Below are 127,172 nucleotides of genomic sequence, written 5' to 3'. Positions count from 1 at the left end.
CCATCTGTGGACATCGGGCCCTCATACCACCCTCATGGATTCGGTTTCTAACCGTTTGTGCAGAAACATGCACATTTGTGGCCTGCTGGAGGTCATTTTGCAGGGCTCTGGCAGTGCTCCTCCTGTTCCTCCTTGCACAAAGGCGGAGGTAGCGGTCCTGTTGCTGGGTTGTTGCCCTCCTATGGCTCCCTCCACATCTCCTGGTATCTGCTCCATGCTCTTGATACTGTGCTGACAGACACAGCTACCCTTCTTGCCACAGCTCACACTGATGTGCCATCCTGGATGAACACTAACCTGAGCAACTTCTGTGGGTTGTACTGTAGACATCGCATCATGCTACTGTATCTCTAGGGGTGAGAGCAATGGCAAAATGAAAAAGTGACCAAAACAACAGGCAAAAAGGATGAGAACAGAGAAATGGTCTGTGGTCACCACCTGCAGAACCGCTCCTTTATAAGGGGTATCTCGCTAATTGCCTATCATTTCTACCAGTTGTCTTTTCCATTTGCACAACAGCAGGAGAAATTGATTCACAATCAGTGTTTCTTCCTAACTGGACAGGGAGATTTCACAGAAGTGTTATTGACTTGGAGTTACATTGTGTTGTTTAAGTGTTCCTTATATATTATATAATCTCCAGCTTGGGTATAAATATATAATAATATGTGCAGTCATTTTTTTCAGAAAAATTAAAAAAAGTTATGAAATGTCCTATAAATGTCTGTTCCATTTAGGCTTTTAGTTGAGATTAATCTGTGCTGCACTGTATGCACATGTCATAGAGTTGGGAGTCAGGGAAATTGAGGAGTCTAAGTTGGTGGCGTGGCTTACTGACTCCACAGCACTGATTAGTACACAGTTTTGTCTCAGTTAGTCGTCGTTCTTACAGATATAAGAATATTGAATAGCACAGTGGCTCAGTGGTTAGGACTGCAACCTTGCAGTGCTGGGGTCCTGGGTTCAAATCAAACGAAGGACAATATCTGCAAAGAGTTTGTATGATCTCCCCGTGTTTGCCTGCGTTTGCTCTGGTTTCATCCCACTGTCCTAAAGCCCCCATCTCACATAGCGAGATCGCTGCTGTGTCACGGTTTTGGTGACGCAACAGCGACCTCACCAGCGATGTCGCTATGTGTGACACTTTGCAGCGATCAGGCCCCTGCTGTGAGGTTGCTGATCGCTGCAAAGTGTCCTGGACCATTTTTTGGTCATTGCCCTCCCGCTGGTCAGCACACATCGCTGTGTGTGACCAGCGGGAGCAGCGATCAGGCTGGTAACCATGATAAACATCGGATTACTAGGGGCACACGCGCACCTAGTAACCCGTTGTTTATCATGGTTACGAGCCTGCTAAAGTGAGCGGTAACCTCCCGCTCACTGTAGCAGAGTGGTAACCATGATAAACAGCGGGTTACTAGGTGCGCGTGTGCCCCTAGTAACCTGATGTTTATCATGGTTACCAGCCTGCTCCTGCTTCAGCAGGCTGGTAATCTGGAGCAGGACATCGTGGAAAGATTCTTTCCACGATGTCGCTGCTCCCCTGATCGTTGGTGAACCTGCCTGTTTGACAGCTCACAAGCGATCACATAGCGACGCAGCAACGATCCCTGACAGGTCGTATCGTTGTCGGGATCGCTGCAGCATCGCTAAGTGTGACGGGGCCTTAACACATACTGATAAGGAATCCAGATTGTGAGTAAAATAAATAAATATTTACATATATAAGGAATAGGAAGCGATAAGGCATCAGTAAGTTGTATAATAATTGTTACTAGTCAAAGCTGACCTTAATCATTAATATCAGACCTCAATAAAAGTGTAGGAGTACCCCTAATATTTTGGTGAGATTTCCCCATTTTTCTGTTTATTTTCTCCTATCATCCTTTTTGAAAATTGAAAACTTGAAGCCAATATAACATTTTAGTGGAAAAAATGGTAATTTTCCATGCACTCAGCCCAATGTTATACAACTCTATGAATCGCTTGAGGGTTAGAAATGCTCACTACACTGCTGTATGAATTCCTTAAGAGGTATAGTTTACAAAATGGGGTCACTTGTGGGGGTTTCTGATGTTTTAGCATGTTAGGGGCTCTTCAAATGTGACATAGCATCCACAATCTGTTCCAGCCAAAATTGTGCTCCAGAATTCATTTGGCACTACTTCCCTTCCAAGCCCTGCTATGCACCCAAACAGTAGTTTTCCACCACAAATGCAGTATTGGAATACTCAGGCGAAATTGCACAACAAACTGTATGGTCCATTTTCTCCTGTTACCCTTGTGAAAATTAAAAATTTGTGGCAAAGGGAACATGTTTTTGGGAAAAATTTATTTTTTAATTTTCAAAGCTCAACATTATAAAATAATGTGAAGTACCTGTGGGTTCAAGCTGCTCACTACACTTCTAGATAAGTTTCTTTAGGGGTGTAGTTTTCAAAATGGGGTCACTTGTGGGAGGTTTGTTTCCACTGTTTAGGCACATCAGGAGTTCTGCAAACGCGACATATGCGCTATCTATTCCAGCCAATTTTGTGTTCCAAAGTCAATTGGAGTAAGCCTTGTTAAAATGCAAAGTTTGGGGCTAAATTAAGATTTTTGTGTGAAAAATTAAAATGTTAATATTTTACCTTCCATATTGCTTTAATTCTTGTGAAGCACCTAAAGGGTTAACAAACTTCTTGAATGTGGTTTTGAGCACTTTGAGGTGTGCAGTTTTTAAAATGGTGTCACTTTTGGGCATTTTCTGTCTTATAGACCTCTCAAAGTCATTTCAAATGTGATGTGGTCCCTAAAAAAAAACGGTTTTGTAAGTGTTTTTGGAAAAATAAGAAATTGCTGATAAACTTTTAATCCTTTTGACTTCCTAACAGAAAAAAATATATAAAATGATGCAGATGTAAAGAAGACAGTTGGGAAATGTTATTTATAAATTATTTTCTACAGCATGACTAACTGGTTTAAAGGGGTTGTCCGGTCCAAATCGATAAGTCTGCAGTCAAAAGTGACTGCAGAATTATAAATCCCCCCAGCGTGCACTGACTGTTTCAGACCCGGGACTGGAAGGTATGTATGACTTATATATACTTCCAGACAGTGGGTGTGGCCTTGCTCCATACACTTGTATTGAGCGAGGCCGCCCCCCCACTCGTGAAACGGCCGGCCAGTAGGCATGGTCAACTAGTGGACGCCGCCTCACTCCACACAACTGTATGGAAGTGAGGTTATAACCACTGACCGGGAGTATGTATACCTCATACACACCCTCCAGTCTCGGGTCTGAAACCTACAAATCCTCATAGCTCACAGTGCTCACACTGGGTGGATTCATAATTCTGCAATCACATACAGTGAGTGCAGATTTATTGATTTGGACCAGAAAATCCCTTTACAGATATAAAAACTGAAAGTTTGAAAATTGCTAAATTTTTGCCAAAATTCCGATATTTTCACAAGTTATCTCTAAGTAAAATTTTCCACTAACATAATTTTTTCGAGACACATTCTACTTTATCTCAGAATCACTGGGATTTGTTAAAGCGTTTCAGATTTATTACGACATAAAGTGACACTGATCAGAATTGTAAAACAGATTCGGGGGTGAAGGGGTTAACAAGATACAATTTTCGGTTAAAACATTTTTTTTCAACCGTATTTACACAGGAAAATCGCATGACAGAAAACATGATCAGTGATAACAAAAATTCTCCAGTAAATGTCACTTGCTTAACCCAGCAGGAAGTACGGCGGCGTCTAAAAATCACTAAAGTTGACAAATCCCCGGGCCCGGATGGGATACACCCGTGAGTACTGCAGGAATTAAGTAACGTCATAGATAGACCATTATTTTTAATCTTTAAAGATTCCATTATAACAGAGTCTGTACCACAGGACTGGCGTATAGCAAATGTGGTGCCAATATTCAAAAAGAGGACAAAAACCGAACTTGGAAATTATAGGCCAGTAAGCTTAACCTCTACTGTGGGTAAAATCCTGGAGGGTTTCCTAAGAGATGCTATACTAGAGTATCTGAAGAAGAATAACCTCATGACCCAATATCAACATGGGTTTACGAGGGACCGTTTCTGTCAAACTAATCTGATCAGCTTTTATGAGGAGGCAAGTTCTGGACTGGACCAAGGAAATGCAGTGGATGTTGTGTATATGGACTTTTCAAAAGCTTTTGATACGGTTCCACACAAAAGGTTGATACATAAAATGAGAACAATGGGGATAGGGGAAAATATATGTATGTGGGTTAAGAATTGGCTCAGTGATAGGAAACAAAGGGTGGCTATTAATGGAAAGCACTCAGACTGGGTCTCAGTTAACAGTGGGGTACCACAGGGGTCAGTATTGGGCCCCCTTCTTTTTAACATATTTATTAATGACCTTGTAGGGGGCATACAGAGTAATATTTCAATATTTGCAGATGATACTAAACTCTGCAGGGTAATCAATACAGAGGAGGACAATTTTATATTACAGGAGGATCTATTTAAACTAGAAGCTTGGGCTGATAAATGGCAAATGAGCTTTAATGGGGATAAATGTAAGGTAATGCACTTGGGCAGAGGAAATAAAATGTATAATTATATGCTTAATTGTAAAACACTGGGCAAAACTGTAACTGAAAAAGACCTGGGTGTATTGGTGGACAACAAGCTCACGTTTAGTGGCCAGTGTCAGGCTGCTGCTGCAAAGGCAAATAAAATAATGGGATGCATTAAAAGAGGCATAGATGCTCATGAGGAGAACATAATTTTACCTCTATACAAGTCATTAGTGCGACCACACTTAGAATACTGTGTACAGTTCTGGTCTCCGGTGTATAAGGAAGACATAGCTAAACTAGAGCGGGTGCAGAGAAGAGCGACCAAGGTTATTAGAGGACTGGGGGGGTCTGCAATACCAACAGGTTATTACACTTGGGGTTATTTACTGTGGAAAAAAGAAGGCTTAGGGGTGATCTTATTACTATGTACAAGTATATGAGGGGACAGTACAAAGACCTGTCTACTGATCTTTTTACTCTGAGGCCTGAGACGGGGACAAGGGGGCATCTTCTACGTCTGGAGGAAAGAAGGTTTAATCATCATCACAGACGGGGATTCTTTACTGTAAGAGCAGTGAGACTATGGAACTCTCTGCCGCATGATGTTGTAATGAGTGATTCACTGTTAAAATTTAAGAAGGGCATGGATGCCTTTCTTGAAAAGTATAATATTACAGGTTATAAATACTAGATTCCTTGATAGGGCGTTGATCCAGGGAACTAGTCTGATTGTCGTATGGAGTCGGGAAGGAATTTTTTTCCCCAATGTGGAGCTTAGTGTTTGCCACATGGGTTTTTTTTGCCTTCCTCTGGATCAACAAGTTAGGCTATGGGTTGAACTAGATGGACTTAGTCTTCCTTCAACCTTAAAAACTATGTTACTATGTAAGATACAATTTTCGGTTAAAACATTTCCAACATTCTGAACATGAAAAAGGCTTCTTCCATGTGTGAATTCTCTGGTGACTAAGAAGAAATGATTTCTTCACAAAACATTTCCCACATTCTGAACAAAAAAAAGACTTCTCCCCTGTGTGGGCTCTCTGATGTTTAATAAGCTTAAGCTGCGATTTCTCTACAAAACATTTCTCACATTCTAAACATGAAAAAGGCTTCTCCCCTGTGTGAGTTCTCTTGTGCTTAACAAAATTGAATTTTTGGTTAAAACATTTTCCACAATCTGAACATGAAAAAGGCTTCTCCCCTGTGTGAGTTCTCTAGTACTGAACAAAACAACAAAACTTGATTTCTGTGTAAAACATTTCCCACATTCTGAACATGGAAAAGGCTTCTTTTCTGTGTGACTGCTCTGGCGTCTAGCAAGATGTAATCTCCAGTTAAAAAATGTCCCACATTCTAAACAAGAATATAGTTTATCCCCTGTGTAAGTTCCTTGATGTGTGATAATATTTGATTTCTGTATAAAACGGTCATGCCTCGGGATTTGATCGGCGGTCCTGTTCTTTTCTGTTGGCGTCTCTGTCCACGGAGCCACAGCAGGTTCTGTACCTGTATGGGTGCTGATTACCATTTGCCTTTGTCCATTCATTTCGAATAGCAATTGTTTTTCATTTGTTATCTTGCCTGTCCTACTAGTTAAATCTTCCCCCTGCTGGTCTTCGCTGCTGCTGATAGTCTTTAGTGGATTCTGCTTGGAGTTCTGGTCCTACTTCTGAATATCTAGGCCAGTCCAATAAGTGTACTGCTTAGGTTTCTTCCTATGCTGCATGGTTCCTTAGGAGGTACATGATACACTCGACAGCCTTTCAGGGAGCCAGGTCCGAGTTGTCTTCTCTAGTTTTACCTTCAGGATTTATACAGGTCTCCCCTGTGTGAAGTCTGTGGTGTTTAACAAGGTGTGATTTCACTACAAAACATTTTCCACATTCTGAACATGAAAAAGGCTTCTCCCCTGTGTGAGTTCTCTGATGTTTAAAAAGCTGTGATTTCTTTGCAAAACATTTCTCACATTCTAAACATGAAAAAGGCTTCTCTTCTGTGTGGGTTCTCTGGTGTCTATCAAGATGCGATTTCTGGTTATAACATTTCCCACAATCTGAACATAAAAAAGGCTTCTCCCCTGTGTGAGTTCTCTGATGTTTAATAAGCTGTGACTTCTTTGCAAAACATTTCTCACATTCTAAACATGAAAAAGGCTTCTCTTCTGTGTGAGCTCTTTGGTGACTAACAAGATATGATTTTTGGATAAAACATTTTCCGCATTCTGAACATGAAAAAGGCTTCTCACCTGTGTGGGTTCTCTGGTGTCTATCAAGATGCAATTTCTGGTTAAAACATTTCCCACAATCTGAACATGAAAAAGGCTTTTCCCCTGTGTGAGTTCTTTGGTGACTAACAAGATATGATTTATGGTTAAAACATTTTCCACATTCTGAACATGAAAAAGGCTTCTCCCCTTTGTGGTTTCTTCGGTGTCTATCAAGATGCGGTTTCTGATTAAAACATTTTCCACAATCTGAACATGAAAAAGGCTTCTCCCCTGTGTGAGTTCTTTGGTGACTAACAAGATATGATTTATAGTTAAAACATTTCCCACATTCTGAACAGGAAAAAGGCTTCTCCCCTGTGTGAGTTCTCTGGTGCTGAACAAAACGTGATTTCTATGTAAAATATTTCCCACATTCTGAACAGAAAAAAAGCTTCTCTCCCATGTGACTTCTCTGGTGTAGAACCAAACTTGATTTCTGTGTAAAATATTTCCCACATTCTGAACAGGAAAAAGGCCTCTCCCCTGTGTGACTTCTCTGGTGACTAATAAGAGATGATGTATTCACAAAACATTTTCCACATTCTGAACATGAAAATGGCTTAACCCCTGTGTGAATTCTCTGGTGTTTAACAAGATACGATTTCCAGATAAAAAATTTCCCACATTCTAAACAAGAATACAGTTCCTCCCCGGTGTGAATTCTCTGATGTGCAAGAAGAATTGATTTACCTACAAAACATTTCCCACATTCTGAACATGAATATGGCTTCTCCCCTGTGTGAAGTCTCTGGTGTCTAACAAGGTGTGATTTCCCTACAAAACATTTTCCACATTCTGAACATGAAAAAGGCTTCTTCCTTGTGTGACTTCTTTGATGTGTAACAAGAGTTGATTTATCTACAAAACATTTTCCACATTCTGAACATGAAAAGATCTTCTCCCCTGTGTGAGTTCTCTGGTGACTAACAAGTTGCGATTTCTTGTTAAAAAATCTCACACGTTCTGAACATGAAAATGGTTTCTTTGCTTTAAAAGCAGTTCGTTTTTTAATGGTTCTTTTATGGCTTGGATTTTCCTTAGTAGTCAGCAATGAATCAGAAGACAGGACCTGTTTCAAAGGATCAGATGACCGATCTTTGCTGTGAAGGGATGATGGTATTTCAGGAGTAATAGCATTCACTTCAATTGTATCCTGTGTGATCTCCAGCTCATCTGATTTAAAAATCAAAAATGTCAGCTGTTCCTCTGATCTCCTAGTACAGACAACTGCAAAGAATAAAACCAATTATTATTTTTTAATAAAATATCCTTGAAATTAATATTTTTGAACATTTCTACTCAAACTGTCCGTAAAAATGTCAAGTTATGTAGAATATTGAATTATTCACCAAGATGACAGTTCACAGTCTAATAGAAAACCTCATAGCATGAACCAGTAGTGCATGGTGTTCAACTGTTTGTTCATTTTGCCTCCAAAATATGGAATAAAAAGCCACCAATGTAATGTAGGAGAAAATAATATCAATAAAAATATATACTCGTCTCACAAAAAACAAGACCCTACTCAGGTCCATCATCTGTCAGTGGAAAAACGGAGGTTTCCTCATTATTAGTGGCTCAAAGGCTCTTGAAAAGCAACATGGCTTCCATAAACCAATCCAGCAATATCCGATCTCCCAAAGTCAAATCTCCCTCTCGTTTCTGAGCCTTGCAGTGTGCCCAAACGACATTTAGCCTCCATGTATTCGGCATTACTATAGTGAGAAGAACCCACTTCATTTACGGTGTAGTGTGTCTCCAGGAGCACAATCTGGGCACTCTGTGTTGGGTAATAAAATGGTATATTTCCAAAGTGGCTGTGGAGTCAATATAGTCACTATTCCTATAGATGAATTCACTGAGGGTTATAATGTGCAAAATGGAGTCACTTATGGGGATTTCTACTGCTATGGTTTTTTGCCATTTTGGTCACATTAGGGCTTCTGCAAATGGTGTGTACCATCTCCTCTGGGATCTGCTTCTGTGACGACTGATTCAGTCACCAGGAGCTGCCTTATTCATTTAGCAAGCAGCACTGGTGATGAAGGAGACATCAGAACCAGAAGCTCTGGGCTGCCCAGGCTCTGTCAAGCTACTAAAATTAGGGTGCCTGTGACCTCTAGTACCATCCAGTCTGGCAGTATGGGTGTGTGTGCTGTCCAGCTGAAGTAATCTGCTCTCTGCTTCAGCCATTTGGAAAGCACTGCACCCAACTGAAGCTGGAAGAATATTGCCGGAAGCTGCCAGATACAGTCTTGTTCTCCTCTGGTTCAGTCCTCTGTGCTCAGCTCCCGGCTTGTGTATTTGTTTCCTGTTGTGACCCCGGCCCATTAAACGGACTACTCGTGTCTTCTGATTTTGTATTTTCTCTTCCCCCCTTGTTCTGACCCGGATATCTGACTATTCTTCTTCCCATCTCACTCCCCAGAACAGCAGGTAACACTTTAGCCCAAGCCTACGAGTCTCTGTGTAAGTCCAGATCCATGTAGAGGGGATAAAGGGTAGTGAGTAATGATGAGCGACCATGCTCGCTACTGCTTGGTACTCGCCCGAGCATCAACCTGCTCGACATGCTTGGCGAGTATTTCCGGCTTGCTCGGGGTCCCCGCCCTGCATGTTTGACGCTCTTTAGAGAGCCAACGAACATGCAGGGATTCCTGCCACGCACTGTATTGTCGTAGCCATGTTGGTTGTGGCATTAAAGTGATTGGCTGGCCGCATAGCGTCATCAGGTCTATATAAGACCTGATGACACTAGGCTCGTCACAGTCTATCCCGGAAACAGGCAGAGTAGGGAGAGGTGCTGCTGTGTGAGGGACAGAATTGGCGGTGTAATAATTAGATATAGGTAGTGGTACTCCAGGAATATATATATTCATCTGAACTAACAGTCCTTCTGAGGACTAATCCAGCTGCATATATTCAGTGGTGATAGCAGGAGTTAGGCAATCAGGCAGTCAGGGTTTGTGGTAGTGTATACAGCACAAGAGGGTCCATTGCACGTTCTGTCTGCTGCTGCTGTTACAGATATCCGTAGATATAGCCCAAGGTATCAGGGGCCAGGGCTAAAATTTTTTTTTATCTTAATCCTTATTATTTGCTTAAAAAGTAATCCAGAGTACACCATTTTACTGCTCCATTTGCTTGTTGGCAGAATACAGCCAGATTTTTTTTATTTTATTCACATTACTGTATTGTGGAAGCAGAGAAACTTTTTTTTCAATGATCAGACTATTAAAATTTAGACAGCAGAGTTTTGTTGAACCAATTGATAGTTGGTCGCTGACAAATACCATACTATTTGGCGACTACCTGAAACTGTGGCCATCAGACGTGATCCCATATGACTGCCCTAATAATCCAGCAATTTTTGTAAGTGTGTCAAATATTACACTCTATTTAAAAAATTGCAGTTGTGGGTTCAAACCTATTCACAGTTGGCCGCTGACAAAATCTGTGAACAATGTATTACACCACTGCCAACAAAGAAAACATACAAAAAACCAGCTAAAATAGAAAAAATGTTAAGAAACATTCTTTCCAGGGTAATGACTTGTATATAAGGCCAAAGAAATACTAAAAAAAAAATTATGGACTGTGGAAGACATTTACGTGACCAGAATGAACTCATCTGGAGCTGATGATACCACCTAGCAGCACCTGTCCCTATTGTTAATGCATCTAACAGCATTATCGATAGGGAATAGAATAGATTTTACATTTTTTGGGCAGCACCAGCAGCACGCAGTATAAGGCAATAATACCTGGCTGGATTGGTGTAATACGCTATCCATACTGCGATTCCTCACCCGTAAATGAATTTCAGATAAGACAGTTAATATTCTAGAATATAGAATCTATTTGAATTGTCTTTTCCATTTTTAAAGAGTGTGTCTCCAATACTGTTTGTTACGCTCGCGCCCGGACTGACTGGCGTGAGCGTGATTAGTGATCCCACTGTACCATGAACAGAGGAGTGCCTGGAGGGGCGTAATTAAGTATCAACCCGATCCGACCAAGGTCGCACGGCGGCTTAGTCGACTCCGTGGACCAAGGAAGAACCGAGCAGAGGGACCAGGTGCGACTCCAGGTCAGACCCCGGTCACAGTTGTTGACCCAGACCGGGGAATGCAGGAACAGGCAGATTAGACTGGCATACAGGCAGGTGGGTATTGGCAAGTACGGATGGTATGCAGACAGGTGGGTACTGGCAAGCACGGCTGGTATGCAGACAGGTGGGCACTGGCAAGCACGGCTGGAGTGCAGACAGGGAGATACTGGCAAGCACGGCTGGAGTGCACACAGGGAGGTACTAGCAGGTTGGAGCACAGGATGGATAGGGTCCAGTACAGACTGGGAGACAGGTACAGAGCCGCAGATGCAGTAGACAAGCAGAGTAAAGCAAAACCGCCGGAGCGGAAGACAAGGCAGAGCAGAGAGGAACTGCTGGTGCGGTGAGCAAGCAGAGCGGAGCAAAAACCGCAGGTGCGGTGGGCAAGGCAGAGCAGAGCGGAACAGCCAGAGCGGTGGACAAGGCAGAGCAGAGAGAAACCGCAGGTGCGGTGGACAAGGCAGAGCAGAGAGAAACCGCCGGAGCGGTGGGCAAGGCAGGGCAGAGAGAAGCCGCCGGAGTGGTGGGCAAGGCAGAGCAGAGAGAAGCCGCCAGAGAGGTGGGCAAGTCAGAGCAGAGAGAAGCCGCCGGAGCGGTGGGTAAGGCAGAGCAGAGGGAAGCCGCCGGAGCGGTGGGCAAGTCAGAGCAGAGAGAAACCGCTGGAGCGGTGGGTAAGACAGAGCGGAGCGAAACCGCGTGTGCGGTGGACAAGGCAGAGAGGACAGGGCTCTGTTCACATGGAACAGACTGGAAAATACAGGAAGATGGCTAGAACACAGGAGGAAGATACGGAGGAAGGGAAAAGGGACAAGCAGAACCAGATACACACAAGGTACTTCCTATGAAGTAGCGAGTGGACACAAAACTCACAAACAGAAGTACAAAGACAACGAGTTGGAGTTAGGTGCAGGTTCAGATACTGCAGGAAAAGGGAAGGTACGGACATAGAGACAAACAGGTAACAGGCTAGGATACAGTTCAGACAGGAACTGCTACTGCAATGAGATACAAGAACGAGCCTGGGTATACAGCCCCCAGAGTGGCGGAAACAGACTAGAAGTCAGAGATAACAGGTCTGGGTATGCAGCCCCCAGAATGGCGGAAACAGACTAGAAACAGGACAGGACCTGGCAATACAGTTGCAAAGACAAACTGAGTGAAAGTGTTGCTCAGGCACCTCCTGGGTGGAGGGGGTTTAAATATCCAGTGACTCACAGCAATAGGCTGGAGACGCATTAGGGGTGCGCCCAATGCAGCTATAAGAATCAGGAAGAAACCGGGCCGCCACCCTAAGCAGTCAGTCAAGAGACATGCACACAGCATGAACGGGAGCACGGTTTGCAGGCTGGACTGACAGGTAAGATTGCGGTCTTGCATAGTGGGAGGTGGTGCACTATGCAAGCACGCCGCCAGGGATGTTACACTGTTATTGCATATGCAGCAATTTCAAGGGCTGCCAAAAATTAGGACGCACTCCAATACACATTTGAAGAGCCGTAAAAATAAATAAATAAATAAAATAAAAACACAGTAGGATCTTTCTTTTGTATAAAAACCAGACTCGCTAATGTACCCTCAATGTAATAACATTGTTCAGCTCCTGCACCCCCCTCCTCCTCCTGTTCGGCCTCCATCTCCGAAATGACCACATCAGTCCCAAGTTGGAAGCACTGCAGCACTGCCTTGGCCAAGCGGCAACAGGCTGTGCTGAAGATAATATGCTTAATGCTTAGATGATAAAACACACACCGGTGCAGAGTTGTTGAAAGCTGTAACACAACAGGCAGATCTGTGGCTCTCACCGCTGAACATACAGCTAGGCATGGTCGTGTGTGATAAGATGGTGAACTCTATCATCATCACGACCTGCAAGGTTTGCACTATGAACTCTCCTGAAGGAGAAGCCAGGGCCCACTGGAGGAGTTTCCGGTTCTCTGGTGGGCCCATCCAACCCAGACGAGAAGCAGCCCTGGCTAAGAAGTCTGTGGGAAGGTTCCCGGACATTCTATGGTTGCTTTTTTACTGTGGACTGGCTCCAGCAATCTATAAGATTGCAATCTATAAAATCCCTTCACTGGCTCCCCCATTGCCCAGAGACTCCAGTTCAAAACCATAACCATGACATGCAAAGCCATCCACAACCTGTCTCTTAAATATATCTGGGACCTAGTCTCCTGGTACTTACAGTACAGACCAAAAGTTTGGACACACCTTCTCATTTAAAGATTTTTCTGTATTTTCATGCCTATGAAAATTGTACATTCACACTGAAGGCATAAAAACTATGAATTAACACATGTAGAATTATATACTTAACAAAAAACTGTGAAACAACTGAAAATATGTCTTATATTCTAGGTTCTTCAAAGTAGCCACCTTTTGCTTTGATGACTGGTTTGCACACGCTTGGCATTCTCTCGATGAGCTTCAAGAAGTAGTCACCGGAAATGATCTTCCAACAATCTTGAAGGAGTTCCCAGAGATGCTTAGCACTTGAGAAACCTTTTGCCTTCACTCTGTGGTCCAGCTCACCCCAAACCATCTTGATTGGGTTCAGATCTGGTGACTGTGGAGGCCAGGTCATCTGGTGTAGCACCCCATCACTCTCTTTCTTGGTCAAATAGCCCTTACACAGCCTGGAGGTGTGTTTGGGGTCATTGTCCTGTTGAAAAATAAATAATGGTACAACTAAACGCAAACCGGATGGAATAGCATGCCGCTGCAAGATGCTGTGGTAGCCATGCTGGTTCAGTATGCCTTCAATTTTGAATAAATCCCCAACAGTGTCACCAGCAAAGCACCCTCACACCATCACACCTCCTCCTCCATGCTTCACGGTGGGAACCAGGCATGTAGAGTCCATCAGTTCAACTTTTCTGCATCACACAAAGACATGGTGGTTGGAACCAAAGATCTCAAATTTGGACTCAGACTAAAGAACAGATTTCCACTGGTCTAATGTTCATTCATTGTGTTCTTTAGCCCAAACAAGTCTCTTCTGCTTGTTTCCTGTCCATAGCAGTGGTTTCCTAGCAGATATTTTACCATGAAGGCCTGCTGCACAAAGTCTCCTCTTAAAAGTTGTTGAAGAGATGTGTCTGCTGCTAGAACTCTGTGTGGCATTAACCTGGTCTCTAATCTGAGCTGCTGTTAACCTGCGATTTCTGAGGCTGGTGACTCAGATAAACTTATCCTCAGAAGCAGAGGTGACTCTTGGTCTTCCTTTCCTGGGGTGGTCCTCATGTGAGCCAGTTTCTTTGTAGCGCTTGATGGTTTTTGCAACTGCACTTGGGGACACTTTCAAAGTTTGCCCAATTTTTCGCACTGACTGACCTTCATTTCTTAAAGTAATGATGGCCACTCGTTTTTCTTTACTTAGCTGCTTTTTTCTTGCCATAATACAAATTCTAACAGTCTATTCAGTAGGACTATTAGCTGTGTATCCACCAGACTTCTGCACAACACCACTGATGGTCCCAACCCCATTTATAAGGCAAGAAATCACACTTATTAAACCTGACAGGGCACACCTGTGAAGTGAAAACCATTTCCGATGACTAACTCTTGAAGCTCATCAAGAGAATGCCAAGAGTGTGAAAAGCAGTCATCAAAGCAAAAGGTGGCTACTTTGAAGAACCTAGAATATAAGACATATTTTCAGCTGTTCCACACTTTTTTGTTAAGTATATAATTCCACATGTGTTAATTCATAGTTTTGATGCCTTCAGTGTGAATGTGCAATTTTCATAGTCATGAAAATACAGAAAAATCTTTAAATGAGAAGGAGTGTCCAAACTTTTGATCTGTACTGTACCTGCACGCAACCTCGATCCTTACAAGATCTCCTTCTCTACTCCCGTCTTAACTCATCTTCCCACAATCATATACAAGATTTCTCCTGTGCATCCCCTCTACTCCTGAACTCTGTACTCCAACATATCAGACTCTCGCCTACTGTTGAAACCTTTAAAAGGAAGCTGAAGACCCACCTCTTCCAACAAGCCTACAACCCCCAGTAACCCTCGCTCCACCATATTGCTGCACGACCAGCTGTACCCTCACCTACTGTGTCCTCACCCATCCCTTATAGACTGTTTGTGCGCACTCACGGGCAGGGTCCTCTCTCCTCTTGTACCACTCGTTAACCTCTTTTCACATGTAAAGCGTCATGGAATAAATTGCGCTATAATAATGAATAATAATTATACTACTTGTACTGTGGGTCAATTGATAGCACTTTCCTGTTGTCTGCCCCTAAATTGATGTGTTTTGCAGCTTTTGGTCCCATTTGAAGGTGTTGTGTATGCGTTTGGTTTTGACCCCCATTGAATCCAATGGCGTTCGGCAATGTTCGGCGAATACTCGACAATTATATTGGCGAATATTGCAAAAACCGTGATTATAATTTGAATCGAATGTTGAAATATTCACTCGTCTCTAATTAGAAACACTCTTAAAAATGTATGTGGTCATGGAAATATGGAGGTGGAGGATGAGGAGAAGGAGGGTGTCTGGGTGTGAAGGGGTGCATGGGAATAGACCCCAAAAAAATAACCACTGGATTTGAGTTTATGCTCGATCCTATCATCTGGTGGTGTTGAGATGTCTGGCCCAATCCAGCCCTTGTTCATTTTGATAAGTCAGCCTGTCAGCATTTTCAGTTGACAGGCGGATGAGCCTATCAGTTATATCATTTATAATGCCCCCAGCAGCATTAAAAAACATCTCTGACAAAACGCTAGCCGCCAGGACCTCCAAGGCGTAGAGAGACAGTTCATGCACTGGGTCCAGCTTGGATACCCAACAGTTGTAAGGCACAGAGAGGAATCATGGAGGATGCTGGTACAGTCGCCAAGGTAGTCCTTCAGCATCTTCCAAACCTTTTCCCTCCTTGTCAGAGTACCAGGTTTATTAGAGCCTGGGCACTGGGAGGGTCTGAGAAAACTGTCACAGACCTTTGACAGCGTTCCCCTACCTCTGCTGCATCTGGTTTGTGTCTCTCCTGCCTGTATTCCTTGGTTGTCCAAGGAACTGTGACCTCTGCCACCAGCGTTGTCAGATAGGAATTTTTTTTATATAATTCTTCAAGAGCCTGAACTTAATATCTCCAACAATAAACTCCTTTGGTTTCCTCCCTCTACTAACCTACCTATACCTGACTTTTACTAACCTACCTATACCTAACTTTGCAATTTCCTTTAGTTGGTGCCACTATAACTCCCATTCGGCACACCTGCTGTCTTGGAGTCATATTTGACACACAACTATCCTTTATTCAACGTGGAAAATCACTCACTTGCTTATGTCACCTGCATGATGACGCTAATTATTGTGTCATAGCCGCTCACCATCTTGGTGGAGTCCTCAAAGTTTTGGAGGACGGCACAAATGTCAGACATCCATGCCCACTCATCAGCTCTTATGTGCGGAGGCTGACCTGAATGCCAACGGGCACTGCTCTCTGCTGCTCAAAATCATTCCACACATCTGCAACGTTGATTTCCAATGAGTAGTCACATCACACACCAGTCGGTGAACTGGAAGCTGCAACCGCTGCTGAAACCCTGCCAGGGCGGCGGAAGCTGTAGCTGACTTTCTGAAATGGGCACACACGTGGAGTACTTTCACAAGCCGCTCTGGCAGATCCAGGTAGGTTTTGAGAAACCGCTGAACCACTAAGTTGAGCACATGGACCAGGCATGGTACGTGTGCAAGCTATCAGGTTCTCTGATACAGCTTTCAACAACTCTGCAATCCTCTGTCATGTGCCTGAGCATGCTGTTGGTGGTCAGGCTGTTAGTTTTGGTGCTCTTACTGATGCTGGCCTGGCAGATGTTGCAAATGCCCATTTTGGGGTTATCTAAACAGTCTTTAAAAAAGAACCAGTCTCGGGAAGACATAATATTTGCACTGGCAACTTCCGTCATGTGGGTATTCCAGGGAACAGTTGCCTGCCTTGTGTCTGTGGCCACCACACTGCTTGCTCCTGCCTGTTGTGGTGCTACGCCTCCCTCCCCCTATGTGAAGCTTTTCTTGCTCTGCATGTCCCCTTACCAGGTTGGGTTAGTGCCTTCATAGTCCACCGCTTCGTCTTCCACTTCCACACCCTGGTTCTCCTCCTGACTTTCTGTCCATTGTGTCTCATCATTATCCACCCCTTGCGACAGTAATTGCATTTTCCCACTGTCACATTCGGGTGACCATGGCTGCTCAAATCGCTGCATGCGATCTTCTGTTGCCCTGCTTGAAGCTGGCCGGGCGAGAGGCCCAAATCTATCAATGGAAAAGTGAACAGCTCTTGGGGTAACCCTGGACTCTAATCTCTCCTTCAAACCACATATCCAAGTTCTTTTGACTTCCGAGCGGACCGAGCGAAAGGCCAGAATCTATAAATGGAAAGATGAACAAAACAGCTATTCGAAGTGTCCAAGTGTGGGATCAGTTGTCTCAGGGAAATTGGAATGGTGGGAGTAAGGAGGATGCCGACTCGAAGTAAAAAAAAATCTCCCGGATCCGCACATTCCTCAACCACGAATCTACATAAACACTAATGCACGCCCTCATCATCTCCCGTCTCGACAACTGGAACCTCCTGCTCTGTGGCCTCCCTTCTTACATACTCGCATTCCTCCTATCTATTCTAAATTCTGTTGCCCGACGAATCCATTTGTCCCCTCGCTATTCCCTGGCCTCTCCTCTGGGTCAATCCCTTCACTAGCTCCCCATTGCCCAGAGACTCCAGTTCAAAACCCTAACCCCAGCAGACCTCTGGGGAGGGGGGGGGCGCCAGACAAATGCTCGCGTTTCCCATAAACTTACATTGGGCTCGTTGCTCGGGCCGAGCACCTGAGCATTCTAATTTGCTTAACTCGAGAGCAACGAGTACCCGAGCATTTTAGTTCTCACTCATCACTAGTGATGAACAAAGCAATCTGTGAAATCTGGAAACGGAGTAGATAGTGCCAAGCCTGTTTGTGGTAGCCATCTTTTGTGACTCCAATACATTGAGTCTGCAAACTATTCCAGCAAGATCTACATTTAAATAGCTAAATGCCGCTCTTTCTCTTCTTAAGCTGCCATGTGCCCAGATAATAGTGTACAACCGTATACGTATATAGGGGATTGTCGTATTCAAGAGAAGTTGGAAAATAACTTATAAAGTTAATCTGTTTCCTATTATCATTTCAATATCAATCTACTATAAGATTGCAATCTATAAAATCCCTTCACTGGCTCACCCATTGCCCAGAGACTCCAGTTCAAAACCATAACCATGACATGCAAAGCCATCCACAACCTGTCTCTTAAATACTATATATCTGGGACCTAGTCTCCTGGTACATACCTGCACGCAACCTCGATCCTTACAAGATCTCCTTCTCTACTCCCATCTTAACTCATCTTCCCACAATCATATACAAAATTTCTCCTGTGCATCCCCCCTACTCTTGAACTCTGTACTCCAACATATCAGACTCTCACCTACTGTTGAAACCTTTAAAAGGAAGCTGAAGACCCACCTCTTCCGACAAGCCTACAACCCCCAGTAACCCTCGCTCCACCATATTGCTGCACGACCAGCTGTACCCTCACCTACTGTATCCCCACCCATCCCTTATAAACTGTTTGAGCGCCCTCACGGGCAGGGTCCTCTCTCCTCTTGTACCAGTCGGTAACCTCTTTTCACATGTAAAGCGCCATTTGTGAAAAATTCCAAAGTAATCTATTATTATACAGAAATTCACACTTGGCCCTCACTGTACATTTAATTTTATCGATCATAAAAGTCAAGTTTGGTCAGAAAGACTGGACCTGGTCTTGTAGGGACCATATGAGCACATTCAGCAGCACAGAAGGGAGAGAAGGTAGATTCATCCAATAAGATATCAGGGATCTAGGAAGCCAACAGCATCATTACCCTCCGCTTTCTCTTACAGGCCCATCATAATATTTTTCTTCAAGTGATTTTCTAACTTGTCAGCACATTCTACGTACGCTGTCGTTTGGCTTTGTAGTTTACAGATCTGGGCAGGTAACGGTCAGCGTCTCCTAATCCCAGGGTGTAGGTGGATCCTCTAAGTTGTAAATAGAGATGAGTGTTGTTCTACTCGAACTGTTCGCCAATCTCAAATTCGAGCTGTTTTGGGCGGTGTTCGAGCCGTTCGGCGAACACGAACAATTTGATAAAAATTCGGCTGTTCGAGGTTATGTTCGATAACTGTTCGTGCACCAAAATCATAACTGGATTTTTTCTCAGTAATGATGAAAATTAATGTTAATACGCAGTTTGAGTGTACAGCGGGGTGGGGGGAGGGGCAGGGGATGGATCTCTGCAGGAACAATGAAGATCTCCATTTTTTTTTCTCTTTCCCGCATTTGCAGTGGGGAGGTGCAATCTGTCAGCCTATCAGCAGCGCACACACGGAGCGAAGTGCTTTTTTTCACACAAGCAAGGGCATGTGTCATTGGCAGTGTATGTCACATGTCCTTGCCCTATAAGACCAAGCCATTTTCCCCGTCGCCACCATTTTCTCACTGCTGCAGCTGCGTGTTAGACGGCACCGCTGTTGCTGTGTGCGCTATACCTTGTTAATTTCAAGCCAATTTTCGCACAAATATACAGATAGCTTGGGAGTAGGGAATAGTTGTGATTGCAGTCCTTTTAAGGACTAGGTTACAGCATTTCCTACGACTTTTATCAGGGAGGTCTGTGCTCTTAAATAGATAGGTTGTGGGAGTAAAGACTAATTGTAATTGGAGTCCTTTTCAGGACTAGGTTACATCAGTTCCTATCAGTTTTTGCCAGGCAGGTCTGTGCCAGTGCTGTGCAAGTTTTTTTCACAGCATTTGGCTGAATCTAGCAAAGCTAATCCTTTTTGGCCTATTGCAGAGTGTGTTAGTCAGTGGAGTAGCCTATCTGTGTTGCAAGATATACCACCTGTGTATAGAATACCAATTTTTTTACTGCACCTAGTGAAGTAAAATCTTTTGGGCATAGCATCATTCTATTAGTCCATCTATACTGACCTCCATCAGGTTGCAAATTAAAACTAATTTTTATCTGCATCTACAGTACCTCTGAAAAAATATTTGGGCTTCTAGCTGTGTGTGGGACTTGTTGTATTAGTCCATCTATACTGACCTCCATCAGGTTGCAAACTGAATATATTTTTTTCTGCATCTAGCTCTGAAAAAATATTTGGCCTTCTAGCAGTGTGTCGGACTTTCTCTATTAGTCCATCTATACTGACCTCCATCAGGTTGCAAATTCAAAGTAATTTTTATCTGCATCTACAGTACCTCTGAAAAAATATTTGGGCTTCTAGCTGTGTGTGGGACTTGTTGTATTAGTCCATCTATACTGACCTCCATCAGGTTGCAAACTGAATATATTTTTTTCTGCATCTAGCTCTGAAAAAATATTGGGCTTCTAGCTGTGTGTGGGACTTGTTGTATTAGTCCATCTATACTGACCTCCATCAGGTTGCAAACTGAATATTTTTTTTTCTGCATCTACCTCTGAAAAAATATTGGGCTTCTAGCTGTGTGTGGGACTTGTTGTATTAGTCCATCTATACTGACCTCCATCAGGTTGCAAACTGAATATATTTTTTTCTGCATCTACCTCTGAAAAAATATTTGGGCTTCTAGCTGTGTGTGGGACTTGTTGTATTAGTCCATCTATACTGACCTCCATCAGGTTGCAAACTGAATATATTTTTTTCTGCATCTACCTCTGAAAAAATATTGGGCTTCTAGCTGTGTGTGGGACTTGTTGTATTAGTCCTTCTATACTGACCTCCATCAGGTTGCAAACTGAATATATTTTTTTCTGCATCTAACCCAGCCAATAGTTTTGGCCTAATACCACAGTTTGGCCACTCAGCTCTGCTCGGTTACCATCCATTGTTTTTTTGTGCAAACAACTCCAGAGTTGTGAATTAGTTAACCACCAAAAGGAGTGGAAAAAGGCCTGCTGCTGGTGGAAAGGGGAATAGGCGTGTTGGGAAGGGGAAAAAAGGTTGTGTCCGTGGGGTAGGTGTTAAAGCAACAGTAACATCTGCAGAAGAAAGACCATCTTCCAGCCAAACTAAAATGTCTACTTCTTTTAGCGGACAATGTGATAAGATCCCTTTCTTATGGCCACGCCAATCGCTACAAATTCCAGATGAGGCACAAAAACAGCAGGTGCTTCAACGGATATCAAGTGCTCCTTTAAGTGGGCTCTCCTCCACATCAACTTCAACATCACAAATACTCCAGTCCTCAAAGGTGTCACCCAAATCGCACTTGCTTCCTCACAGCTCCCAAATCTCCAGCTGCCCGTCTGAGTATGAGGTAGAACAGATGGTTGAGTCTGCAGAGCTGTTTACTCATACTATAGCCTGGGAATCAGAGGTCGACTCAAGCGCTTCTGTGAATCCAGACGAGGAAATGATCTGCACTGATGCCCAGAATCTTTATGAGTCGGATCCAGGACCAGACGCAGAAGGTTCTGACCATAATGTAGACCCTCATTCCCAAACTGTAACTCCTGTTGGTGGAGACAATGAGGAAGACGATGATAAGACTCAAATACCTGATTGGAGCGACAACTTTAGTTTTTTGTCAGGGCAGGAACAGGTTGGCTCTGAGGACGACGGGTGTGATAACACACAGGGTGATGATGATGAGGTTGGAGATCCCACTTACTGTCAACCCACAGTCAGCCAAGAGATGAGGTCAGCAGAGGAGGTGGAGGAAGATGCTAGTGACGACGAGGTCAGGTTGCGCCTTCCTGGACAGAGACGTAGTACTGGAAGCACGTCAACAACTGCATCCTCAAACACAACTCTGCCTCTCACCACAAGTCGTGGTGGCTCTTCAGGTCGCATGGGTGCTAAGCCTTGCATAGCCTGGGCATTTTTTCAGATCGATAAAGATGACCCAACTCGTGTTATCTGTAACATTTGTCAGCAAAAGCTAAGTAGAGGCCAAAAAATACATAGTTTGAGTACTTCATGCATGAACCGGCACATGGACATGAAGCATAAGTTGCAGTGGGAAGCTCAGTGTGCTACAATGCGGCCTAGCCGGCCGGGCCAACCACCGTCTGCCATATCTTGTGCATCCGCGGCCTCTTCATCCTCTGTGACTGGGGGGACAGCAGTCACACCTGTTTTGGGGCGCAGACCTGCCACCTCTTTACCCGCAACAGCCAGCGTGATTGGCAGGTCATCATTTTCTTTGGAGGTGGTAACAGCAGCTGGTGTTGAGCGCTGTCCGACATCGATAGCACCACCTTTGGATCAAGGCAACCTAACATGTCCGCCTGCATCTTCCTCACAGACCGGCAGTTTGCCGGGGACACCCTTATCAACCCCGTCTAAGCACAATAGCCAGCCCTCGGTCCCTCAGATGTGGACAAGTAAAAGACCATTTCCTCCTAGCCATGAGAAAGCTAAGAGGTTGAATTTCACCATCTGCAAGCTCTTGGCTACAGAAATGCTGCCTTTCCGCCTGGTGGACACAGAGGATTTTCGAGACCTTATGTCCGTCGCAGTGCCCCAGTACCAGATGCCCAGTCGGCACTACTTCTCAAAGAAAGGTGTGCCTGCGCTCCACCAGCATGTCGCACACAACATCACCGCTTCTTTGAGAAACTCTGTGTGTGACAGGGTGCATTTCACGACAGACACTTGGACGAGTAGGCATGGACAGGGGCGTTACATGTCGCTGACTGGGCACTGTGTGACAGCAGGACAAGGGGCTGCTGTTCAAGTCTTGCCGTCCCCACGAGTTGTGCGTCAATCCTCTTTATGTCAAAGTTCCTCCACTGCTTCTGCCTCCTCAACCTCCTCTCGGTCTTCCACCTGCACCCAAAGCCTGTCTGGTCATGCCACAAGCTTTCTAACTGCGCAGAAGGGATCCTGCACACCTCCTTACTATGCTGGCAGTAGGGCTCAACGTCATCAGGCGGTTTTTACATTGAAATGTCTGGGAAATGTGAGTCACACAGCTGAGGAGTTGTGGTCAGCTCTGGAGAACCAATTTCATGAATGGTTGTCTCCACTGGACCTGAAACCAGGGAAGGCCGTGTGCGACAATGCTGCAAACCTGGGTGCGGCCCTTCGCCGGGGCAATGTCACACACGTGCCTTGTATGGCTCACGTGTTGAACCTGGTTGTCCAGCAATTTTTAGCCCACTATCCCAGACTAGATGGCCTTCTGCAGAGGGCACGGTCGCTGTGTGCTCACTTCCGCCGTTCGCATCCCGCAGCTCAGCGACTTACATCTCTACAGAAGTCGTTGGGCCTGCCACTTCACCGGCTAAAATGCGATGTGCCTACCCGGTGGAATTCAACTCTGCACATGTTGCAGCGACTGTGGCAGCACCGACAAGCCCTGGTGCAATACGTTCTGACGTATAGCCTGGGCCAACGAGATTCAGAGGTGGGGCAAATCACGCTGGAGGAGTGGTCTCAGATCAGGGACCTATGCACCCTTCTGCACAGTTTTGAAATGGCGACGAAGATGTTTAGTGCTGACGATGCCATTATCAGCATGACTATTCCGGTGATTTACATGCTGGAGCACATGTTAAACAGAATTCGGAGTCAGGTGGTGGCACAAGAGGAGGTGGAGGAAGTAGAGGAGGAGGAGTTGTATGCGGAAGGGCTAACATCTGCAAGGTCCAGACGGTCGGCAGCACCAAGGCGGCAGGCATGTGAGGGTGGGGGAGATGGTTTTACCAGGGCGCATGGTAGCAGCCAAACTAGTGAGGAAGGTGCAGGAGCCCAGGAAGAAGTGGAGGACGAATTGATGGAAGACTCATCAGATGAGGGAGACCTTGATCACATTTCTGTTGTGCGAGGTTGGGGGGAGAGGACAGAGGAAGGAAGCATGTTTGTTACCTCGCCACCAACACAACAGGGACTTGGTGCTCCTGGATGCGCAACACACATGAGTGCCTTCTTGCTGCACTACCTGCAACATGACCCTCGAATTGTGAGAATTAGAAATAATCCTGACTACTGGGTTGCCACACTGTTAGATCCCCGGTACAAAAGTAAATTTGCAGAAATTATTCCTGCCATAGAAAGGGATGCACGCATGCAGGAGTATCAGCAGAGACTGTTGCAGAATCTTACATGTGCTTTTCCACAAAATACCAGTGGTGCACGTAGTGAATCTCACAGTTCCAACTTGCCAACCGTGGGACCGTCAAGTGTTCAGCACTCAAACCGTAACAGAACCACAGTATCTGGTGGTAACATCAATTTTGCGGAATCATTTCACCACTTTTTTAGCCCATCCTTTGCAAGGCCACAGGAGACAAGAAGTCTGACACATAGTCAACGCCTAGAGACGATGGTACAGGAGTATCTCCAAGTAAACATTGAAGCCACGACTGTGTCACTGGACCCTTGCTCTTTTTGGGCTTCCAATCTGGATAAATGGCCGGAGCTAGCCACTTACGCCTTGGAGATCTTGTCATGCCCCGCAGCCAGCGTTCTGTCTGAACGTGTGTTCAGCGCTGCTGGTGGTGTGCTGACAGATAAGCGCACGCGGCTCTCCACTGATAATGTAGACAGACTTACGTTCATAAAGATGAACAAATCATGGATCCGAAACGACTTTTCTACCCCTGTGTCATCCTGGGGAGAGTAAAAGCTTGATGATTGGTTAAAATCACCCTACCAACCGTTTTAAGCTTTCAAATTACTAATCATGTTTATCTGTATCTTGACTGGAAAATAATTTGGGCTTTGTAGCAGTGTGCAGCACTGATCCTATTAGGCCATCTATAATAAGCTCCACCAGATTTAAAATTAAAAATAATTTTTAGCTGCATCTAGCCCGGAAAATAATTTTGGGGCTCCGAGATGCGCAAGACACATAAGTGCCTTCTTGCTGCACTACCTGCAGCATGACCCTCATATTGTCAGAATTCGAAGTAATCATGACTACTGGGTTGCCACACTCTTAGATCCCCCAAACTTTTCGATCAACCTTTTCATTTTAATAAAGACCAAAAAAATGGTCATTTTTGAAATTATAAGCATTAGCAGGTTGTTAGAAACTGAAATCAAACAGTTTTCAACTCAAAACTTTATTCTAGGTGATGTTACATTTTCACATAGGACCCCTTGTTCGAAAGGAGCTTCTGAACTCTCTCGTCCGTTGAATTTGTCAGGTTTTGGATGGTTTCTGCTTCAATTGTTTTGCATGAGGACAGAATACCCTCCCAGAGCTGTTGCTTAGATGTGAACTGCCTCCCGCCATCATAGACACTCCTTTTAATGATGCTCCAAAGGTTCTGAATGGGGTAGAGGTCAGGGGAGCATGGGGGTCACACCATAAGTTTGTCCCCTTTTATGCCCATATCAGCCAGAGATGCAGATGTTTTATGTGCAGCATGAGATGGTGCATTATCATGCAGAAAAATGATCTTGCTGTGAAATACACGGTTCTTCTTCTTGAACCATGGCAGGAAGTGCTGTTTGAGAAAATCCACATACATTATGAAGTTCATCTTTAGCGCCTTCAGGGATCCTAAAGGGGCCGACAATCTCTCTCCCCATGATTCCAGCCCAAAACATTACTCCACCTCCTCCTTGTTGGCGCTGTAGCCGTGTTTGCGTGGGGTGTCCATCAACCAGCCATCCTCCACTCCATCCATCTGGACCATCGAGCGCTGCACGGCACTCATCCGTGAACAAAACAGTTTTGAAATCAGTCTTCATGTAATGTTTGGCCCACTGGAGCCGTTTCTGCTTGTGTGAAGTGGATAGAGGAGGTCGACAGGATGGCGTATGCACAGCTGCAAACCTCTGAAGGACCCTGCATCTTGTTGTTCGGGGGACGTTGGAGGCACAAGCAGCTTCAAAAACTTGTCTGCTGCTATGACAAGGCTTTTTTGCCGCTGCTCTTTCAACCTGACGTAATTGCCTGTAGGAAAGAGTCCTCAATTTGCCCTTATCAGCATGCACACGTGTGTACTGTGAATCAGCTACATACTTCTTGATTGCCAAGACACTTCATCCTGATCATTGCACAATGTTGATTGTAGTCATGCCTTGACCTAAACACTCCACAATTTGTTGCTTCTCAGCAGCCGACACATCCTTTTTCTTTCCCATTTTGGCAGAAAATGTAGGCTGCTGAATAATGTGAGAGAGCCTTCTTAAGTAGTCTTGCCTTTCATTGGACACACCTGCCAAACTAATTAGCACTGGTGTCTGCAATTGCTTACAGTGATATAAAGAGCCCTGACACACATCACCATCAATGAGTTTAACTGACAAACAAACAAATTCTTCCCTTATCACTCCTAAACACTTTTTGCATAATAATTTGGAACACAGTGTACATGTGCTTTTCCACAAAACACCAGTGGTTCACGTAGTGAATCTTACAGTTCTAACTTGCCAACCGTGGTCTGTATGGAGTTGTTCAATAAAGGGCCCAAAATTAAGATAACATAGATGGGAGAGGTCTCTATGAATAGGAATTCCTAAGTATTTGATACCCTGTGAGGGCCAGGCAAAGGGAAAGTTGGACTGGATGGAATCCTATATGGATTTGGGGAGGGAGACATCGAGGGCCTCAGACTTCGCTGCATTGATTTTAAAATTTGACCATGTAACAAAGTGATCTATTTCAGCCATAACAGCATGGATGGATATATGTGATTGAGTGATATATACTAGGACATCATCAGCAAATAGAGAGCACTTGTACTCGGTGCCTCCCACCTCAATCCACCTAATATTGAGGTTATGGCGAATTGATGAGAGCAGGTGCTCCGTCACTAGGATGTATAAGAGAGGGGACAGAGAACATCCCTGCCTTGTCCCATTGGTGATTGTGAAAGGTGATGAAAATGTTCTGACGCGCCCCCTGGGCCTTGGGACACCCGGAGCCGGACCCTTTTTGGTGGATGCTGGTGGTTGTAGTCTCCGTGGCGGCAACCCGGTTCCGTGGCTCAGGGCGGTCAAACCAGTGGCGGAACTATTTATGTGGTTTTGATGTTTAAATGTCCGACTACGCCACCCGTGGATTGCGGTCAGAGTGAACCGCCGCTCGAGGGCAGACCGCTGAGGCTGGTGTTGTGGGTGCAGCAGAGCGTAGCATAACTCCCCACGGGAGGAGTATAGCCTCAGGGCAGTGTATGCGGAGGATGGGGGTGATGGTGCAGGGCAGCAGCAGTAATGACACGGAGTCAGTGATGCAGTCGAGGGCCTTTACTCACAGTTCTTATTATCCAGACCACGTCTGCAGGTAACGGCTGCCCACGTCGTACTGTGCTCACCAGGTGAGGGGCTCAGACAACTCCCAGATAACTTTGGAGTGCTTCACAGGACCCCCTTTGTGTGTCCTTTGTCTGGCCTTTCTTACCAACCCTTCTGTCCGGCTGCCTCGGGCCTCCTCTTGGTAAACTTGGCGCCAGTTTCCCTGACCCTATGTGGTGCCTTCCTAGCGGGTGTAGCGAGGGGCTGCGCCACATAAAATGTCACAGCCTCCTGTTTCTAGCTGAGGGTCGTTTCCTGCCTCCACTAGTTTCGGGGACCGGTCTCCCCCTTTGGCCTGACCCCTCCACGCAGGTGGATTCTGGCGTGTGGTGGCGACTTGCCCGTCCGCACCCCTGAGATCCCTTCGTTCCTCGTTCCTGGAGCCTTCTCCGCTCCTCTTCCTTCCTTCTCCCTCTTCCAGGCCTGGGCCTCTGTTACTAGGCCCGCCTCCGGAGCAGAGCTCATGCAGAGCCCCTGCTCCCTGCCACTTCTGCTCAGACTTCTCTGCACTGAACTAAGATGGTGCCCACCTTTTATACTCCCTTCTCAATGCACCCAGGAACTGCTTCCTCCCTGCTCCTGCACTACAGGGTTCCCCTTCCTCAGTGTTCCCTCCCCCCACTCCAGCCAGGGACAAGGACTGTCGTGCCCATCTCAGGGGCATATTGGTCGCCCTGCCCCACGGCAATGTGGTGTAATGCATGCAGGTGTCGGGTCCTGATCCACACTACATCCTTACCTGAGAGTGAGATATCACACCTCTAGGTGAGGTGCAATACCTCTGTAGCAACCGAGCCCTCAGGGTGCTACAGTTCCATTTATCTTCAGCCTAGGTGACGTATTGCGATACAGGGCCGTGATTTTGGCTATAAAAGGGTCCCCTAGACCCCTACCCCAAGCTTTTTAAGAGAATCATATATGGCGTGCCAGGAGACTCTATGGAATGCTTTCTCAGCATCCAACGAGAGTATCTAATTACAAATTTTTAACTGCATCTAGCCCAGGAAATACTTTGTGCCTAGTAGCAGGGTCTGCTAGTCAGCGGATTATCCCGGCTGTTAAGCAAGCTACACCACCTGTAGTTTGGACACTTCATTTTTTCAAAGGAAATGCTTCGGGACCACGGGATACTCAGTGAAGAGCATCAGGAGGCACCCCAAGGCATAGGGGCTGGGACTGGCAGTAGGATGCCTTGCGGTGGACAGCCGAGCTCGATCCTTATAAAAGCTTTTTAACTGCAGCAGCTTTAGTGGACGCTACTGGAGCTGGAATTACGCGGCTGCTGGCATGAGACTTGCCCTCCAATAGATCCTTGTAAATGGATTTAAAGTGTATTCATTCAAATTAGAGAGACAATTTAAATTAAAAAGCTTAGAGCTGCCTCCACCACAGGGGGGCTCGCTCGACCCACCAGCGGACAGGCACCAGTATTGGGAGAGGGGGGCTGGCCATCAGGGTTCACCGCGGCTCTGGCACAAACCCGGCGACACGGAGGTGGCACGGGCAGGAGCGGACTGGCCGTGTCGGCTTCTCACTTTTTGGATGTTAGAAGGGCATGACATGCCTATATCTGTGTCTCCCCCTCCTTTTACTCCTCCACCTCTTTTATTTTCGCATGACTATATGTACTTGTCACTTTTCCATGTGTTAGTTATGTCTTCTGAGCAGTTTGTCAGCTTTTGGACACCTTTGAAGGTGTTTTCTATGTGTTTCTATGTGTTTTTGTTTGCCTGCCATTGGTTTTAATGGTGTTCGAAGGTGTTCGACGAACAGTTCGACGAACAGTTCGGCGAACACACGGGTGTTCGACGAACCGAACCGAACTCGAACACTACAGGGGTGGCTCAACACTAGTTGTAAACTCTATAGAAAAGGGCTTTTAATACCCAAAGTCATTTGAACAGTTTTGTGTGGAGGAGAATGTTGTGGTCTAAAGGCAAAATGGTGATTACACAATTGTGATATGGTCGGGATACACTACCAGCAAAGCTGAGAAGAATCTGTGACTTCTCTGTATTTAGTGGTTACTAGTCACCTGGGTAGTCATATGTAGGAATCTCCTCTTTACACCATTCATCACCCCTCACTTATGTCTCTGTAGTATTAATATGGGTGAGATCTTTACCCTGCAACAAACATTGTAAAAGACACAGACTGATGGAGAAGTCCCATCTATGATCAGCTCTAATCCTGCCATCTCCACCGTTCTCATAACACAAATATAAAACATATAATACTGGTGGATAAAACAAGACTGAACACAAGACCATCACAGCCGTCTACACATCATAGGGGAGATCTCATGACACCTTCTCTCCATCTACCTGATGATCCTGATGAACATTGAGATCTTCTTGTTTACAGTCCTGTGGAAGAAGAGGACGGGGACATCTCTCTGGTGTTGTCCTCTTACTGGATAGATCTGGAGGAAACACATTCAGGGACTGAATTCATTCTTTACATACTGATAATTATAGGCCGTGTGGTTTTAGCCCTGTCTATTACCTGGTGATGTGAGTGGCTGGGGAACCTCCATCTTGACATCCTTGTACAGATCTTTGTGTCTTTCTAAATACTCCCACTCCTCCATGGAGAAATAGACAGCGACATCCTGACACCTTATAGGAACCTGACACATACAATGATACCGTCATCCCCCCGATCCCTTCATAGCATTACTGTATAATGTCCCCGCATTCCCAGTAGTGTCACCTCTCCAGTAAGCAGCTCAATCATCTTGTAGGTGAGTTCTAGGATCTTCTGGGTATTGATGTCCTCATGTATCAGGGGGTGAGGGGGAGGCCCCATGATTGGGCTTAGGGGTCTTCCCCATCCCTCAGACACAGGGTCCTGACAGCGCTCACTAGAGGTCTTCTTCACTACTGAGTAATCCTGGTTATAGAGAGACACATTAATAAATCTCACTCCAGACATTTCCAGAGTCCTCATCTCTCCAGTTCGGTCCATCTGTTATTCCCATAGATAAGAATGATGTAATGTGACGTCAGCAGAATCTCTCACCTCTCCAGTAAGCCGGAAGAGGATCTCTAGGGCGAGGTGTAATATCCTCTCCGCCATCTTGTCTCTATCCATATCCATCTTTGATGGGTAAATCAGAAAAATTCTCTTATATAGAAGATCTTCACTAAGAGGATCCGATATTGTAGAGACCTGAGTGAGAAGAAGATGATAAGCCGATGTAACATCATAAAAATCCTGTGTAATAATACAATTACTCGAGACAATAAGTGGAAACATATGAGGAGATTTAATATTTTACAGTATTTAGTTTTCTTCTTTACATCTACTAATAAAATCTATGTATTTTAGCCCACAAACAATAAGTACTTTCTTCCTTGGAGTCTGCAGCTGAATAAGTTTCCCATAGACTCATCGTCCATGACGCTAATTCTCATTTTATTTACAGACACTGGAATCAGCATTAGCAATACGGCAGGAGATATTTACATGTGACATAAGAAATAACTACTTCATGATGAGGACGACATCTTCATCTTCTACTACGGCTCTAGAAACATATTTGGCCAGAGTCCGTCACTGACTACATCATCACCAGCCGTCTATATGAATGTTTCCCGTCTTCCCCGGACTGTAATCTTCTATCACGTTAGATCTCATGTCTGATTCGCACACAGAGGTTTGAGGCTTTTATAAAAGCTTTTTTCTTTTCACAAACACCTCGGACAGAAATTATTTGATACCAAAGTTTCCATGTACAGTGTTTTATGGGGTTTATTTCTGGCCTTAGTGTTTCCTATATTACAAAAAAACAGCAGAAAAAAGCAGATATTAAAATGCTTCAAAAGAAAATTGGCACCAACAATTCTGGTAAAAAGAAAAAAACATGCAAAAAGCATGAGACATATTTTCTTATTTTTTTATATGTTAAATATAAAAAAATTAACTAGTTTGAGCACCAGAACATAGATTTGGTGATGGCACAGGTGCAGCTGCAACACAAAGCCTGGCAGTTTAACCACTTGCTGCTGTCAAAAGAAAACATGGCATCTAAGAAGGTTTGGCAGAGTTATTCTAAATGCCCCTCCTCCTCCAAGGTTTTAATAGTATGGGGCCGCCTAGTTACTACGATGTACAAATGCTTAATAATGATGTCTGGGCCTGCAATGTACTAAATTCTATTAGGTCGGGCCAGAGGCAGCGTCCAATAAGTTACCTTTTAATGCACCCATACATATTAGACTAAAGGTGCATGAAAGCATTATTTTATTTTTTTTGGGGGGGGGGGGTGTTGGTAGACTATATAATGTATTTGGGGACCTCCTGACAGATGATGTCAGAGCAGAGAAAGATCTGGCATCCTGAATTTCAGAGGTTAATCCGTTTGTTCTTCCTGTAGATAATCCTCCACTAGAGGAGTCCAGGAGACCCTCATACAGATCACAGGAAAGCTGGAATATTTGTGTGTATGGGAGAGTCGGGAGAGATAGCCGTCTGCCAAATGACCGTTCAGCCAACATTTATCTCATGTGTATGGGGTCGTTAGTATTACACTGACAGGCAGTGATAATACACGCCACAACACTAGTACAGTGCATCATCTGAGCAATCAGAGGGTTGTATGATCGCACTAATGAGAGCTGTTTAAAAAAAATTTAACGTAAAAAAAATATCACAGTTTTAGCAACAAGAAATATCCGTCACTATAGGGAAACCAGACACACTGCATAATGTTAGTTAAGTCATGTCCATAACAACTTTATTATACTCTATTATCCTATAGACATCCTAAACACAGTGGAATAGATTGAAATCACAGATCCCAATATAAAACATAAATATAACTATATAACGCAGACCAGATGGTATGGAGATGAATGAGGGAAACCAAAGTCCGAAAATAAACTTTTCTTTACTTTACAAAACTTGATATACATCAGGCACAACATTTCATGGATGGTTCTTTTGCATTATGCAGAGTCAAGTACTTTCCGGTTACATGTGGCACTACATAACTTTTGTTACAAGCTACAACAGTCCAGAAAATCATCATAGCTAGGTCCATCATCCCCTATGGGGGCCATATGGGTGCCCTCTGCTCCCAGTTGATTTGTGAGTACCTCACTGGCTGTGGTATATTGGTACGACTCCTCACTAGTACTCACAAACTACATTCAATGCCTCCTTGCTGTGGCTTTTCATCTTCAGTTCTTCGTGGGAGAACTCATGTCCCAGTTTGGTGACACTGTAGCTTCCTCTCTAGTATAGACAATTGTTTGCTTAAATGTTAGTCTAAGATAAGGAATCCGTCCTTAACTTATTCCCCTTTAATTTAATTTCCATTCCGTTGACATCCCCATTATCATCATGGGTGACTTAAACATCCCCATTGACACTTCCCTCTCAGCTGCCTCTAAGCTTCGATCTCTCACTTCCTCTTTCGGCCTCATTGATTGGTCCTCCGCAGCCACTCACAAAGATGGCCCCATCTGCCGCTCATCTTTTATCATTAGCCTCCTCCTTCGGCCTTTCACAGCTTGCTAATTCTCCTACACATGAAGATGGGAACACATTGGACCTGATCTTCTCCCGGCTTTGCTCAGTACATGACTTTACTAACTCTCCCCTTCCATTCTCTGACCATAATCTTCTTTCATTCTCTGTCAAGAACTGTGACTCTACTCAAGACACCCCCACTCTCCACACTTATAGAAATATACGCGCCATTAACACCCATAAATTTCTGAAAAAGTTGAAATCATCATTTTCCCCAATCTCCTTCCTCTCATGTCCCGACTCTTCATTGAAGCATTGTAACGAAATAATGCTATGCGCCCTGGATGAAGCCGCACCTCCTACACAAAGAACAATTCGGCATAGACAGCTACAACCCTGGCACAAGCCTCAAACACGTCTTCTCCAGCGGTGCTCCAGGTGCGCTGAATGGCTGTGGAGAAAATCTAATCTGCCCGAAGATTTCCTCCATTATAAATTTATGCTGAAAACATATAACTCTGCCCTTCACCTCTCCAAACAAACCTACTTTAACAACCTCATCATCTCAATTTCCAATAATCCTAAACGACTCTGACACGTTTCAGTCTCTACTCAATCAAACAGCAAAGACTCCGACCACCGACCTCAGCGCTGACGATCTGGCCAATTATTTAAAAGAAAAAATTGACCATATCCGACAGGAAATTTTCTCCCAATCCCCAAACATTATGCATGCTCTCCCCCGCCCCATTGCATCTTGCTCACTCTCTGACTTCGAACCAGTCATGGAAGAAGTGACAAAGCTCCTTGCTTCCTCTCACTCTACTACCTGCACCAGTGATGCTATTCTCTCATATCTCCTTCAGTCCCTTTCTCCAGCTGTCACCACTCACCTAACTAAAATTTTCAACCTCTCCCTCTCACCTGGTATCTTTCCCTCTTCTTTTAAACATGCCAGCATACATCCATTACTTAAAAAAATCATCCCTTGACCAGAACTGCACGGCCAACTACAGACCTGTTTCCAATCTTCCCTTTATCTCTAAACTCTTGGAAGCCTGGTCCATTCCCGTCTAATCTGCTATCTCTCCGACAACTCTCTTCTTGACCCTTTACAATCTGGTTTCCGCTCTTTACATTCTACTGAAACTGCCCTCACTAAAGTCTCTAATGATCTACTAACAGCTAAATCTAATGGTCACTACTCCCTGCTGATTCTCCTGGATCTCTCTGCAGCATTCGACACTGTGGATCACCAGCTCCTCCTCACCATGCTCTGCACGATTGGCCTCAAGGACACTGTTCTCTCCTGGTTCTCCTCCTATCTCTCTGACCGCTCCTTCTCTGTGTCTTTTGCCGGCTCCTCCTTCTCTCTCCTTCCCCTTACTGTCTGTGTTCCTCAAGGATCAGTCCTAGGCCCCCTTCTTTTCTCCTTATACACCGCTCCTATTGGACAAACAGTCAGCAGATTCGGTTTTCAGTACCATCTCTATGCTGATGACACCCAATTATACACCTCTGCTCCGGACATCACCTCAGCATTACTACAAAAGACCAGTGATTGTCTTTCTGCTGTGTCTAACATTATGTCCTCCCTCTGTCTAAAACTGAATCTGTCAAAAACTGAACTACTTGCATTTTCTCCCTCCACTAACCTACCTGTGCCCGATATTGCTATTTCCGTTTGTGGCTCAACCATTACTCCCCAGCAACAAGACCCCTGTCTTGGGGTCATTTTTGATTCAGATCTTTCCTTCACTCCTCACATCAAATCACTCGCTCGTTCTGGTCATCTACACCTCAAAAACATCTCAAGAATCAGGACTTTTCTCACTTTTAACTCGGCAAAAACTCTTACTGTAGCTCTTATTCATTCTCGTCTCGACTATTGCAAGTCTCTACTAATCAGTCTCCCTCTTACTAAACTTTCCCCTCTCCAATCCGTCCTTAATGCAACAGCCAGGATCACCCTGTGCCAGTCATTGCATTGGTTGCCCATCCAATATAGAGTTCAATTTAAACTTATCACGCTTACCCACAAAGCGCTCCATGCTTCAGTACCCCCCTTTATCTCCTCCCTTGTCTCAGTCTACCACCCTACACGTGCCCACCGTTCTGCCAAAGACTTAAAACTAAAATCCTCCATAATCCGAACTACCCACTCCCGTCTCCAAGATTTCTCGCGTGCTGCGACAATTCTTTGGAATGCACTACCCAGGACAGTTCGATTAATTCCCAATACCCACAGTTTCAAGCGGACCCTAAAAACCCATTTCTTTAGACTGGCGTATCGCCTCCACACACTATCTGTCCGTCCCAGTTTTCCCCCATATTAAAATCTTCTTCAATTTCAGATTCATACCAGCCAGGCACTTAATAGCTTCGGTCAGGACTGTACACATACTGGCTGGTGACCAGTCCATGTATTATTATTTATCCTAGTTAGTATATCAAGGCTGCATTATACAATAGATGTACATTTTAGCTTTTGTTTCTCCCCCATTTCCTCATAGACTGTAAGCTGGCGAGCAGGGCCCTCACTCCTTTCGACATGAGATATGCTTATTCTGTATTGTCTGTATAAGTTCCCCCTAAAATTGTAAAGTGCAGCTATATTGGCGCTATAAAAATAAAAAAATATTATTATAATTATTATTATGGCCACATTCTTGACCTCATCTTCTCCCTTCTCTGTTCCCTATCTAACATCTCTAACTCACCTCTCCCTCTTTCTGACCACAACCTACTTACATTATCTTCCCTCTCCTCTCTAGGTCCACAATCCCCACTCCACAAACCTGCACACCCTCGCAGAAATCTTAAACACCTTGATCTACATTCACTTTCTGAGTCCCTTCTCCCTCTTTCAAACATAAGTTTGAATCCTTACACAATGCAGATGCTGCTGCCGCTTTATATAACACTACAATATCTACAGCTCTCGAATCGGCTGCCCCTCTCACACATACCAAAGCTCACAAAATTAACAGGCAACCCTTGCACACCAGAGAGACTAGACTAGAGAACTGAGGCAGGCTTCCAGAGTTGCTGATCGGAGATGAAAAAGATCCCACACCAAAGAGCACTTCATGGCATTCAAACAGTCCCTCACTACTTTCAAGTCCACACTCACTGCAGCAAAGCAAACATACTTCTCATCTCTTATCCTCCCTGTCTCACAACCCTAAACAACTATTCAACACTTTCAATTCTCTCCTCCGTCCCCAAGCACGTCCTCCCTCTCCACCCATCTTAGCTGAAGACTTTGCCTCATTCTTCACGCAGAAGATTGATAACTTCAGAGAAAGCTTTGGCCAACAACCCTCACAGCACCTCCTCATATCTACTCAGCCCTCCTCTTCCAAAACCAGCTTCTCTGCCATCACAAAAGATCAACTTTCCACTTTACCCTCAAGATCACATCTCAACACCTGTGCACTCGACCCGTTCCCTTCCCACCTCATCCCAAATCTCACAACAGTATTTACTCCAACCCTAACCCATTTCTTCAACCTATCACTAACAACTGGTGTCTTCCCCTCCAACTTTAAACATGCATCAATCACACCCCTCTCCAAAAAGCCCTCCCATGACCCATCCTCTCTGTCTAGCTATCGCCTCATATTACTTCTCCTCTATGCCCTCTATGCCTCAAAAAATGACTGGCCAAAAATTACTGTCCTTCCACCTCTCCTCCTGCTCCCTCTTTCAATCTGGCTTCCGACTGCACTATTCCACTGAAACTGCCCTGACTAAAGTCACCAATGACCTACTAGCCACCAAATCCAAGCGACACTATTCTGTCCTCTGCTTTTGACATGGTGGACCATTCCCTATTACTACAGATTCTCTCATCACTTGGCCCTATCTTGGATTTCATTTTACCTAACTAAATGGACATTCTGAGTCTCACACACCACCTCCTCACCTCGCCCCCTATGTGTCGGTGTCCCGGAAGGTTCAGTCCTAAAGCCCCTGCTCTTCTCCATTTACACCTTTGGCCTGGGACAGCTCATAGAATCCCACAGCTTTCAGTATCACCTCTATGCTGATGACACACAGATCTACCTCTCTGGACCCAATATCACCTCCCTACTAACCAGAATCTCACAATGTCTGTCCGCTATTTCATACTTCTTCTCTACTAGATTTCTAAAACTTAACATGGACAAAACAGAATTGATCATCTTTCTCAACAGACCAATCAATTAAAGTAAATGACTGCTCACTCTCCACACTCCCGCAGGCTCGCTGCCTCAGGGTAACCCTGTACTCTGTTCTCTCCTTCAAACCACATATCCAAGCCCTTTCAACTTCCTGCCGACTCCAACTCAAAAATATTTCCCGGATCCGTACTTTTTTATATAGAAATCAACAAAATGCAAGGATCCAGCGACAAACATCCAAATAGGAATATGAATGTGTGTTAAAACTTCATGTTTATTAGAATTCCTTTAAAATCATGCTGTTAAAATTATAAATCCAGGGGATTACGCGTTTCGAACAAAAATGTTCTTAGTCATAACCATGTCTTGTGATCATTACAAAAGCAAAGTTAAATAGAAAAGGGGGAAGGAAAAGGAACAAGGTGAGCAATTAGTCATGTAAATGAGACAATTATGCTAATAAACCAAACAAATGTCATAGGTGTAAAAGCATTAATTCAATAATAATACGTGATATCCGTTCTCTTATTCAATCCGGAAGGGACTCTGCAATTAAACTTGAAAATATATTATGCTTCTCTAAAATGCAATACTTTATCTCTATCACCACCTCGATCACTGGTGAGAACCTCCTCTAATGCATGAACATGAAAAAAGTCCAGACAACCTTTATGGACAGACAGAAAATGGTAATGCATTAGAGGAGGTTCTCACCAGTGATCGAGGTGGTGATAGAGATAAAGTATTGCATTTTAGAGAAGCATAATATATTTTCAAGTTTAATTGCAGAGTCCCTTCCGGATTGAATAAGAGAACGGATATCACGTATTATTATTGAATTAATGCTTTTACACCTATGACATTTGTTTGGTTTATTAGCATAATTGTCTCATTTACATGACTAATTGCTCACCTTGTTCCTTTTCCTTCCCCCTTTTCTATTTAACTTTGCTTTTGTAATGATCACAAGACATGGTTATGACTAAGAACATTTTTGTTCGAAACGCGTAATCCCCTGGATTTATAATTTTAACAGCATGATTTTAAAGGAATTCTAATAAACATGAAGTTTTAACACACATTCATATTCCTATTTGGATGTTTGTCGCTGGATCCTTGCTTTTTGTTGATTACCACAGCCTCCTTATCCAAGCACCATCCTGGAGTCTACACCCAAAGCCACAGGAATTCATCTAATGGTGAGCTGAAAAAACACTTTTTTCTTATATATTTTTTTATATAGAAACTATTCACTAAACAGTCCCTAATTGACCGACCCTTTCTGAAAGTTATTGTGGGAGTAGATCCCACAGCACCCTCAGGTCCAGGTCAACCACAGGTATATCCCTGTGTTATCTGAGGATATTAAAGATATGGTCACTGTGATTGGCGTAAGTTTCTATTACTTGCGTTAGCCCATCCTTTTCTTGATCTCTTGGTTAGGTATGGAGGAATGTTTGTCTCTCCTGTTTTTCTGCAAATGTTCGTGCGGAATCCAAAATGTACTGTGGATACCTTTTTTTCCTGAATCTGGTGTTCATGTCTATTGTCTGTATATTAAAATCTGTGACATTAGAACAGTTCCCTCTCAACCGTAAAAACTGGCCCTTTTGTATTCTTTTTTTTTAGGGGGATGGGTTGGTGGCTATCCCACTTCAATAGACTATTAGTGCTTTGTAGGTTTATGTCCCTAGGGTCCCATCCCGTTCTTTCTTGATTAGTATATCGAGGAACTGGTAATAATTAAACTCTGATATAAATCTAAGGCCCACTCTATTGATTTTGAGTTCCCTGACAAATTCAAGAAATTGTCCATTCGTCCCGGACCAGATGACAAAAATGTCATCAATATATCTATACCATACCCCATTATATGGATGTCACCACTTATTATTCTCAATCATATTGTGGTTTCCTTACACCAGCTACGCGCGCCATGGCAAATTTTGGTCACGCCCCTGGCCACACCCCAATGGAGGAGGAGGAGGAGGAGCTACAGCCCAACATCAGAGCGGTGAGTATAAGTAGAAGCCGGGAGAACAGCTGAGCCGTGACGGGACAGTCCCGCAGGAGAACAGCTGAGCCGTGATGGGACAGTCCCGCAGGAGAACAGCTGAGCCGTGACGGGACAGTCCCGCAGGAGAACAGCTGAGCCGTGACGGGACAGTCCCGCAGGAGAACAGCTGAGCCATGACGGGACAGTCCCGCAGAATACAGGACGGCTGGGAGCTGAGTAAGGCCTGCTCCCCTACATGCTCGAGGAACAAAAAAATAAAAAAGAATATATCCAGCTCACTCACTATTCCTGATGAAGTCCACCGGGCTGAAAGCTTGTATCGGCCACAAGTAATTAGAGCAAAAAGAGGTAGGTGAATAGTCCAGCACCAATCACGTGGAAAAATCTGAAAAAATAAATAAAAACAACCTTTATTCAAAATGGAATTGCAATTCTAGGAGTAAGAACTTTATTGGTTCAAAATGAATCTGAATCAGCGCTTGTTTTTATAACATGAATTTGAATTTTTTGAATTTTTAATCCATTTGGAATAAAGGTTGTTTTTATATACATGCTCGAGGGTCTACATGTAGGGGAGCAGACAGAGGGAAAACTATTTTCCAGAGGGATTATTACAACTGTAAAATCTCAGGCAGAACATTATATTGTGGGGGGCATCATACATACTGCATAAGGGGCATAATGGGGGGATTATACATACTGCATAAGTGGCATAATGGGGTCATTACACCGTGTGGGGGGCATAATACATACTACATAAGGGGCATAATGGGGGCATCATACATCCCGCATAAGGGGCATAATGGGGGCATTACACTGTGTGGGGGCATCATACATCCTGCATAAGGGGCATAATGGGGGCATTACACTGTGTGGGGCATCATAAATACTGCATAAGGGGCATAATGGGGTCATTACACTGTGTGGGGGCATCATACATACTACATAAGGGGCATAATGGGGGCATCATACATCCTGCATAAGGGGCATAGTGGGGGCATTACACTGTGTGGGGGGCATCATACATCCTGCATAAGGGGTATAATGGGGGCATTACACTGTGTGGGGCATCATACATCCTGCATAAGGGGCATAATGGGGGCATTACACTGTGTGGGGGGCATCATACATCCTGCATAATGGGGGCATTACACTGTGTGGGGGGCATCATACATCCTGCATAAGGGGTATAATGGGGGCATTACACTGTGTGGGGCATCATACATCCTGCATAAGGGGCATAATGGGGGCATTACACTGTGTGGGGGCATCATACATCCTGCATAATGGGGGCATTACACTGTGTGGGGGGCATCATACATCCCGCATAAGGGGCATAATGGGGGCATTACACTGTGTGGGGGCATCATACATCCTGCATAAGGGGCATAATGGGGGCATCATACATCCTGCATAAGGGGCATAATGGGGGCATTACACTGTGGGGGCAGTAAAGGGGCCCTGTACTATGAGAACAATACGTTTCCTCCCTTCCTGTCTCCATAGTTGGGTCGTATGTATCTATTACAGGAAACAGAACAAAAACCTTATGATTCTTATAAAGGGGCAACACAAGACCCCAAAAGAGTCTCCGTGCTGAAGGGGTTAATGCCCCCTGCGCCCAGTAATGGGGGTCTCCACATACCTCCACCTGCAGAGCCGCCACCACATATATGGCTGCTCTGTGCGCACAGGAGTGTGATGAGGTCACAGGAGGGGAGGAGTCAGGGGTCACATGATCAGGGGCCTCAGTGGATGCAGGACTCTGCTGTGCTGGTTGTCATGGTGCTGGTTGTCATGGTGCTGGATGAGCTGAAGTTTATGTGTGGGGTCAGGAGGGGTTTACAGTGTGGATGTAGCAGAGCCGCGTGTGTACGAGGTGTACGGAGCGGAGCCGCGCGTGTACGAGGCGTACGGAGCGGAGCCGCGCGTGTACGAGGCGTACGGAGCGGAGCCGCGCGTGTACGAGGCGTACGGAGAGGAGCCGCGCGTGTTCGAGGCGTACGGAGAGGAGCCGCGCGTGTACGAGGCGTACGGAGAGGAGCCGCGCGTGTACGAGGCGTACGGAGAGGTACGGAGCAGAGCCGCGTGTGTACGAGGTGTACGGAGCGGAGCCGCGTGTGTACGAGGTGTACGGAGCGGAGCCGCGTGTGTACGAGGTGTACGGAGCGGAGCCGTGTGTGTACGAGGTGTACGGAGCAGAGCAGCGCGTGTACGAGGTGTACGGAGCGGAGCAGAACGTGTACGAGGTGTACGGAGCGGAGCCGCGCGTGTACGAGGCGTGCGGAGCTATGCGTGTACGAGGCGTACGGAGCCTAATGGCCAAAACAGACATTGAGGGGGCGTTCCGGTTACTTACTACCTGTGCCTCCGAATAGTGTCCGCCTAATGGGCTGCTTCTGGGAAGGAGCATACTATATAGATCACTGTTTGCCCATGGGGTGCTCCAGATCCTGCTCACTATTTGAGGCGTCTAGTTGCTTCCTCGAATGGGTCGTCATGGACGTTTCTAAGGGGGCACATATTATCCATTACCTCGCTGACTTCTTATGCCTGGGCCCAAAAGATTCGTCACAGTGTGAATACATGCGGTAGTCCACCTGTAAGAAGGAGAGAGCTGGAGAGAGAGCGGACACCACAGAGCCGAGGGGTTAGATGGAGAACGGAAGAAGGAAAGAGGGCGAGGGAGGTAAGGGAGTACGGTGGAAGGCAGACCTGAGCTCCCCCACGTTCCTGCTGGGCGGTGAATAGCCCTGGGAAGAAAAGCCGCTTGCGCATCCCTTTGAGGTTACGGGCGTGAGCAGGCAGAGGAACTACGCTGGAGTGCGAAGCCGACACGGCCAGGCCGTTCCTGCCCGTGCAACCTCCGTTGTCGCTGGGTTTGTGCCAGAGCCGCGGTGGACCCTGACGGCTAGCCCCCCTCTCCCAATACTGGTGCCTGTCCGCTGGTGGGTCGAGACCCCCCCGCGGTGGAGGCAGGTCTAAGCTCTGCAATTTAAATTGGCTCTGTAATTTGAATGAGTACACTTTAAATCCTTTTACAAGGATCTATTGGAGGGCAAGTCTGGTGCCAGCAGCCGCAGTAATTCCAGCTCCAGTAGCGTCCACTAAAGCTGCCGCAGTTAAAAAGCTTTTATAAGGATCGAGTTTGGCGGGCCGCCACAAGGCATGCTACCGCCAGTCCCAGACCCTTTGTCTTGGGGCGCCTCCCCGATGCTCTTGACTGAGTGTCCCGGGGGCTCGAAGCGTTTCCTTTGAAAAAATTAAGTGTCCAAAGCACAGGTGGTGTAGCTTGCTTAAAAGCTGGGCTACTCCGCTGACTAGCAGACACTGCTACTAGGCCCAAAAGGATTTACTGGGTTAGATGCAGTAAAAAATTAGAATTAGATACACAGGCGGTGTAGCTTCTTTCACAGGTGGGCTACTCCGCTGACTACCAGACACTGCTACTAGGCCCAAAAAGATTTCCTGGGTTAGATGCAGTAAAAAATTAGAATTAGATACACAGGCGGTGTTGCTTCCTTCACAGGTGGGCTACTCCGCTGACTACCAGACACTGCTACTAGGCCCAAAAAGATTTCCTGGGTTAGATGCAGTAAAAAATTAGAATTAGATACACAGGCGGTGTAGCTTCCTTCACAGGTGGGCTACTCCGCTGACTACAAGACACTGCTACTATGCCCAAAAGGATTTACTGGGTTAGATGCAGTAAAAAATTGTTATTATATACACAGGTGGTGTAGCTTGCTTCAGATGGGCTACTCCACTGACTACCAGACACTGGTACAGGCCCAAAAGGATTGGCTGGCTTAGATGCAGTAAAAAATTGTTATTAGATACACAGGTGGTGTAGCTTGCTTCAGATAGGCTACTCCAATGACTAACAGACACTGCTACAGGCCCAAAAGGATTGGCTGAGCTACATTTCGCCAAATGCTGTAAAAAACACTTGCACAGCACTGGCACAGACCTGCCTGGCAAAAAGTGCTATGAACTGCTGTAACCTAGCCCTCAAAAGGGCTGCAATTAGAACTAGTCCCTACTCCCTAAACCTATCTCTCTATGTAACTGGAAATTCACTCGCAATTCACACAGTTATACTGTATAGCGCCCACAGCAGCAGCGGTGCCGTCTAACACACAGCTGCAGCAGTGAGAAAATTGTGGCGACGGGGAAAATGGCTGGGTCTAGTGATGAGCGAGCACTAAAATGCTCGGGTACTCGCTGCTCGGATCAAGCACATTGGAGTACTCGGGTGCTCGACCCAAGCAACAAGCCCAATGTAAGTCTATGGGACTTGCCCAAATCGATGGGAACAGTGCTCAATTAAACGTCAGGCAAGCAGTATATATAGGCAGACAGGCAGGCAGGGTATGTAGGAGGGTGCATGAAAAACATAGCAGGGCACTTGGAACACACTAGTGCCCTCCGATTTTCATGCACTCGTCTCTTTAAAAAAGCCGGCCGGCAATTCATCAGCGGCATTCATCGGTACCCGACAATTTAGAACAGAAAGAATAGAGCATCACACATAGATTAGATAGATAGAAACATGTCAGTCACATATATAATAAGTACAGTGGCAGTGCTGGTTACTGTACTTGTCATTTAGTGTTAAAATAAAGGATTTATTAAAAAAAAAATTGGTGTGGGGTTCCCCGTAATTTTAGTCTCTAGCGGAGGTTAAGCAGACGGCTGGGGCAGATGTTTGAAGCCTGGGAAGGGGATAATACCCACGGAGCTTCCCAGGCTACTAATATCAGCCCCCAGCTGAATACCTAGCCTTTAGTAGCTATTAAAATGGGGGACACAAAAAAAAATGACGCGGGGTCCCCCCTATTTTAATAGCTAGCAAAGGCTAGGCAGACAGCTGGGGGCTGATATTAATAGCCCAGGAAGGGTGCCATGAATATTGGCCCCCTCCCAGGCTAGAAACACCAGCCCTCAGCTGCCCCAGAAATGGCACATCCATAGGATGTGCCAATTCTGGCACTTAGCCTCGCTCTTCCCACTGCCCTGTAGTGGTGGCAGTGGGGTAATAGGGCTGGGGTTGATGTCAGCTTTTAATGCCAGCTGACATCAATCTCAGGTTAGTAATGGAGAGGCGTCTATAAGACACCCCCATTACTAACCCCATAGTGAAAGTGAAATGTGAAATAAAAACACCAACACCCAGAATAAAATCCTTTAATTTAAATAAACACACATTCCTTTAATGTTCTAAATTAAACTCTACTTACCGTATCACCCATTCCAGCTGAAGCCAACGATCTCCTGCAATAAAAGTAAAATAATAAACCAACCTCATCCTTACCTTTCCATGGTTCCCAGGACGGCTCCAGCTCTGCTACATTGACATGACAGGCTGGAAGGCAGCAGAACGCTGCCATCCAGCTTGCCATGCCCCAGACACTGAGAAGCTCCACAGTGAAGCTCATCAGTGTCTGGCTGTGATGGCATCCAGATGAGCCGAGTTCATGTCCAATGAACTCAGCTCACCTCATGCACGTCACTGACAGCGTGGGAGAATTCTCCTGCGCTTGCAGTGCTGGCATATAACGTCACCCCGTAAGCAAGAGAATTCTCCCACGGTGGGACAGCACTGAGATGGCAGACTGGATGGTAGCAGAATGCTGCCATCCAGCATGCCATCCTTCAGAGACACTGCAGAGTGCGGGCATGCTTGCGCTCCAGTGTCTCGCTGCGATGGCATCCAGATGTGCCGAGTTCATGTCCAATGAACTCAGCTCACCTCATGCACGTCACTGACAACGTGGGAGAATTCTCCTGCACGTGCGGTGCAGTTGAGCAGGAGAATTCTCCCACGCTGAGATGGCAGGCTGGATGGTAGCAGAACGCTGCCATCCAGCTTGTCATCCTTCAGAGACACTGCGCAGGCATTGCGCTCCGCAATGTCTCTGAAGGATGACAAGCTGGATGGCAGCGTTCTGCTACCATCCAGCCTGCCATCTCAATGCCTGCACTCCGCAATGTCTCTGAAGGATGGCATGCTGGATGGCAGCGTTCTGCTACCATCCAGCCTGCCATCTCAATGCCGTCCCAGCGTGGGAGAATTCTCCTGCTCGAGCGGTGACGTCATTTGCCAGCACCGCATGCGCAGGAGAATTCTCCCACGCTGTCAGTGACGTGCATGAGGTGAGCTCAGTTCATTGGACATGAACTCAGCTCATCTGGATGCCATCACAGCGAGACACTGAGGAGCTTCTCAGTGTCTGCGGCATGGCAAGCTGGATGGCAGCGTTCTGCTGTGATCCAGCCTGTCATGTCAATGTAGCAGAGCTGAAGCCGTCCTGGGAACCATGGAAAGGTAAGGATGAGGTTGGTTTATTATTTTACTTTTATTGCAGGAGACATTGGCTTCAGCTGGAATGGGCATGACGGTAAGTAGAGTTTAATTTAGAATATTAAAGGAATCCTGTCTTTATTTCAAATAAAATATTTTATTCTGGGTGTGGGTGTTTTTATTTTACATTTTACTTACACTATGGGGTTAGTAATGGGGGCGTCTTATAGACGCCTCTCCATTACTAACCTGGGCTTGATGTCAGCTGGCATTATAAACTGACATCAACCCCAGCCCTATTACTCCACTGCTACCGCTACAGGGCAGTGGGAAGAGCGAGGCTAAGTGCCAGAATTGGCTCATCCTATGGATGTGCCATTTCTGGGGCGGCTGAGGCCTGGTGTTTCTAGCCTGGGTGGGGGCCAATATTCATGGCACCCTTCCTGGGCTATTAATATCAGCCCCCAGCTGTCTGCCTAGCATTTGCTAGCTATGAAAATAGGGGGGAGCCCACGCCATTTTTTTTTGCGTCCCCCATTTTAATATCTAGTTAAGGCTAGGTATTCAGCTGGGGGCTGATGTTAGTAGCCTGGGAAGTTCCATGGGTATTACTCCCTTTCCAGGCTTCAAACATCTGCCCCAGCTGTCTGCTTAACCTCCGCTAGAGACTAAAATTATGGGGAATCCCACGTCAATTTTTTTTTTTTTTTTTTATAAATCCTTTATTTTAACATTAAATGACACTTGAGGGGTTAATAAAGATGCCGTCCCTAAATTATTATTTTTATTTTTTAATTAATTTTTCCCAAAAATTTTGACGTGGGCTTCGCCATATTTTTGTATGCCAGCCAGGTACAGCATCCAGGAACGGGCAGCCCCAATCCCCAGCTCCCTATTTGTACCTGGCCGGACACAACAATATAGGGAATATATCCGCAGCCACTCCAGAAAATGGCGCTTTCATAGAAGTGCCATCTTCTGGCGCTGTATCCAGATCATCCAGGGCCTTGGTGCGGTGGCTCACTGGGTGATAAAGGGGTTAGGGCCAGCTTTGTATTATCCGCTGGCCCTAAGCCCGAAATTCATGGGTGTCACGCCAATATTAGACATGACCGCCATGAATTTCTAGTAAAGTATTTAAAAAAAACACAACACAGAAAAAAATATTTTATTAGAAATAAAACAAAAAAACACTTAGAGACTCCATCTTTATTAAAAAAAAATTATCTTCAGTCCGAGGTAGTCCAATGTAGTCTTCTTCTTTAGCTCAGCTACATCTCTGGTAGAGATTCTCTACCAGAGATGTAGCTGACCTGTGTGGCTGTGGTAAAGTTCATGTGAGTTCATGCATGAACTCACACGAACCCTCTGAGGGCCCCGCGGCTACTTCAAATGAACAGCTGATCAGCATCAGCTGATACCTCAGCTGCTCATTTGAAATAACAGGCGGGAAAGCCGGCAGCGAAAAGACTTCACCACCGGCTTTCCCGTTCGGTGCTGCGCTCCCCCCACCGCCTCCCATCCCAATCCTAAGTTAGGACCGGGCGGGGAGCGAAGTACCAGGGAGCGGGGAGCGCAGCACAGAAAGGGAAAGCCGGCGGTGAAGTCTTTTCACTGCCGGCTTCCCCGCCCGGGTCCTTCGCTCCCCACTCACTGGTGTTGCGCTCCCCGCCCGGTCCTAACTTAGGATTGGGATGGGAGGCGGCGGGGGGAGCGGAGGATTGGGATGGGAGGCTGCAGGGAAGCAGTATGGGGCTGTGTGATTGTTTAAAAGCAGGCGGCTTTTTACCGCCCGCCGGCTTTTAAACAATCATGCGGCTTACTTGCATTTCCCATTGACTTACATTGGACTCACTACTTGTAACGAGTACCCAAGTATTGGGACCTACTCATTACGAGTATAGCGAGTCCGATTATTTCACTACGCGCTCATCCCTACCAATGACACATGCCCTTGCTTGTGTGAAAAAGAAGCACTTCGCTGTGTGTGTGCGCTGCTGATAGGCTGGCAGACTGCACCGCCCCACTGTAAATGCAGGAAAGAAAAAAAAAATGGTGATCGGCATTATTTCTGCAGAGATCCATCCCATGCCCCTCCCCCCGCCCACTCTACACTGAAACTGTCTATTAACATTGATTAACAGGATTACTGTGAAAAAATCCAGTTAAGCTTTTGGTGCACGAACAGTTATCGAACATAACCTCGAACAGCCGAATTTTTTGCAAAACGTTTGAGTTCGTCGAACAACTCGAACACCGCCCAAAACAGCTCGAATTTGAGATTGGCGAACAGTTCGAGTCGGACACCGCTCATCTCTACTCATCATCCATCAAAAATGGACATATACGAGTCAAAAAAAACAAGACAAACATTATTGTTTAAGTCTGAACGTCCTTCCGATTCTCACTCCAAGGTGAGATTCATTTCAACATATACTAACCAATGGAATAAAATTCACAATAGTATTCCAAAATATTGGTCTATATTGATGAGGGATCCCACCCTGGCTGTAAAATTACCAAATGCACCCTTATTTACAGCCAAAAAGGGCAAAAATCTGGGGGACATTCTAGTGGATAGCCACTATGTAGCGAAAATAAACAGACAATAAAAAATCCAAATGGGGATACTATCCATATGGCGATTGCCTGGCCTGCAAAAATAAAAACATTGTTAGAAGTACATCTTTCAAATCAGATGGGAAGAGAAAATTTGCCATCATACATTACATGTCATGCAGCAGTACTCATGTGTGTATTCTATGCTGTATGTCCTTGCTCAAGGATTTACATCGGACTAACTACCAGACTGCTTCTTGTGCGTGTTCGCGAACACGTCCGAGATATAATAAATGCTCAGAAAGTGAAAAATATTTCTATGTTAAAAACACTGCGAGACATTTTTGGGCCTTTCATGGCTGTGATCCAAAATTGTTACAGATTAGAGGTATTGACCATCTTCACTGTGGCATCAGAGGAGGAGAGTTAAAACGTTCATTAGCACAGATGGATTGTGACCATACATACCAGGTTTCCCACTGGACTCAACGAAAAATTAAGTTTTGCTCCAGGTTGACCAATCTTTTTGAATATGCTAAACGTCTGATTATCCCATAATTACTGATTATTTACATGTGTCTCTTTTTTATTTTATTTCAGTTATATATGGAGATGATCTAGTTACAGCTCAACTGAAAATGTTGTTAAACAGAATTTCCATCATACAATATGCTCTTGGAGTAACATCTGGCATCGGATGAATGTTTTTGAAATATTAATATTTTTATGTTACTGTTGTAATTAATTGTATTTATGTCTGAGATTTTGAAATTATGATTACTGGATGAACATGTTTTACAGTATTACTAATCATGTATTACATATCTGGGATACAGCATCCATTGGGCCTTGTTCAAACATTACCGGAAATACTACTTCTTCATTAGTCCCATTACCTTCACGCCTTCTGAGGACAACCCTCCTCCATCCCAACCCCCTTGTGTAGTGTGTAGTTTACCCAGCACTATTTTATACAGCTTCATTTTATTATTTTAATCAATAAAATACTCTTGTTTTATAAATAGCCTCCTCCTTACTTCCACAGCTGGGTCCAGCGCAATTTAATATTCTTTTACTATGTTTTATATGTATTCAATAAAATTAAATTTTATACTGAGTTAATTTTCTCAAAGTGTTCTTTGTAGGCTATAATATTGCAGAGATTACTTTTGTATATTTATTGTAAACTAAAACCCCACCTGGGACAAACTTATGGGGGAGAACATGTTTTCAACATCAGGCTCCCAACCTACTATGAAAAAAATTAATTCTGTGAATCTAATTATATACACTACAGAAGTCACCAGGCTGCTTCTGTCTTCATTCATCATTAATAAATACTAGTAACTCAGCGCCATTGGAAGCCATGCATGCCCACGCCATCACACCACCTCCACCATGTGTTACACAGGATGTGCAGTGTATTGGATCATGAGCCATTCCAAGCCTTCTCCATACTTTCTTCTTCCCATTATTCTGGTACAGGTTTGTTTTAGTTTCATCTGTCCAAAGAACTTCAAGTCCCACTAAGGACAACATCTGTAAGGAGTTTGTATGTTCTCCCCGTGTTTGCGTGGGTTTCCTCTAGGTTCTCCGGTTTCCTCCCACACTCCAAAGACATAATGATAGGGAATTTAGATTGTGACTTCGCTAAGAGTACTATGTAGCCAAGAGTATCAAGTACTAGAGTACTATGCCTTTAAACAATTTTGGACTGCCCATATGATGAAGTCATGTGTTTAGAAGCTTCCGTTTTTTGCCAATATCTGAGTTAATTAGAGACACACCTGTGGATGTATTTTAATGCACACCTGAAATACACTGTTTGTTTGTGTAGCATCATGGTAAAGTCTAAAGAAATCAGCCAAGATATCAGTAAGAGAATTGTGGACTTGCACAAGTCTCTGCTCATCCTTGGGTACAATTTCAAGATACCTGAAGGTGCCTCATTCACCTGTACAAACAATTATACGCAAGTACAAACAAGATGGTAATGTCCAGCCATCATACTGCTCAGGAAGGAGACGGGTTCTGTGTTCCAGTGATGAATGTACTTTGGTCCGACGTGTGCAAATTAACCCAAGGAAAAAAGCAAAAGACCTTGTGAAGATGATGGCGGAAGCTGGTAAGATTATGTCAATATCCACAGTGAAACGAGTACTGTATCAACATGGGCTTAAAGGCCACTCTGCCAGGAAGAAGCCATTACTCCAAAGGAAACATAAAAAAGGCAGATTAATGTTTGCAAATGCACACAGGAACAAAGACCTTCATTTTTGGAGACATGCCTTAGGGTCTGATGATGATGAAACTAAAACTGAACTATCGTTACATTTGGAGGAAGAAGGGAGAAGCTTTGAAGCCTAAAAACACCATCCCTACTGTGAACACGGGGGGTGGCAGCATCATGTTGTGGGATTGTTTTGCTGCAGGAGGGACTGGTGTACTTCACAAAATAGATGGCATCATGAGAAAAGAAGATTATGTGACAATACTGAAGAAACATCTCAAGACATCAGCAAGGAAGTTAAAGCTTGGGCAGAAATGAGTCTTCCAAATGGACAATGACCCGAAGCATACTGCCAAAATGGTAATAAAGTGGCTTAAGGATAACAAAGTCAATGTTTTGGAGTGGCTATCACAAAGCCCTGATCTCAGTCCTATCCAAAATTTATGGGCAAAGCTGAAAAGGCAGGTGCGAGCAAGGCGACCTACAAGCCTGGAGCAGTTACTCCAGTTTCGTCAGGACAAATCCCGACCAACTATTGTGAGAAGCTTGTGGAAGGATATTCCAAACGTTTGACCCAAGCCATTCAGTTTAAGGGCAATGGTAACAAATACTAATGAAATATATGTAAACCTGACTTTGCAGTAATAAAAATGCCTTAAAACATTCGCTCTCTCTCACTATTCTGGCATTTGGCAAGTGTTAAAAATTGTGGTAATCCTAAATGACCTAAAACGGGAAATGTTTACTGTGATTTCATGTCAGATATTGAGAAAAACATGCATATGTGTCTTTTTATATAGCGTATGTAAACTTCTGATTTCAACTTGATTAAAGAGCTGTAATTCCTAAACACTTACTCCAATTAGGATGTGAATACCCTCAAATTAAAGAGGAGAGTCGGCACTTTAAGCCCAGATTAAATATATAATTGTATCTTGAATATGTTTTAGTACACAGCTAAAATGCCAAAACTTGTGTCACTGTCCACATATTTTCTGGACCTAACTATGTAAAGGTGCTATTGACATAAAATGCTCACCGGATGTTAGTAACAACCAATCCAATCCACAGAGGCAACGAAATCAAACCACGAAATTCTTCTGAAAAACGCCATCAGTATGTTTTGTAACAATAGGTTGCAAAGGTCTTGAGGCAGCTCACTCATTTTACCCATCATGAGATGTTTCTTGTGTGGCATTCTGGTGAAAATTTCATGTTAGAAATATATTTACTTAGAAAACTGGTGACGTGTTCAATACTTATTTCACCCACTGAATAGCAATATGAAATATTGACTGCATATTGAATATTGCTTTTTGGATTAAAGACAATATTAACTGCATATATCTTTAATTCTAATATACTCTGTTCTTTTTAAACTATAAAACACATCTAACTATAAAAGGTATCCAAGCTTTAGACAGCAGAAAAAAGGAAACATTTTTTTCTACTAATTAAATCTTCCCTGATGGTGTAAAGTGGAAGGGTGAATGTCAAACATCATAGCCGGCGGTGTGGCTCAGATTCACCCGCTGTTACCTTTTTGTCACGAACAGCCCTCTGCTGCCCCCTATCATTAGAACAATTACACAATTGACATACGAATAACTGAGGAGGCCGTGGCCGTTTCCACTACTAGATCATTTATTGGGGAACTCACAGTGAGCGTATAGTATATACTGTATACAACCGATTACAACTCATGGAAAATTTATATAATATATATTATATACATACATACACACACACACACACACACACACACACACACACACACACACACACACACACATACACCTCCTTGGTACGGTCATTGCCAACTCCATAGTAACCCAAGAAAGATTATTAGCTGCCACCAACAATTGCTTTACAGGCTGATATGACACCCGTTACCAGTAGCGTATGGCTTCCAGGGGTGCAGCTTCCAGAGAAACTGATTTGATTACATGATCTGAAAGGTTCTTGAGCTAGTTGGGTGGAAGGTTCTTCAGCTGCTCACTCAGGATGTGTAGCCTCTGTGCAGGTCCCGGTACCACCCTCTCCTGCCCTGCACCAGTTAGATAAGTGTGGGGCTGGAGGAGAGAGCAGTCTCTTCAGTGATCAGGAAGCACACTATCTCAGTGCTCTCTGTCACAGGAAGTTGGCTCCAGTCTATAAGATGTACTCATTTTTTTTCTTGCTAAAAGTGCATTGAAAAAATATGGTAAGATCTAAAGTAATTACCCTTTCTCATTTAATTATACAACTGTTTGTTATAGGTTTTTGTACAATTTGTCAATAACATATTTTCTCTCTGAGTTATTTTTGATGGTCAACAAAATATGATTTTCCAGTAATTCATTTTTCAGACTCTAGGTATGATAATGGCTATGTCCTGTGTGGGATTTTTGAAATTGAAAAGGGTTGTCCACTACTTGGACAACCCCTTCTCATTCCACATGTTTGGTCCTGTTAAAATAAAAGCACTTAAACAAACCTCCCATGCTGGTTCCGTTCCAGCGTTGTCGGCACTTGTTTTTTCAGGACTCATGAGAATTTGTTACATCGTGTGAGCCCTGTTCCTAGTCAGCACTGACATCACTGTACCCACCTTCAGACAAATCGAACATCACGAGGAAGTCAGAGAACAGACGCAGCCTTGGCTTCCTGTAGATGTTCAATACAAAGAAGAGCAAAAGGGTAACAATGTTTTGAACTTTTGGCTTTCAGGCTCCATATCTCACCATCCACTACTGTTTCAAATGTGAGACTACCATCATTCAATTGACAATCATCTTGGCTAGCTCATATATAAATTTGACTTTCAGCTATTATATACCGTATTTTTCAGACTATAAGACGCACTTTTTTCCTCCAAAATTTTGGAGGAAAGTGGGGTATGCGTCTTATAGTGTTAAGGGAGGGCAATAACCCTTCACGGTTGACCAAGTGAGTGTCAAATTATTATGTTGATTGCAATCCACAGAAAACCAAACGGAAACAATGTTCTGTATTGCGAGGATTCAAAGAATCTCTGATCCCTTTTATTTTGCTTAGCATTTTATATTGTTTCGAGTATATCAAATAGCCAATCAACTCTACAGCCATACTACAATACTATAGGCTAACTGATGTTAGTACAATTATTACGGAAAACACATATATGGTCATATTATCATTGTTAGTTTAAAGCACTATGGAAATTTTAAAAGGTCAAACCTGGCCTAAACAAGTTAGATAACAGAGTGTCTGACAAAATGTTCTCTTGAGAAAAAGTTAGTGTGAGATAAGTTCTATGGGAAGAGAAAGAAAGAATGGAATGTATGTTATGCAAGGAGTGATAATAACATGATTTTTAAGCGAGCAGACAAAATGGAGTTGCTATAGCATGAGTATCAATATGTCCTCTACAATAGTCCGAATACTATATTATTGTATGGCCGCATGGTGGTGGGTGGGGGGGAGCGGCAGCAGGGGATCAGCGGGGCACGGGAAGCAGCAACCGCCTGTTGCAGCCTACGGTGTGCCGCTACTAAAGAAGATGAATATTCCCTGCTCACCACGCCCATGGGTGTGGAGAGTAATGAATATTAATTTTTATTAACAGCGCGGCTCCTGCTGTGCTCTGCACAGAGTCCCGGCGTGGGGAGCAGTGACTATTCAGGCACATCATCTCACACTTTGTGAGGGAGCATGGCAGGGACGCCATGCACTTCCTGCCATGCGCGGCTCACACAGTCAGTGTCGGCAGCAGAGCGGGACAGCGCAGGAGGAGAGAGGTGGTGAGTATGATTGTTCATTTTTTTGTAGGCAGCGTGATGGGGGCTCAGAGGGTGCCATACATACCAGGATGGGGGCTCAAAGGGGTGCCATGCATACCAGGATAGGGCCTGAGAGGAGCGCCATGCATACCAGGATGGGGGCTCACAGGGGCGCCATGCATACCAGGATGGGGGCTCAGAGGGGCTCCATGCATACCAGGATGGGGGCTCAGAGGGGTGCCATGCATACCAGGATGGGGGCTCAGAGGGGCGCCATGCATACCAGGATGGGGGCTCAGAGGGGTGCCATGCATACCAGGATGGGGGCTCAAAGGGGTGCCATGCATACCAGGATAGGGCCTGAGAGGAGCGCCATGCATACCAGGATGGGGGCTCACAGGGGCGCCATGCATACCAGGATGGGGGCTCAGAGGGGCTCCATGCATACCAGGATGGGGGCTCAGAGGGGTGCCATGCATACCAGGATGGGGGCTCAGAGGGGCGCCATGCATACCAGGATGGGGGCTCAGAGGGGTGCCATGCATACCAGGATGGGGGCTCAGAGGGGTGCCTTGCATACCAGGATGGGGGCTCAGGGGGGTGCCATGCATACCAGGATGGGGGCTCAGAGGGGTGCCATGCATACCAGGATGGGGGCTCAGAGGGGTGCCATGCATACCAGGATGGGAGCTCAGAGGGGTGCCATGCATACCAGGATGGGGGCTCAGAGGGTGCCATGCATACCAGGATGGGGGCTCAGAGGGTGCCATGCATACCAGGATGGGGGCTCAGAGGGGTGCCATGCATACCAGGATGGGGAATAAAGAGGTAACATGCATACCAGGATGGGGGATAAAGGGGTGCCATGCATACCAAAATGGGGTATAAAGGGGTGCCATGCATACCAGGATGGGGGATAAAGGGGTACCATGCATACCAGGATGGGATGGGGGACACTTATACCAGGAAGGAGGGGCCATACATACCAGGAAGGAGGATATTAACAGAATTGGGGGACATTACCCCAATACCAGTGTCAGCAGCAGACCCCCTCCCCCATAACAGGACATCATGACCACATTTTTTGCTTACATTTTTTTTCCTATTTTCCTCCTTTAAAACCTAGCTGCGTCTTATGGTCTGGTGCGTCTTATAGTCCGAAAAATACGGTATATGATTAGTTACTCAGATTTTTTGTCATGTCTCTGCATTGTAACTGTTTTGCTCCTAAAAATCTATATTTCAATTTTTAATAATTTGTTAGTATTTTGTAAATTCACCTTTGATTTTCAACAATGCCTGAATCATTCTGGGCATGCTCTAAATCAGATTCAAACATGTCTCAACTGAAATCTGATCCCAGGTCTCTTCTACACACTATCAAAGTTGGTGCATACTGGTCACCTCACTTGGGTATGTATACAGTTTTTTTCTTCAACTCTACCCACAAGTGTTGGATTGGGTTGAGGTCTGGGGACTGTAGGGGCCAATTATGCACATCTACTTCATGGTCACTGAACCATTTCTTCACCAATCTTGACTTATGCTTTGGGTCGTTATCCTGCTAGAACACTATGTTGTCCTTTTCATACCCCTAGTATTCGAGTGTACTTAGTAACTTGTCTTGTAGGATACTCACATATAGCTCAGCATTGAGACCACCATTGATCCTGTTAAAGTATCCAATGCCTTTGGTTGTGAAACAACCTCATATCATCAGCCTTCCTCCACCAAACTTCACAGTTCCTTCAATTTCTTGTTCAGTTAGCCCCTATTTCCCTTGTTTCTTCCAGACCCATTTGTACCCATCAGAGCCCAAATTTATTTCCTTTTGTCTCATCACTCCAAACAGCCCATTTTCAGTATTCTACAGTACACTTTTCGCACTCTTTTTGCAAACTCTAGCAGACGCTTCTTATGAGGATATTGATGTTGAGGCTTCTTCACCTTTTTTTGAGCTACCATTCTAGACTTGTGTAATGTGCGTCGCACAGTGCTTGCATGGATGTCTGTGATCTCTGTATTACGAAGCATAAAAACCACCTCCAATGCCGTGTTTGTCACGCCAGAACTGATAGACTTTGTCATGAGCCGACTTGTTGATTCCGATATTTTGTCTGGACATTCACGTCTTGACTTTTGAATGGATTGACAGACTTCATTTTGTATTCTTCCAACTGTCATGGCACTCACATGATGCAGTTTGGTAATTTTCTTGGCTAACACACTGAGCTATTAGAGAATGTTAAAACAGTTTGTAATTTGTAAAATACAGGAAGAAAAAGATTTTTCCACCACCAGCAGCAAAAGAGTAACAATGTGACCTGACAAGAATCTGCATAACTAATCATATGCTAAATAAATGTAAGTTAAATTTATGTATGAGATCAGTAAGAGGGTGGTCTATAAAATGAAGCAATTTTCAGTTAAAACATTTCCAACATTCTAAACATGAAAAAGGATTCTCCCCGGTGTGACTTCTCGGATGTTAATTAAGAGTTGATTTCCGTGTAAAACATTTACCACATTAATTACATGAAAAAGGCTTCTCCACTGTGTGACTGCTCTGGTGACTAAGAAGAGATGATTTCTTCACAAAACATTTTCCACATTCTGAACAGGAAAAAGGCTTCTCCCCTGTGTGAATTCTCTGGTGCTTAACCATATAGGATTTCTGGTTAAAACATTTCCCACATTCTGAACATGAAAAAGGCTTTTTTCCTGTGTGAATTCTCTGGTGCTTAGCCAAACCTGATTTCTGGTTAAAACATTTCCCACATTCTGAACAGGAAAAAGGCTTCTCTCCTGTGTGGGTTCTCTGGTGGATATCAAGATGCGCTTTCCGGTTAAAACATTTCCCACATTCTGAACAGTAAAAAGGCTTCTCCCCTGTGTGAATTTTCTGGTGTTTAATCAAATCTGATTTCTGGTTAAAACATTTCCCACATTCTGAACAGGAAAAAGGCTTCTCCCCTGTGTGAATTCTCTGGTGACTAACAAGATTCCATTTCAAGTTAAAACGTTTCCCACACGTAGAACAAGAAAATCTATTCTCTGCTGTGTGAATTTTTTGATGTTTAAGAAAAGACTTTTCTAGGGGAAAACAATTTCCATATTCTAAACATGAAAATGGCTTTGTTTTAGGAGCAGTTCGTTTTTTAATGCTTATTTTGTGACTTTGATTTTCCTTAGTAGTCGGTAATGAATCAGAAGACAGGACCTGTTTCATAGGATCAGATGACAGATCTTTGCTGTGAAGGTATGATGGTATATCTGGAGTAATAGTGTTCACTTTAAATGTATATTGGTGGATCTCACAATCAACTGTTTTAAAAATTGAAGATGTCAGCTGTCACTCTGATCTCCTGGTACAGTCATCTGCCAAGAATAAAACCAATTATTATTTTTGAATAAAATATCCTTGGAAGTTTATATTTTTTAACATTTCTACTTAAACGCCCAGTAAAATTGTCAAGTTATGTAAAAATATAGAATACCCATAAAAACTTCTACTGTTCTCAGAAAAAACAAGCCCCTACTAAGGTCCATCATCTGTTAGTGGAATAGTTTCCATAAACCAATCCAGCAATATCCGCTCTCCCAAAGTCAAATCTCCCCCTCGCTTCTGAGCCTTGCAGTGCGCCCAAACCACATTCAGCATCCATGTATTTGGCATTACTACAGTGAGAAGAACCCACTTAATTTATGGTGTGCGTGTCTTGCAATTTTCACTCTCCAACATGAACTGCTTGCTAATTTGTAGAAAGTGACTGTGGAGTCAAAATAGTCACTATTCCTATAGATTAATTCACTGAGTTATAATTTCCACTTTATGGAGATTTCTGCTGCTCTGGTTTTCTGCCATTTTGTCATATTAAGGCTTCTGCAAATGGTGTGTTCCATCTCCTCTAGTATCTGATCCTGTGAAATCTGCTGGCACCAGCAGTAGAGAAATTTTTACCTCTCACTCAAGAGGTTCAATCGCAAATATTTAAATTTATTGCTCTAAACAAGTGCAAGTGATGGACAAGGCGATAGGCGACTTTTATCGTTTCGACCCGCTCCCGGGCCTTGTTCACATAGTCGCTCTGTATATGTATGAATGGTAAGACCAAATGACAAGTGGGGTTCCCGACAGGGATAGGTATATGGCAGATTTCTGTGTGGCAATAGGAAGTCCAATCAGTATACAATGGGCAAAAAAAGTATTTAGTCAGCCACCAATTGTGCAAGTTCTCCCGCTTAAAAAGATGAGAGAGGCCTGTAATTGACATCATAGATAGACCTCAACTAGGAGAGACAAAATGAGAAAACAAATCCTGAAAATCACATTTTCTGACTTGGAAAGAATTTTTTTTCAAATTCTGCAGGCATCGCTGGTAATGGAGGAGATGTCGGAACCAGAAGCTCTGGGCAGATTAGTGTGCCTGCAACCTGTAGTACCATCCAGTCTGGCAGTATGGGTGTGTGTGCTGTCCACCTGAGGTGATCTGCTCCCTTCTTCAGCCAACTGGAAACCGCCACACCCTACTAAAGCTCTAAGCATATTGCCGGAAGCTGCCAGATACAGGCTTGTTCTCCTCTGGTTCAGTCCCCTGTGCTCAGCTCCCGGCTTGTGTATTTGTTTCCTGTTATGACCCCGGCCTGTTTTCTGACTACTCTTGTGTCTTCTGATTTTGTATTTTCTCTGCCCTCCTGGTTCTGACCCGGCTACCTGACTATTCTTCTTGCCATCTCACACCACAGAACAGGAGGTAACAGGTGTCTCTGTTTAAGCCCAGATCCATGTAGAAGGGTTAAAGAGTGATAAGCAAGACAATGCCTGAGATCGGAAAAACAGAGAAGATAGCGCCAAGCCTGTTCGTGGTGGCCATCTTTTGAGCTGCCAGGTGACCATGAACAGCGCCCCCAATATATTTGCATTCAAATAGCTAAATGTCGCTCCTTCCCTTCTTAACCTGCCATGTGCCCAGACAGTAGTGTACAACCGTATATATGGTACTGTTGGATTCAGGAGAAGTTACAAATTATTTTCTAAGGTCCATTTGTTTCCTATTATTTTTTGTGAAGAATTCCAAAGTTATCACCACATAAAGTGACACACGTCAGAATTTAAAAATGGGCCCAGATAGGAACACAAAACTGGCTGCATGAAGTGAGTATTTTGAGCACTAACTACAGTAGCCAAAAACTGTGACTATAGACAACAACATCTCTACTGAAATGATCAAACTCTATTGTCTTCATCTGTAAAAAAATAAGTAACTAGTGGAGAAACCTCAATGGGGTAATTAGAGTATGGGGCTCGGTGGCTCTTGGCAATTTAAACTATCGTAAGGGACAATATTTTCTATCAGATGAGTTTCAAGAAGAAATATTAGACATTTAAAGAGAACTTTTTAGAATAGTGCAGAACTGAGGGGTCTTAAATTTAGATAACAGGCATTTGGAAGAGGCAATGGACACCTTTATTAGGCATTTGGAAGAGCTTATAGACACCTTTTTTAAAGACTACCAGGGAGTTACAGACTCACAAATTAGGCAGGCTAATCCCACCACAATCAAACTATCATACAGAATGAACTTGTAAAAAAAAAAAAGACAAAATAAAAAATACACTACATCCCAAATAACATATGTATGAGGGGAGAACTTCAACATTAAACTGGACTTGCACTAATTTGGTGGACGATTGGAGCTACTGTTATGATCTGCTACAAGTACTAAGGAAAGAAAGGGGAAAGCTATCCCTACAGTAAGACTAAGCTGAATCCCTACGATGTAGTGGGCTGCCTGTTCCTTGCGAACGGACCCGCCTTGGTCCTCGGCTAGTCTGAACGAAGACCTGTAGAATAAAGGGAAGGGGTCCCTAAAAGGACTAAGGACTGGAACAAAAATGGGACACTTTCTGAACAGAGAAAGTTGTTGCAGAACACAAAAAGATAAACTGACAAAAAGGTACTAGAGGTCCCAGAAGGACCAAGCGAACTGACAGAGAAAGGCACAGAAGCACCTGGCTAGAGAGACAGTCAAACACTGAAGTCCAGCACAGCCAAAAGGGCGGAGCTGGAATATAAAGGCAGGTGGTCACATGACCGCAAAAGACAAGATGGAAAAAAACAAAACAGGAGGGTTCTAACAGCTAATTTGAGTCCTGACCAGAAGAGTAGAGAAAGTATTCGGGCTCCCCATTTCAGGAGAGATTGTGCAGTAATCTGAATTCCTTAGGATGGAAAACATAATGGAATTTATGATGTGCAGTGAATCCATGAAACCAGGGCTTGAACCATGCCATCACATCTCCTGGAGGTGTGACTAAATGTATATTACAACCATCCACGCACAGCTTAGAGATATATCATGGCACAGGTGTAATGTTTTTGTATATTTTATCGCAATCTTGTTTGAAGTTAGGTGGGTTTTAAAAGAAATTGAAAAGTCAGGATAAAGGGAAACTCTGTTGTTATTGTACAAAAATTTACACTTGGCCCTCACTGCACATTTAATGTTGATCATAAAAGCGAAGTTTGTCCAGAAAGACAGGACCTGGTCTTGTAGGGACCATATGAGGACATTCAGGAGCACAGAAGGAAGAGAGGGTAAATTCATCCAATAAGATATCAGGGTTTTAGGAAGCTAACAGCATCATTACCCTCCGCTTTCTCTAAGAGGCCCATCATAACATTTTTCTTCAAGTGATATTCTAACTTGTCAGCATATTTTACATACGCTGTCATTTGGCAATGTAGTTTACAGATCTGGGCAGGTTACGGTCAGCGTCTTCTAATTTCAGTTGGTAGGTGGATCTTCCAGGTTGTAAGTTCTCTAGGAAAGGGCTGTCAATGCCCAAAGTCATTTGAACATTTTTGGGTGGAGGAGAATGTTGTAATCTAGAGGCAAAATGGTGATCACACTATTGTGATACGGCCGGACTACACCACCGATAAAGCAGCCACAGCCGGTGTCTGAGAAGAATCTGTGACTTCTCTGCATTTAGTGGTTACTACTCACCTGTAGGAATCTCCTCTTTACATCGCTCATCACCCCTCATATATGTTTCTGTTGTATTAATATAGGTCAGATCTTCACCCTGAAACAAATATTATAAAAGTCACAGACAGATGGAGAAGTCCCATCTATGATCAGATCTAATCCTGTCATCTCCACCATTCTCATTACACAAATATAAAACTTATAATACTGGTGGACAAAAACAACACTGAACACAAGACTGCCGTCAACACATCATAGGGGAGATCTCATGACACCTTCTCTCCATCTAGCTGATGATCCTGAGGAACATTGGGATCTTCTTGTTTACAGTCCTGTGGAAGAAGAGGACGGGGACATCTCTCTGGTGTTGTCCTCTTACTGGATAGATCTGGAGGAAACACATTCAGGGACTGAATTCATTCTTTACATACTGATAATTATAGGCCGTGTGGTTTTAGCCCTGTCTATTACCTGGTGATGTGAGTGGCTGGGGAACCTCCATCTTGACATCCTTGTACAGATCTTTGTGTCTTTCTAAATACTCCCACTCCTCCATGGAGAAATAGACAGCGACATCCTGACACCTTATAGGAACCTGACACATACAATGATACCGTCATCCCCCCGATCCCTTCATAGCATTACTGTATAATGTCCCCGCATTCCCAGTAGTGTCACCTACTTTATTTGTTCATTATATATGGAGGTAGCTGCTCTTAGTAAGCACCTGTTCACACCTAGTTTTTGTAGTGGAAGTGCCGTCATTTTCTTTGTTACTAGATTTAGCGTTGACTGAGCACTCCACCCCCACCCCCATGCCGCAGGTGGTTTTAAATGCATCAGGATCTGTCTTTCCCATACATAAGCAGACGGAGGTCTCTTAGAGAGGTATTCACATTATAGGTCCTGACATCGAGAAACGCCTTACCGCGGCTGTCAGGTACACATGAATTGGCCAATTTATGCGCTAAGATTTCTCATTTATTTACAGCAGTAATGCTATTCATTTTCCATACTTCATATTTACATGCGCAAAAAAATTTTTCAAAAAATTTTTTTTCATTTATTTCTATTTTCTACAGCAGTTAAGCTATTCATATTTCATATCTATATACTCAGTGTTACAGTGTGCTACTTTATTTGTTCATTATATATGGAGGTAGCTGCTCTTAGTAAGCACCTGTTCACACCTAGTTTTTGTAGTGGAAGTGCCGTCATTTTCTTTGTTACTAGATTTAGCGTTGACTGAGCACTCCACCCCCACCCCCATGCCGCAGGTGGTTTTAAATGCATCAGGATCTGTCTTTCCCATACATAAGCAGACGGAGGTCTCTTAGAGAGGTATTCACATTATAGGTCCTGACATCGAGAAACGCCTTACCGCGGCTGTCAGGTACACATGAATTGGCCAATTTATGCGCTAAGATTTCTCATTTATTTACAGCAGTAATGCTATTCATTTTCCATACTTCATATTTACATGCGCAAAAAAATTTTTCAAAAAATTTTTTTTCATTTATTTCTATTTTCTACAGCAGTTAAGCTATTCATATTTCATATCTATATACTCAGTGTTACAGTGTGCTACTTTATTTGTTCATTATATATGGAGGTAGCTGCTCTTAGTAAGCACCTGTTCACACCTAGTTTTTGTAGTGGAAGTGCCGTCATTTTCTTTGTTACTAGATTTAGCGTTGACTGAGCACTCCACCCCCACCCCCATGCCGCAGGTGGTTTTAAATGCATCAGGATCTGTCTTTCCCATACATAAGCAGACGGAGGTCTCTTAGAGAGGTATTCACATTATAGGTCCTGACATCGAGAAACGCCTTACCGCGGCTGTCAGGTACACATGAATTGGCCAATTTATGCGCTAAGATTTCTCATTTATTTACAGCAGTAATGCTATTCATTTTCCATACTTCATATTTACATGCGCAAAAAAATTTTTCAAAAAATTTTTTTTCATTTCTATTTTCTACAGCAGTTAAGCTATTCATATTTCATATCTATATACTCAGTGTTACAGTGTGCTACTTTATTTGTTCATTATATATGGAGGTAGCTGCTCTTAGTAAGCACCTGTTCACACCTAGTTTTTGTAGTGGAAGTGCCGTCATTTTCTTTGTTACTAGATTTAGCGTTGACTGAGCACTCCACCCCCACCCCCATGCCGCAGGTGGTTTTAAATGCATCAGGATCTGTCTTTCCCATACATAAGCAGACGGAGGTCTCTTAGAGAGGTATTCACATTATAGGTCCTGACATCGAGAAACGCCTTACCGCGGCTGTCAGGTACACATGAATTGGCCAATTTATGCGCTAAGATTTCTCATTTATTTACAGCAGTAATGCTATTCATTTTCCATACTTCATATTTACATGCGCAAAAAAATTTTTCAAAAAATTTTTCTTCATTTATTTCTATTTTCTACAGCAGTTAAGCTATTCATATTTCATATCTATATACTCAGTGTTACAGTGTGCTACTTTATTTGTTCATCTCTCTGGTGTTGTCCTCTTACTGGATAGATCTAGAGGAAACACATACAGGGACTGAATTCATTCTTTACATACAGATAATTATAGGCCGTGTGTATTTAGTCCTGTCTATTACCTGGTGATGTGAGGGGCTGGGGAACCTCCATCATGACGTCCTTGTACAGATCTTTGTGTCCTTCTAAATACTCCCACTCCACCATGGAGAAATAGATGGTGACGTCCTGATACCTTATAGGAACCTGACACATACAATGATACCGTCATCCCCCAGATTCCTTCATAGCTTTACTATAAAATGTCCCAGCATTCCCAGCAGTGTCACCTCTCCAGTCAGCAGCTCAATAATCTTGTAGGTGAGTTCTAGGATCTTCTGGTCATTGATATCCTCATGCATCAGGGGTTGAGGTGAAGGCCCTGTGTTTGGGCTCAGGGGTCTTCCCCATCCCTCAGACACAGGGCCCTGAAGGCGCTCACTAGAGGTCTTCTTCACTACTGTGTAATCCTGGTTATGGAGAGACACATTAATAAATCTCACTACAGACATTTCCATAGTCCTCACCTCTCCAGTTCTGTCCATCTGTCATTCCCATAGATAAGAATGATGTAATGTGACGTCATCAGAATCTCTCACCTCTCCAGTAATACGGAAGAGGATCTCTAGGGTGAAGTGTAATATCCTCTCTGCCATCTTGTCTCTGTCCATATCCATCTTTAACGGGTAAATCAGGAAAATTCTCTTAATATAGAAGATCTTCACTGAGAGGATCTGATATTGTAGGGACCTGAATGAGAAGAAGATGAGTCGATGCAACATCATAAAAATCCTGTAAATAATACAATTACTGGAGACAATAAGGGAAATATAGCAGGTGATAGAATGTGTAGATGTTGTATTCTCTAGTCTTGTATGGACTGGAACATAAGTTGAATTGCAGACTAAGACATCTCCTCTATGCTCCCAATCACTGGCTGTGTTGCTCACTGCTTCTGCAGCCGATTGGCTGTAAGAATCATGAGTTCGTTGGGACTTACCAGGAAATACAGAGACTGGCGGGGAACTCTAACAGCAATGGTATTTTCATTATTTTAAAACATTCTGTTTTTTTTCCCTGACGTACTAATAAAACCTATATATTTTAGGCCACAGACAGCAATCAGTTTCTTCCTCGGAGTCTGCAGCTGAATACATTTCTCATAGATTCATCGTTCATAACTCATTTACCGACACTGGAATTATATTATATTGTGTGTGGGGGGATAGTGGTACTGTGGGAACATTACACTGTGTGGGGGCATCATACATACTGCATAAGGGGAATAATGGGGGCATTACACTGTGGGGGGTGAGAGCAGGAGTTATACTTTATCTATCCTGACTCCATTTTGATTTTTGTACGTGCATCTTCTGCTTACCAGAATGGAGTTTGAGTCAGTGTGTGTGTGAGATAAGGGGTCCCTTAGGAATGTCTTTGTATACAGACTCTAGAGAAAACATAAGGTAGAAAAGAAAGTCAGAATGTTGGGTGTCAGTAGTGTTAACTTTGCCAATTAGATGTATGTATGCTAATGCCAGCACATATTTAGAGATAAGCTGAGACAATTATATTGTTTTACAGTAAAATACTAATAACCTATATACACCTGGACCAGAGCATGTAATAAAGTTGATCTAGCCTGATGCTCAAATGTATCAGTCGTAGTTCTTCCATGCACGTATTTGAATTTACAATTTAATTTGGAGCAGACACAATGTCTCAGAACGTCTCACATTATGTGGCGGCGACAAACCTGGCGCAGCAAACAGGGACCCACTAATTTAAAGGACAATTTTATCCAAACGTTTGCTGGCGCCTAGATAGATTGACAAGTCAGGACAGCTGCAGCAAGGTAAGACGTTTTATTCTTACACTACTTGAATTTGTCTCTCTCTCTTGGATCTGGTCTGAGTTGGGTAAGTTTGTTCACAGATCATTCGATCTGTTCATAGTAAGTGGGTCCATTATTGTTAGACAAAGAACCCTGATGAGACCTTGTGTACTGTGTTGAATTTCTGTGGGGTATGGGGAGTGTGGCTTTGGTATTTCACTGGTCATCTGTACGTGGGATTGGATTGTAGTGATTAGTTGATTGCACCCGGTGGGGCCGATATTGGCTATTGTCAGCAGCCTCTTGTATTGATAAGGAAACCCATATGGTTCCAGCTCCTAGACGTAGGGGCTGATGGTTTTCATCTGATTATAAGTCACGCATGGAGTGACAGAGTAGAAAGCCAATGTGTGTATGTTTTCGAGTCCCCACTGGTTTTCCTCTCTAGTCCTGTATTCCTGTTTTTTCTTTAAAAGAAACAGAAGATGGAAATTAATCTGCTTATCAACAGATTGAACATGGTAGAGGTGCTGTATAGAGTATATAATCCATAGTGAAAGATCCCCACTGGTTTGTGTCTCTAGTTCTGTATTCCTGTTTTTAAAGAAGCAGAGAAGTTTTTGCAGAAAATGCATAGGTTTTGTTTAGTGTCTCGTTGTCCACCAGGTGGCAGATTTGATGAAGGTTTCTGGAAAGTATTGAAGGAACAGAAAGGTTGTTTAAATGATGTTGGGTTACTAGACCAGACTGAGATATGGTGGAAAAACTCTAAATCTGTAACTATAGGCGATTTGGAGGAAGAAAAACATGGTGATAAGTTTTTGTAGGTTAAAGTATGTAACAAAGATGGCGTTCATCCCCTGACACTCCCAGTTTGACTCCTCCCCTTACACTGCCCAAAATGATGGACAGGTTGTGTATGTAGGAATCAGGATCCAGATTAGGTGGAGATCTGCTGTGTACGTGGTGCCCCCTGTTGGCACATAGGAATCATTACACCTCCTACTCCTAAAACAGGATTGTACCCTTTTTGTTAATGCCCCACAATTCATTTGCATAGTAAGCCCCCCTTGGCCAGTGTCCCAAGTGCAACGCCCCCTATAAGTCTCGGTCAAGCCCCTAATGAATATTATACCTGTACTGGATGGGACTAATGCCCCTTCAGACCCTGCTCTCCAGCACCTCCCCTAACACAGCCCAAATGGATACAGCTATGGATGCAGTTATATATCAGCCTTTTGCTGCCATGGAAGACTCACTAGGACAATTACCCAGTTAGGGTGGTAAGCTCACCTTAACCCCCCCATGCTGCTCGCCCACAGCTCTCTCCCCGACTGCTACCATCAGCCCTTACACTCCAGTCTGGGGGACCAGAGACTACAGAGCCCCAGGAATGTGTGGCGTCCCTGAAATCCTAGTGAAATGCTGGCCATGATGAGTAGAATGCCAGACCCTGAAATGTTTCCCATGCCATTTGTTAGAGAAAGTAGAGAAAATTAGAAAGGCTTTCTCCTGTTAGTAGAAAAATATTATACCTGGCTCTGGTAAAGATGGCAGGAATTAGTATATGAGAACAATTCTGAAGTTCACATCCGTTTACTGTCTCGTGCCTCTGTTGAAAGTTTAAAGCCCATGATTAAAGAGCCGCTAACAGTGTCCTGCCCGGTGAATCTGTCTATGTCCCCAGCTGTAATACTCCAAGTAGTCAAGAGTGTGGAAGCAACAAATGCCCTGAATAACAAGGCAAAAAACGCGGTCCAGAGCTGCTCTTCTGTACGTCCTGTCCAAAAAGGCCAGAGTAATTTCACGTTCTAATTGTACGAAGCCTAAACACACACAAACTGCTGCTGTGCTAGAGCGTGATGGCACCCTCATTCCCCCTTCTCCAGTCTCTTCAGGGAGGGGGGAGAGTCAGTGTCTCACTAAGAATCCTATTTCTGCTGTATCAGTCTGCAGGAATTTCTTTTAACTTTCTTTCACTGCTTACCTCTCATGTTGTTACTGTTATTCTTTCTCAGTACTGATGGACATCTCAGACTTTAATGTGCCCTCCTCATGCCTGATAACTTCACCATTCACGATTGCACTACTCTGAGTCCAGCCACCTTGTTGCCTCTGAAGGGGGGGGGGAAGTTGTAGTGATAAAGGTGGGTGATCTGCTAGTTAAGCCACAAGAGGAACATGACTGTGTACAAATAATGTCCCACGGGGGGGGGGGTTCAGTCATGATTCCGATGTCCCACTAGATAAACGGGACCATGAGCTCTTTCTGGATGGATTGCAGTATGTATGGCCAGTTCCACACTGGACATGCTGCTGTTTCCCTTCATGAAATCATAGATGCAGAGCCGCTGCCCCCATGTGCCAAGAAGGAGGCAGAGACGCTGTTCCCCTCACCACCGCGGTCCCAGTCCGGCGTCTTCCTGCTCCCCACCTGCACCTCCCCGGGTGCTGTGCTTAGGGCGCACGCTCCCTCCCTCTTTAAGGGGCCGCATGCGTCGTCCTAAAGAGTCCCCGGCCAATGGCTGGAGGACTTCCCCTTTATAAGGCACCTCCTCCAAAATGGAGATGCCTGTGCAAGGTTGTTGTTCCGTATGCTAACACTTGCTTCAGCCCTCAGGTCCCGCTGTCTAACAGTCCAGCCCACCAGTCTGTCTAATAGTTGTGCCTACCAGTTACCTGCCGGGCCCGCCAGTCTGTCTACCCGGAGCACCTGCAAGTTACCTGCCGTGCCCGCCATCCTGTCTACCCAGAGCACCTGCCAGTTACCTGCCGTGCCCGCCAGCCTGTCTACCCGGAGCACCTGCCAGTTACCTGCCGTGCCCGCCAGCCTGTCTATCTGGAGCACCTGCCAGTTACCTGCCATGCCTGACAGCCTGCCAACCTGGAGCACCTGCCAAGTAACCTGTCATGCCCGCCAGTTGCCTACCCGAGGACTTGCCAAGTGACCTGGCGTGCCCGCCTGCTTGCCTACCTAGAGCGGCTGTCTGAATATCAGCTGTACCTGCCTGCTTATCTATCCGGTCCACCCACCAGCCCGCCTGCCGTGCTCATCTGCTGTACCGGTCAGCTCCTGTCATCTGACCCGTGGAAGTCGCCTGCTCTCACACAAGAGCGGTCCCAGAGTGGCACCTGGTTCACCTGCCCTGTCCCTCCCTGGTTCACGAAGTCGACTAAGCCGCCGTGTGACCTGGGTCAGGCCGAGTAGGCACTTAGTCACGCCCCTCTGGTCCCTCCTTGCACCGAAGCACAGAGGTTCCACCACCCAGCCGGCCATCTCCTTCCTCTTCCTGTGCCTTCCGTTCCGTGGCAACACATTGCAATGGACTTCATCACGGATCTCCCTGTTCCTGCCGGTTGTACTGTCATTTGGGTGGTCGCTGACCGCTTTTCTAAAATGGCCGCTTCATCCCTCTGCCTGGTCTTACGTCTGCATCTGTGCTGGCTAAGGACTTCATCCATCACATCTTCCGTCTCCACGGCCTACCCCTCCACATTATGTCTGATCGCGGGGTTCAGTTCACTTCGCGCTTCTGGAGAGCTAAGTGCAACCTGCTGGATGTCTCTTTGGATTTCTCTTCTGCTTATCATCCTCAATCTAATGGTCAAGTGGAACGTATCAACCAGATCCTTACCAGCTTTCTTCGGCACTTTGTCATCGCTCACCATAACAATTGGGTTGAGCTCCTGCCCTGGGCAGAGTTCTCCTATAACAACCATGAGAGCGAGTCTTCTTCTAAATCCCCATTTTTTGTGGTCTACGGTCGACACCCCCGGATTCCTTTTCCCGTCTCCTCTTCAGTGGACAATCCTGCCGCAGAGTTTCTTGTCAGCGAATTTTCGGCTATTTGGGAAGACACTAGATCTGCACTTCTTCAGTTCTCCAAGCGGATGAAGAGACATGCTAATAAGAGACGTCTGGATGCGCCTCAATTCCGTCCGGGAGACAAGGTCTGCCTTTCCTCGAAATATGTCCGTCTCAAGATACCTTCTTATAAGTTGGGTCCACGGTTCATTGGTCCGTTCGAGGTTCTGAATCAAATCAAACCGGTGGCTTACAAGCTGAAACTCCCGGTCACCTTACAGATTCCCAACTTCTTTCATGTATCCCTCCTCAAATCAGTTGTCCTTAATTCGTTCTCTGATGATCCAGGTACCACCCCAGCTCCGGTCTCCGCTGAGGACGTCTTTGTGGCAGAAAACATTTTGGCCACAAAGAGGGTAAGAGGAAAGACTTTCTTTCTTGTGGATTGGAAGGGGTTTGGCCCAGAGGAGAGGTCAGGGAGAACATTCATGCCCCTCATCATCTTAAAAAATTTCTCACGGGCCTAAAGAAGAGGGGGTGTAAAGGGGGGGGGGGTACTGTAGCATTGGCATCTCTGCCTCCTGCCGGGCAGAGATGCCGTTCCCTTCACCACCACGGTTCCGGTCCGGCATCTTCCTGCTCCCCTCCTGCCGCTGCTGTGGCGCGCACTGCGCGCAGCTTCCCGGGCGCTGTGCTTAGGGCGCGCGCAGCTTCCCGGGCGCTGTGCTTAGGGCGCGCGCTCCCTCCCTCTTTAAGGGGCCGCGCAAGCCGTCCGATAGAGTCCCTGGCCAATGGCCAGAGGACTTCCCTTTACAAGACACCTCCTCCAAAATGGAGGTGCCTGTGCAAGGTTGTTGTTCCATGTGCTAACACTTCAGCCCTCAGGTCCCGCTGTCTAACAGTCCAGCCGGTCAGTCTGTCTAATAGTTCTGCCAGCCAGTTACCTGACGTGCCCACTAGCCTGTCTACCCGGAGCACATGCCAGTTACCTGCCGTGCCAGCCATCCTGTCTACCCGGAGCACCTGCCAGTTACCTGTTGTGCCCGCCAATAGACCAGAAGCACCTGCCAGTTACCTGCCGTGCCTGTCAGCCTGTCTACCCGGAGCACATGCCAGTTACCTGCCGTGCCTGTCAGCCTGTCTACCCGGAGCACATGCCAGTTACCTGCCGTGCCTGTCTACCCAGAGCACCTGCCAGTTACCTGCCGTGCCTGTCAGCCTGTCTACCAGGAGCACCTGCCAGTTACCTGCGGTGCCTGTCAGCCTGTCTACCCGGAGCACCTGCCAGTTACCTGCCGTGCCTGTCAGCCTGTCTACCTGGAGCACCTGCCAGTTACCTGCCGTGCCTGTCAGCTGGTCTACCCGGAGCACCTGCCAGTTACCTGCCGTGCCTGTCAGCCGGTCTACCCGGAGCACCTGCCAGTTACCTGCCGCGCCCGCCAGCCTGTCTACCTGGAGCACCTGCCAGCTACCTGCCGTGCCTGTCAGCCTGTCTACCTGGAGCACGTGACAGTTACCTGCTGTGCCCACCAGCTTGCTTACCCGGAGCATCTGCCAAGTGACCTGCCAGTTACCTGCCGTGCCCGCCTGCTTGCCTACCCGGAGCGCCTGTCTGAATATCAGCCGTACCTGCCTGCTTATCTTCCCTGACCACCCGCCAGCCTGCCTGCCGTGCTCATCCGCTGTACCGGTCAGCTCCTATCATCTGACCCGTGGGAGTTGCCTGCTCTCACACAAGGTCGGTCCCAGAGTGGCACCTGGTTCACCTGCCCGGTCCCTCCCTGGTTCATGGAGTCGACTAAGCCACCTTGTGACCTGGGTCAGGCCGAGTAGGCACTTAGTCACGCCCCTCTGGTCCCTCCTTGCATCGAAGCACAGAGGTTCCACCACCCGGATCCGTAACACCCCACACATGTCCACCCAGGAAGCTGAACTCCATGCCCTTGAAGACACCTGCAGACATCCTAAAGATCAGACAGCCATGATTTATACAGACAGCCGCTATGCTTTTATGACTATAGACCTATATGTAGAGCTGGATCTTTCCTCGCAGTGGCAAGTAAGACTATCAAGAATGATAAATCCTGCCAACGCCTGATGGAGGATCTACCTTTGCCCGAGAAAGTTGCCAAGGTAAAAGTCAAAGGCCATGCAAAGGACGACTCAACTACAGATAAAAGAAACCCCCTGACCGACCAGGCTGAAAAATCTGCAGCTTGCTAACCAAAAGACAACCCTGTCAGGGTGACAGCTGCAAAGGTGGCCTCAGTCACAGACCCACCGGTGACCTACGACCTTCTCCAGAAGCTACAACACCATGCTGGTGTTGAAGAATTCGCCAGATGACAAGAGAAGGGAGCTGTGCAGTCACCAGGAGGACTGTGACACGTGGGGGACAAAGGTTGCCTTCCCCGAGTTCTCTATCCCATGATGGCTCAAGCTACCCATGGCAATGCCCATCAGTCAAAGACTGCCATGACAGACCACGTCCACTGCCATTGGTATGTTCCTGTTCAAGGCTGTCTGACCTGAGTGCTCAACAACGTGAGACAAACCACCAAGATGCCAATGAGACACACACCGAGGCCCCTGTACCCATTCCAGCATCTTCAGAAGGAATACATTCAACTTCCCAAGATGCAAACCTACAAGTATGTACTTGTGTGTGTTGACCTCTTCTCAGGATGTACAGAAGCATCTCCTGTGTGTAAAGCCACGGCCAAGGCTACAGCAAAGAGACTAATCTCAGAAATCGCCTGCAGATACGGGGTACCAGAGACCATGAAGAGTTACAGAGGCACCCACTTTACCGGAGAAGAAAAGCAGGAAATAATGCCCGCCCTGAGAGTCAAAAAGGCCTTCATACTATGTACCATCCACAAAGTAGGGGTAGAGTAGAGAGATTGAATGGGACCCTGAAACTGAAAATCCAGTAAGCCATGGCCGAAACTGGCAGACCATGGACAGAATGCTTGCCCCTTGCACTCTTCTCAGTCAGGTATACTCCCAACAAAAAGACAGCCCAAGTGTTATTTGGGCCAGCCCCTAGGCTAGGGTTGCATTTTCCACAATAGCTCCAGATGCAACATGATAGGCATTCTTCTTATGTTATTGAACTTACAAAATGCTTGTTTAACATATATTCTCGAGTTTTCCAGATCCAGACTCTGTGGAAGGAAGCCATCCCTTGCAGCGTGGAATCTGAGTGGTGGTCAAAAGACACATCAGGAGAGCCCTTAAGCCTCGATTTGATGGACCCTTTCAAGTCCTGATGACAACTGAGACGGCTGTAATGTTCTAGAGAAAGCCCAACTAGATCTACGCCAAACACTGCAGGAGAACAGCTGAGCCCAAGAAAGCCACTGAGTAATGTGGACGCACACCCTGTGCCTTATCCTTGATAAATGCGGGCTCATCGAGGACTTTGTCTCAAGAGAGAGAATGGGGAGCTAGTTAGCACTTTCTGACTTGATACCTCAGACCCTGTAGTCCGTTATAAATTTGACTTGTGAAACATGGTCTCCTGACTTAAGGAGGAATGGCAGCATGGGCACACCTATAGACTCACCCAAAAGTATATATGTGTCACCACCACCAATACTGGCTATGGGTCTGATTATAAGTCCTGCAGTATGGTGGGGTGGAACACTGGGGAAGACTGGGCCTACAACCCTTCAATAGCCGAAGAAAATAAAGACAGCACGGATAGAAGCCACCTTACTAGATTCTCTGTTACAACCAGAATACGTATCCAAACGTTGAACAGTAGTTTCCGGCCTTACTTGTAAGTCTGACAACTGTCTTCCCATATACTGGACGATAGAGAACCCCTCTGTTACGAATGCAGGACTATATATGTGATGGGCATAAATATCCTGGGGGGCACCGACTGATTAGGACCCTTTTACCTTAAAGATATCAGGGACAGACCTATGCTACACAAGACTGAGACTCTGCAACTTAAGACTTCCAAAGACTTTTCCCTGGTGCCCTTCCCTATAAGTGACTAGACAAAGCTCATCGTTTTCTCCTGCCTAACTCTGCTACAGAAAGAGAGTGTAATCTGCTCCAGCTGTTGTATCCCCTTATAAACCATAAAAATGTAAAGGCCAGTGGGCCTGGGAATTACACTTGTTTCCAGAATTTAACATGTACAATTAACCTAAAGCATTTAGGTTCCTTCTACTGAAGTCCTAACACCACCACTAACTTGGTAAGAAGCCCTCTAAAAATCAGACGGTAGTTAGGGCTGACTTGGGAAAATGTTGACTTTTATCCAGTTCTGCCAGTGGGATGGGAGAGCTCTTGTGCTATTGTTAAATTCCTGATACCACTCCAGATTGTGGCTCTAAATACAGACAAGCTCCATGAATATGCAACAGAAAATCGGAGACACGAGCGAGACAACAGCATTCCTACTTCTTTCGACCCTCACGTGTACATTGACTCTATTGAGGTTCCAAGTGGAATACTGGACAAGTTCAAAGGCACAGATCAAGTGGCAGCGGGGCTTGGAATAGTTATTCCCCATCGTTACCATTAAAGCGAATAAAAATGTGGACCGGATAAATGATATCTACAATGACAAACTGTTGGATGCCAACTTTGACCAGCACATGAATGTGGCACCCGTATAGTTTCCTTGCTTGTTGTGGCTTGAGTGTGTGTCCATCCGATGGTGTGACAGACAGACCGATCCAGAGAATCCGGTGAAGCAGTGTAGGAAGAGCGGCTTCTTCTATAAGGGAAGGAGAATGTATCTGGGGGGAGTCTGCAGACAGGCCTTGCTGCTGGAACAGCCACCCACTGCCACAAGAGAAGGAAATTGTGAGAGCAGGAGTTATACTTTATCTATCCTGACTTCATTTTGATTTTTGTACGTGCATCTTCTGCTTACCAGAATGGAGTTTGAGTTAGTATGTGTGTGTGAGATAAGGCGTCCCTCAGGAATGTCTTAGTCTACAGACTCAGAGAAAACATAAGGAAGAAACAAAAGTCAGAAAGTTGGGAGTCAATAGGGTTAGAGATAAGCTGAGCCAATTATATTGTTTTAAAGTATGAATACTAATAACCTATATAAACGTGGACCAGAGCATGTAATAAAGTAGATCTAGCCTGATGCTCAAATGTATCAGTCGTAGTTCTTCCATGCACGTATTTGAATTTACAATTTAATTTAGAGCAGACACAACATCTCACATTATGTGGTGATGACAGGGGGCATCATACATACTGCATAAGGTGTATAATGGGGGCACTACCCTGTGTGGGGGCATCATACATACTGCATAAGAGGCATAATGGGGGCACTACCCTGTGTGGGGGCATCATACATCCTGCATAAGGGGCATAATGGGGGCATTACACTGTGGGGAATCATACATACTGTATAAGGGGCATAATGGGGGCATTACACTGTGTGGGGGCATCATAAATCCTGTATAAGGGGCATAATGGGGGCATTACACTGTGTGGGGGCATCATACATACTGCATAAGGGGCAAAATGGGGGCATTACACTGTGTGGGGGCATCATACATACTGCATAAGGGGCGTAATGGGGGCATTACACTGTGTGGGAGCATCATACATACTGTATAAGGGGCATAATGGGGGCACTACCCTGTGTCGGGGCATCATACATCCTGCATAAGGGGCATAATGGGGGCATTACCCTGTGTGGGGGCATCATACATCCGGCATAAGGGGCATAATGGGGGCATTACACTGTGTGGGGGCATCATACAACCTGCATAAGAGGCATAATGGGGGCATTACACTGTGTGGGGGCATCATACATCCTGTATAAGGGGCATAATGGGGGCATTACACTGTGTGGGGGCATCATACATACTGCATAAGGGGCATAATGGGGGCATTACACTGTGTGGGGGCATCATACATACAGCATAAGGGGCGTAATGGGGGCATTACACTGTGTGGGAGCATCATACATACTGTATAAGGGGCATAATGGGGGCACTACCCTGTGTCGGGGCATCATACATCCTGCATAAGGGGCATAATGGGGGCATTACACTGTGTGGGGGCATCATACATCCTGAATAAGGGGCATAATGGGGCCATTACACTGTGTGGGGGCATCATACATACTGTAAAAGGGGCATAATGGGGGCATTACACTGTGTGGGGGGCATTACACTGTGTGAGGGCATCATACATCCTGCATAAGGGGCATAATGGGGGCATTACACTGTGTGGGGGCATCATACATCCTGCATAAGGGGCATAATGGGGGCATTACACTGTGTGGGGGATCATACATCCTGCATAAGGGGCATAATGGGGGCATTACACTGTGTGGGGGCATCATACATACTGTATAAGGGGCATAATGGGGGCATTACACTGTGGGGGGGATCATACATACTGCATAAGAGGCATAATGGGGGCATTACACTGTGTGGGGCATCATACATAATGCATAAGGGGCATAATAGGGGCATTACACTGTGTGGGGCATCATACATCCTGCATAAGGGGCATAATGGGGGCATTACACTGTGGGGGCATCATACATCCTGCATAAGGGGCATAATGGAGGCATTACACTGTGTGGGGGCATCATACATACTGCATAAGAGGCATAATGGGGGCATTACACTGTGTGGGGGCATCATACATCCTGCATAAGGGGCATAATGGAGGCATTACACTGTGTGGGGGCATCATACATACTGCATAAGAGGCATAATGGGGGCATTACACTGTGGGGGGCATCATACATCCTGCATAAGGGGCATAATGGGGGCATTACACTGTGGGGGGCATCATACATCCTGCATAAGGGGCATAATGGGGGCATTACACTGTGGGGGCATCATACATACTGCATAAGGGGCATAATGGGGGCATTACACTGTGGGGCCAGTAAAGGGGTCCTGTACTATGAGAACAATACGTTTCCTCCCTTCCTGTCTCCATAGTTGGGTCGTATGTATCTATTATAGGAAACAGAACAAAAACCTTATGATTCTTATAAAGGGGCAACACAAGACCCCAAAAGAGTCTCCGTGCTGAAGGGGTTAATGCCCCCTGCGCCCAGTAATGGGGGTCTCCACATACCTCCACCTGCAGAGCCGCCACCACATATATGGCTGCTCTGTGCGCACAGGAGCTGTGATGAGGTCACAGGAGGGGAGGAGTCAGGGGTCACATGATCAGGGGCCTCAGTGGATGCAGGACTCTGCTGTGCTGGTTGTCATGGTGCTGGATGAGCTGAAGTTTATGTGTGGGGTCAGGAGGGGTTTACAGTGTGGATGTAGCAGAGCCGTGTGTGTACGAGGTGTACGGAGCAGAGCCGCGTGTGTACGAGGTGTACGGAGCGGAGCCGCGCGTGTACGAGGTGTACGGAGCAGAGCCGAGCGTGTACGAGGTGTACGGAGCAGAGCCGCGTGTGTACGAGGTGTACGGAGCGGAGCCGTGTGTGTACGAGGTGTACGGAGCGGAGCCGTGTGTACGAGGTGTACGGAGCGGAGCCGCGTGTGTACGAGGTGTACGGAGCGGAGCCGTGTGTGTACGAGGTGTTCGGAGCAGAGCCGTGTGTGTACGAGGCGTACGGAGCGGAGCCGTGTGTGTACGAGGTGTACGGAGCAGAGCCGTGTGTACGAGGTGTACGGAGCGGAGCCGCGTGTGTACGAGGCGTACGGAGCGGAGCCGCGTGTGTACGAGGCGTACGGAGCGGAGCCGCGCGTGTACGAGGTGTACGGAGCAGAGCCGTGTGTACGAGGTGTACGGAGCAGAGCCGTGTGTGTACGAGGCGTACGGAGCGGAGCCGCGTGTGTACGAGGCGTACGGAGCGGAGCCGCGTGTGTACGAGGCGTACGGAGCGGAGCCGCGCGTGTACGAGGTGTATGGAGCGGAGCCGCGCGTGTACGAGGTGTACGGAGCAGAGCCGCGCGTGTACGAGGTGTACGGAGCAGAGCCGCGCGTGTACGAGGTGTACGGAGCGGAGCCGCGCGTGTACGAGGTGTACGGAGCGGAGCCGCGTGTGTACGAGGTGTACGGAGCAGAGCCGCGTGTGTACGAGGTGGGCGGAGCCGCGTGTGTACGAGGTGTACGGAGCGGAGCCGTGCGTGTACGAGGTGTACGGAGCGGAGCCGCGCATGTAAGAGGCGTACGGAGCGGAGCCGCGCGTGTACGAGGCGTACGGAGCGGAGCCGCGCGTGTACGAGGCGTACGGAGCGGAGCCGCGCGTGTGCGAGGCGTACGGAGCGAAGCCGCGCGTGTGCGAGGCGTACGGAGCGGAGCCGCGCGTGTGCGAGGCGTACGGAGCGGAGCCGCGCGTGTGCGAGGCGTACGGAGCGGAGCCGCGCGTGTACGAGGCGTACGGAGCGGAGCCGCGCGTGTACGAGGCATACGGAGCGGGGCCGCGCGTGTACGAGGCGTATTGAGCGGAGCCATGTGTACGAGGTGTACTGAGCGGAGCCGGGTGTGTGCGAGACGTGCGGAGCGGAGTCGGGCGTGTACGAGGCGTGCGGAGCGGAGCCGGGCGTGTACTAGGCGTGCGGAGACGGGTGTGTACGAGGCGTATGGAGCGGAGCCGGGCGTGTACGAGGCGTGCGGAGCGGAGCCGGGCGTGTACGAGGCGTGCGGAGCGGAGCCGGGCGTGTACGAGGCGTGCGGAGCGGATGCTGCCCCTCTCCAGGAGCGATCACAGCAGCACGGCATGAGACGTTCTTGTTCTACACTGACTGTCCTGACAGAACACAGCTCGTCAGGACATAGCCCCGACCTCCAGCGACAGCCGGACAGTCCCATTGGATCGGGGACGGTTGGGAGGTTTCTGTATATAAGTTGTGTGTGATAATTGTAGAATTATTAATGTCTTAGCATAAAAGGATGGACCTGAGTGTTTGTGCCGGGGTCCTCATGCATGGAGGGGGTTGAGGCGGTGCTGGCTGTATTATGCAGACGGCATCTGCCTGTAACAGTAGTAACCAGAAACTACTAGAAACTCTGCACCAAAATGAAGCAAATCCTTATTCTGGGACCTTCGCCTTGTACGTAACACCCCCGGATCCGGTACAAGCCGGGCAGATGTTCTCATTCATGTCATTTTCTGCTTAAGGTTCTGCGGTTTTCTGGCCAACTATAAAAAAGAAAAAGCGTAAAACAATATTTGTTTCTGCTGCACTGACATAAGTACAATCTTTCATTATATATAAATCTATTACACGCTGGGTCAATGCTGTAAAGGACAGTAAAGTGCCAGGGTTGTGGTTGTGGTTGTGGTTTTCGGGTCTCTCTACTTCCTTCCCAAAAATGCAATCAGAAACTTGTAACTACTGATCTCTCCACAAGAAGAAGCCGACAACTCCATCAATGGGATCATTTTATAAAATTAGGTCTTCGCAAGATGAAAATGGTCTCACAAACCACATTTATTTTTAAATGTTCATAAAAAAAACCCAAAGAATCAAAAATAATAACCTTACTTTGATTTTTCCCCCATTTTTCAATACTTTATGTGCTAAATTGAATGTTGTCATTCCAAACAACAACTAGTCCCACAAAACACAAGCCCTCCGTCTATGCTAATGAAAAAACAAAGTTATATTTTTTGGGAAAAAGGGGAGGAAAAAAACAAAAAATTGGTCTTGTCAGAATAATGTAATTGCTATATATATTTTTTTAAATTGAATAATTTTACCCAAAAATTGTGATCTGTTATAATATTATCATTCTTCATGCGAGATTAATCATTAGTCTGTAGATAAATCCAAACATCTGGAAGATGTAGAACAATATATCTGTGATTCTCTTCTGCCGGGATAAGCGCCTCCTTTCTGTCTTTTCTGTGATGGAGAAAATGCTTGAAAGATTCAGAAAGTCCGATGAGTTTTTGGAGCTTATGGTAAAGGGCCTTAATAACGACCTGGGAAAGAAACCACCAGAAACAAAGGATCCAACCAGGTAAGTTCTAATGATCCCATCTGATAAAATGATCAGCTTTATTTCCATGGGATTGTTCTGTAGAAGAGATGGGACCTGCAGCATTTTGACCCTGAACTTCACTATGTATAGATGTAGCAAAGCTTAATGTGACAATTCACACAGCGCAGTGATAAATTGTCTCAGAAGGTTAGCTCTCATAGCAGAATTAACATCACTTATAGTGGAACTAAACTTACAATTTATTTTCAGAATTGTGAAAATTCTGGCACTTTGCAAAGCACTTCATTAGTTTCTTTGGCGTCATATCCATAAAATGATGATATTAAAGTGGCCTCCAGACCCTGCTTTTCCCCAGTGCAGGAGTGTTGCGAGGGTCCTAAGAGATCAGGGACCCCAGCCCCAAAGTACATGTTTCCCCATATAACCTCCCTGCCACTTAAAAAAGGATTTATACATATATAATTACAGTATACCACTGCTACTAATCTAAAATACACTATACAAAGACCAATATTCCCAAAATTACTACTATACAAGGCCAAAATGATCCTGCTACACAATGTCCTCTACCATCACCACCACACAGTGAGTCCATATATGAAAGAAAACCCTGCAGGGTAAAAGACCATCAAAGGAGTCCAGGAGTATAAAATCTATCATATTTATTCAGCAATAGAAAAATAGGATGATGGGGGAAGGGACACAACACATATGTGATTGTTAGACATGTAAGCAAAAAAAAGCAAGGCACGCAAGGAAGGGGCCATTCCAGGTATAATGGCTGTCTATAGGATCATCATGGGTATACTAAAATATCCCAAAATAGACACCGCATATATTCCACTGGGGGCAACAGTCATCATATGCAGGTGCATCTCACTAAATTACAATATCATCAAAAAGTTAATTTATTTCAGTTCTTCAATACAAAAAGTGAAACTCCTATATTATATAGAGTCATTACAGACAGAGAGATCTATTTCAAGTGTTTATTTCTGTTAATGTTGACGATTATGGCTTACAGCCAATGAAAACACTAAAGTCATTATCTCAGTAAATTAGAATAATTAACAAAAAACACCTGGAACGACTTCCTAAGTGTTTAAAAATGTCCCATAGTCTGTTTCAGTAGGCTCCACAATCATGGGGAAGACTGCTGACTTGACAAATGCCAAGAAGGCAGTCATTGACACCATCCACAAGGTCCCAGAGTTCCAATTTTCCTTTGGAAATCAAGGTCCCAGAGTCTGGAGGAAGAGTGAAGATGCCACAGTCCAAGCTGCTTGAGGTCTAGTGTGAAGTCTCCACAATCAGTGATGGTTGGGGGACCATGTCATCTGCTGGTGTAGGTTCACTGTGTTTTATCAAGACCAAAGTCAGCGCAGCCGTCTACCAGGAAATTTTGCAGCACTTCATGCTTCCCTCTGCCGGCAAGCTTTTTGGAGATGGAAATTTCATTCTCCAGCAGGACTTGGCACCTGTCCACACTGCCAAAAGTACCAATACCTGGTTTACACACAACAGTATCACTGTGCTTAATTGGTCAGCAAACTCACATGACCTTAACCCCATAGAGAATCTATTATATAGAATCTATGGGGTATTGTCAGGAGGAAGATAAGAGACACCAAACCCAACAAAGCAGACGAGCTGAAGGCTGCTATCAAAGCAACCTTGTCTTCCATAACACCTCAGCAGTGCCACAGGCTGATCGCCTCCATGCCACATTGCCGCATTGATGCAGTAATTGATGCAAAAGGAGCCCCGACCAAGTATTGAGTGCATTTACTGAACATACATTTCAGTAGGCCAACATTTCGGATTTTAAAAACATTTTTCAAGCTGATGTTATAAAGTATTTTAATTTACTGAGATAATGACTTTTGTGATTTCATTGGCTGTAAGCCATAATCAGTGGCGTACCGCCAATGGTGGCAGGCCACACCACTGCTATGGGGCCCGTGAGCCTCGGGGGAGTGAGGAGGATAGGTGAGTATTGGGGGGGTGGGAGGTTGCTGCGGTGGAAGAGCGGGCACACGCAGTAGCGGCTGCTGTAGCTACCACGTGTCCTCGCTGCTAAAGGGACACGAATATTCCCTCTTCTCCACTTCCATGGGCGTGGAGAAGAGGGAATATTCATTCTCTTTAGTAGCGGGCACGGAGGAGCGCTGAGCCGTGGCTCCTGCTTACAGTGCCCGCTACTAAAGAGAATGCATATTCACGCTTGTCAACGCTCATAGTCCCGGCGTGGAGAGGAGTGAATATGCCGGCAGCAGCAGCTCACCTCGGCAACTGAGAGCGCACGCTGCTCAGATACCAACATGAGCTGCTGGCAGACAAAACACAGCAGCTTTGGAGCAGAGGTGAGGAAGGAAGGTGAGTATAAGTGTTTATTTTTTGTGTGTGCAGTGATGGGGCCACACATACCAGGATTGGGGGGTGAGGAGGCCATACATACCAGGATTGTGGGATGAGGGGGCCATGCATACCAGGATTGGGGGATGAGGGGGCCATGCTTACCAGGATTGGGGGATGAGCGGGCCACACATACCAGGATTGGGGGATGAGAAGGGCACACATACCAGGATTGGAGGATGAGGAGGCCACACATACCAGGATTGGGGGATGAGGAGGCCACACATACCAGGATTGGGGGATGAGGAGACCACACATACCAGGATTGGGGGATGAGGAGGCCACACATGCCAAGATTGGGGGATGAGGAGGCCACAGATACCAAGATTGGTGGATGAGGAGGCCATACATACCAGGATTGGGGAATGAGGAGGCCACACATACCAGGATTGGGGGATGACGAGGCCACACATACCAGGATTGGGGGATGAGGGGGCCACGCATACCAGGATTGGGGGATGAGGGGGGGCACGCATACCAGGATTGGGGGATGAGGGGTGCCATACATACCAGGATTGGGGATGAGGGGGGCCATATATACCAGGAATGGGGGATGAAGAGGCCATGCATACCAGGATTGGGGGATGAAGAGGCCATACATACCAGGATTGGGGGATGAGGAGACCATTCATATTAGGATTGGGGATGAGGAGACCATGCATACCAGGATTGGGGGATGAGGGGGGCCATGCATGCCAGGATTGGGGGATGAGGGGTGCTATGCATACCAGGATTGGTGGATGAGGGGTGGCCATGCATACCAAGATTGGGGGATGAGGGGAGCCATGCATACCAGGATTGGGGTCGAGGGGTGCCATATGTACCAGGATTGGGGGATGAGGGGTGCCATACATACCAGGATTGGTGATGAGGGAGCCATACATACCAGGATGGTGAAATTTTCCAGTAGCTGCTGCATTTCCCACCATAGGCTTATACTCAACTCAATACGTTTTCCCAGTTTTTTTGTGGTAAAATTAGGGGCCTCGGCTTATACTCGGGTCGTCTTATTTAAAACATACGGTATTTTAAAATCAGTGAGTACGTGGTGCCCATAATACTGCAGGACTGTGTGGTGCATTATACTATATGGGGGCTGCATTTTACCCTTTGGGGTGTGAAATATGCTGTATGGAGGACTATGGGGAGTGCATTATATTCTATTGAGGACCATGGGAAGTTCATTATAGTATATGGAGGATTATTGGGGGTGCATTATACTATATGGAGGATTTTGGAGGGTGCATTATACTATATGGAGGATTATGGGTGGCATATTATACTATATGGAAGTCTATGTGGGGCCATTATGATATTTTGAGGGCTATGTGGGGGGCCGTTATACTGTATGAAAGCAATTATACGGTGTGAAGGTTTGTGTGGGGTCCATCATACTGTTTGGAGGGCTGTGTGGGCTATTATACTGTATGTAGGCCCATTATACTGTATGGAGGGCTGTGTGGGAGTCACAGTTGGGGGAATCATACTGTGTTAGGGTCACCATACTTTGCCTTGGGAGTTGAAGTGGGGTACAATAAGGTCATTATACTGTTCATGTAGAGGCTAATGTGGAGGAATGCACCATGGGGGTATCATACTGTGTTTGGGGGCACTTTTATTGGCATCATACTTCATGGGGGCAATGAAAGAGGGATCTAGGACTTCAGTAGGAGGAAAGTTAGAAAAACGAAGTAAAGGCTGGAAAGTTGTGAGATCGGCTCTTCTGTGACACAGACAAATATTTCTTTATTTTTTTGGTGGGGGGGGTCCAATTAGAGCTTCTGCTATGGGGCCTCATGATTTCTATGTGCGCCCCTGGCCATAATCATCAACATTAACAGAAATAAACACTTGAAATAGATCACTTTGATTGTAATGACTTTATATAATATAGGAGTTTCATTTTCAGCATTGAAGAACGAAAATAAATAAACTTTTTGCTGATATTCTAATTTAGAGAGATGCACCTGTATATATAAGGGGTGTGGGTGCCATCATGCTATAAGGGGCTATGGGAGTCATCATGCTATATATAAGGGGCAGTGGGGCCATCATATTATATAAAATGGGGAGTGGGTGCCAGAATACAGTTTATAAGGGGCTGTGGGGCCATCATACAGTATAAAGGGAGCTGTAGGGGCCATAATATAGTGTACAAGTGGGTGTGGGGGCCATCATACAGTATATATTGGGCTGTGGGGGCCATCATACAGTACTGTATATATGGGGCTGTGAGGGCCATTATACAGGATATAGGGAGTTGTAGGGACCATCTTGACAGTTATAAGGAGTTGTTGTGGACCATCATACAGTGCATAGGGAGCTGTGGGGACCATCAGACAATGCATAGGGAGCTGTGGGGACCATCATACAGTGCATAGGGAGCTGTGGGGACCATCATACAATGCATAGGGAGCTGTGGGGACCATCATACAGTGCATAGGGAGCTGTGGGGACCATCAGACAATGCATAGGGAGCTGTGGGGACCATCATACAGTGCATAGGGAGCTGTGGGGACCATCATACAGTGCATAGGGAGCTGTGGGGACCATCATACAGTGCATAGGGAGCTGTGGGGACCATTATGCAGTGCATAGGGAGCTGTGGGGACCATTATGCAGTGCGTAGGGAGCTGTGGGGACCATTATGCAGTGCATAGGGAGTTGTGGGGACCATCATACAGTACATAAGGAGCTGTGGGGACCATCATACAGTGTATAAGGAGCCATGGGGACCATCATACAGCTTATAAGGAGCCGTGGGGACCATCATACAGTGCATAAGGAGCTGCGGGGACCATCATACAGTGCGTATAGAGCTGTGGGGACCATCAGACAATGCATAGGGAGCTGTGGAGACCATCATACAGTGCCTAAGAAGCTGTGGGGACCATCATACAGTGCATAGGGAGATGTGGGGACCATCATACCGGGCATAGGAAGCTGTGGGGACCATTATGCACTGCATAGGGAGCTGTGGAGACCATCATACCGAGCGTAGGGAGCTGCGGGGACCATCATACAGTACATAAGGAGCCGTGGGGACCATCATACAGTGTATAAGGAGCCGTGGGGACCATCTTTTACATCTTTTAGTGCATAAGGAGCTGCGGGGACCATCATACAGTGCATAGTGAGCTGTGGGGACCATCATACAGAGCGTAGATAGCTGTGGAGACCATCATGCAGAGCGTAGATAGCTGTGGGGACCATCATACAGTGCATAGGGAGCTGTGGGTTCCATCATACCGAGCGTAGATAACTGTGAGGACCATCATACAGATCATAGAGAGCTGTGGGGACCATTATGCAGTGCATAGGGAGCTGTGGGGACCATCATACAGCGCATATGGAACTGTGGGTGCCATCATACAGGGCATAGGGAGCTGTGGGGACCATTATGCAGTGCATACGGAGCTGTGGGTATCATCATACAGGGTATAGGGAGCTATGGGGATCATCATACAGTGCGTAGGGAGCTGTGGGGAACATCATACAGTGCGTAGGGAGCTGTGGGGACCATCATACAGAGCATAAGGAGCTGTGGGGACCATCATACAGTGTCTAGGGAGCTGTGGGGACTATCATGCAGAGCGTAGATAGCTGTGGGGACCATCATACAGTGCATAGGGAGCTGTGGGTTCCATCATACAGAGCGTAGAGAGCTGTGGGGACCATCATACAGTGTGTAGGGAGCTGTGGGGACCATCATACAGTGCATAGGGAGCTGTGGGTTCCATCATACAGAGCGTAGAGAGCTGTGGGGACCATTATGCTGTGCATACGGAGCTGTGGGGAGCATCATACAGGGTATAGGGAGCTGTGGGGATCATCATACAATGCGTAGGGAGCTGTGGGGACCATTATACAGTGTATAGGGAGCTGTGGGGACCATCGTACAGTATCTAAGGAGCTGTGGGGACCATCATACAGTATATAAGGAGCCGTGGGGACCATCATACAGTATATAAGGAGCCGTGGGGACCATCATTCAGTGCATAAGGAGCTGTGGGGACCATCATACAGAGCGTAGATAGCTGTGGGGACCATCATACAGAGCATAAGGAGCTGTGGGGACCATCATACAGTGTCTAGGGAGCTGTGGGGACCATCATGCAGAGCGTAGATAGCTGTGGGGACCATCATACAGTGCATAGGGAGCTGTGGGTTCCATCATACAGAGCGTAGAGAGCTGTGGGGACCATCATACAGTGTGTAGGGAGCTGTGGGGACCATCATACCGTGCATAGGGAGCTGTGGGTTCCATCATACAGAGCGTAGAGAGCTGTGGGGACCATTATGCTGTGCATACGGAGCTGTGGGGAGCATCATACAGGGTATAGGGAGCTGTGGGGACCATTATACAGTGTATAGGGAGCTGTGGGGACCATCGTACAGTATCTAAGGAGCTGTGGGGACCATCATACAGTATATAAGGAGCCGTGGGGACCATCATTCAGTGCATAAGGAGCTGTGGGGACCATCATACAGAGCGTAGATAGCTGTGGGGACCATCATACAGAGCATAAGGAGCTGTGGGGACCATCATACAGTGTCTAGGGAGCTGTGGGGACCATCATGCAGAGCGTAGATAGCTGTGGGGACCATCATACAGTGCATAGGGAGCTGTGGGTTCCATCATACAGAGCGTAGAGAGCTGTGGGGACCATCATACAGTGTGTAGGGAGCTGTGGGGACCATCATACCGTGCATAGGGAGCTGTGGGTTCCATCATACAGAGCGTAGAGAGCTGTGGGGACCATTATGCTGTGCATACGGAGCTGTGGGGAGCATCATACAGGGTATAGGGAGCTGTGGGGACCATTATACAGTGTATAGGGAGCTGTGGGGACCATCGTACAGTATCTAAGGAGCTGTGAGGACCATCATACAGTATATAAGGAGCCGTGGGGACCATCATTCAGTGCATAAGGAGCTGTGGGGACCATCATACAGAGCGTAGATAGCTGTGGGGACCATCATACAGAGCGTAGATAGCTGTGGGGACCATCATACAGAGCATAAGGAGCTGTGGGGACCATCATACAGTGTCTAGGGAGCTGTGGGGACCATCATGCAGAGCGTAGATAGCTGTGGGGACCATCATACAGTGCATAGGGAGCTGTGGGTTCCATCATACAGAGCGTAGAGAGCTGTGGGGACCATCATACAGTGTGTAGGGAGCTGTGGGGACCATCATACCGTGCATAGGGAGCTGTGGGTTCCATCATACAGAGCGTAGAGAGCTGTGGGGACCATTATGCTGTGCATACGGAGCTGTGGGGAGCATCATACAGGGTATAGGGAGCTGTGGGGACCATTATACAGTGTATAGGGAGCTGTGGGGACCATCGTACAGTATCTAAGGAGCTGTGGGGACCATCATACAGTATATAAGGAGCCGTGGGGACCATCATTCAGTGCATAAGGAGCTGTGGGGACCATCATACAGAGCGTAGATAGCTGTGGGGACCATCATGCAGAGCGTAGATAGCTGTGGGGACCATCATACAGTGCATAGGGAGCTGTGGGTTCCATCATACAGAGCGCAGATAGCTGTGAGGACCATCATACAAAGCATAGAGAGCTGTGGGGACCATTATGCAATGCATAGGGAGCTGTGAGGACCATCATACAGTGCGTGGGGGAGCTGTGGGGATCATCATACAGTGTCTAGGGAGCTGTGGGGACCCTCATACAGTATCTAAGGAGCTGTTGGGACAATCATACAGTGTGTAGGAAGCTGTGGGGACCATCATACAGCGTCTAGGGAGCTGTGGGAACCATCGTACAGTATCTAAGGAGCTGTGCGGACCATCATACAGTGTGTAGGGAGCTGTGGGGACCATCATACAGTGTATAGGGAGCTGTGGGGACCATCATGCAGAGCGTAGGGAGCTGTTGGGACCATGATACCAGTGCATATGGAGCTGTGGGTACATCATACAGTGCATAGGGAGCTGTGGGGACCATCATACAGAGCATAGGGAGCTGTAGAGACCATCATACAGTGCATAGGGAGCTGTGGGGACCATGATACCAGTGCATATTGAGCTGTGGGTACCATCATACAGTGCATAGGGAGCTGTGGGGACCATCATACAGTGCATAGGGAGCTGTGGGGACCATCATACAGTGCATAGGGAGCTGTAGAGACCATCATACAGTGCATAGGGAGCTGTTGGGACCATGATACCAGTGCATATGGAGCTGTAGAGACCATCATACAGTGCATAGGGAGCTGTGGGGACCATGATACAGTGCATATGGAACTGTGAGTACCATCATACAGGGCATAGGGAGCTGTGGGGACCATTATGCAGTGCATACGGAGCTGTGGGGATCATCATACAGGGTATAGGGAGCTATGGGGATCATCATACAGTGCGTAGGGAGCTGTGGGGAACATCATACAGTGCGTAGGGAGCTGTGGGGACCATCATGCAGAGCGTAGATAGCTGTGGGGACCATCATACAGTGCATAGGGAGCTGTGGGTTCCATCATACAGAGCATAGAGAGCTGTGAGGACCATTATGCTATGCATACGGAGCTGTGGGGACCATCATACAGGGTATAGGGAGCTATGGGGATCATCATACAGTGCGTAGGGAGCTGTGGGGAACATCATACAGTGCATAGTGAGCTGTGGGGACCATTATACAGAGCGTAGATAGCTGTGGGGACCATCATACAGTGCATAGGGAGCTGTGGGTTCCATCATACAGGGCATAGGGAGCTGTGAGGACCATCATACAGTGCATGGGGGAGCTGTGGAGATCATCATACAGTATCTAAGGAGCTGTGGGGACCATCATACAGCGTCTAGGGAGCTGTGGGGACCATCGTACAGTATCTATGGAACTGTGGGGACCCATCATACAGTATATAAGGAGCCGTGGGGACCATCATTCAGTGCATAAGGAGCTGCGGAGACCATCATACAGTGCGTAGAGAGCTATGAGGACCATCATACAATGCATAGGGAGCTGTGGAGACCATTATACAATGCATAGGGAGCTGTGAAGACCATCATACAGTGCATAGGGCACTGTGGGGACCATCATACAGAGCATAGGGAGCTGTTGGGACCATCATACAGAGCATAGGGAACTGTGGGGACCATCATACAGTGTCTAGGGAGCTGTGGGGACCCTCATACCGTATCTATGGAGCTGTGGGGACAATCATACAGTGTGTAGGAAGCTGTGGGGACCCTCATACAGTGTCTAGGGAGCTGTGGGGACCATCGTACAGTATCTAAGGAGCTGTGGGGACCATCATACAGTGTGTAGGGAGCTGTGGGGACCATCATACAGTGCATAGGGAGCCGTGGAGACCATGATACAGAGCGTAGGGAGCTGTGGGGACCATGATACAGTGTATAAGGAGCTGTGGGGACCATTATGCAGTGCATAGGGAGCTGTGGGGACCATCATACAGTGTGTAGTGAGCTGTGGGACTATCATACAATATACAGGGTGCTATGGGGGCACTCAGGACATTATTTATTTTAAATGGGTGCATCATCAGAAATTTCTTCTTTCACCACCCCGAAATCATCGTCCATAGACTTGAAGAAGAACTTTGTAGTTGGGTGTAGTTTGATTGTGGCTTTAAGGGGGCATTATTACTTAAAGGGGATACTCAACGGTATTTGTTGCTTGGAGGGAACACTTCAGATATTGAAACTTTCATAAGAGCAAAAGCAGAGAAAAGGATGGTCACACTAGTTCATATGTAAAAAACATTTTTTTAAACTTTATTAAAAAAAATAGGTCACATCATGTACATACACATACGAAACATGTCCAAAAAAACAGAGTACTAAGACCAAGACATATATATAAAAAGGCCATGATCACAAACAATGATAAAATTGTGGCGCATCCGCGGCAAATGGTAGGCTAACATAATGCACAGGTTAGTGGGGAAAAAAAATTTTTTATATCAATATTCAAAATGGCTCAAAGATTAGGAAATATTCCATCCCCATATAACATCTGCATCCCTATATGGCATCTAGGATACCCAGTAAACCGAGTATGATCACTCCCCACATACATATATACATGGTACTATTTAATTAGTAACCAAATATTGGGGAAAAGTATACCTGGATCGTTGCTCAGCCACCAATTGAACCGCGGTAAGCGTCACCCCGACGCACGTTTCGGTAGGAAACCTTCTTCAAGGGGTGATCACATCTACCAGCCACCCACTATTTATACCCCTATGTCCAAAAATGTAATGTGCATGTGCTTTGCCGGCGTGCGGAAGTAGAACATTCGGCCCGCCCCCCCAGCTGCCAGAAAAACACATGATCAGATCACGTCATGTGATCAGGAAGTCCTGACTCACTATGGGTGTCACCCGGTAACCACAGAGACGCGTCACCTGATCACAACACATGATCCGGAAGTCCCGCCTCCATCGTCAAGGACGCTACAAGCACTGTCTATCCAGCCGTGGAATGACGCGGACACACCGCCGCCACCGAAACGCACAACAGCGTCGGCATTCAAGGAATGCCAAGGGCCGATGCACGTGTCAGGGATGCGGAGGGACCGCGTACCAGCTGGACAGCCCAGGTATGCGTCAATGCCATGCATAAGTGCTGTACTGAAACCCAACAAAGCCAGTGTATATAACTATAGAAAAATAGAAAAATTGGCATTATCATATGCACATGGCCTTATATATGTCGAGTGTGGAGAAAAGCTATAAAATATATATATTAATCATCATTGGTTGTCACATGATAATAAACGGAGGGGGGTGGGAAAGGAGGGGAGGGAAGAAGGGGAAAGGGGAAGAGAAACAGGAAGAGAAAAAGAGAAGAAGACATGGGAACGAGTACTACAACTCTATTTTCCATACATTGTACATATGATGTATCTATCCAAATGTCCCAGATTACACCATACTGAAGGAAACAAAATTCCATATATGTACACAGTGAACTCACCAATGGTGATAATCATATATAGACATATTCACATAAATGCGCATATATTATTAACCATCATCATTTTGTATATTGTCGTATGCAGCTCCATTACTTCTTCATATCTTTACTCCACCAGGACACCATCCCGAATCCCTTAGTCGATGCACACCGAAAATTAGTATATAGAATACTCGATAGCAGTCAATCAATAAAGATAGGTAGGCCAAAATAAGAGGTATCAATCTAATGGGGGTAAATACATATGAAATTAAAAACTGGAAAGACAACAATAAAAATATATATATTGGTCATGAAAGATGTATCAGGCGTCACATGCAGGCAAGAGATTACAAAAATGGGACGAAACTAATATTTTCATTCAACCCCTTGGGTTGCAGGGTTTTCAGCGCCCAAATCCACTTGGACTCTAACTGGGCTAATCTCTGTGTGACACGGCCACCTCGAATACCCACAACTATATTATCAATACCCTTTATTCTTAGTCTCGTGGCGTCACATCCATGATATAGCTTAAAATGGCGTGGGATGGTTTTGAGCGTGGATGCATCGTTATGGCCACGTGCCGCCTCAATGCCCAACACATGCTCTCTTTCCCGTGTTTTTAGTTGACGTGTGGTCATGCCCACATATATAAGCCCGCACGGACAAGATGCATGGTAAATCACGTGCCGTGTTTGGCAGGTGATATAACACTTAATGGTATATCCTGTGCCGTCTGAGCTACAAAAATCCGTGCACCGGTCTATATTGGAACAGGCGACAAAGTGGCCACAAGGACTGCAGCCCCGCCGTCCACCACCCACATCATCCAAAAAGGTGTGTCTGGGTTCGCCCACATAGTGGCTGCGCACCAGATGATCTCTGAGATTTTTTGTTCGTCTAAAGGTAATAGATGGCCTCTCCGAAATGTATTTAGTCAATACTGGATCATTCATTAAAACCGGCCATGCCTTCTCAAGGGCCTTCCTCATCGCCGGCACCTGAGCATGATACTTGGTAATGAACCTTACAGTCTCCATATTCGTATTGTCCCTTGACCTATACAACAAATCATTGCGAATAGAGTGTCGAGCCCTGTTAAATGCTCTTTTAACTGATCTGTGGCTGTAGCCACGTGCAAGAAATCTTTCTTTAAGAATGTTGGCCTGAAGTAAAAAATCACTGTCAGTGGAACAGATCCTCTTAAGACGCAAAAATTGACCCACCGGGACTGAATTAATCATATGCTGCGGGTGGGACGATGATGCATGTAACAAAGTGTTAGTTGATGTGGGTTTCCTAAAAATATTTGTTTTAATGCTATGGTCCCCTTCCCTAATGATAGACACGTCCAAGAATTCGGCCTTGTTGGGTTCACACTGATACGTGACACGAATGTTCATGTCATTGCTATTAAGTTCATCAATGAATTTGGTAAGACATTGATATGTACCCTGCCAGATCAGGAAGATATCGTCTATGTAACGTGCCCAAAAGAGGACACGATTCATCGACCCCCCCGGATCTGACAGGGAGAGGTCCCTCTCCCACAACCCCAGGAACAAGTTGGCGTAAGAGGGGGCAAAAGCCGCCCCCATAGCTGTGCCCTGGAGTTGCAGATAAAAGGACCCCTTAAAAATAAAAAAATTATGTGTCAGTGTGAACTCCAACAATTTCATAAGTAGGGATCTCAACTCCACTGGCAGATTAGATCCCTCCAGAAAGAAAGCCACTGCACGCAGGCCATCCTCATGTCTAATGTTGGTGTACAGAGACTCAATGTCAATAGTCACCATCATTGTGTCATGTTCAAGATGTAATCCATCAACTATTCTGAGAAGGTCTCCCGTATCCTTCAAAAAGGACGGCAGGCCTTCAACCAAAGGCTGCAATTTCGAATCTATCCAGCGACTCACATTTTCAAGAAAGTTTCCTCTACCCGATATTATTGGACGTCCCGGGGGTCTACTGATGTTTTTGTGTAATTTTGGGAGTAGATACATTGTTGGAATGGTTGGTTCAACCATTTTCAATGCGGATGAAAGTTCATAGGTAATCACCCCCTCTGCACTTGCTTTGTCCAGTATTGCCTGTAATTGTCCATTGAAAGCCGACAAGGGGTTGAACGTAAGCCTCCTATAGTGGGTTTTATTGTGTAGTTGACGAAATGCTTCGCTTTCATACATATCTATAGGCCAAATTACAACGTTCCCCCCCTTGTCGGCCGATTTAATCACCACCCCCGGGAGGTCTTTGAGAGCTTTGAGTCTCGTCCTCTCGGCAGTGGTTAGATTGTCCTCAGAAATAAACCGGGGAATCTTTTGAAACTCCCTACTAGCAATTTGGACAAACATATCTACATTAGCACATGTAGACAGCGGAGGAAATTTTTTAGACTTAGGACGGATGGAGAGAGATATCTTACCACATTCTGGTGTATTATGCTCCACCGCTAGTTCCTCCAGTGCTTTTAGGGCCATTTGTTCCTTTTCTAGGGGAAACAATTTATGTATATTGTCATTATGAAAATGGCGTTTAAACAAAAGTGATCTAGCAAATAAATGTAGATCCTTAATAGCGGTGAATTCATCAAAGCCCGCAGACGGCGAGAAGGACAAGCCCCTGCTGAGGAGTGACAGATCCACCGCGGAAAGATTGTGTTTACTCAAATTAATCACTTTATTATCAGAACCACCATTTTTGTCCAATGCATATGTCAAAGCACTGGAGGAACTATTTACCTTAACGTCGTTCTGAGTCGATTGTTCCTGTTGTCCATTATTACGCCGTTTATATGGATCATAGTTGCGATGTTTCCTGGTGTATGTCCCAGATCTAGTGACAATCGATGAAGCGGACCCATCTGATACATCACTTAGAGAGGAGGCAGAAGCCATAAACGACATATTGGACATAGTTGAACGTCCATTCGGTGGTTGTCTCCATTTATAGACCTGCTTCAATTGGTAGTCCCGCATATCCCTTTTAATTTTAGAAGTATGGTTTGTTTGGATTTTCTTAACTAGACCATCAATCATCTGGTCCGTAGTCATTTCAAATGAAGCAAACCTATCTGATTTACAATCCAACTTGATGGAAGACTGAGAACTATCAATTAGACTATCAAGTTTGTTGATCATATGCGTATTTAAATCGATTAGAAGTTTCATAAACCCAAATGAACAATTGTTACACATTTCTTCCCACTTTGCCACAAAATCATCATCCTCCACGTAAAATGTGGGTACTACTCGCACCCGCAGACCCCTGGGGATCAATTTCCTTGTAGTATAGGTTTCTAATAGGGCACGATTCCACCATAGTTTTGTGCGTTTGCACAGTAACCCTTGAATATTGTTGAATTGTTCGTCCCATTTTGCATCTCCAGCCTGCTGTGAGCCATCAGCCTCTGCCCCAAAGACCTGCTCCGCCTGTGAGTGCCAAGTCTTTTCCTTGGCTTTATAATCCATGTTTCCAGTAGTCACACCTGTGCTGGACACAGTAAATATATATAATGAGAGACTGAAACACCACCACAATAAACAAGGATGAAATATATCAAGTCCCAATGGACCCATGTTATTGTGTATATGATTTAATCCATAGAACAGACCATCTAGTGGAAATAAGAAAGGGGGGGATCTCCGCAAAGCAGAGAAAAGGATGGTCACACTAGTTCATATGTAAAAAAATTTTTTTTAAACTTTATTGAAAAAAATAGGTCACATCATGTACATACACATACGAAACATGTCCAAAAAAACAGAGTACTAAGACCAAGACATATATATAAAAAGGCCATGATCACAAACAATGATAAAATTGTGGCGCATCCGCGGCAAATGGTAGGCTAACATAATGCACAGGTTAGTGGGGAAAAAATTTTTTTTATATCAATATTCAAAATGGCTCAAAGATTAGGAAATATTCCATCCCCATATAACATCTGCATCCCTATATGGCATCTAGGATACCCAGTAAACCGAGTATGATCACTCCCCACATACAAATATACATGGTACTATTTAATTAGTAACCAAATATTGGGGAAAAGTATACCTGGATCGTTGCTCAGCCACCAATTGAACCGCGGTAAGCGTCACCCCGACGCACGTTTCGGTAGGAAACCTTCTTCAAGGGGTGATCACATCTACCAGCCACCCACTATTTATACCCCTATGTCCAAAAATGTAATGTGCATGTGCTTTGCCGGCGTGCGGAAGTAGAACATTCGGCCCGCCCCCCCAGCTGCCAGAAAAACACATGATCAGATCACGTCATGTGATCAGGAAGTCCTGACTCATTATGGGTGTCACCCGGTAACCACAGAGACGCGTCACCTGATCACAACACATGATCCGGAAGTCCCGCCTCCATCGTCAAGGACGCTACAAGCACTGTCTATCCAGCCGTGGAATGACGCGGACACACCGCCGCCACCGAAACGCACAACATGATTTCCTAATCTTTGAGCCATTTTGAATATTGATATAAAAAAAAAATTTTCCCCACTAACCTGTGCATTATGTTAGCCTACCATTTGCCGCGGATGCGCCACAATTTTATCATTGTTTGTGATCATGGCCTTTTTATATATATGTCTTGGTCTTAGTACTCTGTTTTTTTGGACATCTTTCATATGTGTATGTACATGATGTGACCTATTTTTTTCAATAAAGTTTAAAAAAAATTTTTTTACATATGAACTAGTGTGACCATCCTTTTCTCTGCTTTGCGGAGATCCCCCCCTTCCTTATTTCCACTAGATGGTCTGTTCTATGGATTAAATCATATACACAATAACATGGGTCCATTGGGACTTGATATATTTCATCCTTGTTTATTGTGGTGGTGTTTCAGTCTCTCATTATATTATTACTTGCTAGGTAGCACAGTGGGGTCTTTACTACTTTCTATGGGACGCTATTATTTTTATATTGGTGGAGGGTAATTGGTGGAGGGCATTAATTGGTGGAGGGTAATCATAGTAATGACATAATTTTTGAAGTATTGAGGTTCCTATTCCACGTCGGAGGAGCAGGCAGCATGGGGAGGTTGTGCAGGGTGGGAATAGATGGGGACGGTGCTCGGTGCTAGAGATGTGAGAAGTCAGATGGTCTTTGTACGGTGTCTTTTTTTATGTAGAGACAATGGTCATATCATAATACTATGTACTCACTGTGTAGTGTTGATGGTAGAGGGCATTGTGTAGCGGGATTATTATTGCCTTGTATAGAAGTAATTTTGGGAATATTGGTCTTTCAGTTGTGTATTTTAGGTTAGTAACAATGGTGTACTGTAATTATATATGTATAGGTCCTCTTTTAAGTGGCGGGGAGGTTGTATGGGGAAACACCTACTTTAGGGCTTTGGCCCCTGATCTTTTAGGACCCTAGCAACGTCCCGGCATACAAGGCATATCGGGTGGCACAAAGTGTTCTGGATGTTTCCTTTACAGTATGAAGCATTTTCCACACAGTATCCTTCCTCTGTAATATACTCCAGGACTGGTGAGGCGCACTGTCGCTCACTATTTCACCATAACTCGGCCTCAGCACTGCAGTGCTGATCAGCAGGTCTGCTTACTTGTTCTTCGGTTTCGCGCACTATGTCTTCCACTACTGGCGGCCTTGAACTCTTGCACTCGTGACGCCCACTAGTACATCATATTCAGTGCTGCTTTGGGGTCCGTAACTCGGCGTCCAATCCAAGGACCCTTCTCTGTAAGGCCACTCTGTCTCATCGGTCCAAAAAGGTCAGGCGCACTTCATGGCCGCCTCATATAGAATGAATGGAGCAGCATTTTAGCATGCGGACCACCGTTCCAATCTAAAGGGGATGAAGGTTCCTGTAGATTGGAGCTTGTTTTCATTGGACAATCCCTGTAATTTTTCACACACTGTTTCTGCATTTAAGTCTATTTTTTGGTAAATATTCGATGACCTGGTGTAATTTGTGATGTGTTGTTCTTCACCTGAGGTTGTATTGACCTCATTTTATAACTTCTAAGGACCAGACTTTTTTTTAATATATCCTGAATAGAACACAATAGAATTGTATGGAAAACATTATTGTGTTCTTCACAATTCAAGGCAACGTGTCCTTATGAGATCTTTTTCTTGAAGGTATATGGCCCTCAGGTTCTTTTTCACCATGCAATCTGAAGAGCCAACTTAGACTAAGAGTGGCCACCACTGGGCATACACCATGGTGCAGCAAGGGCTAGCAATCTGTCCCTCCAATTGTGTGGGTACTTATTGCTTAGGGAATGTCAGTCCAATTCTTCTTTTTAAGAGGGTTCACTGTCTGTGCATCTCTGTGCCCGAAGAGTATTAACCTGGTGTTACTGTATTACTGCTGCTCCAAGTGGCAAGCACATGGTTCTCTTAGAGACAGGACCCTTGTTTAAACCCAAGTAGACTTGAATTGGAAAGGCCACTGGTCTGGACCAGGACTCTGGTTGTGGACGGTGATGGTGGCATGCACGGTTTCTATGTACGTGTCTGTGTGTAGTCAGAAAAGAATTTCAGTGGTGGCCGACGGAGGTGCTGGAGAAAGGTAAACGAGTGGCTGCAGAACGGTTGGTAAATGTGGCCACTTCATGGGAATATTGGCCACTGATGACTGAGGCCTCCCTCCTGGTTTGGTCCTGGAGCCCCCCGGCCACTTGTGGAACATCTTTCCTGTTTTTTACTGTTACACAAGATCCTGTGTCTCCTGTATTCTGCGGCTGCGTCCCGTTCTTCAGTCTTCTTTCTGTAGCATGGTGTGTACGACGTCCTGGATTCAATGTTACTGCTCTATCACAGACTGAACCCCAGAACAATTGTCATGGAATTTGGTACCAGAGTTCTCTCAGTGTATGGAGCCCCCATATTTTGTGATTACTCTTATCATTCTCACTGTGTAAGGTGAAATCCAGGGAAAAAAAACACAAAACAATATATATATATATATATATATATATATATATATATATATATATATATATATAATTAATTTTTTTATTGAAATAGCAATAAGCAACATTGTAATGAAAATATTACTGGTCCTTTAAGAAATTAAACTATGGTCACAGTCACTCTCAGATTGGCCCCGGTGGAGACCACAAAACGAGCTGCGGTCATTGGGGACCACCTGAGAGTCATTGGGACCCAAAGATCCAGAAGAAGGCAAAGAAACCCCCCAAAAGAATTCTGATTCAGGGGGGAAAAAAATTCCTTCCTGACCCCATTTTTGGCGATCGGATATTTCCCTGGATCTCGTGTATCCTGCTGCATATTGCTGTATATAACATAGGCTTACGTCATGTGAACAATGGCCAAATAGCTGTTGGCTGAGAACTCGTCCTGTATGATAAAATCTGCGATGGAGGTTCCTAATACGGCTTCCAACGAAGATGTGACATCATCCAAATGTGTATAAGAACTAGCGAGTGATAAAGAGACAATGGCTGGTAGGTAATAAGTCATTACCTGTCTGCCAATATCTTCTTCTGGAAGACTTCAAGATATCATGTATTACATATTACATATTATTTTGAAAGAGCACCATGTAATACCACATGTGTCCTGGAGAGGCCACTACGTCCAGCAAAACACAGCTGATTGCTGAGGGTGTTCACTGCCGGACCCCCGACTATCAACTGATCGCCTGCAAGTCCTCATTTGGGGTCAGGAGTTGTTCACACTTGGCATATTTTGTGATTCATGAGGGGAGGACAGTAGCCGGATATAGACTTTTTCTATAAAGTCAGATTAAAGGGGTTTTCAGGAATGTTTTTATGTAATATATAGGAGGGTCCCAGTGGTAGAGAAAACACACAGAGCTTTACTTTCTCCTGCTGCTCCAGCTCTGGATCTTCAGCGCTGCCTGTGCTCTATTGTGACAGGCTGCAGGGGTGATGGCTCAACTTCAGCACACATCATTGCTGCAGCCAATCACTGAGCTTAGAAGCTCTGTCAGCGTGGCCCACTGGGCCAACTGATTGGCTGCAGAGCTGCAGTCATGATGTCACCCTTGAAGCCAGTGACTAAAGATCAGCGGCAGCGGTGAAGTGCTGGAGCTGGAGCAGGAGGTAGTAAAGCTTCATCTCTTCTACTTAAGTGACGATTTATAGGATTTATATTTAAGTGATGAAAAAAAATTCAGAAATTTATAAAAAAAAAATAATAAAAATAATTTGCTTGTGTCGCCACTTTCCGAGATCTGAAAGCCGCGGCGTTTTCATGTTTCGGGAATGGGGCTGCGTGAGGGCGAGTTTTTTGCACCACAAACTGATGGTTATATTGATATCATTTTGGGGTATATACAATGTTTTGATTGTCTGTTATTATATTTTTTTTTCTTGTTGCAACGACTGAAAATCTGTAATTCTGGCATTTTATTTAATGTTCTAGTTACGCCGTTTACTAAATGGATTAATTTATTTTATATTTTGATGGATCTGACTTTTACAAACGCAGCGATACCAAATATGTGTATTATTTAAATGTTTTATATTTCTTAATTTTTAATGGGGGAAAACTGGGATGATTTGAACTTTTATACTTTTTTCATTTTTTTTTACTTTTCACTGTATTTGTTCGTCTCTTTAGGGGGCTTGAACCTGCGATCATCTGATTGCTTGTGCTATATACAGCATATAGCAGAGATCACGGTCTCCTATGAACACTAGCAACAGGCTGGCTGTCACAGGAATCCAGTGATGACAGACACAGGGATCTTCAGTGATCAAGTCACGGGTGCGCCAATGAAGAGATGGAATGGTGCACCCCCTGCTGGCACACATTAAATGCCGCTGTCACACTCTGATAGCAAGATTTAATAGGCTAACTGTCGTTGGCAGAGCTCCGCTCAACCTGCGACTGTTAGAGGCATATGATTGCTGAATAACACAGCCATCATCTGCCGAGAAAGATGCAGACTCGGCGTGTGAGCCTGCAAGAAATGCGGGGAGCAGAATTATGACGGATATAGTCCTTCATAAGTTAAGATGCATTTCTTAGTTAAAGAGTGACCATCATTAACTGTATTTTCTAGACTATATGACGCACTTTTTAACAACAAAAAATCTTGCTCAGTATTGTGTGCGTCCTATAGACCAGAAGCAGCGTCCTATCAAGTATGCTTATCATGTGTCTGGCAACTGCCGGAGCAGATTTCAGCTGATCGTGGGGGTGCCAGGTGTCAGACCCTCCGATCTCATACTGATCAGCTATCTTACAGATAGGTCATCAATTCTTAAGTCCCAAATAACCCTTTAAGGGGACTGGGAATGAAATCTCCACCAAGGCACCAACAGAATAATAAATATGTCCTTGTATAAACTGTTGGTTCATTATAAGCTCATTTTCTACACAATGCAGAAATGAATGATTTATACAGGGGCATCTTTAGAAACTCATTACACAGTGATATTTCACAATGGAGGTGGTTTAGGGGCCTGAAATGAAGTGATCGTTTACCTTTAATACATACATGAACATTCACACACATACACACTCACCTCAACACACACATACATCCACACACAGACACAAATACACACTCACCTCTATACACATACAATAAATACACGTGCACACACCCCTTCAGTGCTGCAGTGCTCGGTAGACAAACACACAGACCGTTAGTCCAGGGACACACAAACCATCACACAGCCACCCCTTTATTGATGAGGCCACAGAGACACACCCCTTCATTGCTGGGGTCACAGACACAGCCCTTCAATGCTGCATTTCAGGGGACATGTACACGTGTGCCAAACACACATGCACACACCCCTTCAGTGCTGCAGTGTTGAGGAAACAAGCACACACCCCATTAGTGCAGGGACACACAAACCATCACACAGCCACCCCTTTATTAATGGGGCCGTAGAGACACAGCCCTTCATTGCTGGGGTCACAGACACACATCCCTTTGGTGCTGAGGTCACACAAACAGACACAGACACACACTTTCAGTGCTGGGGCCACACACACAGCCCTTTAGTGCTGCATTTCTGGAGACGTGTACATGTGTGCCAAACACACGTGCACACAACCCTTCAGTGCTGTAGTGTTGAGGAAACAAGCACACACCCCATTAGTGCAGGGACACACAAACCATCACACAGCCACCCCTTTATTGATGGGGCCATAGAGACACACATCTTTATTGCTGGGGTCACAGACACACATCCCTTTTGTGCTGAGGTCACACAAACAGACACAGACACACACCTTCAGTGCTGGGGCCTCACACACAGCCCTTCAGTGCTGCATTTCAGGGGACATGTACACATGTGCCAAACACACTTTCACACACCCCTTCAGTGCTGCAGTGTTGAGGACACAAACACACACCCCATTAGTGCAGGGGCACACAAACCATCACACATCCACCCCTTTATTGATGGGGTCACAGAGACACCCCTTCATTTCTGAGGTCACAGACACACATCCCTTTGGTGCTGAGGTCACACAAACAGACACAGACACACACCTTCAGTGCTGGGGCCACACACACAGCCCTTCAGTGCTGCATTTCTGGAGACATGTACATGTGTGCCAAACACACGTGCACACTCCCCTTCAGTGCTGCAGTGTTGAGGACACAAACACACACCCCATTAGTGTAGGGACACACAAACCATCACACAGCCACCCCTTTATTAATGGGGCCATAGAGAAACAGCCCTTCATTGCTGGGGTCACAGACACAAATCCCTTTGGTGCTGAGGTCACACAAACAGACACAGACACACACCTTCAGTGCTGGGGCCACACACACAGCCCTTCAGTGCTGCATTTCTGGAGACATGTACATGTGTGCCAAACACACGTGCACACTCCCCTCCAGTGCTGCAGTGTTGAGGACACAAACACACACCCCATTAGTGCAGGGACACACAAACCATCACAGAGCCACCCCTTTATTGATGGGGCCATAGAGACACAAACCCTTCATTGCTGGGGTCACAGACACACATCCCTTTGGTGCTGAGGTCACACAAACAGACACACACCTTCAGTGCTTGGCCCACCCACACAGCCCTTTAGTGCTGCATTTCAGGGGAAATGTACACGTGTGCCAAACACACGTGCACACACCCCTTCAGTGCTGCAGTGTTGAGGAAACAAGCACACACCCCATTAGTGCAGGGACACGCAAACCATCACACAGCCTCCCCGTTATTGATGGGGCCATAGAGACACACATCTTTATTGCTGGGGTCACAGACACACATCCCTTTGGTGCTGAGGTCACACAAACAGACACAGACACACACCTTCAGTGCTGGGGCTACACACACAGCCCTTCAGTGCTGCATTTCAGGGGACATATACACATGTGCCAAACACACGTGCACACACCCCTTCAGTACTGCAGTGTTGAGGACACAAACACCCCATTAGTGCAGGGACACACAAACCATCACACATCCACCCCTTTATTGATGGCGTCACAGAGACACCCCTTCATTTCTGGGATCACAGACACACATCCCTCTGGTGCTGAGGTCACACAAACAGACACAGACACACACTTTCAGTGCTGGGGCCACACACACAGCCCTTCAGTGCTGCATTTCTGGAGACATGTACATGTGTGCCAAACACACGTGCACACAACCCTTCAGTGCTGCAGTGTTGAGGACACAAACACACACCCCATTAGTGTAGGGAAACACAAACCATCACACAGCCACCCCTTTATTAATGGGGCCATAGAGACACAACCCTTCATTGCTGGGGTCACAGACACACATCCCTTTGGTGCTGAGGTCACACAAACAGACACAGACACACACCTTCAGTGCTGGAGCCACACACACAGCCCTTCAGTGCTGCATTTCAGGGGACATGTACATGTGTGCCAAACACACGTGCACACACCCCTTCAGTTTTGCAGTGATGAGGAAACAAGCACACACCCTGTTAGTGCAGGGACACACAAACCATCACACAGCCACCCCGTTATTGATGGGGCCATAGAGACACACATCTTTATTGCTGGGGTCACAGACACACATCCCTTTAGTGCTGAGGTCACACAAACAGACACAGACGCACACCTTCAGTGCTGGAGCCACACACACAGCCCTTCAGTGCTGCAATTCAGGGGACATGTACACGCATGCCAAACACACGTGCACACACCCCTTCAGTGTTGCAGTGATGAGGAAACAAGCACACACCCCATTAGTGCAGGGACACACAAACCATCACACAGCCACCCCGTTATTGATGGGGCCATAGAGACACACATCTTTATTGCTGGGGTCACAGACACACATCCCTTTGGTGCTGAGGTCACACAAACAGACACACACTTTCAGTGCTGGGGCCACACACACAGCCCTTCAGTGCTGCATTTCTGGAGACATGTACATGTGTGCCAAACACGTGCACACACCCCTTCAGTGCTGCAGTGTTGAGTAAACAAGCACACAACCCATTAGTGCAGGGACACGCAAACCATCACACAGCCTCCCCGTTATTGATGAGGCCATAGAGACACAACCCCTTCATTGCTGGGGTCACAGACACACATCCCTTTGGTGCTGAGGTCACACAAACACACACATCTTCAGTGCTGGGGCCACCCACACAGTCCTTCAGTGCTGCTTTTCAGGGACATGTACACGTGTGCCAAACACACGTGCAAACACCCCTTCAGTGCTGCAGTGTTGAGGAAAGAAGCACACACCCCATTAGTGCAGGGACACGCAAACCATCACACAGCCTCCCCGTTATTGATGGGGCCATAGAGACACACATCCCTTTGGTTCTGAGGTCACACAAACAGACACAGACACACACCTTCAGTGCTGGAGCCACACACACAGCCCTTCAGTGCTGCTTTTCAGGGGACATGTACACGTGTGCCAAACACACGTGCACACACCCCTTCAGTGTTGCAGTGTTGAGAAAACAAGCACACACCCCATTAGTGCAGGGACACGCAAACCATCACACAGCCTCCCCGTTATTGATGGGGCCATAGAGACACACATCTTTATTACTGGGGTCACAGACACACATCCCTTTGGTGCTGAGGTCAAACAAACAGACACAGACACACACCTTCAGTGCTGGGGCCACACACACAGCCCTTCAGTGCTGCATTTCTGGAGACATGTACATGTGTGCCAAACACACGTGCTCACAACCCTTCAGTGCTGCAGTGTTGAGGACACAAACACACACCCCATTAGTGCAGGGACACACAAACCATCACACATCCACCCCTTTATTGATGGGGTCACAGAGACACCCCTTCATTTCTGGGATCACAGACACACATCCCTTTGGTGCTGAGGTCACACAAACAGACACAGACACACACTTTCAGTGCTGGGGCCACACACACAGTCCTTCAGTGCGGCATTTCAGGGGACATGTACATGTGTGCCAAACACACGTGCACACAACCCTTCAGTGCTGCAGTGTTGAGGACACAAACACACACCCCATTAGTGCAGGGACACACAAACCATCACACAGCCACCCCTTTATTAATGGGGCCATAGAGACACAGCCCTTCATTGCTGGGGTCACAGACACACATCCCTTTGGTGCTGAGGTCACACAAACAGACACAGACACACACCTTCAGTGCTGGGGCCACACACACAGCCCTTCAGTGCTGCATTTCAGGGACATGAACACATGTGCCAAACACACGTGCACACACCCCTTCAGTGCTGCAGTGTTGAGGACACAAACACACACCCCATTAGTGCAGGGACATACAAACCATCACACAGCCACCCCTTTATTGGTGGGGTCACAGTTACACATCCCTTTATTGGTGGGGTCACAGAAACACATCCCTTTATTGGTGGGGTCACAGACACACATCTTTTTAGTGCTGGGGTCACAGACACACTTCTCTTTAGATCTGGGGTCACACAATCGTTCAATGCTGTGCCTACACACACAGTCACATGCACGCACACCTACCTTCTTGCTGAATGCCAATAAGTCTTCTCAGTTGATAATTGCCGGACGTATGATAGTTACTCCACAGATCTCAGAACAGCCTTGAGGAAGGTCAGGAAGAAAGAAAACAATGCAGCTAATAATCATCTGGAAATATCATGGGGATGAGGACACAGTCCATACAGCACACACTGCGGATCTCTTCCTGATCCTACTCTGCTGTTTGTGCTGTGACACAATGCTGTGCAGCCAGTCCTCCTCCCTTTCCGATGTGACCCGATCCCCAGCGTTCAGTGATGAGCTACTTACCTGGACTGGTCCTCTTCAAGCTGTGACACAAGATGGCTCAGGAATAGAACTTTGTACATTCTGTAGCAGTTATGATGTCATGTGAGGTCTATGATGTCATGTTCTCGGTGCTGTCATGTGCTTTGTGATGTCATCATAACGGACACTGCTGTTTTATGTATCAAGTTTACACTTCAGGAAATAAATTACTAAACAAAAAAGTCACAGACTGCAAATATCTCACAGCGCCATGTTATAATTCATGACAGCTATTTAACTGAACCTTTATTTTAATCCATATAACCTACTGCTATATGAAAAACACTCGAGACCTGAACTGGAATTTAAATTGTCGTGCATACAGCATGTAAGAGCATGTTCACACATGGCCACTAACCAGAAAAAAAACTAAGACAGAAATACAATACTCAAACACCCTGCAGTAAATAAATAAATCGCAATAGTGCATGAAAATAATAAAGCGTACTTAGTTAACATAATTTTGATGGAAATAATGTGAAAGCCATCCCGCCTCGTCATGGCGACTCTTATGGGACAGTCCTAACTCTTATATTTAAAACTTTACCGTTTGTGAAGTGACGTACAGTACAGACCAAAAGTTTGGACACACCTTCTCATTTAAAGATTTTTCTGTATTTTCATGACTTTGAAAATTGTACATTCACACTGAAGGCATCAAAACTATGAATTAACACATGTGGAATTATATACTTAACAAAAAAGTGTGAAACAACTGAAAATATGTCTTATATTCTAGGTTCTTCAAAGTAGCCACCTTTCGCTTTGATGACTGCTTTGCACACTCTTGGCATTCTCTTGATGAGCTTCAAGAGGTAGTCACCGGAAATGGTTTTCACTTCACAGGTGTGCCCTGTCAGGTTTAATAAGTGGGATTTCTTGCCTTATAAATGGGGTTGGGACCATCAGTTGTGTTGTGCAGAAGTCAGGTGGATACACAGCTGATAGTCCTACTGAATAGACTGTTAAAATTTGTATTATGGCAAGAAAAAAGCAGCTAAGTAAAGAAAAACGAGTGGCCATCATTACTTTAAGAAAAGAAGGTTAGTCAGTAGGAAAAATTGGGAAAACTTTGAAAGTGTCCCCAAGTGCACTTGCGAAAACCATCAAGCGCTACAAAGAAACTGGCTCACATGAGGACCGACCCAGGAAAGGAAGACCAAGAGTCACCTCTGCTTCTGAGGATAAGTTTATCTGAGTCACCAGCCTCAGAAATCGCAGGTTAACAGCAGCTCAGATTAGAGACCAGGTCAATGCCACACAGAGTTCTAGCAACAGACACATCTCTTCAACAACTGTTAAGAGGAGACTTTGTGCAGCAGGCCTTCATGGTAAAATAGCTGCTAGGAAACCACTGCTAAGGACAGGCAACAAGCAGAAGAGACTTGTTTGGGCTAAAGAACACAAGGAATGGACATTAGACCAGTGGAAATATGTGCTTTGGTCTGATGAGTCCAAATTTGAGATCTTTGGTTCCAACCACCGTGTCTGTGTGCGACGCAGAAAAGGTGAACGGATGGACTCTACATGCCTGGTTCCCACCGTGAAGCATGGAGGAGGAGGTGTTATGGTGTGGGGGTGCTTTGCTGGTGACACTGTGGAGGATTTATTCAAAATTGAAGGCATACTGAACCAGCATGGCTACCACAGCATCTTGCAGCGGCATGCTATTCCATCCGGTTTGCGTTTAGTTGGACCATCATTTATTTTTCAACAGGACAATGACCCCAAACACACTTCCAGGCTGTGTAAGGGCTATTTGGCCAAGAGGGAGAGTGATGGGGTGCTACGCCAGATGACCTGGCCTCCACAGTCACCAGACCTGAACCCAATCAAGATGGTTTGGGGTGAGCTGGACCGCAGAGTGAAGACAAAAGGCCAACAAGTGCTAAGCATCTCTGGGAACTCCTTCAAGATTGTTGGAAGACCATTTCAGGTGACTACCTCTTGAAGCTCATCAAGAGAATGCCAAGAGTGTGCAAAGCAGTCATCAAAGCAAAAGGTGGCTACTTTGAAGAACCTAGAATATAAGACAAATTTTTAGTTGTTTCACACTTTTTTGTTAAGTATATAATTCCACATGTATTAATTCATAGTTTTGTTGCCTTCAGTGTGAATGTACAATGTTCATAGTCATGAAAATACAGAAAAATCTTTAAATGAGAAGGTGTGTCCAAACTTTTGGTCTGTACTGTACATGTGGATAAGGGAAGAGAGACTGAACCCAAACAGTGGACACGGAGACATGGGGCGCACGATGAATAAGCTTTCCAGCTCAAAGAAAGCATCTTGCGCCCCATGTCTCTGTGTCCACTTGACAAACGGTAAGGTTTTAAATATTAGAGTCAGGACTGTCCCATAAGGGTCGCCGTGATGAGGCGGGATGGCTTTCACATTATTTTGATCAAAATTCTGTTATCTAAGTCCCCTTTGTTATTTTCATGCACTATTGCGGTTTATTTACTGCAGGGGATTTGTGTATTGTGTTTCTGTCTTTGTCTTCTACTGCTATGTGAGTTACAGGAAAAAACTGGACTAAAATCACTGACTGCGGTGGAATCCCCAATAAAATGTACATTTTATTTCCTTAAATAACATTTTCCTATACACACCTTACCTAATAATTGTGACATTTTGTGGAGCGTGCCAAATATTACCCTCCATTTAAAGTCTGCCAGCTGTGTTTTGTTGAACCTATTCACACTTGGTCACAGACCAATACCACACTACAAGGCCAGTGCCTAAAACCATGGTCATCAGACGTGATCCCATATCACTGCCCTAAAAATCCTGAATTTTTTGGGCGCTTTCAAATATTATACTCCATTTTACCCCTTTAAAGCATGGGGCGTAATAGTACGCACTAGGCTATCACCCCCGGTTCAGTGAGGGCTCCGGCGCTGAGCCCGCACTGAACCGGGCACATGTCAGCTGATTTATAGAGCTGACATGTGCCCCCAACAGCTGCGGGTGGAATCACGATCCACCCGCGTCTGTTAACATGTTAAATGCCGCTGTCAATCTCTGACAGCGGCATTTAACAGCGCCGCACCGGAAGCGCGTCACTTAACCCGCCCATCGGTGACCCCGTCACGTAATCGCGGGTCACTGATGGGTGGGCATGACAACCCTGGGTCTGCAGCAGACCCCAGTGATTGTCATGTACTGACTCTATGAGTGCCACCTAGTGGTCGGCGCTCATAGCACAGGAGCATTTCTGCTACATAGAGCTGATCTGCTCATCACCTCTATGTAGCAGAGGTGATTTGACAGTTGCTGCTTCTAGCCTCTTAATGAGACTATAGAAGCAAGCAAAAAGTGTAAAAAAAAATGTTTTTAAAAAAATTAAAAATATATAAAAGTTTAAATCACCCCCCTTTTGCCCCATTCAAAATAAAATTCTAAAAATACCACCCACATACACATATTTGCTATTGCCGCGTTCAGAATCGCCCGATCTATCAATATAAAAAGAGAATTCATCCGATCGGTAAACGGCGTAACGAGAAAAAAATTCTAAACGCCAGAATTACGTTTTTTGGTCGCCGCAACATTGCAATAAAATGCAATAACAGGCGATCAAAACATCGGATCTACCCCAAAATGGTATCAATAAAAACGTCAGCTCAGCGTGCAAAAAATAAACCCGGCCCCAGATCCCGAAAAATGGAGACGCTACGGGTCTTGTAAAATGGCGCCATTTTATTTTTTTAATCATGGCACTTTGCAAAGCACTTCATTAGTTTCTTTGGCATCATATCCGTAAAATGATCATATTAAAGTGGTCTCCAGACCCTGCTTTTCCCCAGTGCAGGAGAGTTGCTGGGGTCCTAAGAGATCAGGGACCCCAGCCCCAAAGTACATGTTTCCCCATATAACCTCCCTGCCACTTAAAAGAGGATTTATACATCTATAATTACAGTATACCACTGCTGCTAATCTAAAATACACTATACAAAGACCAATATTCCCAAAATTACTACTATACAAGGCCAAAATGATCCTGCTACACAATGTCCTCTACCATCACCACCACACAGTGACTCCATATATGAAAGAAAACCCCGCAGGGTAAAAGACCATCAAAGGAGTCCAGGGAGTATAAAATCTATCATATCTATTCAGCAATAGAAGAATAGGATGATGGGGGAAGGGACACAACACATATGTGATTGTTAGACATGTAAGCCAAAAAAAGCAAGGCACGCAAGGAAGGGGCCATTCCAGGTATAATGGCTGTCTATAGTATCATCATGGGTATACTAAAATATCCCAAAATAGACACCGCATATATTCCACTGGGGGCAACAGTCATCATATGAAGGTGCATCTCACTAAATTAGAATATCATCAAAAAGTTAATTTATTTGAGTTCTTCAATACAAAAAGTGAAACTCATATATTATATAGAGTCATTACAGACAGAGTGATCTATTTCACGTGTTTATTTCTGTTAATGTTGACAATTATGGCTTACAGCCAATGAAAACACTAAAGTCATTATCTCAGTAAATTAGAATAATTAACAAAAAACCCCTGCAACGGCTTCCTAAGTGTTTAAAAATGTCCCATAGTCTGTTTCAGTAGGCTCCACAATCATGGAGAAGACTGCTGACTTGACAAATGCCAAGAAGGCAGTCATTGACACACGCCACAAGGTCCCAGAGTTCCAATTTTCCTTTGGAAATCAAGGTCCCAGAGTCTGGAGGAAGAGTGGAGAGGCCACAATCCAAGCTGCTGGAGGTCTAGTGTGAAGTTTCCACAATCAGTGATGGTTTGGGGAGCCATGTCATCTGCTGGTGTAGGTCCACTGTGTTTTATCAACACCAAAGTCAGCGCAGCCGTCTACCAGGAAATTTTACAGCACTTCATGCTTCCCTCTGCCCACAAGCTTTTTGGAGATGGAAATTTCATTCTCCAGCAGGACTTGGCACCTGTCCACACTGCCAAAAGTACCAATACCTGGTTTAAAAACAACAGTATCACTGTGCTTAATTGGTCAGCAAACTCACATGACCTTAACCCCATAGAGAATCTATTATAGAGAATCTATGGGGTATTGTCAAGAGGAAGATGAGAGACCCCAGACCCAACAATGCAGACGAGCTGAAGGCTGCTATCAAAGCCACCTGGGCTACCATAACACCTCAGCGGTGCCACAGGCTGATCGCCTCCATGCCACGCCGCATTGATGCAGTAATTGATGCAAAAGTAGCCCTGACCAAGTACTGAGTGCATTTACTGAACATACATTTCAGTAGGCCAACATTTCAGATTTTAAAAACATTTTTCAAGCTGATGTTATAAAGTATTTTAATTTACTGAGATAATGACTTTTGTGATTTCATTGGCTGTAAGCCATAATCAGTGGCGTACCGCCAATGGTGGCAGGCCACACCACTGCTATGGGGCCTGTAAGCCTCGGGGTAGCGAGGAGGATAGGTGAGTATTGGGGGGGTGGTAGGTTGTGGCGACGGAGGAGCGGGCACACGCAGTAGCGGCTGCTGTAGCTACCACGTGTGCCCGCTGCTAAAGGGACATGAATATTCCCGCTTCTCCACTTCCATGGGCGTGGAGAAGAGGGAATATTCATTCTCTTTAGTAGCGGGCACGGAGGAGCGCTGAGCCGTGGCTCCTGCTTACAGTGCCCGCTACTAAAGAGAATGCATATTCACGCTTGTCAACGCTCATAGTCCAGGCTTGGAGAGGAGTGAATATGCCGGCAGCAGCAGCTCACCTCAGCAACTGAGAGCGCGCGCTGCTCAGATACCAACATGAGCTGCTGGCAGACAGAACACAGCAGCTCTGGAGCAGAGGTGAGGAAGGAAGGTGAGTATAAGTGTTTATTTTTTGTGTGTGCAGTGATGGGGCCACACATACCAGGATTGGGGGGTGAGGAGGCCACACATAACAGGATTGGGGTGTGAGGAAGCCATACATACCGGGATTGGAGGATGAGGGGGCCACACATACCAGGATTGGGGGATGAGAAGGCCACACATACCATTCCTGACCCCATTTCTGGCGATTGGATATTTCCCTGGATCTCGTGTATCCTGCTGCATATTGCTGTTTATAACATAGGCTTACGTTATGTGAACAATGGCCAAATAGCTGTTGGCTGAGAACTCGTCCTAAAAGATAAAATCTGCGATGGAAGTTCCTAATACTGCTTCCAATGAAGATGTGAAATCATCCAAATGTGTATAAGAACTAGCGAGTGATAAAGGAGACAATGGCTGGTAGGTAATAAGTCATTACCTGTCTGCCAATATCTTGTTCTGGAAGACTTCAAGATATCATGTATTACATATTACATATTATTTTGAAAGCAAACCATGTAATACCACATGTGTCCTGGAGAGGCCGCTACGTCCAGCAAAAAACAGCTGATTGCTGAGGATGTTCACTGCCAGACCCCCGACTATCAACTGATCGCCTGCAAGTCCTCATTTGGGGACAGTGGCGTACCGCCAATGGCGGCAGACCACGCCACTGCTATGGTGCCCGTGGCCGGAGGGGGCCCGTGAGGGCCCCAAGCAGCGTGGGAACGAGGAAGATAGGTGAATAGGAGGTTGTGGCGGCAGAGGAGCAGGTTGCGGCCGTGGAGGAGCGGGGCACACGCTGTAGCCACTGCTGCAGCTACCACTTGTGCCTGCTGCTAAAGAGACATGAATATTCCCTCTTCTCCACTCCCATGGGCGTTCGGAATATTCATTCTCTTTAGTAGCGGGCACGGAGGAGCGCTGAGCCCCGGCTCCTGCTGTCAGTGCCCGCCGCTAAAGAGAAAGCATATTCACGCTTCTCCACGCCCATAGTCCCGGCGTGGAGAGGAGTGAATGTGCCGGCAGCAGCAGCTGCTCACCTCGACAACTGAGAGCGCGCGCAGCTCAGATGCCGACATGAGCTGCTGCAGACAGGACAAGCGCTGGAGCAGAGGGGAGGAAGGAAGGTGAGTATAAGTGTTTATTGTTTTATGTGTGCCGTGATTGGGGGATGAGGAGGCCACACATACCAGGATACTTGGATTGAGGAGGCCACACATGCCAGGAATGGGGGATTGAGGAGGCCACACATACCTGGAATAGAGGATTGAGGAGGCCACACATACCAGGAATGGGGGATTGAGGAGGCCACACATACCTGGAATAGGGGATTGAGGAGGCCACACATACCAGGAATGGGGGATTGAGGAGGACACACATACCAGGAATGGGGGATTGAGGAGGCCACACATACCAGGAATGGGGGATTGAGGAGGCCACACATACCAGGATTGAGGGGTTGAGGAGGCCACACATACCAGGATTGGGGGGTTGAGGAGGCCAAACATACCAGGATTTGGGGATTGAGGAGACCACACATACCAGGATTGGGGGGTTGAGGAGGCCACACATACCAGGATTGGGGGATTGAGGAGGCCACACATACCAAAATTGGGGGGTTGAGGAGGCCACACATACCAGGATTGGGGGGTTGAGGAGGCCACACATACCAGGATTGAGGGGTTGAAGAGGCCACACATACCAGGATTGGGGGATTGAGGAGGCCACACATACCAGGATTGGGGGATTGAGGAGGCCACACATACCAGAATTGGGGGATTGAGGAGGCCACATATACCAGGATTGGGGGATTGAGGAGGCCACACATACCAGGATTATGGGATTGAGGAGGCCACACATACCAAGGATTGTGGGATTGAGGGGGCCACACATACCAGGGATTGTGGGATTGAGGGGGCCACACATATCAGGGATTGTGGGATTGAGGGGGCAACACATACCAGGGATTGGGGGATTGAGGAGGCTACACATACCAGGGATTGTTGGGGCCACACTTACCAGGGATTGTGGGATTGAGGGGGCCACACATACGAGGATGGGGAAATTTACCATACCAGGATTGGTGGATGAGGGGTGGCCATGCATACCAGGATTGGGGGATGAGGGGGGGGCATGCATACCAGGATTGGGGGATGAGGGGTGCCATATGTACCAGGATTGGGGGATGAGGGGTGCAATACATAAAAGAATTGGTGATGAGGGAGCCATACGCATTTCCCACCCTAGGCTTATACTTAAGTCAATAGGTTTTCCCATTTTTATGTGGTAAAATTAGGGGCCTCGGCTTATATTCGGGTCGGCTTATTTAAAACATACGGTATTTTAAAATCAGTGAGTATGTGGTGCCCATAATACTGCAGGACTGTGGCGTGCATTATACTATATGGGGGCTGCATTTTACCCTATGGGGTGTGTAATATACTGTATGGAATACTATGGGGAGTGCATTATATTCTATGGAGGACCATGGGAAGTTCATTATACTATATGGAGGATTATGGAGGGCGCATTATACTATATGGAGGTTTATGGGGGGAGCATTATACTATATGGAGGATTATGGGGGTGCATTATACTATATGGAAGGCTATGTGGGGCCATTATAATATTTTGAGGGCTATGTGGGGGGCCATTATACTGTAGGAAAGCAATTATACAGTGTGAAGGTTTGTGTGGGGTCATTATACTGTTTGGAGGGCTGTGTGGGGGCCATTATACTGTTTGGAGGGCTGTGTGGGGGCCATGAGAGTGTATGGAGGGCTCTGTGGGGTTCACAGTTGGGGGATTATACTGTGTTAGGGTCACCATACTTTGCCGTGGGAGTTGAAGTGGGGTACAATAAGGTCATTATACTGTGCATGTGGAGGAATGCACCATAGGGGTATCATACTGTGTTTGGGGGGCACTTTTGTTGGCATCATACTTTATGGGGGCAATGAAGGAGGAATCTGCGACTTCAGAAGGAGGAAAATTACTATGTAAAGGTTGGAAAGTTATGAGATCTGCTCTTCTGTGAAACAGACAAATGTTTATTTTTTGTAAGGGGGGGGGGGGGGCCCAATTAGAGCTTCTGCTATGGGGCCCCATGACTTCTATGTACACCCCTGTTTGGGGACAGGAGTTGTTCACACTTGGCATATTTTGTGATTCATGAGGGGAGGACAGTAGCCGGATATAGACTTTTTCTATAAAGTCAGATTAAAGGGGTTTTCAGGAATGTTTTTATGTAATATATAGGAGGTTCCCAGTGGTAGAGAAAACACACAGAGCTTTACTTTCTCCTGCTGCTCCAGCTCTGGATCTTCAGCGCCTCCTGTGCTCTATTGTGACAGGCTGCAGGGGTGATGGCTCAACTTCAGCACACATCATTGCTGCAGCCAATCACTGAGCTTAGAAGCTCTGTCAGCATGGCCCACTGAGCCAAGTGATTGGCTGCAGAGCTGCAGTCATGATGTCACCCTTGAAGCCAGTGACTAAAGATCAGCGGCAGCGGTGAAGTGCTGGAGCTGGAGCAGGAGGTAGTAAAGCTTCATCTCTTCTACTTAAGTGACGATTTATAGGATTTATATTTAAGTGATGAAAAATAATTTGCTTGTGTCGCCACTTTCCGAGATCTGAAAGCCGCGGCGTTTTCATTTTTCGGGAATGGGGCTGCGTGAGGGCTAGTTTTTTGCACCACAAACTGATGGTTATATTGATATCATTTTGGGGTATATACAATGTTTTGATTGTCTGTTATTATTTTTTTTTTCTTGTTGCAACGACTGAAAATCTGTAATTCTGGCATTTTATGTAATGTTCTAGTTACGCCGTTTACTAAATGGATTAATTTATTTTATATTTTGATGGTCTGACTTTTACAAATGCAGCGATACCAAATATGTGTATTTTTTAAATGTTTTATATTTCTTAATTTTTAATGGGGGGAAAACTGGGATGATTTGAACTTTTATACTTTTTTCATTTTTTTTTACTTTTCACTGTATTTGTTAGTCTCTTTAGGGGGCTTGAACCTGCAATCATCTGATTGCTTGTGCTATATACAGCATTGCTATATATAGCAGAAATCACGGTCTCCTATGAATACTAGCAACAGGCTGGCTGTCACAGGAATACAGTGATGACAGACAGTGTGCAGTGATGGGGCCACACATACCAGGATTGGGGGGGTGAGGAGACCCCACATACCAGGATTGGGGGTTGAAGGGGCCACACATACCAAGGGATTGGGGGATGAGAAGGCCACACATACCAGGATTGGGGGATGAGGAGGCCACACATACCAGGATTGGGGGATGAGGAGGCCACGCATACCAGGATTGGGGGATGAGGCCACACATACCAGGATTGGGGGATGAGGAGGCCACACATACCAGGATTGGGGGTGTGAGGAGGCCCCACATACCAGGATTGGGGGTGTGAGGAGGCCCCACATACCAGGATTGGGGGATGAGGGGGCCATGCATACCAGGATTGGGGGATGAGAAGGCCACACATACCAGGCTTGGGGGATGAGGAGGTCACACATACCAGGATTGGGGATGAGGAGGCCACACATACCAGGATTGGGGGATGAGGAGGCCACACATACCAGGATTGGGGCATGAGGAGGCCACAGATACCAAGATTGGGGGATGAGGAGGCCATACATACCAGGATTGGGGGATGAGGAGGCCACACATACCAGGATTGGGGGATGAGGGGGCCACGCATACCAGGATTGGGGGATGAGGGGGCCACGCATACCAGGATTGGGGGATGAGGGGGGGCACGCATATCAGGATTGGGGGATGAGGGGTGCCATGCATACCAGGATTGGGGATGAGGGGTGCCATATATACCAGGAATGGGGGATGAAGAGGCCATGCATACCAGGATTGGGGGATGAGGAGACCATTCATATTAGGATTTGGGAATGAGGAGACCATGCATACCAGGATTGGGGGATGAGGGGTGCTATGCATACCAGGATTGGTGGATGAGGGGTGGCCATGCATACCAGGATTGGGGGATGAGGGGGGGGGCCATGCATACCAGGATTGGGGGATGAGGGGTGCCATATGTACCAGGATTGGGGGATGAGGGGTGCCATACATACCAGGATTGGTGATGAGGAGGCCATACATACCAGGATTGGGGGATGAGGAGGCCACACATACCAGGATCGGGGGATGAGGGGGCTACGCATACCAGGATTGGGGGATGAGGGTTGCCATATGTACCAGGATTGGGGGATGAGGGGTGCCATACATGCCAGGATTGGGGGATGAGGGGTGGCCATGCATACCAGTATTGGGGGATGAGGGGTGGCCATGCATACCAGGGTTGGGGGATGAGGGCTGCCATATGTACCAGGATTGGGGGATGAGGGGTGCCATACATACCAGGATTGGTGATGAGGGAGCCATAGATACCAGGATGGTGAAATTTTCCAGTAGCTGCTGCATTTCCCGCCCTAGGCTTATACTCAACTCAATACTTTTTCCCAGTTTTTTTGTGGTAAAATTAGGGGCCTCGGCTTATACTCGGTTCGTCTTATTTAAAACATACGGTATTTTAAAATCAGTGAGTACGTGGTGCCCATAATAATACTGCAGGACTGTGTGGTGCATTATACTATATGGGGGCTGCATTTTACCCTTTGGGGTGTGAAATATACTGTATGGAGGACTATGGGGAGTGCATTATATTCTATCGAGGACCATGGGAAGTTCATTATACTATATGGAGGATTATGGGGGGTGCATTATATTATATGGAGGATTTTGGAGGGTGCATTATACTATATGGAGGATTATGGGTGGCATATTATACTATATGGAAGTCTATGTGGGGCCACTATGATATTTTGAGGGGTATGTGGGGGGCCGTTATACTGTATGAAAGCAATTATACGGTGTGAAGGTTTGTGTGGGGTCCATCATACTGTTTGGAGGGCTGTGTGGGGCCATTATACTGTTTGGAGGGCTAGTGTGGGCCATTATACTGTATGTAGGCCCATTATACTGTATGGAGGGCTGTGTGGGAGTCACAGTTGGGGGAATCATACTGTGTTAGGGTCACCATACTTTGCCTTGGGAGTTGAAGTGGGGTACAATAAGGTCATTATACTGTTCATGTAGAGGCTAATGTGGAGGAATGCACCATGGGGGTATCATACTGTGTTTGGGGGGCACTTTTATTGGCATCAAACTTCATGGGGGCAATGAAAGAGGGATCTAGGACTTCAGTAGGAGGAAAATTAGAAAAGCGAAGTAAAGGCTGGAAAGTTGTGAGATCGGCTCTTCTGTGACACAGACAAATATTTCTTTATTTTTTTGGTGGGGGGGTCCAATTAGAGCTTCTGCTATGGGGCCTCATGATTTCTATGTGCGCCCCTGGCCATAATCATCAACATTAACAGAAATAAACACTTGAAATAGATCACTTTGATTGTAATGACTTTATAGAATATGTGAGTTTCATTTTCAGCATTGAAGAACTAAAATAAATAAACTTTTTGATGATATTCTAATTTAGTGAGATGCACCTGTATATATAAGGGGTGTGGGTGCCATCATACTATTAGGGGCTATGGGAGTCATCATGCTATATATAAGGGGCAGTGGGGCCATCATATTATATAAAATGGGGAATGGGTGCCAGAATACAGTTTATAAGGGGCTGTGGGGCCATCATACAGTATAACGGGAGCTGTAGGGGCCATAATATAGTGTACAAGTGGGTGTGGGGGCCATCATACAGTATATATTGGGCTGCGGGGGCCATCATACAGTACTGTATATATGGGGCTGTGAGGGCCATTATACAGGATATAGGGAGTTGTAGGGACCATCATGCCAGTTATAAGGAGTTGTAGAGACCATCATACAGTGCATAGGGAGCTGTGGGGACCATCAGACAATGCATAGGGAGCTGTGGAGACCATCATACAGTGCATAGGGAGCTGTGGGGACCATCAGACAATGCATAGGGAGCTGTGGAGACAATCATACAGTGCATAGCGAGCTGTGGGGACCATTATGCAGTGCATAGAGAGCTGTGGGGACCATCAGACAATGCAATGGGAGCTGTGGAGACCATTATACAGTGCATAGAGAGCTGTGGGGACCATCAGACAATGCATAGGGAGCTGTGGAGACCATTATACAGTGCATAGAGAGCTGTGGGGACCATCAGACAATGCATAGGGAGCTGTGGGTACCATCATACAGTGCATAGGGAGCTGTGGGGACCATCAGACAATGCATAGGGAGCTGTGGAGACCATCAAACAGTGCATAGGGAGCTGTGGGGACCATCATACAGTGCATAGGGCACTGTGGGGACCATCATACAGAGCGTAGTGAGCTGTGTGGACCATCATACAGAGCATAGGGAGCTGTGGTGACCATCATACAGTATCTATGGAGCTGTGGGGACAATCATACAGTGTGTAGGAAGCTGTGGGGACCATCATACAGTGTCTAGGGAGCTGTGGGGACCATCGTACAGTATCTAAGGAGCTGTGGGGACCATCATACAGTGTGTAGGGAGCTGTGGGGACCATCATACAGTGTATAAGGAGCTGTGGAGAGCATCATACAGAGCGTAGGGAGCTGTGGGGACCATTATGCAGTGCATAGGGAGCTGTGGGGACCATTATGCAGTGCATAGGGAGATGTGGGGACCATCATGCCAGTTATAAGGAGTTATAGAGACCATCATACAGTGCATAGCGAGCTGTGGGGACCATTATGCAGTGCATAGAGAGCTGTGGGGACCATCAGACAATGCATAGGGAGCTGTGGAGACCATTATACAGTGCATAGAGAGCTGTGGGGACCATCAGACAATGCATAGGGAGCTGTGGGTACCATCATACAGTGCATAGGGAGCTGTGGGGACCATCAGACAATGCATAGGGAGCTGTGGAGACTATCATACAGTGCATAGGGAGCTGTGGGGACCATCATACAGTGCATAGGGCACTGTGGGGACCATCATACAGAGCGTAATGAGCTGTGGGGACCATCATACAGTGTGTAGGGAGCTGTGGGGACCATCATACAGTGTATAAGGAGCTGTGGAGAGCATCATACAGAGCGTAGGGAGCTGTGGGGACCATTATGCAGTGCATAGGGAGCTGTGGGGACCATTATGCAGTGCATAGGGAGATGTGGGGACCATCATGCCAGTTATAAGGAGTTGTAGAGACCATCATACAGTGCATAGGGAGCTGTGGGGACCATTATGCAGTGCATAGGGAGCAGTGGGGACCATTATGCAGTTAATAGGGAGATGTGGGGACCATCATACAGGGCATAGGGAGATGTGGGGAACATCATACAGTGTGTAGTGAGCTGTGGGGACCATTATGCAGTGCGTAGAGAGCTGTGGGGACCATTATGCAGTGCATAGGGAGTTGTGGGGACCATCATACAGAGCGTAGGGAGCTGTGGGGCTATCATACCGTACATAAGGAGCTGTGGGGACCGTCATACAGTGTATAAGGAGCCGTGGGGACCATCATACAGTGTATAAGGAGCCGTGGGGACCATCATACAGTGCATAAGGAGCTGCAGGGACCATCATACAGTGCGTAGAGAGCTGTGGGAACCATCAGACAATGCATAGGGAGCTGTGGAGACCATCATACTGTGCATAGGGAGCTGTGGGGACCATCATACAGCGCATAGGGAGCTGTGGGGACCATGCAGTGCATAGGGAGCTGTGGGGACCATCATACCGAGCGTAGGGAGCTGCGGGGACCATCATACAGTACATAAGGAGTCATGGGGACCATCATACAGTGTATAAGGAGCCGTGCGGACCATCATACAGTGCATAAGGAGCTGCAGGGACCATCATACAGTGCATAAGGAGCTGCAGGGACCATCATACAGTGCGTAGAGAGCTATGAGGACCATCATACAATGAATAGGGAGCTGTGAAGACCATCATACAGTGCATAGGGCACTGTGGGGACCATCATGCAGAGCGTAGGGAGCTGTGGGGACCATCATACAGAGCATAGGGAGCTGTGGGGACCATCATACAGAGCATAGGGAGCTGTGGGGACCATCATACAGTGTCTAGGGAGCTGTGGGGACCCTCATACAGTATCTAAGGAGCTGTGGGGACCATCATACAGTGTGTAGGGAGCTGTGGGGACCCTCATACAGCATATAGGGAAGTATGAGGACCATCATACAGTGTCTAAGGAGCTGTGGGGACCATCATACAGTGCATAGTGAGCTGTGGGGACCATCATACAGAGCGTAGATAGCTGTGGGGACCATCATACAGTGCATAGGGAGCTGTGGGTTCCATCATACAGGGCATAGGGAGCTGTGGGGACAATCATACAGAGCATAGAGAGCTGTAGGGACCATTATGCAATGCATAGGGAGCTGTGGGGACAATCATACAGTGCATGGGGGAGCTGTGGGGATCATCATACAGTGTCCAGGGAGCTGTGGGGACCCTCATACAGCATCTAAGGAGCTGTGGGGACAATCATACAGTGTGTAGTAAGCTGTGTGGACCATCATACAGTGTCTAGGGAGCTGTGGGGACCATCGTACAGTATCTACGAAGCTGTGGGGACCATCATACAGTGTGTAGGGAGCTGTGGGGACCATCATACAGCGTATAGGGAGCTGTCGGGACCATCATACAGAGCGTAGGGAGCTGTGGGGACCATGATACCCGTGCATATGGAGCTGTGGGTGCCATCATACAGTGCATAGGGAGCTGTGGGGACCATCATACAGTGCATAGGGAGCTGTCGGGACCATCATACTGAGCGTAGGAAGCTGTGGGGACCATGATACAGTGCATATGGAACTGTGGGTACCATCATACAGGGCAAAGGGAACTGTGGGGACCATTATGCAGTGCATACGGAGCTGTGGGGACCATCATACAGGGTATAGGGAGCTATGGGGACCATCATACAGGGCAAAGGGAACTGTGGGGACCATTATGCGGTGCATACGGAGCTGTGGGGACCATCATACAGGGTATAGGGAGCTATGGGGATCATCATACAGTGCGTAGGGAGCTGTGGGGACCATCATACAGTGCATAGGGAGCTGTGGGGACCATCATGCAGGGTATAGGGAGCTATGGGGATCATCATGCAGTGTATAGGGAGCTGTGGGGACCATTATACAGGGCATAGGGAGCTGTGGGGACCATCATACAGTGTGTAGTGAGCTGTGGGACTATCATACAATATACAGGGTGCTATGGGGGCACTCAGGACATTTTTTCTTTTAAATGGGTGCATCATCAGAAATTTCTTCTTTCACCACCCCGAAATCATAGTCCATAGACTTGAAGAAGAACTTTGTAGTTGGGTGTAGTTTGATTGTGGCTTTAAGGGGGCATTATTACTTAAAGGGGATACTCAACGGTATTTGTTGCTTGGAGGGAACACTTCAGATATTGAAACTTTCATAAGAGCATATCTGGCATTATTACTTGCTAGGTAGCACAGTGGGGTCTTTACTACTTTCTATGGGGCGCTATTATTTTGATAGGTCCCCTCTATCTGGCACACAGTCTTTGTAGCATTAATTGGTGGAGGGTAATCATAGTAATGACATAATTTTTGAAGTATTGAGGTTCCTATTCCACGTCGGAGGAGCAGGCAGCATGGGGAGGTTGTGCAGGGTGGGAATAGATGGGGACGGTGCTGGAAATGTGAGAAGTCAGATGGTCTCTGTACAGTGTGTTTTTTATGTAGAGGCAATGGTCATATCATAATACTATGTACTCACTGTGTAGTGTTGATGGTAGAGGGCATTGTGTAGCGGGATTATTATTGCCTTGTATAGAAGTAATTTTGGGAATATTGGTCTTTCAGTTGTGTATTTTAGGTTAGCAACAATGGTGTACTGTAATTATATATGTATAGGTCGTCTTTTAAGTGGCGGGGAGGTTGTATGGGGAAACACCTACTTTGGGGCTTTGGCCCCTGATCTTTTAGGACCCTAGCAACGTCCCGGCATACAAGGGATATCGGGGGGCACAAAGTGTTCTGTACGTTTCCTTTACAGTATGAAGCATTTTCCACACAGTATCCTTCCTCTGTAATATACTCCAGGACTGGTGAGGCGCACTGTCGCTCCCTATTTTGCCATAACTCGGCCTCGGCACTGCAGTGCTGATCAGCAGGTCTGCTTACTTGTTCTTCGGTTTCGCGCACTATGTCTTCCACTACTGGCGCCCTTGAACCCTGGCACTCGTGACTCCCACCAGTACATCATATTCAGTGCTGCTTTGGGGTCCGTAACTCGGCGTCCAATCCAAGGACCCTTCTCTGTAAGGCCACTCTGTCTCATCGGTCCAAAAAAGTCGGGTGCACTTCATGGCCGCCTCATATAGAATGAATGGAGCAGGATTTTAGCATGCGGACCACCGTTCCAATCTAAAGGGGATGAAGGTTCCTGTAGATTGGAGCTTGTTTTCATTGGACAACCCCTTTAATTTTTCACACACTGTTTCTGCATTTAAGTCTATTTTTTGGTAAATATTCGATGACCTGGTGTAATTTGTGATGTGTTGTTGTTCACCTGAGGTTGTATTGACCTCATTTTATAACTTCTAAGGACCAGACTTTTTTTTAATATATCCTGAATAGAACACAATAGAATTGTATGGAAAACATTATTGTGTTCTTCACAATTCAAGGCAACGTGTCCTTATGAGATCTTTTTCTTGAAGGTATATGGCCTCAGGTTCTTTATCACCATGCAATCTGAAGAGCCAACTTAGACTAAGAGTGGCCACCACTGGGCATACACCATGGCGCAGCAAGGGCTAGCAATCTGTCCCTCCAATTGTGTGGGTACTTATTGCTTAGGGAATGTCAGTCCAATTCTTCTTTTTAAGAGGGTTCACTGTCCGTGCATCTCTGTGCCCGAAGAATATTAACCTGGTGTTACTGTATTACTGCTGTTCCAAGTGGCAAGCACATGGTTCTCTTAGAGACAGGGCCCTTGTTTAACCCCAAGTAGACTTGAATTGGAAAGGCCACTGGTCTGGACCAGGACTCTGGTTGTGTCCGGTGATGGCGGCATGCACGGTTTCTATGTACATGTCTGTGTGTAGTCAGAAAAGAATTTCAGTGGTGGCCTAATAACTGCAAGGACCGACTGAGGTGTTGGACAAAGGTAAACGAGTGGCTGCAGAACGGTTGGTAAATGTGGCCACTTCATGGGAATATTGGCCACTGATGACTGAGGCCTCCCTCCTGGTTTGGTCCTGGAGCCCCCCGGCCACTTGTTGAACATCTTTCCTGTTTTTTATTGTTACACAAGCCCCTGTGTCTCCTGTATTCTGCGGCTGCGTCCCGTTCTTCAGTCTTCTTTCTGTAGCATGGTGTGTACGACGTCCTGGATACAATGTTACTGCTCCATCACAGACTGAACCCCAGAACAATTGTCATGGAATTTGGTACCAGAGTTCTCTCTGTGTATGGAGCCCCCATATTTTGTGATTACTCTTATCATTCTCACTGTGTAAGGTGAAATCCAGGAAAAAAAAACACACAAAACAATATATATATATAATTAATTTTTTATTGAAATAGCAATAAGCAACATTGTAATGAAAATATTACTGGTCCTTTAAGAAATTAAACTATGGTCACAGTCACTCTCAGATTGGCCCCGGTGGAGACCACAAAACGAGCTGCGGTCATTGGGGACCACCTGAGAGTCATTGGGACCCAAAGATCCAGAAGAAGGCAAAGAAACCCCCCCAAAAGAATTCTGATTCAGGGGGGAAAAAAATTCCTTCCTGACCCCATTTCTGGCGATCGGATATTTCCCTGGATCTCGTGTATCCTGCTGCATATTGCTGTATATAACATAGGCTTACGTCATGTGAACAATGGCCAAATAGCTGTTGGTTGAGAACTCGTCCTGTATGATAAAATCTGCGATGGAGGTTCCTAATACGGCTTCCAACGAAGATGTGACATCATCCAAATGTGTATAAGAACTAGCGAGTGATAAAGAGACAATGGCTGGTAGGTAATAAGTCATTACCTGTCTGCCAATATCTTCTTCTGGAAGACTTCAAAATATCATGTATTACATATTACATATTATTCTGAAAGAGCACCATGTAATACCACATGTGTCCTGGAGAGGCCACTACGTCCAGCAAAACACAGCTGATTGCTGAGGGGGTTCACTGCCAGACCCCCGACTATCAACTGATCGCCTGCAAGTCCTCATTTGGGGACAGGAGTTGTTCACACTTGGCATATTTTGTGATTCATGAGGGGAGGACAGTAGCCGGATATAGACTTTTTCTATAAAGTCAGATTAAAGGGGTTTTCAGGAATGTTTTTATGTAATATATAGGAGGGTCCCAGTGGTAGAGAAAACACACAGAGCTTTACTTTCTCCTGCTGCTCCAGCTCTGGATCTTCAGCGCTTCCTGTGGTCTATTGTGACAGGCTGCAGGGGTGATGGCTTAACTTCAGCACACATCAATGCTGCAGCCAATCACTGAGCTTAGAAGCTCTGTCAGCATGGCCCACTAAGCCAAGTGATTGGCTGCAGAGCTGCAGTTCTGATGTCACCCTTGAAGCCAGTGACTAAAGATCAGCGGCAGCGGTGAAGTGCTGGAACTGGAGCAGGAGGTAGTAAAGCTTCATCTCTTCTACTTAAGTGACGATTTATAGGATTTATATTTAAGTGATGAAAAAAAATTCAGAAATTTGTAAAAAAAAATAATAAAAATAATTTGCTTGTGTCGCCACTTTCCGAGATCCGAAAGCCGCGGCGTTTTCATGTTTTGGGAATGGGGCTGCGTGAGGGCTGGTGTTTTGCACCACAAACTGATGGTTATATTGATATCATTTTGGGGTATATACAATGTTTTGATTGTCTGTTATTATATATTTTTTTCTTGTTGCAACGACTGAAAATCTGTAATTCTGGCATTTTATGTAATGTTCTAGTTACGCCGTTTACTAAATGGATTAATTTATTTTATATTTTGATGGATCTGACTTTTACAAACGCAGCGATACCAAATATGTGTATTTTTTAAATGTTTTATATTTCTTAATTTTTAATGGGGGGAAAACTGGGATGATTTGAACTTTTATACTTTTTTCATTTTTTGTTACTTTTCACTGTATTTGTTCGTCTCTTTAGGGGGCTTGAACCTGCGATCATCTGATTGCTTGTGCTATATACAGCATTGCTATATATAGCAGAGATCACGGTCTCCTATGAACACTAGCAACAGGCTGGCTGTCACAGGAATACAGTGATGACAGACACAGGGATCTTCAGTGATCAAGTCACGGGTGCGCCAATGAAGAGATGGAATGGTGCACCCCCTGCTGGCGCACATTAAATGCCGCTGTCACACACTGATAGCAAGATTTAATAGGCTAACTGTCGTGGGCAGAGCTCCGCTCAACCTGCGACTGTTAGAGGCATATGATTGCTGAATAACACAGCCATCATCTGCCGAGAAAGATGCAGACTCGGCGTGTGAGCCTGCAAGAAATGCGGGGAGCAGAATTATGACGGATATAGTCCTTCATAAGTTAAGATGCATTTCTTAGTTAAAGAGTCACCGTCATTAACTGTATTTTCTAGACTATATGACGCACTTTTTAACAACAAAAAATCTTGCTCAGTATTGTGTGCGTCCTATAGACCAGAAGCAGCGTCCTATCAAGTATGCTTATCATGTGTCTGGCACCTGCCGGAGCAGATTTCAGCTGATCGTGGGGGTGCCAGGTGTCAGACCCTCCGATCTCATACTGAGGAGCTATCTTACAGATAGGTCATCAATTCTTAACTCCCAAATAACCCTTTAAGGGGACTGGGAATGAAATCACCACCAAGGCACCAGCAGAATAATAAATATGTCCTTGTATAAACTGTTGGTTCATTATAAGCTCATTTTCTACACAATGCAGAAATGAATGATTTATACAGGGGCATCTTTATAAACTCATTACACAGTGGTATTTCACAATGGTGGTGGTTTAGGGGCCTGAAATGAAGTGATGGGTTACCTTTAATACATACATGAACATTCACACACATACACACTCACCTCAACACACACATACACACACATACACACACACACACACACACATACACACACACACACACACACACACACACACACACCTGCCCACACAGACACCTGCCCACACACACACACACATATACACACACACACACACACAACAGCCCACACAGACACCTGCCCCCACAGACACCTGCCTACAAACACACACACACCTGCCCCCACACACACACACACATATACACACACACACACACAACAGCCCACACAGACACCTTCCCCCACAGACACCTGCCCACAAACACATCTGCCCACAAACACACACACACACCTGCCCACACACACACACACTCACCATCCCCCGGCTCAATTCCTCCTGCCTGCTCTCTCTCTTTTCCGGTGCAGCACTGCAGGCCGGAGCGCACTGCGTGACGTCACAGCTAGGAGACACAGCCGCGCACAGGGCCATGTCTCCTAGCAGTGACACGGCCGGGCCAGCACAGGGAAGTTAACTGCTGCAGTGCTGGCCCGGCCGATGAAGAAGTAGCGGTGGCCGCTGCTGGGGGAGCGGTCCGGGCCCCCCCTCCCGCCACTGCTACCGCTATGTGCTGCGGCGGCCCGCACATATAATGAGGGCAATCCGGCATTAGACACCCCGCCTGGAGCCGCGGGCCCCCTGCAGGCTCGGGGCCCTGGGTGGTCGCCCAGATTGCCCTCATTATAATCCGCTTATGGATATAGGGCATGGAAAACGGCATCACAGCTGCAGCGGCTACGCTGGTGGTAGATGGTCCCTCCGCGTCCGACATCTTCCTCCCCCCTAGTTAACCGTGGCCTACCTTCTGGGGATCCTCTTCTGTAGGCCGCGGCTCCGCTCGCGATGCTCTGGGCGAGGACCTTGCGTTGCTCGGTGATGACGTCGGCATCCACTGGATCTCCTTCCAGGACCTTGAGCAGCGTCTCAGCGTAGGGCGGGGCTTCAGGTCTCGCGCGTTTTTGGACATCCGCGCCCCTCTTCTTCCCGCGCGGCGACCCGATGATGGCGCCCGATGGCGGGAAACGGCTCCGATTGGCGGGAAATGGCCCCGAATGGCGGGAAACTTCACTCAGATATGTATAGAGTCTTTTCCAGGCACGCAATACCTGTTTGTGGTGGGTTGGTCACAATTCTGCCGACTACGCCAAAGCTGACTCGCCCCCTGGGCCGTGGGGTACCCGGAACCGGGCCTTCTAGTGTACGGTGCTGATGGGGGTAGTAGTGGCAACCCGATCCCGTGGCTCAGGGTGGTCAGACCAAATGGTGGCAGTCTATTTATCAGTGTTTTGAATGTCCGACTACGCCACCCGTGGATTGCGGTTGGAGATAACCGCCGCTGCAAGGCAGACCGCTGAGGCTGGTGTTGGTGTGCAGTACAGGGGTAGGATAACTCCCCACGGGAAGAGTGTAGCCTCAGGGCAGTGTAGGTGGATGTTGGGGGTGATAGTGCAGGCCGCAATAGTAAGAGTTCAGAGTCTGCTTCAAACAGTTCAGGGTCTTTATTGTAGATATTATTAATGACCCAACAGTACCGGTTAGGAATGGGCCTGGGTGTCTGAGAGCATTCGGGCGAGCCCCACTGGTCAGGGTGAGTGTGTAGGCCTACCGTTCTCTCTATGCTCTTTCTGACTATCCCCCTTTTCGTGGTGTAATAGCCCACGTCCCTGAGCTGGCCGTGTACTTCTTTCCTGTATGGCTTGCGACTCAGGCCTTGGGTACCTGTTGCTTGCTCCTCGATGTACTGGTCCCTCTGTGTGGCGGAGCCTCCAGGCTTCTTAGGCCAAGGGACCTGAAATCCCTCGCAGGTTGGTTCTCTGCTGCTGGG

General features: G+C 46.0%; 2 protein-coding genes across 2 annotated transcripts; both read right to left on the bottom strand.

Annotated features, from left to right (window-relative positions):
* Positions 1-5,496: 5,496 nt before the first annotated feature.
* On the bottom strand, positions 5,497-61,504 carry LOC141191597 (uncharacterized). The gene is made up of 8 exons (XM_073661527.1): positions 61,165-61,504; positions 60,969-61,081; positions 60,712-60,790; positions 58,934-58,947; positions 56,297-57,049; positions 51,325-51,330; positions 7,189-7,764; positions 5,497-7,158 (listed from the first exon to the last, which is right to left on the bottom strand). The coding sequence occupies exons 1-8, from the start codon at positions 61,295-61,297 to the stop codon at positions 6,322-6,324; spliced, it is 2,511 nt and encodes an 836-aa protein (XP_073517628.1). The 5' UTR covers positions 61,298-61,504; the 3' UTR covers positions 5,497-6,321.
* A 1,789-nt stretch (positions 61,505-63,293) lies between these two features.
* LOC141191596 (gastrula zinc finger protein XlCGF66.1-like) lies at positions 63,294-76,015 on the bottom strand. The gene is made up of 4 exons (XM_073661526.1): positions 75,953-76,015; positions 63,827-63,977; positions 63,518-63,697; positions 63,294-63,434 (listed from the first exon to the last, which is right to left on the bottom strand). The coding sequence occupies exons 1-4, from the start codon at positions 75,976-75,978 to the stop codon at positions 63,294-63,296; spliced, it is 498 nt and encodes a 165-aa protein (XP_073517627.1). The 5' UTR covers positions 75,979-76,015.
* Between the last annotated feature and the right edge of the window lie 51,157 nt (positions 76,016-127,172).

The sequence above is a fragment of the Phyllobates terribilis genome, unplaced genomic scaffold (assembly GCF_046119375.1).
Source record: "Phyllobates terribilis strain yellow unplaced genomic scaffold, ASM4611937v1 Scaffold_47__1_contigs__length_9908305, whole genome shotgun sequence".
Taxonomy (NCBI): domain Eukaryota; kingdom Metazoa; phylum Chordata; class Amphibia; order Anura; family Dendrobatidae; genus Phyllobates; species Phyllobates terribilis.
Note: the sequence above shows the minus strand (reverse complement) of the source record. Positions and strands in the feature narration are given on the sequence as shown.

What these genes read in the sequence shown, in the direction of transcription:
- LOC141191597 (XM_073661527.1), bottom strand. Translation starts at nt 61,297, where the DNA reads ATGTGTCAGGTTCCTATAAGGTGTCAGGATGTCGCTGTCTATTTCTCC. An exon ending in CCAGCCACTCACATCACCAG is followed by an intron (nt 61,082 to 61,164) that starts GTAATAGACAGG and finishes TGTTTCCTCCAG; the next exon opens with ATCTATCCAGTAAGAGGACA. An exon ending in ATCAGCTAGATGGAGAGAAG is followed by an intron (nt 60,791 to 60,968) that starts GTGTCATGAGAT and finishes TATTTGTTTCAG; the next exon opens with GGTGAAGATCTGACCTATAT.
- LOC141191596 (XM_073661526.1), bottom strand. Translation starts at nt 75,978, where the DNA reads ATGTGGTGGCGGCTCTGCAGGTGGAG. An exon ending in TCTTCCGTATTACTGGAGAG is followed by an intron (nt 63,698 to 63,826) that starts GTGAGAGATTCT and finishes CTCCATAACCAG; the next exon opens with GATTACACAGTAGTGAAGAA. An exon ending in TTGAGCTGCTGACTGGAGAG is followed by an intron (nt 63,435 to 63,517) that starts GTGACACTGCTG and finishes TGTATGTGTCAG; the next exon opens with GTTCCTATAAGGTATCAGGA.